Source organism: Mus caroli, unplaced genomic scaffold (genome assembly GCF_978045245.1).
Source record: "Mus caroli unplaced genomic scaffold, Mus_caroli_1 scaffold_3, whole genome shotgun sequence".
In the NCBI taxonomy this organism is placed as follows: Eukaryota; Metazoa; Chordata; class Mammalia; order Rodentia; family Muridae; genus Mus; species Mus caroli.
Window position 1 is genome coordinate 65,702,501 of NW_028227258.1, and position 140,436 is coordinate 65,842,936.

The 140,436-nt window shown below is 42.9% G+C and overlaps 4 protein-coding genes across 11 annotated transcripts; 1 reads left to right on the forward strand and 3 right to left on the reverse strand.

The window, feature by feature from the left end:
- Window positions 1–12,011: 12,011 nt before the first annotated feature.
- On the reverse strand, window positions 12,012–22,743 carry Ctsk (cathepsin K). Its single transcript, XM_021157997.3, has 8 exons — window positions 22,539–22,743; window positions 20,917–21,037; window positions 20,372–20,494; window positions 20,135–20,290; window positions 18,899–19,117; window positions 15,004–15,169; window positions 14,713–14,818; window positions 12,012–12,561 (listed from the first exon to the last, which is right to left on the reverse strand). Exons 2-8 carry the CDS (start codon window positions 21,034–21,036, stop codon window positions 12,462–12,464), a joined length of 990 nt encoding a protein of 329 aa, XP_021013656.1. The 5' UTR covers window position 21,037; window positions 22,539–22,743; the 3' UTR covers window positions 12,012–12,461.
- A 1,870-nt stretch (window positions 22,744–24,613) lies between these two features.
- On the reverse strand, window positions 24,614–89,789 carry Arnt (aryl hydrocarbon receptor nuclear translocator). 5 transcript variants are annotated; one of them, XM_021157527.3, is made up of 22 exons: window positions 89,622–89,789; window positions 77,314–77,425; window positions 73,738–73,782; window positions 57,395–57,439; window positions 54,425–54,469; window positions 50,898–51,111; window positions 47,674–47,887; window positions 45,939–46,041; window positions 41,432–41,497; window positions 40,869–40,954; window positions 37,566–37,642; window positions 36,436–36,570; window positions 34,363–34,437; window positions 33,193–33,344; window positions 31,987–32,097; window positions 31,736–31,808; window positions 31,292–31,415; window positions 31,019–31,121; window positions 30,505–30,652; window positions 28,021–28,180; window positions 27,273–27,439; window positions 24,614–26,573 (listed from the first exon to the last, which is right to left on the reverse strand). In XM_021157527.3, the coding sequence occupies exons 1-22, from the start codon at window positions 89,644–89,646 to the stop codon at window positions 26,484–26,486; spliced, it is 2,370 nt and encodes a 789-aa protein (XP_021013186.1). In that variant the 5' UTR covers window positions 89,647–89,789; the 3' UTR covers window positions 24,614–26,483. The 5 variants fall into 5 exon arrangements, with proteins under 5 accessions (XP_021013186.1, XP_021013185.1, XP_021013187.1 ...); XM_021157526.3 differs by having other exon boundaries at window positions 28,021–28,183; XM_021157528.3 differs by lacking the exon at window positions 89,622–89,789 and adding an exon at window positions 89,357–89,583 and having other exon boundaries at window positions 28,021–28,183.
- A 3,196-nt stretch (window positions 89,790–92,985) lies between these two features.
- On the reverse strand, window positions 92,986–96,961 carry LOC147005518 (histone-lysine N-methyltransferase SETDB1-like). Of its 3 annotated transcripts, none has more exons than XM_085835273.1 (3): window positions 96,570–96,622; window positions 95,471–95,739; window positions 92,986–93,735 (listed from the first exon to the last, which is right to left on the reverse strand). In XM_085835273.1, the coding sequence occupies exons 2-3, from the start codon at window positions 95,728–95,730 to the stop codon at window positions 93,576–93,578; spliced, it is 420 nt and encodes a 139-aa protein (XP_085691399.1). In that variant the 5' UTR covers window positions 95,731–95,739; window positions 96,570–96,622; the 3' UTR covers window positions 92,986–93,575. The 3 variants fall into 3 exon arrangements, with proteins under 3 accessions (XP_085691399.1, XP_085691397.1, XP_085691398.1); XM_085835271.1 differs by lacking the exon at window positions 96,570–96,622 and adding an exon at window positions 96,906–96,961 and having other exon boundaries at window positions 92,987–93,735; XM_085835272.1 differs by having other exon boundaries at window positions 92,987–93,735; window positions 96,608–96,660.
- Window positions 96,962–110,689: 13,728 nt separating this feature from the next.
- On the forward strand, window positions 110,690–121,846 carry Ctxnd2 (cortexin domain containing 2). 2 transcript variants are annotated; one of them, XM_085835274.1, is made up of 2 exons: window positions 110,690–110,809; window positions 121,178–121,845. In XM_085835274.1, the coding sequence occupies exon 2, from the start codon at window positions 121,238–121,240 to the stop codon at window positions 121,415–121,417; it is 180 nt and encodes a 59-aa protein (XP_085691400.1). In that variant the 5' UTR covers window positions 110,690–110,809; window positions 121,178–121,237; the 3' UTR covers window positions 121,418–121,845. The 2 variants fall into 2 exon arrangements, with proteins under 2 accessions (XP_085691400.1, XP_085691401.1); XM_085835275.1 differs by lacking the exon at window positions 110,690–110,809 and adding an exon at window positions 110,882–110,933 and having other exon boundaries at window positions 121,178–121,846.
- Window positions 121,847–140,436: the final 18,590 nt, after the last annotated feature.

Below are 140,436 nucleotides of genomic sequence, written 5' to 3' on the forward strand. Positions count from 1 at the left end.
TCCTCCTCCTCTTCCTCCTCCTTATTGGATATTTTATTTATTTACATTTCAAATGTTATCCCCTTACTTGGTTTCCCCCTCTGCAAACCCCCTATCCCACCCCCCCTTACCCTGCTTCTATGAGGGTTCTCCCCCCCACCCACCCACCCACCCACCCACTCTTGCCTCACTGCCCTAGCATTCTTCTACACTGGGGCATCAAGCCTTCACAGGACCAAGGGCCTCTCCTGCCATTGATGCCAGATAAGGCTTCTTAAGGTCCTTCAGTCCTTCCCCTAACTCCTCCATTAGAGTCCCCAGTGCTCAGTCCAATGGTTGGCTGTGAGCATCTGCATCTGTATTGGTCAGGGTCTGGCAGAGCCTCTCAGGACATAGCTGTATCAGGCTCCTGTCTGCAAGTGCTTCTTGGCAGCAGCAATAGTGTCTGGGTTTGGTGTCTGCACTTGGGATGGATCCCTAGGTCGAGCAGTCACTGGATGGCCTTTCCTTCAGTCTCTGCTCCACTCTTTGTCCCTGTATTTCCTTTAAAGAGGAACATTGCTGGGTTAAAATTTTGGACATGGGTGGGGTGGCCCCATCCCTCAACCGGAGGGCCTTGCCTAACCTCTGGATATGGTCTCAACAGGTTCTCCCTCCCCTTTGTGGGGTATTTCAGCTAATGTCATCCCTGCGGGGTCCTGGGAGGCTCTTGCTTTCCTGACATCTGGAACTTTCTGGTTGCTACCCCCAGTTCCCCATTCCCCATTGCCACACATCTCTGTTCAATATCCTGACCCTCTCTGGTTCTGAACTTCTTAACCCTGAAGTTGAAATGTATGCTGGCCACTGCCAGGTCCACTGGTGTTTTAAGGAATACTGGAAGTGCCATATAGGAACGGAAGGGGTGAACTTGTTAACCTATTCAACCTGTGATTGGTGCTGTTTTCCTGTCATTTTAAGGGTCTACCTGTTGGGTGGGAGGGAAGATGTCAAACAAACAAACAAACAAACAAATAAATAAATGTACAATTTTAAAATATTACGATTAAACATGAGCTGGTTTCTCATAAAAGAAATTTAAGAGTCTGAATTTTAAGACAGTACAATGGCTGCTTTTTGTTGTTTTTTGTTTGTTTGTTTGTTTGTTTTTTGAGACAGGGTTTCTCTGTATAGCCCTGACTGTCCTGGAACTCACTTTGTAGACCAGGCTGGCCTCGAACTCAGAAATCCGCCTGCCTCTGCCTCCCGAGTGCTGGGATTAAAGGCGTATGCCACCATGCCCAGCTCAATGACTGCTTTTTGTCTCTGTTAATTTACACAATTGTACTGGGAATGTAATAACAGGCATTATTTTCATAATAAAATTGTTCGTTTCCTACCCTTCCTCCAAGAAACACAGGGAAGAGAGGTAGACATGCTTAGCCCAGAGGATTTAGGAAGGATAACTGGGGGACTGGGGAGCCACACAGTGGGCTAAGAATGTTTGTTCTGTGACTAAGAAACCCTGAGTCTGAATTCCAGCCCCCAGCTAACAAGCCAGGTGTGGCCCCATGTCCTTGTAACCCTAGCATTTCAGGGTGGGGACAGGTGGATCCTCAGATCTTGCTGGCCAGCTGACCTAGCAGAAATGGCACACGTCTGGTTCAGTGAGATAAACTGTGTTAAAAGAATATGGTGGATAAAGATAGAGGAAAGCACTTGGTGTCTCTCTGGCCTCTGCTTGTGCATGCAGGCATGCACTTACATATTACAGCCACATGCAAAGGACATACACAAGCACCTACATATTACAGTCACACATATATCAAAGATCCTGTCTCAAAAAATTAAATAGTCACCATTTCTAGACCATTTATAAAGTAGATAATTTTTAAGGGTAGTTTTGGGTTAAAAAAAAAAAAAAAGAATCGAAAGTAGAGTTACAATAAGCTTCCTGCCCCCACACAGCCAGATGCTGCAATTTCCCCATTCCCCTCCATTCCTGTTAAACAGCAGCATCATCTCCCTGTCTCCCCACGCCTAGAGCGCTCAGTTGGTTCTGCTCCTGGTTGACTTTGCTGTGTTAAATGCCCCCTGTGTGAGGGAGCACAGTATGTGTTTGCTTGGCTTGCTTCGCTAGAATTTTTTCAAAGTTCATACATGTAATAGAATAGAGCAGAATTTCTGACTGTTTTGAGATAGGAGCTTGCTACATAGCTCAGGTTAGACTGAAGCTCACTATTTAGTCTAAGCTAGCCTTGAACTTGCAGCAATCCCCCTGCTTCAACCTCCCAAGTGCTGGGACTATACAAATGAACCACACGTAGCTTTTACTTAGGTTTTCTTTGCTGTCTGTATTTGGTTTTAATTTTATGTGTATAGACAGTTTTGCCAGATCTCCATCTATTATAGTCCAGGCCTCTCTCTTACACTGATCCCCCTGCCTCTGCCTCCTGTGTGCTGGCATTGCAAGTGCGATCTACCCCACCTAGCCTTTCTGAGCCTTGCAAAACAGAATTTGTAGTTTGGAGAATGTAACTTTTGTGGTTTTTTTTGCTTTTTCATTATTATTTTGGATGTTACTTTAAATACAGTTGTTTTCTTAATTTCATTTTCAGTTGGTTAATTAAAAAAATACCCTGACTTTTGTATCTTGATTTGTGTCCTGTAGCTATGTCAAGCTCATTACATTAGTTCTGATTGTGTTTCAATGCATTTCCTGGAATTTTCTATACATAAGATCTTTCATCCACAAACAAAACAAAACACAAAACCAAGTACCTTTATTCTATACATCCATAGGCCAGACATTGTGGTGCATGCCAACCCTGGGGAGGCTGAGACACAAATTTCATGCTGGCCTGGGTTATACAGTGAGTTCTAGGTTAGTCTGAGTTAGAGCTAGAACCTATACAAAATTAAAACAAACAAACAAAAATCAGGCTGGGCAGTGAGTGGTGCATTCCTTTAGTCCCAGCACTCAGGAGGCAGAGGTGGCGGATCTCTTGAGTTCAAGGCCAGCCTGGACTACCGAGTGAGTTCCAGCATGGCCAGGGAGATACAGAGAAACATTTCTTTAAAAAACAGTGTGTGTGTGTATGTGTGTGTCTGTGTGTGTGTGTGTGTGTGTGTGTGTGTGTAAATTGCTTCAGGCAGCTGGAGAGATGGCTTAGCAAAATGAGCTTATCCAAGTTCTATGCAAATGCCTGCAAATTGAGCGCCAGGAAAGCTGGTGCCATCTTCTGGCTTCTGAGGGCACTGCACCCACCTCCCCCACTATATAAAACCCAAACAAATCATTTAAAAGCCTCAGGAAAGAAAGCCATTATGACTGTAAGTACCAAAGTGACAGACTGGATTACCACAGTCCTGACAAGCACAGTGTAAGTAGAAAGTCTCTTAATGATTCAGAAAAGCTTTCCAGTGGCAGAGGAGTTGGAAACTATAGGCAAAAAATAAACAATACTGAAGTCTCACAGACCTTCTTGTTTCAACAAAGCCTGTGTAATTAAATGTAGAGCATGCTATTATCATTTGTATGCCTTCATTTCTCTCTCATCGTGTCTGTGAAGATCGTGAGAACCAGTTCAGATACAGTAATGAGCACTGGGACCCTGGACACAAAGATGAAGCAATTAATCTAATCATCGAGCCATTAAATCAATGAATGTGGAGGTGACTGCAGAAGCCAGGGCCTTCAAAGTAACAACCCACAGGAGGCAAGAAGAAAATCTGTCTCAACCTCACTTAGTCAGCCAATGTTGGCTCAAACTTCTAGAGTCTGACCCAGGGGGTTTATAGCAAGCACACAGTACAATTTAGAAAAAATCTCTATGAAGATGGGTTCTAGAGAGAGGCCACGTGTGTTATCTTACGGGACTAGGGGAGGACCCCACCTCTGGGCCTGGTTGTGGGGATCTGGCTATGCAGATAACACAAAGGTCACCTGGACACAAAGGTCACCTGGACACAAAGGTCACCTGGAATACTAAGTATCTCAGGTCCTGGCTGTGGTAGTTTGGTGTGGCCTGGCTCTTCAGAACACACAAATCACCAGGTTGTTGACCACCGCCACTCCAGCCTTCTGGGTAGAAAGACAGGTTATACACGTCTCCTGTTGGAGAGACAAACCTGCGTGCTTAACATTCCTGGTTTCCCCAGGGCTTATCTGTGAGCACAAGGTCCTTTGTGCTCCCACCACAGCAAGAGGGGAAAGTGTGTGTATAGGGAGGGTGGGAGTAGGTGACTGTTAAAGAACAGAGCAGACCCTTCAGAAATTACATTTGTTCATTGAGTGTATGTGTAAAGGTGTGCACATACCACTGTGCACATTGTGTGTGTGTGGAGGTCAGAGGGCAACTTGGAGGGATGGCTGCATTACTTCTCCCATGTAGGTCCTGGGACGGCTTGACAGCAAGTGCATTCATTGCTGAGCCATCTTGCCAACCCTACAGTCAACTTAATATTTAAAGTTGAGAAGCAGCTTGGATACTGACTTGAAGTAAACAACAGTGAAAAGGTGCTTTAAGCAACTGGAGAAAAATTCAGAAAGGGACTAAATGAGATCAATAAGCAGTAATAAATGAGATCAACAAGCAGTTGGAGGGCCTAGAGAGACAGCTCAGTGATTGAGACACTTGCTGTTTGCAGGGGACCCTAAGTTTAGTCCCCAGCCCCCATATCAGGAAGCTCCCAGCTGCCTGCAGCCCAAGCTCTGGGAATCCAGCATCTTCTGAACCCTGCAAACGTGCACTCACACAAATACACATAATCACAAAAACACAAAACTTTTAAGCCAGGAGCAGGGCTGGAGAGATGGCTCAGTGGCTGCTCTTGCAAAGAACATGGGTTCAGGTCCCAGCACCCATGTGACAGTGCACAACTGTCTGTAACTCCAGTTCCAGAGAAGCCAATGTCTTCTTCTCACCTCCCTGTGTACCATGCATGCAAGTAGAGCACACATATACATGCATAAAAAAACTTAACAGGTTGTTTGTTTGTTTATTTGTTTTATAAAGATTTATTTATTTATTATATATAAGTACATTGTAGTTGTCTTCAGACACACCAGAAGAGGGCATCAGATCCCATTACAGATGGCTGTGAGCCACCATGTGGTTGCTGGGATTCAAACTCAGGACCTTTGGAAGAGCAGTCAGTGTTCTTAACCACTGAGCCTCTTTCCACTCCTTGATTGTTTTTGAAAGGTAGGGCCTTGGATGGTGACTGCTATCCCAGTGCTAAGGAAGCAGAATAGGAAATTCCCTAGTGCCCTCTGGCCAGCCAGCCTAGCCTACATGGAGAGTCCCTGGCCAGTGAGTGACCTTGTGAAAGGATGGGCAGCATCTGAAGAACAAGGCCCAAGGTTGACCTTTGACCTCCACATACACAATGAATGGACATCCCAACGTGTGCAGTCCCAACCCCACAAACCACTGAAAAGACTGACAAACTATTTTAAACTTTGTGTCAGAATATCAACTGGGAAATGGAACATTATTTATAACCTAGAATATGGAAAGTAAACATTTGTTTAATGGGAGTTAAATAAATATGTACTTCTTCCATTTTTTTTTTTTTACAGTTACTTATTCATCGTGTCTGTTTGTGAATCAGACACCTTGCAGGAATCAGTTCTCCTATCTGTCACGAGGGTCTGGAGGACGGAGTTGGAGTCATCCCGCACGGTGGCAACAGTGTTTACCCCAAGCCACCTCACCAGCTCCTGAGCAGCTTCTCAGTACAACTCATTGCTCCTACAAATATAGTTGTTTCTGGGTCAAAATTTATTATCCCTGTTACCATCATTTTGGAGGAATGCAAAAGCACAAGAGAGAAACTAAAGGCAAATTAGAAAAATAAGAAAGATGAGATTTACCTCTGGGTAAATACATTTACATACTAAAAAAATTAAAGAGAATCTGTAAAAGTGTCTTTTCTTTGCTAGATATTAATTGTGGTCTCAGGCTTACTGCCTCTGTCGGCTAACCTAGGCCTAGTCCCAGAAGTGTTTAGCCTCCGTACACTCTAAGCTAGGCCCAGAATGTTTTCAGCCTTTGCGACTTACTGCTGAGCCAGCTCACCCCTTCCTAGTTCTTTCTGAGCTCTGGCTGGCTGTTTCAACTCTGCTGTTCTGGATCAAACTCCTTTTCAAGCTGACTTGATTCAAGTCGGATTTTCTTTTGGCCTCTGAATTGCTCCGCTAGGCTTCTAACTAACTCCAGCAATCTTTTCTAATCTTCTGGCTCCTTCTCATTCTCTTGCTCGTTCTGTCTTTACCTGTGTCCAGCTTGTTCTCTCTTCAATCTGTCTCTGTAAAACTGTCCTGGTTCCTCCTCCTCCCTCTCTGCTGCTCCACTCTCCCTCTCAACTCTACTACTGCACTGCTCTCCCCGGACTCTGCTGTATTCCTGCGCTGCATGCTCTTCTGTGCTGCACGCTCTTCTGCGCTGCACGCTCTCCCTCCTGTGCTGTCCCTTTCCTCTCTCTTCTCCTGAGAGTTGGGCATATCCTATTCTGTCACGTTTTCCGCCACTCAGTTAGACATCACTTTCAAAGATGGGTGTTTCCTTTTACAAACTAACTTGACTTGTTTGGGATTAAAGGTGAGTACTAACAGCGTGCCTGTATTCTAGCCAGAGGGATTAAAGGTATGTGCTAAGTACTGGGCCACACGCTAACTAGGAACAGGTTCCAATATCCTGTAACAAGAATCAATTGAAAAATTCATAAAGAAATCAAAACAAGGTAGCTGACTATGAGACAGAAATCAGTATTTTTCAAATATGTAAATACACCCATTTCAAATATACATATATGAGAAAATTACAAGACATGTTAGAAATAACCACATTTTAATATGCCAAAATGTAATAAAAGGCAAACTTCCCATAAAAACACTTATCAAGAAACTAGCAAAAAGCCTGCAAGACACCTTAGCATAACCTGCTACCAAGACAAAAGACCTGAGTTTGATTTCCGAGACATTCACACACAATTTTAAATTTAAAATTTAAAAACAGAAAATCTGAAGGATATTCTTTAGGCAGAAGTAGATTCTAGAACAAGGTAAAATAATTCTGTAATTTTGTCCAATAGGGAATCAGGTATTCTATTAGCTTGTCTTTAACAGTCAATAAGCACATTCAGGTTTAAAAAAAAAGTCTCTTGAGGATACAACTCAGCAGCAGAACACACTCCGGGGACACTAATTGCTTCAACTGGGATGCAATTTTGTATCTTCTCTGTCTGCCAAACCTAAACCTAGGGAAGGTTTGGAGCTGTCCTTCTATGAAGGACCCTCCCCCTCTTTAAGGAACAGCAGAGCAATTGTAGAGACCAATGAAATCTTGGCTTATGTAGCAGTTTTCTCTGAGATTAAAACCTTCCACTTTTGGAGGGAAGCTCATTTAAAAGACTCAGGATGTTCTTAGGGAAATAAAAAATTCCATCCTGCTGGATCAGAAAGTGAACAAGTTAACAGTTTCAGGAAGTTCCTGAAGCTGACCAGATTTACTAGGTCTTGAAAGAGGAAAATTACTGACCACCAGAACTTCTCACCCCAGAGTACATTCTGAACTCTCACACCAGAGTCAGACCCCCTCTCAAATGAAAACTGTTCCGGGGACATTTCTGAGATAAGGGTCTCCTGGAACGAACCCAGTCCAACCCCTCCCAACTAAGGACTGTGCCAGGGACATTTTTAAGATAAGGGTGTGAGTAAAAACCTCAGTTCCAATGAATCAAGTACATGGCCAAAGTGTGGGACGCGGTTGCAAAAGCACTTTGAAAAAAACCCTTGGCTGAATCTCTTAGTGACGTAAAACCTGTATTTTCCCTGCCCTGCTCCCCCCTTGCCTCCTTCCTATAAAAGCTTGTGAAAAGTTTGGGCTAATTGCCGAATCTCCTCTGCACCTGCTGCATGAGTTTCGACCCCAGATATCTGGTATATGTGCTTTTATGTGCTTTCTTGTCGTTGCTGTATTAAATCTTACTCTCTATACATCTTAAGTACCGGTCTCAGTGTCTTCTTGGGTGCGCGGCTGACCCGAGGCTTGAGTAAGTGCCTCCCTTTGGGAGTTTTGGAGTCTTTCAGTCTCTTACTCTTTTTTTTTTTTTTTAATTAGATATCTTCTTTACATTTCAAATGCTATCCCCTTTCCTACTTTCCTCTCTGAAAATCCCCTATCCCCTTTGCCCCTCCCCCTGCTCCCCAACCTACCCACTCCCAATCCTGGCCCTGGCATTCCCTTATACTGGGGCACAGAATCTTCATGAGACCAAGAGCCTTTCCTCCCATTGATAGCCGACTAGTCCATACTCTGCTAAATATGCAGCTAGAGACATGAGTCCCACCATGTATTTTCTTTGATTGGTGGTTTAGTCCCAGGGAGCTCTGGGGTACTGGTTAGTTCATATTGATGTTCCTCCTGTGGGGCTGCAAACCCCTTCAGCTACTTGAGTACTTTCTCTAGGTCCTTCATTGGGGACCCTATGCTCAGCCCAATGGATGGCTGTGAGCATCCACTTTTGTATTTGCCAGGTACTGGCAGAGCCTCAAAGGGGACAGCTATATTAGGGTCCTGCCAGCAAAATCTTGTTGGCATCTGCAATAGTGTCTGGGTTTGGTGCTTGTTTATGGGATGGATCCCCAGGTTAGGCAGTCTCTGAATGGTCATTCCTTCAGTTTCTGCTCTGAACTTTGTCTCTGTAACTCCTTCCATGGGTATTTTGTTCCCCCTTCTAAAAAGGATTGAAGTATCCACACTTTGGTCTTCCTTCTTCTTGAGTTTCATGTGTTTTGCAAATTATATCTTGGGTGCTCTGAGTTTCTAGGCTAATATCCAATTATCAGTGAGTGCATATTATGTGTGTTCTTTTGTGATCAGATTACCTCACTCAAGATGATATCCTCCAGATCCATCCATTTGTCTAAGACTTTCATAAATTCATTGTTTTTAATAGTTATATAGTACTCCATTGTGTAAATGTACCACATTTTCTGTATCCCTTACTCTTTAAGCACATGAATGCAGTAAGGACCAATGCTAGACACTCAGACAAACTGAGCTACCTGGAAAGCACTCTGTAACCTGCTGTGTGGTGAGCTCCAGTTTTACAACTTTTATGAGCTGTCATCTATGCTGGGGTGGATCTGGTGGTACAGCTGTCTCTGATCATTTCTGCTCCTATAAGTAACCCATTACCCACATTCCTTCAAGTAACCCCAATAAAACTCATTGGCTCACCAAGTTGGACTTTGGCATCAGTACCTGTGTCTGTTATTGGTTCTCATCCTGGGCTGAGAGGGTGTTTGTATGTCCCCAGGAATAGTGTCCCACACTAAGACCCTCCCCCAGTCTCTTGCTTTGTCTCTTTGTTTATCTCTTGTTTACACAACTGCTAGAGAGATATTACTAAAATACAGATCTGATCATGACTTTTTCCTCAAAAATGTTAGATGCACACCAACTGCCAGCGAGCCTGTGGTACACACTGAACATGCAAGGCTGCAGGAGTCACCTCTACTTCCTGTTTTTAGCTCCACTATGCACTTTGCATTGTTTGTGAGTCATGCCAGCCCTAATAGTGCCCCCTGAGCTTTCAGCTTCATGTGACCTTTCGCCCCCTCCACCCACTCTTTGTGCAGTCATTGTCTCCATTTAAAATGCAGCACTTCCGTGGCTTACTCTGTTGGTGTGAGCAGTTTGCTGTCCTTGCTGTCAGCGGTTGTTCCCATCTGTATTTATTACGGTTCTACTTACTCCTGTTTTCAAACTTTTTTTTTTTTTTTTTTTTTTTTTAGAGCATCTTTCTTCACATAGGCCTGGCTTTTCTAGAACTTCTTACATAAACCAGGCTGGCTTTGAAGTCACAGAGATCCACCTGCCTCTGTCTCCTGCAAGCTGAAATTACAGATGTGTGAACCACAAACTACTTTAGCACTGAAGTATTATCTATGCTCTCAAAGTTTTTGGTTTTTGCACAGAGTCTTACTATGGTGTCTAGTGTTGCTCTGTACTCCTGCTTTAGCCTTTCAAGCAGTTAAACCTGCAGGCACGCGGCATGACCACACCTAGCAGCCACGACATTCTTGAAGTTAGAACTAACTTTTTTCATCCTTTTAGGCCTAAACATAACTTACTATCTGTTCACATATTTTGGGGTGGGTAGGCTTAAACCATCATCACATTATGTAGCCCAGCTGTCTTGGAACTCACTATAGATACCAGGCTGGCTTCCAACTCATAGAGGTCATAGATTAAGGGTGTGTGCCACCACCTTTGTACCTGGCATGTCCATTTACAGGACAAAAAAGTGGGGTTGGCATATACAGACACCAAACCCAGACACTATTGCAGATGCTAAGAAGTGCTTGCTGACAGGAGCCTGATCTCCTGAGAGGCTCTGCCAGAACCTGACAAATACAGATGTGGATGCTTGCAGCCAACCATCGGACTGAGCCTGGTGACCCCAATGTCAAAGTTAGGGAAAAGACTGAAGGAGATAAAGTGGTTTGCAACCCCATAGGAAAAACAACAACATCAACCAACTAGACACCCCAGAGCTCCCAGGAACTAAACCACCAACCAAAGAGTATACAGAGGGTACTCATGGCTCCAGCTGGATATGTAGCAGAAGATGGCCTTATCTGGCATCAATGGTAGGAAAGACCCTTGGTTCTGGGAAGGCTCGATGCCCCAGTGTGGGGGAATGCCAGGGCAGTGAGGTGGGAGTGGATGGGTGGGTGTAGGAGCACCCTCATAGAAGCAGGGGTAAAGGGGATAAGGTAGGGGGTTTGCAGAGGGGAAACTGGGGAAGGGGATAACATTTGAAATGTAAATAACATTTGAAATATAAATAAATAAAATATCCAAAAAAAGGGTGGGGTTGGGCTTCACAAAGAATGAAATAAGAGTGTATGGCAGGGGCCACTGGAGAGGGGGACCCAGAGGTTGAGAGCACTGGCTGCTCTTCCAAAGGTCTCACGTTTGACTCCTAGGATCCACAGTCCAGTCCCAGGGGATCTGACCCTCTCTCTTCTAGCAAGTGTGGGCACCAGGTAGGTAGACATACATTCAGGTAAAATACCCATATAAATATAAAATAGATAAAAATTCAAAATTTATATTAAAATTAAAATGTCTTAAACAAGAGTATATGACAGTAAATATTCAGTAACTGTTAACTCTTCCCCATGGGATAACAGTAGACATGGAAAAACAGGTAGTGCTAATTTATCCTCTAGCACAATGGCTCTCAACCTGTGGGTCACAACCTTTGAGGGTCAAAGAACCCGTTCTCAGGGCTCACCTAAGAGCATTGTAAAACACAGATATTTACATTATGATTCATACAAGTAGCAAAATTAAAGTTATGAAGAAGCAATAAAAGTAACTTTGTGGTTGGGGTCACCACAAAATAGGAACTTGTATTAAAGGGTCGCAGCCTCAGAAAGGCTGAGGATCGCTGCCAGAGCAGCAATAGAGTCTAAAAACTGTGACCAGTGCATCTTTAGCCTGGCACAGTGACGCACAAAAGACCACAGTCCTAGTCTGTGGATCTCGAATCCAGCAAATGCTATACAGGAGACTGCTTTGTTTTTCTTGGAAGAAAAAAAAAATGCTTTGACCAGGAGCTCAGTTTGTTGTTAAGCTTAGGTACATAGTTAAGTTTGAGAAAACAGCCTTATCCATTTGAGACTTTATCTCAAAATTAAAACAAAACAAAACACGCTCAGGAAACCTGGTTTCAGAAGTTCCCTTACTGCTGTGATCCTTCTGCCTCTGCCTCTGCCTCTGCCTCTGCCTCTCACGTGCAGGGACCACAGGCACAGATCCGTAGTGGCCAGCTTCACGGGACCACAGGCACAGATCGCAGTGGCCAGCTTCACGGGACCACAGGCACAGATCGCAGTGGCCAGCTTCACGGGCAGTTTTAAACCCTGAGAGAAGCTGCTGAGGTCCAGTTTATCCCAGAAATTTACGGTTCTCACAACACAATAAGTACCTAATAAACGCTGGCTAGCACCATAAGCAACATAGTATGAACGCAGTGTTCTATTAAATTGTAAGTGAGATACTTTATTTCAAATACAAAGAAGGAAAAACACTTCTTTTAATATCATGTAAATTGTCAAAGAATCATGAATAGATTTGTGCATCTCAGCGGAAGACTGAAATGTTCACTGGTGTATATAGAAGACAGGGGCTCAGGAAGGTCACCTTAGTCCTCCAGCCTGCTGGAGGACTCCAATGTCTACCAGCACAGAGTCCACAACTCTCAGAAAAATGCCCTGTTGTGTCCACAAAGAAAAGGGCCCTGGGCAGAGAGAAGGGAAGTAGAGTTGTCACTGGAAGCACCAACGAGAGGAGAAACGAAACAATCTTAGTTAGCATCGATGCGTCCCTTTCAGGAGTGCCATGCCCATTCCCTTCCAAAGCCACCATTATCTTGCACCATGAAGGAAGGAATCTGAGAAGAGATGGGCTGGCTGGCTGGAATCACATCTTGGGGAAGCTGGCCAGGTTGGTAATGCCGCAGGCGTTGTTCTTATTCCGAGCCAAGAGAACATATCCTTTGTTTCCCCAGCTCTCTCCCCAGCTGTAGGACCAATCAAGAAAAATACATAGGAGCATAATGTATGTAGTCCTTAAAACACGTACTGTATTTTGTCAAGTACTGATGTGTGTGTGTGTGTGTGTGTGTGCGTGCATGTGTGCACGCGTGCAGTGGCAGCACATGTCTTCTTTAATGGCAGCACTTAGAAGGTAGAGGCAGAGGCAGGTGGACCTCTGTGAGTTTGAGGCCAACCTGGCCTCCACATTGAGTTCCAGGACAGTCAGAACTACACAGAGAAACCCTGTCTGAAAAAAACAGCAAAAACAAAAATAAAGTCAGGATGTGGAAAGAAGGCATGCTATCCAGGTTGGTTTTGTAACAGTTAGTGTTAATTGCCAACTTAACAGAATTTAGAATCGGTTAGAGATGGGCCTCTGGGAAATATCTCAATTGTTAATTGATGTGGGAGAATTATTCCCTGGACAGATCCGGCACTATGTACATGGAGAGAAGCCGAGCAGAACACTAGCCTGCATTCATTGAGTTCACTACTCTGCTGCTGATCACAGACAGGATGTGACAGTGGCTACAAGCTCTGGCTGCCCGCTCTCCCTGCCATGGTACCGTCCCCTGGAACTGGAGAATAAGCCCCCTCTTCCTCAGTTGTTTTGTCAGAATATTGTGTCACAGCAACAGAAGAAACTGAGACAGGTCTTAAAGATGCTAGAGACCGCTTCTGACAAAGATGACAAGGCAGAGGCAGGCGATCTCTCTGGGTTTAAGGCCAGCTTGGCCTACATAGAGAGTTCCAGGAAAGCCACAGCTACACAGGGAGACCCTGTGTTGGGGGAGGGAGAGAGGCCAGGGTTGGTAGCACATGCTTGTAACCCCAGCACTACTCAGGAGGCAGAAGCAGGCAGATCTCTGTGAGTTCCATCCTAGCTTGGCCAGCAGGGGTTATGGAATGAGGCCCTGTCTCAAAAAGCAGAGGGAGAAGAAGGATAGAGGAGGCAGGAGAGGTGAAAGAAAAGGAAAGCATGATGTAAGAGCTGTGTGAGGCTGGGCAGTGGTGGTGCATGCCTTTAATCCTGGCACTTGGGAGGCAGAGGCAGAGGCAGAGGCAGAGGCAGAGGCAGAGGCAGAGGCAGAGGCAGAGGCAGAGGCAGAGGCAGAGGCAGAGGCAGAGGCAGAGGCAGAGGCAGAGGCAGAGGCAGAGGCAGAGGCAGAGGCAGAGGCAGAGGCAGAGGCAGAGGCAGAGGCAGAGGCAGAGGCAGAGGCAGAGGCAGAGGCAGAGGCAGAGGCAGAGGCAGAGGCAGAGGCAGAGGCAGAGGCAGAGGCAGAGGCAGAGGCAGAGGCAGAGGCAGAGGCAGAGGCAGAGGCAGAGGCAGAGGCAGAGGCAGAGGCAGAGGCAGAGGCAGAGGCAGAGGCAGAGGCAGAGGCAGAGGCAGAGGCAGAGGCAGAGGCAGAGGCAGAGGCAGAGGCAGAGGCAGAGGCAGAGGCAGAGGCAGAGGCAGAGGCAGAGGCAGAGGCAGAGGCAGAGGCAGAGGCAGAGGCAGAGGCAGAGGCAGAGGCAGAGGCAGAGGCAGAGGCAGAGGCAGAGGCAGAGGCAGAGGCAGAGGCAGGCAGATCTCTGAGTTTGAGGCCAGCCTAGTCTACAGAGTGAGTTCCAGGACAGCCAGGGCTACACAGAGAGACCCTGTCTTAGGGGGTGGGGAGAAAGGAGGTGTATGAGGCTGAACCTGAAGGATGAATCGACTATGGGTCCATGGGAGTGGTGGGATGGTGGAAGGGTGTGACAGGTAAGATAGATGGGAAAGTTCCATATGATATGACAATGTGACTCAAATCCAGCGTATGGACAGACTGAAGCAGGAGACAGATCTGGAGAGGTGGAATAAGACAAAGGAAGAGTTATGGGCCATACTGAACTCAAGGCTAGCCTGAGCTACAGGAGAGCCTGTCTCAAAAATTCAAAACCAATCAAACAAACAAAAACATCGGGTCAAATGAGACGGCTGGGAATGAACTGGTCCGTTAAGTCTGATTGGGCTTCGAGAGACCAACACAAACATCTGCCCATCTGCTTGTGTGCTACCAAGCATCTTGCCCAACGGGCGGCTGTACAGCATACACTTTGAACACTATTGTCTACCCATTACATGTTAGTTTCATAATTGACAAGGTCAGTGTTACCTGTTTTTAATTATCCAGTGCTTGCTTCCCTTCTGGGTGCCATAGCCCACCACCAACACTGCATGGTTCACATTATCACGGTCACAATTTTCATCATAGTACACACCTACAACACAAACTGTGGATGAGGTTCTCTGAACATAGGCAGCCCATGTGATCCCTTGCCTCAGAATTTACAGCTGAGACACCAAGCACTGCAGCAGCTGCCAGACTGTGAAAACTAAGCACTCAATCATCTTGGGGCCACACCCACACCCTAGAAGAGGGGGCTCTACAGGAAGAGGAACTCACCTCTGCTGTAAAACTGGAAAGATGCCAAGCTTGCATCGATGGACACAGAGATGGGTCCTACCCGCGCCACTGCTCTCTTCAGGGCTTTCTCACTCCCCACAGGAATCTCTCTGTACCCTCTGCATTTAGCTGCCTTTGCCGTGGCGTTATACATACAACTTTCATCCTGGGAAATAATAATCAAAGGTGGATCAGAGCAGAGTCAATCAAATGGCAATGAATTGGTGAGAAATCCAACCATGTTAGAGGCAACCAACTAGTCTTTAGGTCTTACCGTTTTAGAACACTATGAAAAGAAGCCAGGTATGGGAATGTATACTTGTAATCCCAGCAATCAAGAGGCTGAGGCAGGAGGATTGCCATGAGGTCAAGACCAGCCTGAGTTACACAGTACAATCCTGTCTTAAAAACAAGAAGACCAAAAACATGTGTAAAATAAAAATAAAAATAAAAATAAAAATAAAAACCTCAAGTCATTTTCTGCTTTCTAGAATTTACAAAAACCAACTCCAGAAGGAAAAGGTTCTTTCTTTCCTTTACATGCATGTATTTATTGGTGTATCTTGTCTGTCTGTGTATGGAGGGGTGTGCACCTATGTGTGTATATGCACATAGGTGTGCATACATTTTCTTGAAGGCTAGAAAAAAGCACTGGCTCCTGGGAGCCAGAGTTCCAGGTAGCTGTGAACTGCCTATTGTGGGTACTGGGAATAGATTAAGGTTGTCTGTAAGAGAAAGCAAGGACTCTTAACCAATGAGCCAGCTCTCCAGTTCCTTGTTATTGTCATCATCTTCTTTCCTTTCTTTTTGAGACAGTATATGATGTCGTCTAAGTTGGCTCTGAACTCACACTTTGCAGGCCTCACAGTATGAGATACTGTTATATTCTTGGTGGAAATGCAACCTCCTACATACTATACCTTAAACACCGTAAGGTTGTATCTAAAAGAACACATATCTAAATACCAGCAGTACTGCCAGCAGTGGATGGGACGCTAAGGTTAAAGTGCCTTCATTTCTCAAAATCTGTTCTCTGCCACATGATTCTGGTGTTAAACTGCTCAAATCAACCAGATGTAGTGACACATCTCTGCAATGTCAGCATGATATAAGAGGATTTCAGTCTATAAACCTTGGTGCTGTATGGTTGAAAGAAAGAAAGAAAGAAAGAAAGAAAGGAAAAAAGAAAGAAAGAAAGAAAAGAAGAAAGAAGAGAAGGAAGGAAAGAAGGAAGGAAAAGAAAAGAGAGGCATGAATGAAATATACAATCTACAAATGAAATAAAGTATCTTGTGAATGGACTGAAAAGAAAATCAGGGCCTAGCATGGTGCAGACTTTGACCCCATCACTTAGAAGGGAAAGTACTGACTGCTCTTCCAGAGGTCCTGAGTTCAACTCCCAGCAACCACATGGTGGCTCACAACCATCTGCAATGGGTCCAATGCCCTCTTCTGGTGTGTCTGAAGAAAGAGATAGTGTACTCACATACATAAAATAAACTTTACAAAAAGATTCTAGTTGTTTAAATGGAGGATAAAAGTAATTTACAAAAAGCTAACAGAGGATTGAGGAGCATGACTCAGTGGTGGTGGGCTTTCCTGACATTATGAGGCCCAAGGATCAACACCCAACGTAACTGTAAGGAAAGAAAGACAACTGACCCAATGGAGCACCTAATTATTTACAACCCTTGAATCTACATTAGTGGATACACATGGGACTCTACTGCTAGACTCTTGGGGGGGGGGTAGAATGTCTGATGAGTACTGCATCTCAATCATTAAAATCCCAAACTAGGTCCAGTCACAAGAGTCTCCGAGTGCTTCCCAAAAATCCAGGCATGTGACAGGTCATAAGAGTCTGACTTGACCAACCACACCCTAAACTCCATTTACTTCCATAAACACATGTGAGGAATTAGGAAATGAGGGACTCTGGAGCACAAAGGATATTACCACAAATATAGACTCAGTTCCTAGCTGGATTCCTGGCACAGACCTCAGGATTTCTAGACCCCAGCATCTCAATGTACCACCTGAGAAGAGAGAGCCCAGATCCACATTTGAACTGTTTTAACTGGGAGAACACACTGGGCAAAGACATCAGGATGCCCCATAGTGGCTTCAAATCCAAGAACACTCCCCAGCAACTTCTGTGAGATGAGACAACCCCCACTCCCAGACAGTGTGAGCAGTAGTCTACTGGATCTCTGTGCGTCCAGGGCAGTCTGGACTATAATATCACCACACACCACACAAACACACACACACACATACACACACCAAGACATAAAACTATTTTTCAATAAACAGGCTGGTGTAATGCTGGATAAATCACAGGAGCTGGATGGAAGGGCCCCTCTGACATCATAAGGATTTGCTCTTGCTGAGGACCTAGGTTTGGTTCCCAGCACCCACATGGTATCTGTAACAACAGTTCCAGGGAATCCAATGTCCTTCTCACCTCTAGGGGCACCAGGAACACACATGATATATGTACATATATAGGCGCAAAAACCTCATATACATAAAAAAAACTTCTAAAAAGATATAAGCTGTCATTTGTTAAGTGACTAATTATTGGTTCTTTGGTATATACTTTTCTCAGATATATCCTTAAATTGCTGAGTAGGAAATATATTTAATAACGTCAGTAAATCAACAGGCAACAGATTAGACTCTATATAAAGGGTCTCTCCTTCTTTACTTTTTATTTTGGATCTTGGTGTTTTGTCCCATCCTCTACTCAGAGAGGGACTCATGTAGGTCAGGCTGGGTCCGTTCAGATTCACCAGGTATTTAGGATGATCTTGAACTCCTAATCCTCCTGCCTCCACCTCCCATGTGCTGGAAATACAGGCATGCGCACTGGGCCACTCATTATCAGTTTAGAAGAAGTACAAATGACCAGGGAAACATCGTGGTGAAGATGTGACCGTGGGTCAGGGGCTTTCTTATATTCTGCAGTAGGAGCATGATTTCTGGCAACGGTTTGGTATTATATAGTAATGTGAAGATAAGCTTCCACACCCAGGTGACTATGTTCCAAAGTAATGTTCCCGAGCTCCCAGGTTACACGGGTGCATGAGTGGAAAGGCTGCAGGAGATAAGCGAGGGACTGGCGAGATGGCTTAGTTGGTAAAACTTCAGCTAAATATGCCTAATAACTAAAATGTGATCCTCAGGACCTACGGAAGGAGAGAATCCACAAAATTTTCTCCGTACTTTGCATGCTATGGCACAAGCCCACCAGGACATGCACACAGATACAACATATACAGATATACACAAGAATACATTTTATAAAATCTTGGTTTTGCTACATACAGCAGTATGAATTTGAGTATGCTGTGACATTTCCATAAATATCAAGGAACAGTTGACCTTTTAAGAAAACAAACTGAGAACATATTTTAACTCATAGTTGTCTATATTTTTATCACTGGAACTTGCAGTTCCTCTTTCAAAGGTCCATATTCCAAGGAATTCTACTACTCGTCAGTCCCAACTGCATTAAAAACGGCATGGGGCTGAAGAGATGGCTCAATGTTTCCCATGATTATGAGAATCTTGGCCTTCTATGGCAAATAATTCTATTAGGAAAACAGGATAGCCATGTCTGGAACCCAGGCCTGTTGGAAGTTTGAGGTAGGAAGAATTCAGGGTTGTCTTCAGCTACATAGTATATTAAAGGACAACATGGGCTATATGAGATCTTGTCTCAAAAAAAAGGGTGGCCAGCCTAGGATACCTAGTTGATCAGTTTGGGGTACAGAGTAAGATATTGTCTCAAAATTAAAAGGAAAAACATGGAAGGGAGCAGGGTATGTTAACAGAAAACAAAACCATGCCCGGGGAAGAAGCAGCCCAGGGCTACATACTATGGTGGTCTCACCTGCCCCACATATGGGTAAGCATCTTCAGAGTCAATGCCTCCATTCTGCTGCACGTATTGGAAGGCAGTGGTCATATAGCCGCCTCCACAGCCGTAATTCTCAGTCACACAGTCCACAAGATTCTGGGGACTCAGAGCTAAGAGTTTACCAGTTTTCTTCTTGAGTTGGCCCTCCAGGGCACCGGCAGAGCTGAAAGCCCAACAGGAACCACACTGGCCCTGAGAAACAGAGAAACTGTCAGCCATCACTCTTCACAGAGGGTGGGTCTTTCTGCCAGCCTGAGAAAACTCCACCCACAAACACTCAACCACAAAGACTGTCTTTGTTGTGAAGCCCTGCTATTGTCCCCATTGATGACAACTGTGACCACTGTCTCCTTTAACTGAAGTCAAGTACAGTGGGGACTTTATAGCTCTGGCGACAGTTCTCCTGAATTCTAACCCTGACTTTGCATACTAGAAACATGAGCTGTGCCTCAGTCTCCTTTAAAGTGAGAATAAGTTGGGCTTGCTGGAACATACATGTAACTCCATCACTTGAGTGGTGGAGGCAACAGGACCAGAGGCCAAAAGGTCAATCTCGGCCATAGACTGAGCTGGACGCCAGCCTGGGCAAGAGACCTTGTCTCAAAAGAACAAGAAAGTGAGTGATCCTAGAGTTGATGAATTCCTGTGAGCACTGAGAGATCTCATTCACACGGAATCATAGACACTACTTATGCACAGCAATCTCTCAGAAAGTGTCAGCTACTACTAGGATTTACTTTCCTGATTGCAGAATTTTCTCTTCCTGAGATTTTCTAATTTTTAAGAATGAGGATTTCTTGAGGATCAAGGCAGCACCTTAGATCTTGAATCTTCAGCCCACAGCTTAGTGTAAAAATTTTAAAGTAGAAAAATTCCTAAATATACAAAATAGGTAATGAATTAAGTAACAATATGCTATATTCTTTTTTCTTTCTTTTTTTTTTTTTTTTTTTTTGGTTTTTTGAGGCAGGGTTTCTCTGTGTAGCCCTGGCTGTCCTGGCACTCACTTTGTAGACCAGGGTGGCCTCGAACTCAGAAATCCGCCTGCCTCTGCCTCCCGAGTGCTGGGATTAAAGGCATGTGCCACCATGCCCGGCTTATGCTATATTCTTGTAGCATGAGATATACCACAGTTCAGGTCAGATTACCACAGATGCGCGTGCACACAAACACACACACACACGCACATGCACATACTACAGAAGGCACCTGGTTCTTCACTGGAGTAACGTATCCTTTCTTTCGATAGTCGATGGAGTCTGGGACCCTGCCTTCCCACTCTGGGGTATAGAGAGTGTCATTATTGTAGGATCGAGAGGGAGGTATTCTGAGTCCAGTCATCTTCTGAACCACTTCTTCACTGGTCTGAGACAAGGAAGGATGCCAAGCATTAGCGGGGACCAGGGTAAAGACAATGGGCGGGCCTGGATCTGAGAGGTAACTCACCATGTCTCCCAAGTGGTTCATGGCCAGTTCATATGTATGGACACCAAGAGAGGCCTCAAGGTTATGGGCGGAGATTTGCTTCAGGTTTTTCTCCCAAATTAAACGCCGAGATATTTCATCCACCTAGACAGGATAGCCAGTAAATTTGTAGACTGAGTGGTTATATAGGTAGTTTTAGAAGAAAACACAACATAAACAGAAAACACAGTCTAACTGGGGAACCATAGACTCTTAAGAGCACACACACAAATCTTATGCAAAGGTCTAGAGAGACCATAGAATAATGGCATTACTATGAGAAGTGTTCCCTAAAAGAGCCTTCCCCACATACACCCCATACAGCCCCATCTATGGTACTGGGTATTGAACTCAGTGCCTTGTACATGCTAGACCAGCCATCCGTTCCTGAGCTACCCCTCCAGCTAATACAGACAGAAGGACTGACGCACAGAGGGGAAAGCTAGCTGCAGAGTTAGAGAATGGGGACTGCTTCCTTGGGGATCTAGATGCCCGCCTGTGTGCTCCCCGTGCAGGCCCCTGGGCACCTTGCTGTTATACTGCTTCTGGTAGGTCTTCTTCCATAGCTCCCACTGGGTGTCCAGCATTTCCTCCGGGTACAGCGCAAAGCTCACCATGGGTAGCAGCAGAAACTTGAACACCCACATCCTGGCGGAAGGAATAATTGGGGGAGATTTCCACTGGCAGAAATTCATAGGTTGGCTTTGGATGCTCAAATGGCAGCAGACAGGTTATCAGGAAAGTGGCTTTTAACCTTTTAAGAGCCTTGAAAATAAATTTTCTACCAGAAAAATAGTACACACACACACACACACACACACACACACACACACACACACACACCAATCCTAAGGGATTCATAAACGCAAAAGAACACCACATACACACACAGATTTTCTGCCATTTTAGAGACATGGTCTTTTTATGTAAGTCTTTGCTGGCCTTGAGCTCACTATGTTGACCAAGAGGGCCTTGAATTTAAAGATCTACCCCCTCTACCCTGTGCCAGGACTAAAGGTGTGAGCCATGCCCAAGAATCCCTTCATTTGACTATGAGACAGGCACACTTGGCTGTATGTGGAAAACAAGGAATTGCAGGTGATTCTCACAGGAGGCGCCGGATCCTCTGACTTCAATCATTGTAACTCCCGTGTGTTCCACCAACACTACACACACTTTAGGCAACCACAGTGGGTAGAAGTAACTGGGAAAGGCAGGGAAGTAACTGGGAAAGGCAGGGCAGCTCTTATGCCACACACACCCCCGCGGCCCCCCCCCCCCTGTATAAGCACAGTGAACGTGGTTACAGAGCCAGAGTTCTAGCTACAGTACGCTTCAGGCTTTGTGCATAGTATTCTTCCTTGCCTACACCAGATCTTGCCAGGAGAGGACAGGACCATTTTGATGGTATTTACGTTCACTGTATCTTCATTTGCCTTATCCACTTTTTTCTTTCCACCTCCTCTCCTTTAGGCAGGAAACAGCTCTAATCATAACCAGATGTCACTGGGTAAGTAGCTGTTCTTTTCTCTTTTCTTTTTTCCAAACAGCGACGTGGCTGCTTTACAGGGTGTAAGCCTCAGACACGTATGGAGGTAGAGGATGGAAGGACAGTATTCCGTAATGACCTAAGTTCACAGCTCACAGCTTTCCAGCATCTGCTCTGGCTCCACTAATTTCTTGTGTTGGCTTAATTGCAAGTTCTTAAGTTTAAAAACCATTTCCCACCAGCAGCACATCATATGACTTGTGCAACACTGACGACATTTCATCTGCTCTTTGCAAAGCAACAGACTACCCAGCAGAGCACCAGTAGCCAGGGTGACAGGCTTGCGGGTGGCTGTGAATTCTTCTTCCCCAGGAGTCGGTTAACTCTTGTTAAACAGAACCCAGAAAGAGCCCACTCTTGACACAGGCTTACAGAATCCTCTTCCTCTGATTATACCAACAGCCACATATTCGTTCACACATAAAATCCTAAAGATTTCCAGACACATTTTATTAGCTAGAAAATAAATTAAGGATTATGTTGTTATTCAGGGAACTTAAAATTATTTGATCCCCAATTCATTATATCCTTTCTCTTCTTAAAATAAGGTTAATTGGTAGGAACAAGACGCTAAAAGATCCAGAAGTTAAAAAATGTTACCTGCTGTTGAGAATCTGTTGTCTAGGCTCCTTTCAGACAGGAAGTGTGGCTACTGTGAACGGAAGACTAAGAGTGCTAGATTTATTCGGTAAGGATTGCGGAAGTCGACTCCAGCAGTGGCTGGAAAATCTGGATAAGGGAGGGAGTCAGGGATAGGATGAAAAGGGGGAGGGGTTAGGGAGGAAGGATACATTTTGCACAATGTGTGCATACAGTATCATATGCCAGTGTGGATAGCTGCTAAGTGTTTAGTTTCATCTGACTGACTTTGGGGGGGGGGGAGCAAAAATAAGATAGCACAATATTCAAATTGAGACTTTGGTGGGAGATTTAAGAACACAGCCCTAGTTGTCTCCATTCTTCCTCAAAATGTCTGACTGGCAATTTCCATCTTTTCAACTCATCTGGTTCCGACCCACCTGCTCACTCTGCACCGTTTCCAACGTTGTGTCAGATCCTCTTCTGAGATGATGGGGGTGGAGTGAGGGAGAGGGGAGGCAAGGCTAGAAATGTAAGGCTCTAATTTAAACATTTAAAACCGTTTTGTGACTGTTTGCTATTAACTGCTTCTGGGCAGGGAGTTTTTCTAACCCATTATGGCTGCACAGCGAGGGAGGAGCTGCCCACAAAGTCCAGGTGAGATGGCTCAAAAGTGGCCAGAAAGTCACATGTGTGAGACAGTGCAGTAATCCCAGCTATTCAGGAGGCTAAAGCAAAGCCATCGCTGGCTATGGGCACACCTCCGTCCCCGCAGGGGTGGATGGTTCTCTGTGAGGACAATGCTACAACAGTCTACAGAGTGAGTCCAAAGTCAGCCAGGGCCATACCGTGAGACATCTCTAAGTAAGAGCGTACTTACAAGGTCAACCTAGTCTAGGCAATTCAGTGAGATGCTGTCTAAAAATGACAACGGCTGGGGCACCATGCACAGTGAGCTGGTCTCTCTCCCATCAACCATTAAGAAATGCCCTACAGGGCCAGAGAGATGGCTCAGCAGTTAAAAGCACTGTTCTTCCAGAGGTCCTGAGTTCAATTCCCAGCAACCACATGGTGGCTCACAACCATCTGCAATGGGTCCAATGCCCTCTTCTGGTGTGTCTGAAGAAAGAGATAGTGTACTCACATACATAAAATAAACTTTACAAAAAGATTCTAGTTGTTTAAATGGAGGATAAAAGTAATTTACAAAAAGCTAACAGAGGACTGAGGAACAGACCCAGTGGTGGTGGGCTTTCCTGACATTATGAGGCCCAAGGATCAACACCCAACATAACCGTAAGGAAAGACAGACAACTGACCCAATGGAGCACCTAATTATTTACAACCCTTGAATCTACATTAATGGATACACATGGGACTCTACTGCTAGACTCTCGGGGGGGTAGAAGGTCTGATGAGTATTGCATCTCAATCATTAAAATCCCGAACTAGGTCACAAAAATTTAAATCCAAAACTAGGTCACAAGAGTCTCCCAGTGCTTCCCAAAACTCTAGGCATGTGACAGGTCATAAGAGTCTGACTTGACCAACCACACCCTAAACTCCATTTACTTCCATAAACACATGTGAGGAATTAGGAAATGAGGGACTCTGGAGCACAAAGGATATTACCACAAATATAGACTCAGTTCCTAGCTGGATTCCTGGCACAGACCTCAGGATCTCAATGTACCACCTGAGAAGAGAGAGCCCAGATCCACATTTGAACTGTATAAAGCTCACAATCCCTTTATCTCCTTTTAACTGGGAGAACACACTGGGGAAAGACATCAGGATGCCCCATAGTGGCTTCAAACCCAAGAACACTCCCCAGCAGCTTCTGTGAGATGAGACAACCCCCACGCCCAGACAGTGTGAGCAGTAGTCTACTGACTACTCCTGATGTGTCAGGATCAGCTGGGTACACGAGAACAGGATGCTAAGTGGCCAGGGCCCTGTGAGCTCTGAGTCCTGAAACGAAGACTCAACTACGCTCTGTGGCTGTGTGTGTTGAGCTCACTTATGAATGCTTAGTTGTGCATGTCTGTAATGGGGTCAGGGAGCCGCAATCAATAATATCACACAACACAACACACTTTATAAAAGAAAAAATACTTTGTTTTAAAATCTTTGCTACATGTCATTATTTTTGCCACTGTTAAGGCTTAGCACAGATGGGCAACAAGAAAAAACAATCAAAAATAAAACTGTGAAGGAAAAGCAGAGCAAGCCCCTCAGAGAAGCTTCTCCCGCCCTCCCCTTCTTCAAAAGGCCTGTAGTAACTGTACATTATAGTTCAGATCACAGTTAAAAACAAGTCAGTTATTAAAAAACAAGTATTTCATTGGAAACCCAACTTTTTGGTTCAGTAAAATGTGATATAAATATATATGTATACTGTATGTGTGCACGTAGAATAAAAAAATAGCCTCCTTTTCCACTCTATTGCCTGGCACCAGACTGGAGACAAACAGAGGGAAACTTAGTAACATTCCCTCAGCCTCTCCATGAGCCTCTCTTTACCTGGGCTCCTCATGATCCATCAATACACATAATAGATCTTTTCCATATTAACTTAATCTTTGACAGGAGCCAGTTTAAGAAAAAAAAAAAAAAAAGGCTGTTGATCTAGGAGACTCCCCTGAGGACGGTAAAGGGTGAGAGCAGTAACCTGCATCTGCATTTCTATGGCTATAGTTATCAAGTGACCCTGTTGGGATTTAAGTCCACCTAACAGACTTATGCTTGTGCTCTAAAGCAAACCCCAATTTCAAGATTGGAGAAGGAGCAAAGAACACCAGACTTCAGAAGACCTAAAATTGTTTTGGTGACAGGCAGGAGAGGCTACTGTGGAGGAGGGCTTTCTATTTGGTTTACATACTCGTCAGTGAGGACTCTCACTCCAGATAGCTAATCCAAGAAGTTGAGTTTCCATGCAGAAATTACCTCTCCAGAAAAACATGTGTGACTCTGACAGAAAAATGCAGCATTATCCTTGTGGGCAAGTCTGGGATTTCTGACAGTGTTCATGCAGCCAGCCTATTTTGGTAATATCTGCAGATCTTCCCAATGAGTTGAAAGCACCAAAGAGCAGGAGTAATCCAGCTAGATCACTGAATGTGTCTGTAGGAGACCAACCAACCCTAGCCACAGAACGCTGGGGGTTGGCCTAAAGTTCCATTTTGGCTGGGTATGAATTTAAGTACAGCAAAGACTTAATTTAAATACTCTTTGGCTGCAACACTAAATAGAAAAATACCTGGAAAAATTAATTTTCTTAGGACACTTTAAAGAGCAAGCAGAAAGACAAAGAAGATCTGGGACAAATTTTGTATATGCTCTATAATAGGGAACAAAACATAGGAGCTCAAATGCCCCCCCTCACCCCATCTGTCTCTGTCTGTCTCTTACTCTCTCTCTCTCTCTCTCTCACACACACACACACACACACACACACACACACACACACACACACACACATAATCACTCACAAAGATAAGTGTTCATGCTCTCTCAGCCTCTTTCTGGAGACTGCTCACTTCCCCAGGCTCCACACACCCCTACTGCATTTCATGATCCTCAGTTATGAGGGTATTTATTTCTCCTTTCCTCCACTCCATTTAGAATTTTTATCCAAACAAGCCACAGTATCCAATTAGTGCCTGTCAGATTCTTCTGTTCTGCCCCTTGACTCTAGCACAAATCATGTCTGTGCAACTTCTGGTCAGAAGAAATAACAACAGGAATTCTAGCCTCACCTATCCTCAAAATTTCAGAGGATCCTAAAAGCCTGGGGAATTCATTTAATTTCTTCTATAATGTTACTTCAGCGAGTCAAGGGGTGGAAGGAGTACATATCAGGGGTGAGGGAAGGGAAGGGAGAGGAACTTTTATTCTGTTTACAAAAGATTTGCTTTTAAAAACAAACAGTGATTTCCCCCCACCCTTATCCTCACCCCAATAGTTCTATTCGGAAAAGGGGGGAAACATAGTTAGATCGGGAAATTCTTCATTGTTGTAGGTGTTGCTTTGGTCTCCCAGCATGGACAGCATTTCCTAATGAGAAAAAGGGTAGACTTGGGTCACATACCCTTATTTTAGTGAGTTCCCTTCCAGCACCCCTTCCCCCACCCACACCACCACCGTTCCTGAGCCGCACAAGTCTGCATGGCGAGTTCTCTCAACTTCCTCTTCTGAAAACTCACTCTTCACTTCAGCCTCTTTCCTCATTCTCTGTTCTTCCTCTAAGATCATTTATTTTCCTCTTTTCTTGTACTCAATATTTTTAACGGAAGAAATATGCATGCCAACATTTCATTTAACTCCTACAGGCACATCTGAAATGTACCTAATCACATCTGTTCTCAGCCAAACCCTATGTTGCCTTCCTTTGGTCTTTCTGACTGACTTCGCTGAGATGACCACATTCAATCTTGCAGTCCCCTCAAAGGAAACAGATACTTACAGCTATGATCAGTATGTTCTACTTCATATATTTTTGTATTCTTCTATTTAAATCCATAACTACTACTTTGAGATGTAAATCTCTGTATAAAGTTAAAATACCTTTCTTTAGCATCTTTGCATGCTGCTTCCCATCAGTAACTCTGCCTGGTTACAGGCTGTGTTTATAATTGCCTCAACTGCTGACATGCATCCTCTGTCTCATCCCGTACAGCCCTAACCAATACCATGTGCTTCTTTCTTCCTCTCTTCCCTGACCGCGCTCTCTCTCTGAAGTCTTTACCCACTCACTTGAAAGACCTCAGGCTGGCTAGGTGCTTGTGCTTGTGTCTGCTGAACATGCTGCTCACTGGAACTAGACCGATGATGGGGCTGCTGGCCCTGCCACTGTGGCCAGACACCCACGCCCTCTGCCGTCCGGGCCTGGAACTGTCCTGTGGTCTGTCCAGTCTCAGGAGCTAGAAATAAGGATAAGCATTTATGGTTTTAATGGAGAGGAGAAACCAGCACACAAGTATGTATAAGTCAGTAGCCCCATATGCTACCTTCTGCGCTTCTCTCTGCTACTCAATGGTGCTTCCATTTCAAAGCTCAGTCTCACAGTAAGGTTCATTTCCTAGACAGCATTTCTGAAGAGTTCTTTGTTCATTTACATATGCAGTCTATTAAGTAAGATTGTTATACATATTAAAGTAATTCACGGTTTTTATTACAGGAGTTAAATGGTTTTCCTATACCATGTTTTTGTAATGATTTTTAAGATTCTTACTGTTTTGTGTATGGTGCATGTGAGCTCATGGTGGAGTCAGCTCTCTCCTGGATATGAACTCAGGTTACCGGGTTTGTGTGTCGAGCACTTTGCACAATGAGCCACTTCAACAGGCCCTGTGCAAGGCTGTTTAAAATCAAACAGACCTGGACCATGCGTTTTCTTATAATTTGGTCAGTACATACAGGACGCAGGGGAAACAATCCTAACTGCCAAGTCCTCCTTCTTTAGTAGTTTGATTTTCCTGTTATCTTCCTTGTCTGCACTTACGAAAGTTGGAGCCACGGTTGGGGAGAGCAGGGTAGGCAGCAGTGCCAGATGAGGCAGTGGGAGCACCCGGAAGAGACATAGCACTGAAGGAAGAAGAAGTCTGAAAGTTGTTCACACCAAATTGGGAAGAGCGAGTCTTGGCTGTAGCCTGGGTGGGCACCTGCTAAAGGAAGGGGGATACAGAACAAAGGATTGTTCATTGTGTACTGCAGTCCTGTAAGTCAATACTCATCAACCACTGCCTTCTTCCAAACCCAACCCATTACCTGCTTCTATTATACACTTCTGATTAACTCCCAATTCTTCCTAAAACTAATTTTTTTAGGTAACTAAAATAAAAGTGAAAAAGAAAAAACAAAGAATTACAAATTGTGATAATTAAGCTCACTGGGTCATGAAACAGGAAAGAGCCACTGACGTACAAGAGGGACTGGTTGATAAGAGGGAGAGGCATCACTGGTCTGGAGTAGAACACATTATGATCAAAATACACTGTATATGGGTCAGTGTGGTGGCACATGCCTTGAATCCTAGCCAGCACTCGGGAAGGAGAGATGGAGGCAGATAGACCTCTTGTGAGTTCGAGGTCACCCTGGTCTATTAAGTCAGGTTAAGGACAGCCAGGGCTCTGTTATACAGAGAAACTCTATTTCAAAAAGACCAAAAAACCAAAACAAAACAACACAACTATATAAATACATGAAAACATTATTAAAAACCCATTTTATATAAAATCAGTTCATAAAATTATGACAATTAATAGAAAGCATAACATCCATGTGTGTGCAAGTTCAACATACATGTACAGGCTAATGTGCACAAATTAATGGGAACCAGAGATCAACATGTCTTCACTTCATTTGTGTGTGTTCATGTGCATGTCTCTGCATAATGGTTGCATGTACACACAGATGTCAATAACACTGGGTGTCTTCCTTTATTACTCTCCACCTTATTTTGTTTGTTATTATTATTATTGTTATTATTATTATTATTATTTCTTTTTTCTATTATCTTTGGAGACAGGATTTCTCTATGGTCATGGAACTCACTCTGAAGACCAGGCTGGACTCCAACTCAGAAATCTACCTGAATTGGCCTCCCAAGTGGTGGTATTAAAGGTTTCCACCTTATTTTTAGTGTGCATGAGTATGTATGCACATGAGAACATATGCATGCTCTGGCACGCATGTTATAGGACTGCAGGAATTGGTTCTCTCTTCCCCTCAAGGAGATTGGGTATTAAACTCAGGTCATCAGGCTCAAGTGACAAACACTTTCCCAATGGCGTCATCTCTCGGGTCCCAATGGTTGAGTGTTATAAAAGAGAAACCACTCACTCCACACTCCACCGGTTTCTAGATCCTTTTCCTAAAGGCACAGCCATTTTCTTTTTTACTGGAATCCCTATGTGCTACAGAGGAATTTGGTGTCATCTTAGGGAGTTCACACCCACACTCAGTTCTGAGTACTTCTCTTCTGCTCTTGACTTTAAGCGTAAATCTGCAAAGGGTCGTTTAATATAAATTCTAAACCTGCCTCAAAAAGAATAGAAAAAAATTGGAAAAAATAAACTAGAAATGAAACCTCACTGTTAACCCCACCAGAAGAGACTGCTACTTGGCACAGTGGACAATGTCCTCTTTTATTTTCCATTATGCTATTTTGGTTTTGTTCTGTTCTTTCTTTTATGAGACAGTTTATCTCACTATGTGGCCCAGGCCCATGCTCCTGCCTCTTTGATGAAATTAAAGCTGTCCTTTCTCACACCCACTTACTGTATATTGATTAAGAAACGAGTTATCGCCTCTAACATTTTTTGTGAGATACAATAATTTCTAGAGACCGTTTTAAATCCACAATTTAAAAAGTAACTCCAAGGGAGATAACATATGCATGCTTGATTATGAAAACCATGGTAGCAGCTGTCTTCAACCTCACTGCACATCCTGGCCAATAGTCATGCGCAACATTCCTGAGTATTTTTACACATACACACAAGAGCTATAGAGAACAATTCTGGAGTCAGGTTTGAGTTTTCATTTTTTTAAACTTTTCTAAATTATTATATATACAAGAGAAACACATAGTAATAAATAAATTTAACATATTTACTGTATATTATATAGATGGATACTATATTTTCATAAATAAATGAATATAATTACTAATTTTCTACTTTGGGACTATATTACATAGTCCTAAACAAAGACAAACTCTTTGAATTTACTCCAAACAAGCCTGAGATCAAAGCTGTTCAAACTGCTGTGAGTGAGCATATGAAAACCATAGGCTCTAAAGAGATTTCTGAATGTTATCTCTGGTATTTTAATTATCTAGCTGCTTGCAAAAAAAGATGAAAATTAAAAGATGAAGAACAGGAACTGAAAAGGAGGTATCTGACAATAATAAATTTACCTGGAGGAAAAAAAAGACCCCACAAACAACAACAACATACAGGGTCAGACAGGTAAGAGGCGCTACCTGGGCGGAGAAGCCTGGGCGGGAGCTAGAGGTCCAGGTCGGCGCTGATCCCTGGGCAGGGTTGGAGTGACGTGAAATCTGGGCCAGTATCTGTCCTGCAGAAGATGATGGCTGGACAATGGTTACAGGAGGGGTAAGACCACTATTCCTAGGAGGGAACAAATAGAAAGTGAAGGTTAAAAGGTGACTCCATCACAGAAGTTATGAATCAAAGGACACATTCTATCCCTAGACTCCTCTGATTTCTTGGAGTTAAGGAAAACCTGATAAATTTAAAAACACAAGGAAGACTGACTGTCACACACTGACCACACAGAGACGCTTGGAACCTAGAGCAAGGCAATAGAATAGGTGCAAAACCAGGAGGAAAGGCAGCTTCTTTGTCTCCCCCTAGGTCCAGTAAGTCCTACTGCTCTGTCCGAGGTGACCAGAGAAAGCAAGGGAAGATGACACACGGATCCAGCAACTGAACCCTGCAGAGCCCTGCCAAGCAGCACACACATATGGGGCTCACCTGAAATTCTCTGCCGGCCGGGGGTTAGGAGGGAATGAGCTGCCCTGGGAGAACAGCTGTTGGGTGGCAGGGACAGTGCTGGAGGAGATGCCTTTACTCTGATCTGTAGACCAAAAGGAGTTGGGGGAGGGCCATCAAGGGGCTGCAGCACATAGTTTAACAAATTCCTACTTATTCATCAAGTACTGTAACTGAAGTGGAAGTATGCTGACTGGGCAGTCCCATCAGTAATAAACTCAGCCTGTAAAAGGAGCCTGCGGAAGAAACCCGTACCTGCAGTGATGCTGGGATAGATTTCTGGAAACCTTGGATCTCTGTCCTGTGCAAAGAGACCTTCTGACTTCTCAAGGGGCTTGCTGTGTTCTGATCCTGCACTTGCCACAGGCTGGACAGAAACCTATGGAATAAAATAGTGAAAACAATCAATAATGCTCAATTTTATATAGAACAAACATTCTCACTGACACTGATAAATACTGTTTTAAAGATTTATTTTTGTTTTAAATTATGTATATGTGTCTGTGTATATGAACATAGTGTCTACAAAGGAGCTAATGTTACAGGTGATTGTGAGCCACCCACTGTGGTTACTAGGAATTGAATTTGGGCTTTCTCCAAGAGCAGTACTCTCTTAACCACTAAACCATTCTGATAGCTTCAATATACATTTTAAAGTAATGTTCATTGTCTCCTTATAGGAAAAAGGTACACACTCACCTGGGAATGATTATAGCTGGCCAGCCCATCTCTTCCTGGTACCATATCCAGTTCTGTTTGCTGCTGCTGCTGCCTATACGTCAAACATCAGTGTGGAAAGCGATAGGGGAAAATTAGATTTTTAACAAAGAATTTGGAGAAAAAGGTTTTAAAAAATAAACCACATGCAGCAACAACAAAAATATGTGATTGCATATCACCACACCCAGCTAGGTTTTACTTGAAAGGTTAACTATTTTACCATTTCTTACCTGGATGGCAGCTGCCCTGTACCCATCTCTAGGGATAAATTGGCTGTCGGACCTAGCTGTGACCTTGGAATGGTGTTGGACAGTGTAGGCCGTGGTTCCTGGCTAGAGTTCCTAGGAAAATAGAGTAGACAAGAACACAAAAGGGGAAACAAGGAATTACTCAATACAATAAACTCCATATATTGACCTAAAGGTGAATAATTACTAACATCTTAGTTCAGTCCCATAGGTAACCTATGTATTCAGTGATATTTTTACAGGGTTTTTATCTCATCTTGCTCTGTTCAGGCATTTTGTTTTTTGTCTTATTGGGTCTTTTGTTTATATATTTTGGTCTCTCTCTGTCTGTCTGTCTCTCTCTGTGTCTCTGTCTCTGTCTCTCTCAGGTGTGTGTAGGTCATGGAGTTGAGTAGGTGGGAGTATCTGGAAGGAGCTAGAAGGGAAAGTGTGATCAGAATATATTATATAAAAATTTACAACAAGAAAGGCAGTGCTGGTCCATGCCTTTAATCCCAGAACTCAGGAGGCAGAGGCAGGGGGATCTCTGAGTTCGAGGTCAGCCTGGTCTACAGAGTGAGTTACAGGACAGCCAGGGCTACACAGAGAAACCTGTCTCATAAAACCAAAAAGAAGAAAAAACAAAAACAAAAAAACTAATCTTTGAAAAATTTACTTGCAACCTTTTAGAAAACAAGCTCGCTGAGCATACTGCAGTGGGCAGCAAGGCTGGGCAGCAATGAAAGCACTGTTCACAGCACCAACTATTGCTGCTTATTAACACTTATTCCACCCTGAGCCAATGAGATGGCCTGGTAGGAAAAGTGCCAGCCAATAGCTGACAACTTGAATTCCACGCCTGTGACCTACTTGATAAAGGGAGACCCACTACTGCAAGCTGTGCTCTGATGTTCACACATGCTGTTATGTACCCATTCAACATACACCAATTAGTAAGTAGATACCAACAGCAACTAAAACCTGCCTTGTTCTCTACCTCAACTACATCAACTCCTAAAGAAAGGAATCCCAATTAATGTTAAATTTAAATGTTAAACGAGGAATCTCAAACTGACGTTATTTAGTAAGTTCAAGCTGAAGAGAAGACAGCATGATAAAGCTAAGACTTGCCCTGCTGCACCCCCACCCCACCCTAGGAGTGGCTACAGGATGAAGAACCCAACACAGGGGAAGACTGAGGGCACATACTTCACATTGGTGTTGGTGCAGATAATATACTCAATTTCATCTGAATAAGGGTTTTGGAAGGTAAAGGAGCTCGTTCTCATCCACAGCCATTCTCGGGTCTTAGATCGGAATCGGAACATGACGGACAGCACCTGGCCTTTTAATTTCACCACCTGAAAGGGGTTTCATCCATCAGTGGACTTAAAAAAAAAGAAAATTAAGTAATAATCTTGCCATGTTTACAGCTTTAGGACTTGTGTTGTTGCCCCTGAAGCACCAGTCTTTTTCAACGTTCAAACGAGGAAGAGGAAATTAAGGGGGACATCTATCTATCAGGTATCTTCCCAGAGCTGCAGTCTGTATGACTGTACAGTTAAGAGGGAACACAGAAGCGAGTGTCTCCATGTTTCCCTTGAAGTTTGATGGAGACATTCTCAACGAACTGGCTTTCTAACTTAATACCAGGAACCCAGGTGGGTGACACTAAATACACTTTATACCTTACTTAGCAATCCCAGCTCTTCAACTCAAAACTTAACAATTTTGGTTTCCACAGAGCCCCTAAGAGAAGTGCTGTGTTAATGTTTTAGTTTCTGTCTTACGGAACAGAAGACAATCTTTTAGTTCTCCATCTCTAACAATAAGGAATATTAGCAATGAACATGTGTCAAACGCTGGGCTGTATATATGTGCCTTATGGCTTTCCCGTACTTGACTTTCCTACAAGCCTCTACCTTAAGTATTACTATAGCCATTGCATCAGGAAGAATAGTATCAAGGCTTAATTAACTTATAAAATATAAACAACTGTTATCTAAAGCCAAGTCCATTTATAGTCTCTAAGTATTTTCAAGAGCTCATGCCTGAAAACTACAGCTAGTCACCAGTGAGTTAACTTTCAATTATATATAAAAGAATTCTGAGACAATTTTTCTGCTATAATCTAAAATAAAGTAGTTAAGCAGATAATATTTTAAATGCTTTGAAGAGAATTTATTGGATAAAACCAAAGCAGAAATACCTTGGACTTTGTCTAGTTTCAAAGTATTATCATTTTATATTTTTTAGAAATTAAGATAGGTAGATAGTATCCACCACAGTACTCAACTGAACACTGATCAATAAGTATCTAGAATAAACCTGAAGAATTGATCAAAATATGTACTCAGACCAAACCAGGAAAAATGTTACCTGCTGAAAGCTGTCTCTTAGAAGTTGTTGGTCTTCAGGATGACAAAATTCTACAATATTCTTCCCTAAGAGCTCCTAGAAGGGAAGAATGTAAAATAAACAGTGTTTATGGTTACCCGCCTTCCCATCTGTTAGAGATATGGATGTCACTTCTTCTCTCTATCCTACTATAAACAGGTGTGTGGAGAAGCAGGGCCAGTAGTAGATGGTTCAGCGAGTCCATCTCTGGAACCCAACCAGGGGAGCTGACTCCTGCTCAGTGTCCTCCAAACCACACTTGGACTCTATGGGTCACGTGTGTGCTTGAAGAATGTAACTAGAAACAAAAAGGCCTTTCTCACAAAATCACTTTACCAGCTCTTTTAATGATATCATTTTAGAGAAAATTTTTGCCAGGCATAGTGGCATACTATAATCTCAGCATCACAGGCTAGGACAGAAAGATTTCCAGTTTGAAGCTAGCCTAGAAAAAGATGGGAGTTAGGAGGGACGGATAGAGCTAAGCCTGTAGATAACATTAAAGGAGCTCAGTGTGATCCTTAGAATATACATTTTCAAAAAGCATAGAAAAAGGTAGGGGGTATGGCAGAGCAGGAGAGATGGCTCATCCCTTAAAAGCACTTCCTGCATTTGCAAAGATCACACACCAGACAGTTAAAAATGAAGAACTAAGTTGAAAAATTTACAATCCCTGACCCAACACTTCCTGTAAAGCAGTTGTTATCAAGACTGTTATAACCACCTAGAATCCAGTTTCAGGAGACCCAATGCATTCTTCTGGTCTTTCTGGTACCAAGTAAACACATGGCACACATTCATACACTTAGGCACTCACAGATATACATAAATAAAAATAAAAAATAGCCAGGCCTTTTAATCTCAGCACTTAGGAGGCAGAGGCAGGCAGACCTCTGAATTTGAGGCCAGCCTGGTCTCTATAAAGAGCTCCAGTACACCCAAAGCAACAGAGTGAGACACTGTTTCCAAAAAACAAAAAGCCAAGTGTAGGATATTCTCATAATCTTAGAGCAGTGGATTATGGGAGCTCAGTGGCCAGCAAGCCTATACTACTAGGAAAGTTCTAGTCCAATGGGAGATCTTGCCTCAAAACAAAAAGATGAATAGTGCCCGGTGAGTCCCACCCTCCCAAGGAGTGCTGCGGCCTGCTCAGCTGTGAGCATAAAGAGTTCCTTCTAAGCAGTGTTTCCAATTAGTACCCATACATTTAGGCCTTGAGTTGATTTTGTCTATGCTATGATGATTTTAGGGGTGGTGGCTGTGGTCTATATAGAATCCCCTTGAAATGTCTAAGCATCTTTGCTGAAAATCCAATTACCAATGCAAAAAAGAGAATAGATCAGTACATTAACACCACACAGCCTTAATAAGAGCACCTTTACAGGGAGTGTTGGATCTGGGTATAAGTAAATTCTCCAACTTCCTTCTTCATTTTCAAGGCAACTTCTTTTTTTTTTTTTTAAGATTTATTTATTTATTTATTGTATATAAGTACACTGTAGCTGTCTTCAGACGCACCAGCAGAGGGCATTAGATCTCATTACAGGTGGTTGTAAGCCACCATGTGGTTGCTGGGATTGGAACTCAGGACCTCTGGAAGAGCAGTCAGTGCTCTTAACCACTGAGCCATCTCTCCAGCCCCCAAGACGACATCTTCTTGACTGACTACTTCACATACTCATAGCCATGCTCATAGATAACAGAGACCATGTAAGTCAGGGGTAGTTAACTGATATACTACTGTATGATATAGTAATTATATAAATTCTAGTTATACTAGAATAATTATATAAGGAGTTTTAAATGATCTGGTATTGACGTTAGTAATAAAAACTATATATTTATATCTACTATTTCCATATGGTTTTACCAACTACATTTCTCTATATGGAGTGACAGTCTTGAAAGGAAGTTGAGACTATATTTTGCTAGCATCTCTTTTTCTGAACTGGACTGCTATATTTTGGTCATCTCTGGAATTAGCCATGTAACCTCAACACTGGTAACAGAAAACAGAGGCCTAAGTATTACTACTGCAGAAGCTACACTCCTCACCTGTGGCTGGTAGCCAACAGTAGCCACACAACGATGGTCTACAAAAGTGAATATCCCTTCAATGTTGTGTCGGGAGATGAACTCTGTTGGCTGACAAATGTTACTCATGTCTGTACAGTTGGGAGAACTAGTTACCTAAGAAAGGAGAGATAAAATGAGCCCAAATAATACCATTACTTTCATACTTTTAATATTTCATGATTATCTGTGTAGATATGAAACTACCAGATTTAGAAACTTCTTAGAAGTTTCACCCAGAAATGCAAAAATATCAATCCTAATGACAGGCATAAACTCTAACTCTACTCCTATGCAAGTTCTCTTACCAAGTTGGTAAAGTAAGAAAATAGTGAATGTTACCCTAAACCACCTACTTTTTATTTGGTTAGCCTGTATTCATTATTCAGAGTGATTCAAGTTTCTGAGAAACTGAACAGGGTTCATGAAAATAATCAAAGTCAAGGGCTGGAGAGACAGCTCAGTGTTCAGAGCACTGAGTGCTTTCCATTCCCAGAACCCATATGTCAAGTCACAACTTTCTGGAACTCCAGTTCCAGGGGATTCAATAACCTCTTCTAGCCTCCTCGCGTACCAGGCATGCAAGTAGTGCACAGACACACATGAAAGCAAAACACCCATACACATAAAAGAAAAATTTAAGATATTTTAAATCTATTATAAAGAATGTAATGACATAATAAAAATGATCGTTCTTACTTTGCATAGGAACAAAAGAAATTAATTGGAAATAGAAGAGTAAGTACTGCAAAGCTAAAACTAACAATGTCCAGGGGAGCCTGGCATGGTGACAGACGCCTGCCTCTGCTCCCAACATGCAGGAGGCTTTAGTAGGAGGATCCCTCGTACCAAGGAGCTAGAGGCCGAGGTAACAGGGAAGCGTCCTTACCAATATCAACAACAACAAGATTACCACCCTCTCTCATGCTTTTGATTTTAGCTAAATCTGAGAATAGCAATGTTTATTATAAGTATCACATTATTTTAGATCTTGAGTTTTACGGGATTTTTCAATGTATTTACAGAGCAAAAGATAATTAACACAAATAAAATCTGAAAAGGTTTTTTTTCCCCTAAATGGAAAGGACATAGATGTGAAGACTCATACTTGCCTGCAGCCTGCCAATGGCCACTAGGCAGAATTTGCTCCCCTGGCCAGCCTCCGGGTCATCATCTGGGAGGGAGACACCTTCATGAAGAAAAAGGAGAATGACTCAGAGAGATCACAAATTCAAAGCCCTTTAAGGGCAAGCCACTGAAGACTCACTATTTCCCTATGAAGATGCTAAGACTTAATAAAATAAACCAGTTACTGTTTCATGTGACGCACGGTGTGTGTGTGTGTGTGTGTGTGTGTGTGTGTGTGTAACCTGGACTCTTTTGTGTGTGTGTGTGTGTGTGTGTGTAACCTGAACTCTTGTGTGTGTGTGTGTGTGTGTGTGCCTGTGTGTCTGTGTGTAACCTGGACTCTTGTGTGTGTGTGTGTAACCTGGACTCTTCTTTGTGTGTGTGTGTAACCTGGACTCTTTTGTGTGTGTGTGTGTGTGTGTGTGTGTGTGTGTGTGTGTGTGTAACCTGGACTCTTGTGTGTGTGTGTGTAACCTGGACTCTTTTGTGTGTGTGTGTGTGTGTGTGTGTATGTGTGTGTAACCTGGACTCTTCATCTTTTCCAATGCAGGATTTCAGGCACATATGAGCACACCTGGCTTTAACCATTTTAAGAAATTTGAAAATGCAAGTCCCAATTAAAGGAGTCTAAAAATATAAACTTTACTTATGCTATGTGACTATATCATACACAGAGAAGTAAATATTCCTGCCTAACCAGTGACTTTTAAAGTGAAGAAAAATTAAATTGTCCCAACACCAAAAGATACTCATTTCCACAGAAAAAGGGAATAAGAGTTCATCCCTCACAATGTCTTTATCTCTCATTTTTATCTAGGACAGCTATGCAGAAGTATCAAAGATCATAATACAGTAAATGTATGATTTATATAGGAAGTTAACTCAACAGTTCACGTGCCACTATACATAATATTTCAAATTAATATTCCCTCAATTATATTAATTCCCATTTATTGGCTATAGGGCATGTGCCAGGCACTGGGGTGTTCTTTCCTTACACTAAATCTAGCTCACAATAATGATATACAGGATGTATGATCTGGATTGCAGATAAGAAAAAACATGTAAAGGTCAAGAAACTTACCATAGGTTAAACTATTCACATAATGCCAGAGAGCAAATATTAAGTGTTTTCCAAATTATACTGGCTAGTTTTGTGTCAACTTGACACAGGCTGGAGTTATCACAGAGAAAGGAGCTTCAGTTGAGGAAATGCCTCCACGAGATCCAGCTATACGGCATTTTCTCAATTAGTGATCAAGGTGGGGAGGTCCCCTTGTGAGTGGTGCCATCTCTGGGCTGGTAGTCTGGGGTTTTATAAGAGAGCAGGCTGAGCAAGCCAGGGGAGGCAAGCCAGTAAGGAACATCCCTCCATGGCCTCTGCATCAGCTCCTGCTTCCTGCCCTGCTTGAGTTCCAGTCTTGACTTCCTTGGTGATGAACAGCAATGTGGAAGTGTAAGCCGAATAAACCCTTTCCTCCCCATTTGCTTCTTGGTCATGATGTTTGTGCACAAATAGAAACCCTGACTAAGACACAAATCAATGTTAATTTCCTTTTAAAATATATCAGCTGAGAAAAGGAAACTGAGAAAAGGCTCAGTGGTTAAGAGCACTGGCTGCTCTTCCAGACTAGGCTCAAATCCCATCACCCACATGGCAGCTCACAACCGCCTGTAATTCCAGTTCAAGGGGATTCAACATCCTCTTCTGACCTCTGTGGGCGCCAGACAAACAAGTGGTGCACAGACATACATATATGCAGACGAAACACTACCACACATAAAACAAGTAATTATTAAAAACCTGTCTCTTTTCTCTGCATTTCTGTCTTCTGTAAATCCCCATTTCCCAGCAATTCTTTTATAGTAGGGAAGTAACAAGGTGAGATCTGGAAGGTTGACAGTCAGTTTAAAAAGCTGGCCTTGCTAGGCATGGAGAACCAGCCCATAATTCAGAATTTCTGAGACTGAGGTAAGGAGTTCATGGTCATGATCTAAAAACCAAGTCTGACCCCCACAGCCTACCTCTTGCTACATCCCTTATTTAATCTCAGATTAAAATAAAGCTACTCTACTCACGACTAACATTTCAAGAGAAACCTCCCTTTTAAAGTTACTGCAAGAAAGTCATTGCATTCATTGCTTAAAGTTTCTCTTCCATTTCAGCTTGCCCAAATTAATTGCATTAAATACCAATGTTTCAAGCTGGGCATAGTGGCACACACCTTCGATCCTAGCCCTTAGCACGGCAAAGGCAGGTGGATCTCTGTGAATCTGAGGCCAGCTCCAGGGCAGCCAGGAATACACTAAGACCCAAAAAAATTAAATAAAACTCCAGTGGGTTTTTTGTTTGTTTTGCCACAGCTACTTAAAGACACAGTATTCAGTGTATACTACTATTATACGTGAGAATTATTTTAAACCACACACTGGCTTGTTCTGTTCTGTTGCTTTGGTCCTGACATGAACCAGGCGAGTACTCTATTACTGAGCTCTATTCTTAGCACTAATAACTGAATTCTACACCAGCCACAGCAGCTCATGCTTACAATTCCCAGAGGAAGTATCGGTGAGAAAACTGCTGAAAATAGGAGTTCCAGGCCAGAGATGAATAAGTATCTACTTTGCATATGATATTACCTACTATAAATATAGGGATAAGCATCAGTAATACATTTGTTTTTGTGTATTTGCCTGTGTGAATTTATGGACACAATATAAGTACAGGAACCTGCAGAGGCCAGAAGAGAGAGACAGATCACAAGAAACTGGACTTATAGGCAGTTTTAAGCCAACATGTGGGTTCTGAGAACTGAACCCAGGTTTTCTGCAAGAGCAGTAAGTGTTCTAAACTGCTGTTGCCCCCTCTTTCCAGCCCCCAATAAAACATTAAAAAAAAAAAAAGATTGAGCAGTTGTGGTGTAGGCTTTAATTAATCCAGCACTGTGCAGACAGAGGCAGGTGGAAATGAGGCTAGCTTGGTCTACAAAGTCAGTTCCAAAGCATCCAGGGCTACAGAGAAACCTGCTTCGAAAACAAACCTACAGCATTTTGTAATAAAGCTAATATTGAGTCATTTTTATGTTTCAGTAATCCATATGCTCAAAGAGACTATAACATTAGTAACAGATGAGAGAGAGTCTGTTTTATCTGTCTATCTATCTCTTGAGTTATTCTTAAGTACATTTCATAAAGGGGTACATAGTATTGTTAACTGTTAATAACATATTGCCAATTGTTTATGTTACCAAGTATAGCAGAGAGAAATTACTGTATACTTTCCCTACCTGCTGGTGGCCAGGCCTTGATGTAGCCTGTGCAGTGGACTACCACAAAGTGAGGTTCTCCTTCCTTCACAGAGCCAAGTCCATTCCTAGAAAAGGTATAGGAATCCGGGGTGAAATTCTACAAAGGAAACCTGTGTTTTAAAAGCATTCATTTATTTATTTATCCATTTATTATTGGTACGTGTGTGGATGCTGCACCGGCCCTTGTTGAAATAAAACACACAAGAAAACTAGGTAACATAGTAAGCAACTTCCTTGAACAAGAGAAGCTTTTAAAGGTCAGAAACAATACAGGCAGGGTGATGCACGCCTTTGATCCCAGCACTCAGGATCTCTGAGTTCAAGACCTGCCTGGTCTACAGATCAAGTTTCAGGACAGCCAGGGCTACACAGAGAAACCCTGTCACAGAAAAACCAATCAGTCAATCAATGGATGGATCGATCTATTAAGTAAGTTCAGAAACACATTGTGAGACGGTAAGTGACCGTGAAATAAAAGAAGGTGAGAGCCTGTAGAGAAGGTAAAAATTCCATCTCTTGATCTCCACTGCTTAAGATCTTACCTGCATCTGTTCCTCAAAAAGCTCAGTCTATTCATGGAAACAGGGTCCACGGAGCTGGTGCCACACCTGTTAACAAACAGAAGATACAAGTTGCTGGGCTATGGGAAACAGTAATAACAGAACAAGAAGATCCAACTACACACTGAGAACTAGTAAGTAACAAGAAAAGTCAGGCTGAGATGGAGAAACCTTCTATTGTTTTGTTTGTTTGTTTGTTTTGTTTAATTTGAGGCAGCACCTTCAGGCTTAGGCTGGTTTGAAAGTTTCTATGTGGCCAGGGAGAACCTTGAACTTCTGACCCTTTGGTCAACAGCACCTGAGTGATGGCATTACAGGCAGGTACCAACATACCAGTCTTATATGGTGTTAGGTATTGAACCCATGGCTCCATGCATTTTAGACAAGCACTCTACCAACCAAGCCATATTATATTCCCCGACCGTGACTGACTGACTATGTCTGTCTGTCTGTGTGTGTGTGTGTGTGTTCTCTGCCCTGTGTAGGTTCCTGTAACCCCCCGTGTATTATCAGCTTTCTGCCAAGTTCCCTTACACTAAGCTATCTCGCTCTGGTTTCCGACCCAGACTACTTTTTGAAACAGGATCTCATACAACACAGAATGAACACAAACTGTCTGCTTGCCTTTAAGTCCCAAGTAATGAGGTATAGCAAAGTACCAGCAGGCCAACAGAGTTAGCAGATTACTTAAAGACTGAGTACCGAGCTGTTTCTGTGCTTGCCAGGCGAGCCTCTGGCCACCGAGCAGTAAGTCCTCCTTTTATGTTTTATTTCCCTAACTTTGGACTGGAGCTCACCAAGTTGCCCACGCTGGCCCTGATCTTGACTGAGATCCTCTTTCCTTAGCCTCAAGAGGAGCTAAGATTAAAGGTTTGGACTCCTTTAAAACTTTTTTTTTTTTTTTTTTTTTTTTTTGGTTTTTCAAGACAGGGTTTCTCTGTATAGCCCTGGCTGTCCTGGAACTCACTCTGTAGACCAGGCTGGCCTCGAACTCAGAAATCCACCTGCCTCTGCCTCCTGAGTGCTGGGATTAAAGGTGTGCACCACCATGCCTGGCCCTTTAAAACTTTTAATTGACCTAAAACTTCAACTAAAACAAATTCCACACACTCTTCAAATGCCATCTTTTTACATCAGAAGTTGGTGACTGTTTTCCTGTTTTCTGTGAAGGACTAGACAGTAAGTAGTTTTAGTCTGATGGCCACACAGTCTTTTAACTAGACAATTCTGAGCAATCAAGCATAAAAGCAGCCAAAGATGACAAGTGCTCAAACAGGAAGAGCTATGGAGCTATGAAGCTTTAGTCACAAATAAGAACTTCTGTTCTCTGACTTCTGCTCTAAGCATACCATCTCTGTGTGCTACATTTCATTATTATTTACCCTACTCCAGGCTTACCATGTCCACAAGATACGCTCTCCAATCCTACTTCTATTCTTTCTCTATTTTTTTTTTTTTTCTTTAGAGATAAGGTCTTACTATGTCGTTCATTCTAGCCTGGAATTCATGATCTTCCTACCTTAGCCTCCAAGGTTCTGGGATTACAGGCATGCACCACCAAATCTAGATTGATTGTTTGAGACAAGGTCTCACTATACAGCCCAGGAGATCCAGAACTTGCTATATAGGCCATACTGGCCTTGTAGAAATCCTCCTGCCTCAACATTCCAAGTGCTAGCATTAAAGGTTTGTACCACCATGCCCAGTATTTTATTTCTTTAAAAAAAAAAAGGTAAGCCAAGCATGGTGGCACATACCTGTAATCCCAGCACTTAGGGTGTGCAGATGGGCAGATCAGGAGTCCAGCACATAGTAAGCTTGAGGCCAGCCTTAGGTACATGAGACTATCAAACAAATAAAAAACCAAGGATACAGAAATAAGTGGGCAAATGTATCATGTTCTTTTAAAGTATTTTCATACTATCAATCGAGCTAATCCTGATAACAATGTTTTACGTTTGACAGTCTCACCTCCAATAGTGGATGATGACATCAAAGCAACACAAGTCTTATAGTATCAAATTAGAATTCAAATCCAGGGAATACTATGGATTCAAACAACTCACTTGGGAGGCAGTCAGACAGGTCTCTGTGATTTCAAGGTCAGCCTGACCTATATAGCCAATTCTAGAACAGCCAGGGGTACACAGTGAGACCCCATCCCTAAACAAATACCAACATTCAGTCAACTACAGTGATATACCTTCTGTAGACCCAAGCTATTTAGGAAACTCAAATAGAGGATAACTTGAGCTGAGGATCTTTAAATGAGCCTGGACAACATAATATGACCCCACCCCTCAAAATAAACCACAGTAACCTGATTCCAGCGGCTCCTCTAAACTATTAAACTATGGAATAGTAAATTTTGTACCTCTGCCAGAAACTCTTTTTTTTTTTTAATTTTTTTCTTTATTTTTACATAGCCAGGGAGATTGGTCATCAGGTAAAGGTACTTGTGACAAGCCTCATGATCTAAATTTGATTACCTCAACCCAAACACCACACACGAGTCCACATCCACATATATCATGCACACACAATTTTTTTAAATCTGAAAAACAAAACAAGCAAAAACCGCCTATAATCTCAGCACTTAGCTGATGAAGCAGGTGAGTCTTGAGTTTTAAGTCTGAATACACATAAATGGTGGTAGGGCAAGACCTGGAGTTCTGCTTCTATGAACTAAAACAAGGTTCTGTATCGGCCTTGGAATCTTGAGAACCTAATGCTTCTTTTTTTTTTTTTTTTTTTTTGAGACAAGATCTCAAAATGGCTGGCCTCAAACTTACATATGCCTGCCTCTGCCTCCTGAGTACTATGATTTAAGACAACCAATGTCACACTCGGTTTGTCTATTGTCTTCACTCTATATGCATTGGTGTTTTGCCTGCACGTATGTCAGCGTGAAAGTGTCAGATCTTGTAGTTACAGACAGTTTCGAGCTGCCATTAGGTGATGGGATTTGAACCCAGGACTTCTAGAAGAGCAGTTAGGGCCCTTAACTGATGAGCCATCTGTCTAGCACATCTGTTTTGTTTTTTAAGATTTATTTTATTTAGCTGTATGCATGGAAAAGGAGGGGAGTATGTGCATGTTGAGCTATCTGTGGAGGCTGGAGGCTTTGAATCTCCTTGCAGCTAGAAGCACAGATGGTTACAAGCTATCTGATAAGCATGCTGGGAAACTAACCCCAGTCCTCTGCAAGAGCAATATAGTCTCTTATCCCTGAGCCATCTCTCCAGCCCCAGAAGTTAAGTGGTTTTTTGATCCATGTATATGTATGTGTATGTTCACGCTGTGCACACACAGGTATGCAGAGGCCAGAGACAAGCCTCACATGTAGTTCCTCAAGAGCTCTCCATCTTAATTCTTTTGAAATGTGTATGAATGCTCTACCTGTCTCTAAGTGTGTTACGTGCACGCCTGGATACACAGGAGCCAGAAAAAGGTACCAGATGCCCTGGAACTGGAGTCATAGATGGCTGTGAGCAACCATGCAGATGCTGGGAATTGAGCCAGTCCTCTGGAAGAGCAGCTATTATTCCTAACTGCTGAGCCATCTCTCCAACCCCTCCAACCCTGAATTTTGAGACAGGGTCTCTCAATAGGACCTGGGGTTCATCAATTTGGCTAGGCCTCTCCAGAAATGGGACTATCTAACTTTTTCCATAGGTGCTGGGGATTGAACTCAGGTCCTTCATGTTTGTGCAACACACACTTAGTACTGGGCTATCTCTCCAATTTCTGCATTCACTTTAAAAAAGAAAAAAAGATTTATTTTTATTTTATGTGTATGAATGTTTTGCCTGCATGCAAATATATGCACCATGTATGTGGCCTGCTGGCCCAGGAGGATATCAGACCCCTTAGAACTGGAGTCACAAGTGGCTGTGAGCCACCACGTGGGTACTACAAAAGAAACCTAAGTCCTTTAGACGACCAAAACAAGTGCTCTTAAGTAGTAAGACAACTCTCCCACATCTTAAATCCAGCTAAAACATGTTTAATGAGTAGAGGTGTTTTGCCTGAATGACTGTGCACCACATGCATGCCTGATGCCCACAGACTCTAGAAGAGAGAATCAGATCCCCTGGAACTGGAGTTACAGATTGTTGTGAGCTGCCATGTGGTGTTGGAATTCAAACCGAGGTGGTATAGAAGAGCAAAAGGTGCTCTTAACTGCTGAGCCATCTCTCTAGCCCCTGAACAAAATAATGAATGTTGACTCTTACCCTATGAACAGTAGTGAAGCTAAGACAGAAGAAGACAATACAAAGGACCTACTAACTGTGCCTTAACTGTAATTCACTGTTATTCTCTTACAAAATACTGTATTTTGTGTGGTAAAACAACTGGTTCTTGAAAGTTAAATGTAATCCAACTGTAGCCAGGAACGCAGCTCTGGATACTAGATACTAATGCCTCTGACAGAAATGGAAGCCTTAGCTGCTCTTATTCCTACCCAACACAATCCCAAGCACCACACCTCATGCGGCAGATGAACGACCTTCGTGAGCCCATGCACATCCTCATGGAAGACTGCTGGCCTTCCTTTTTCACTGTTCCAGTCTTCAGATCCAGGACCCGCCCTGGTCAAGGAGGTGGAGAGCAATCTCAAGTTAATTCTTGTAGATGGGAAAGGAAGGAGACACCACGGCAAAGCTTGAGTCCAGCTATGCCTTCCAGATTCCGTGTTTATGACAGAGATGTTTTATTCTTGAAGCCTAAACTATTTCCGTCCTCATCTAGGAATCTCACTATTAGTTCCAAAACGGCACAAGAACTGTCTGAGTAAAGCAGGAGTGGAAACTACTAGGACTATTGTGCATGTGAGCCCACTCCTATATGTGGAGGTCAGAAGACAACTATGTGGAGCTGCCACTCCTTCCACTGTTATGCAGTCTGCAGACTGAGTGTAGACTGCTGGGCTTACGTGACATGCTCCTTCACCAGCCATTAGGCCAGTCACTAACTATCGTCACGCTTCGGGTAGGACAGTGTCTGGTTTAAAAACAAGTAACTTTACATGTTAAGAAACATGTATGTGTCCAAAAACAAAACATTCTCTTTCCTTTATTTATTTAAAAAAAATGTAAGTAATATTTGGGAAAATGGAAAATTATAGAAATGAAATGTACAAAATCACAAAAGAGGAGGAAAACAAACAAACAAACAAAAACCATTAATATGAACATTTCCACTGCAAAGACATTGGAGTTTCTTCTTTTTAAAAAAATTTTTAGACTTATTTATTTATTTATTTCATGTTTTTTTTTTTTTGGTTTTTTTTTTTTTTTTTTTTTTTTTTTTGGGTTTTTCGAGACAGGGTTTCTCTGTGTAGCCCTGGCTGTCCTGGCACTCACTTTGTAGACCAGGCTGGCCTCGAACTCAGAAATCCACCTGCCTCTGCCTCCCGAGTGCTGGGATTAAAGGCGTGCGCCACCACGCCCAGCTTATTTCATGTTTATGAGTACATTGTAGTATCTTCAGACACACCAGAAGAAGGCATCAGATCCCATTCCAAATGGTTGTGAGCCACCATGTGGTTGCTGAGAATTGAACTCAAGACCTCTGAAAAAGCAGTCAGTGCTCTTAACCGCTGAGCCATCTCTCCAGCCCTAGTTTCTTCTATTTTAACTCCTAGTTATTTGTTTCCATTTTGTTACTTCCTATACAGTTGCTAAGAACAGGTGGCACTTATTCTCTAGCCAAACGATGGCTAAAGGACTGAGTCTCACCTAATGGTGGAGGGGAAATGACCTAATAGAGATACAGTGACAACAAACAAGTCCCTTATACACTGACCAACAACCTCTCCTCTATAAAATTCAATCTATTATCATAGAACCCAGCATAAAGCCACACACAAGTAGGTATGAAAAAATGTCAGGTGATAAATAAAATACAAGCATAGATAATTCTTTTGTTATGTGGAGACAGGGGAAAGACACTATTATACATTTTAATTTCCCTATTTTGTTTAAGATATTTAGATAGAAATGAACTTTTATAAGAACACAACCAATATGAAATATTTTCTAAGAATAAGCTACAGAGTAGATATTCTGCATGTGAATTAAAAACAATTATAGTCATTAAGGAAAAAAAATTTTAGAAGCTTTGCTAGATTCAACCAACCAATGTACAGGCTTAAATATCTTAACTACTTGAGTGAAATAAAGACTTTTTCCCCACGTATCTGCTGTCCAGCCAGCTCTCACCTGTTAGGGCATTTTCTGATGTAGAGAGCTGCTCTCGAAGTTTATCCACATCATCTGGGTGCACCTGATCATACAGTGTGCTCCCGAACCATTCAGACTGTGGCTGATTCAAAACGGGAGTCACTGAGTCAGAGACATACACCACCCGTCCAGTCTCACAGGAGACAATAAACAGAAAGCCATCTGCTGCCTCCAAGATCAAATGTTTCAGTTCCTGGTCAAGAAAATAAACCAAAGTTAATAGTGAACTCTGAAAAAACATACACAACTAGTCATGGGAAGCAGCAAGATCCTTGGGTACATATGCACTGCTCCACTAGGAATCACAGGCTTATACCATGATATAAGCCATGGGTTCCTACCCTAAATATCCACTGGCAAACTTTTTACAGTAAGTATTCCTGCAATTTCTCTAAGTTGCTATTTGTCTCTTTCTTAGCACTCAAAGGAGAATAAAAAGGCTTACACTAAATGATAAGACTTCTGGAGGGGGCAGGGGTTAGGGTTAGGAGCCTCTCATTTCCCCCCTTTCCACTCCAACTTATAAACACAAACATAGCCTCCCTCAACTTGTTCAGAATATGTTATTAAAGGATCTAGGTTTTAATGCTTAGGAAGTAACCATAAAAACATGAAGTGGGTTTGGTCTAATGCTGCTTGTGTTATAATGCTAATTTTGGTCACCCAAACTGGTTTTTGATTGATCAATAAAGAGCCAGATGGACAGGATGAAAGAGGCGGGACTTCTAGGTTCCCTGGGGTAAAACAAAGGGGAAAAAGAAAGGGCCACCCCAAAGGAGCCAGGGAAGCAAAGAAAATATAGATTTTAAAAGATATTAACCCAGGAATACCCAAGGGGAGTGTTTGCTGGCTTTGGGAGTTTTAGAAGTGCCCAGCCATTGAACTAGTCAAGGCATATCAAAATTAAGCTGGCACACGTCTTTCATTCACAAATCCAGAGAGCTCTTGGGTGGATGCTCACCAGGAGCCAAAGCAGTTTAACAAAGTCAGCACTACAAAAACCTAATTAGATCACTGTCATTTTGAGGGTAGATATAAGAATGGTAAGATGGGCGAGACCATATTTTACACCCTCTTGCTTTTCAATTATCCCTCTATCTTCACTGTAACCCACTACTTCTGTAATTGATGATTCAATTACATCCTCCTAATTGATGATAAGTCCCTTCTCCTGGATTCTCATCATTTTTTAAATTCAATCTCTCTACACAACCTGTTAATACTGCCCATGGAACCCTAGAAATTTCATTTTTGCTTAGCATCTTCTGAAACTCCATTCGTTTCTGCTTTATTTTCTACCCAGATTCTCTCCCCTTTGTTGGTATGTTACATGTAAACACTTCCTAGGTCCTATTCATCCTCTCTTCTTAGAAACCATACACATGCTTCCACATCACAAAACAAAATCCAAATCCACCCTGTACCTTCCCTCCATACCACCACACTCCTCCCCCACTTCCACGTATCACTGAATTGCAATGTAACTCAGATACCTTGACTGCTGGGACTACAGTAGTGGGTCACCATGGCCAGCACCTAATTCCTCTTCTATACCTATACTCTATCAGCCTTGTTACTGTTCCTGTTACAACGCTAGTTTTGAATTATTAGTTATCAATTTATATTATCTGATTCCACCAGTGACCTTTTTTCTTTTTAAATTCTTTGTATTTCTCATAGCGCAAGTACCTGGTTTGCCACAAAAGGAGCATGACTGGAGTTTAATAAATACCTGATGTATTCTGAGGACATGAATTGACTATTTCTATGTACATAGCTATTAAATGTACTCCATGGCTAGCAAACAGACTGCCCTATTTGGAAAATTTATCCCTTTCTCTCAAGAAGTATTCCTATAATCCTCAGACAGCAATGATGACATTCCATTAAGTGTCATTTCCTGTATTTTCTAAAACTTCCCACACTACTCACACATTTTATACGTCTACACTTACTTTAGACAGTCTCCTATATTACCATCTTATATGTGTATGTATCTATTCTAGACAGTCTCCTATATATATTGTATGTATCTATTCTAGACAGTCTCCTATATTACCATCTTATATGTGTATGTATCTATTTTAGACAGTCTCCTATGTTAACAGGCTGGCCTTGAGGAGAATGACTCCAACACTCAACCTCCTACTTGTGCCTCAGTGCTGAAAGACAGGTTATGAGCAACCATATCCAGTTACCATACACAACTGCATATAGTGTTGGGACCAAATTCAGGGCTTTGCATAGTCTAGGTATGAACAATCATATATGTCTTTTTATGTTTGAAACAGGGTCTTGCTATGTAGCTCTGGCTAGCCTGGACCTCTGTAGAAAAGGCTGGCCTTGGCTTCCTAAGTACTGGGATTAAAGGCATTCACCACTATGCCCTACCCAATCGTGGATTTTTAAGTGAAATGTAACTTGTCTTTCCTAGTCATTCTCAGTCAAGTCTAGAGAGACTAAATAAAGTTAGACATGCCACCACTGTATATCTATCACACACAAACTATTAACAAAGACGCCATCTCTTTTCTGCATGCCTCTTCCCATCATTTTTCACTTAGGTATCTTACTACTCACCCGTTTACTCTGTTCACATTTAGTTCTCTCTCCTGGCAATAGTGAGATAACTCTTAGATGGAGTTCCTGAATGATGGCAAGTATTTCTGCCCTTTCTGTTTTCCTCTTGATATATCAAGTGTAACAAAACATATCATGGAGCAACAGGGGTTGCTTAATACACTTCTCTCATCGTTAAGACTGAAAGTTGCTTCAAGGGTGAGGCAGATTTCTTCCATGCTCTAGAAATCTAACCCAAGGAACACTGATCCATGATTGTGGCAACCTCTCTGAGGACACACCCTTCTTTCACTTTCAGGCCATTTGTATGAGCCAAGTTCTAAAATACCTGACACCTTGCTAAATAAGTTCTCACAACTAAATTTATCTATTTCTCACTCCCCGAATACATGATCACTTATAGCCAAGGGCTGAAATTCACTCTTCTATATCTGATGTCTCCTGAAGAACCACTCTCCTGAAGCTGGACGTGGTGGCACATGTTTGCAATATACTGAGTTGGATGTCAGCCTGGGCTACATGAGACCATCCCCAAAACAAACAAGCAAGCAACCAAACAAAACCATTAAATTAGTCCAAAACTTTCAACAGATATACCCAGAGTCATTTTAAGATCCAGAGACCTGATCAGTGAGGAAAGATGGCTTGTAGGAGCCATCAGTAGATGTGTTGCCAGTTCCCCTCAAGGACTTCATGTGAGACACGGCCATGCGTAAGATGGTTAGCTTGTCTGGTTTTCGAGCCAGGGCACTACAGGTAGGTACCATGTCTGACAGTTCTGTGATGTAAGCTGTCATCTTGTTCCGTCGCCGCCGTTCTATTTCACTATGATTTTCCCTGCATAAAAAGAGAGAAAGAGGCTCCATTCTAGGCGGGCGGTCATATCTGGTCCTTGGTATCAGGAGAGTGATATGGATGCCTGGTCAGCTGCTGAAGGATGCAGTAACTTAGGTCTGATGATGTTCAAATCTCAGAAGCCAAGCAGGCCAACCTCATGCAGAGTAAGAATGAAACAAACTAACAAAGTCTAGACAAAGTACAAGTACATACTGCCTCTCCAATCAACCACTTCCATTAAATCACCACTTCAGAGTGAATAGTTTAAGAAATAATTAAAGCAAGGTGTTGGTGGAGCATGCCTTTAATCCCAGCACTCATGAGGCAGAAGCAGGCAGATGGATCACTGAGTTCTAAGCCAGCCTGGTCTACAAAGTGTCAGCAAGGGCAACACACAGAAACCCTGTCTCAGGGGTAAGGTTGGGAGTGAGTGTTTTTTTAAATGTTGATTTCACTCACTTAAGTTCCTAAGGGGATAAATCTCAGCTTCACTGACCACATGTTTTCTAGTTAAAACATTTGAAGGCTATAAAATAAAATGACCAACTTTTTAAGTAAATGAACCAGTAGCTTATGAAAGAAATAATAATATAAAGGCCAGAGCTGGTAGCAAATATTACAATTCAGCACCCGGAAGACTAAAAGCACAAGAGTTTTGGGTTTGAGGTCAGCCTGGGCTATACAGGGCAGCATGGACTACAAAGTGATACCCTGTCCCAAATATCCAAATGAGGCCAGGCATGCTGGCACATGCCTGTCTATAATCCCTGCAACTGGGAGGCTGAGGCAAGAGAATCACCATCAACTTCAAGGTGAGTTTGAAGCCAGCCTGGGCTACGAAGCAAGATGGATCTCAAAACTACCCAACGCCCCCTTTTTAAGGAAGAAGAAAAGCAGCAGCCACCTGGGCCTGGTAATTTAGCTCAGGTGTTGGAGTGCTTGTCTAGCAAGGCCAAGGCTCTGGGTCTGATCTCTAGCAGTCAGGAGAACCTGTGAGTCCAGCACTTGAATGGATAATTCCCTCTAACCTCCTTATCAAGCCTGGGTGCAGCCTGGAATACATAAGACTGCCTTTAAAACGAAGAAAGTGAAAGAGGGGGGGGGGGAGCCAGGGTGGTGGCACCCACCTTTAATTCCAGTACTCAGAGGTAGAGGCAGGGGGAATCTCTGAGTTCTAGAACAGCCAGCGCTACATAGTGAGATCTTATCCCAAAAAGAAAAAAGGAAAGAAAAAGAAGACATGATAGTGTAAATTCTTTTAGTATATTTTAGTATATTAAATGCTGCCTTGTCAAAGTTGCTTATGGCATTAAGATACAGAATTGGGGTATTTTGGAATTTTATTTGTTATACTAATGCACAAAATTCTTCTCTGGGTTTGGCAGTGCGCTGAACTTAAGAGAGTGCAGGTTATCATGTGGGTCCCCAGACTGGGCAAAAGGTATTGTGGGAAAAGGAGCAGCTGGGGAAAGGAACATCAAAAGCACGGAAAGAGAACCCGCATCTCACCAGGGTAACAAAGACCGAAAACATGAGGCAGGATTGCAATACAACTGTCAAAAGGAATAACCTAAGAGCTTACAAATGGAAACTCTGGAAAGCTGAAAGGCTCTTTGGGGTCTCCCACGAGGCTGCCTCGAAGGAACAGCTTGGCTTTACTGTCTTTATGTATCTCTCTCGCCACTTATGGATCTCTTCTGTAGAGAAAACCAACACCACAAGCCCTAACACTGACATCCTTGTGTTTAATGAGCCAAATGAAGCAAGAGTTAGCTGGCTTTCTCAGAGCTGCCCTCCTCCCCAGTGCAAGGCCTTCCAGTTCTCTGAAGGCTGGAAGCATAGCAGTAGCAACCCTGGGTTAACAGTCACAGAATGAATTTGTGGCCTAGCTTGAAGAAGTAACACAAGGGGACAGTAGTAAAGGTATTTTTATAATGATCCAGGTACACCAACTCAAAGGCCAGAGCAGGAAAGCACTATCTCTGTATCATGGACAATGCTCTAAAGAGAACTAAAACAGGTCCCTGAATGTAGCTCAGTGACTGTCACAGTGTCACCCACAACACACAAAGCTGGGAGTCCCTCAGAAGGAAATCTGCCTGTGGAGATGTTTATCTGGACATGACGGCACACCCCTGCAATCCAGCACCCGGGCAGAAGGACCAGGAAGTTAAGGCCTGCATAAAGTACATGAGACCCTGTCCTGAAGGAGAGGAAAAGAGGTCTCTTTTCAAAAGAAAAAAGAACCTACTTTATAGGTTAATATTTAGTTACTCTCAGACATTTTTTAAAAATCTACTCTTAATTTTAAAGTACCCATCTTCTTAGTATCTGACAAATTTCTGAGACTGAAGTCCAGAAAACTATGTGTGCATATACACACTGTGTGAGCATGCATGTGCATGCATGTCAAATCCAAAGGTCAACTTAACATGTCATTTTTAAGATATCCACTTCCCACGTTGTTTTCTGAGACAGCATCTCTCACGGGGACCCAGGGCTCTTCTCCTAAGCTAGTGCAGCTGCCCAGTGAGAGGTCTGCCCCTGCTTCCCTATTGTTCTAGAATCACAAACATGTGCAGTTATAAACCCACACCCTTCTATTCATTGCATTCCGAGGATCAAACTCTGGTAATCATACTTGCAAAGCAAGTATTTTACAGACTGAGCTATCTCTCCACCCTAGAAAATCCATCCTTTAAATAGTCATACCAAGGTAGCTAAAACTTTCCTCAGAAATTATAAGGATTCAATCAGTTCTACCATCATAGTAATCTAGACTGTGAATCAACATAGGGAAGTCAGAGTACGTGTCATGGCCTAAATACTGGGAACTGTGGTAATTACCGGTACTCTGATAGAGAGTATGTTCCTGTTAAGGCATCTATGGACACAACCACATGATTTCTAAATAATTTTCTGTGGAACTTAGTGATGAAGTAAAGAAAAAATAAAAATCTTAAGGATGAATAGTAATTTATAATTTATTCTTCCATCACCCCCGGCTAGGGTTTCTCTGTGTAGCCCTAGCTGTCTTAGAATTTCTTTGTAAACCAGGCTGGCCTCAATCTTACAGAACTCCACCTGCCTCTGCTTCCCAAATGCAGGGATCAAAAGAGTGAGCCACCATACCTGGCTTAATTCACCCACTTCCTGTTGGGGAAGCCAAAGTTCTTATTGTACCCCAACTTGTAAAACCTCATGTCCTCCTTTGCCACAGGTAAGAGAAAAATACAGAAAGGGAAAGAAAAGATGGGTTAGACAAAGGGTAAGAAGGCAGTATCTGCTTCATGCTAAACAACATAGCTCCTACCTGGCAAGTCTCTCTTTATCCGCAGAGCTCTGCTCATCATCCGACCTAAAAACAGAATTGATGAACTAAGCGAAAATTAAAATAAAAAGGAAGAAAAGAAAGAAGAAAAGGCAGATGAAAGTGAGGGAGGGAATATGAAATGCAAAATGGAAAGGAAAGAAAGGAAGAAATGAAATAGATACAGAAAAAGGGAGGAAAAGGCCATACAAGGAGGAACCTTGAGAATCTATAGAACTGTATTTTTTGTAACAAGTAACTTATAAGTCGAAAGTCAAGGACAATTAGAAACTAACATAATCTCAACACAAAAAAAAAACACTTTGTCAAACAATCTCTAGAGAAACCAAAGATACAGAGTGTGAACAAGAACCAACCAGGAAATTCAGAATTATCAAAATTATCATTCTTATAAACTGCTGCCAATCTGGGAAGAAACACTCATTCACATTCGCTATTGTATATTAGTGACTAGATTACAAGGCTTAAAACAAGGGATTAGAAATATAATTTCCTCACACACACACATTCACACACACAAATTATGACAAGATTTGTTTTTCCCATTGTAGTACTTAGTGTGTCTGTGTGCCACAGGTCAGAAGGCGACTGTGGGAGTTGGCTCTCTCCTTCCACCCTGTGAGAAAGAACCTGGGTTCTCAGGCTTGGAGTGAAAGTCATACACCGAGCCGTCTAGCTTGACATGATCACATGATAAAAACCAAGAGCATATTCTCTATCACTGACACACTCCTAATTTAATGAACTCTGGTCTAGGCATTTCTAAACATTAGCATTTCTTCTATGGTTTAACCAGTATGTCAATCCCTCCTCCCTTGAAGAAAGACAAAGGTTTTCACTAAACTCTTCCAGAAAAACAAAACACTTTAAGAATGGGGGCTAGGCATGATGGTGTGTGCCTCCGATCCTCGCACTTGAGGAGTTCAAGTCCAGATTGGTATACACAGAGATAGAGAGTTCCAGGATAACCAGGGCAATGTAGAAGGACTGGCTCAATACCCACCAAAAAGGGGAGAGAGAAGCAACTGAAAAAAAAAAAAAAAAAACAAGGGCTGGGCATGGTGGCACATGCCTTTAATCCCAGCATTTGGGAGGCAGAGGCAGGTGGATTTCTGAGCTCGAGGCCAGCCTGGTCTACAGAGTGAGTTCCAGGACAGCCAGGGCTACACAAAAACACAAAAACAAAAACAAACAAAAAAAACCAAAACAAGGTACTAGTTACCTCAGTATTATCAGTACTCATTTTAAGAGAGATAAGCCTCAAATAAATTACCTAGTAAGGTATATTAATAGTCCAAAAAGATGATGGGGCTGGAGAGATGAGGTAAGGATGAGATAATGAACATTGACTGCTCCTCCAGAGAAACTGGGTTCAATGTCCAGCAATTCATAACAGTCTCTAGCTCTAACTCTAGAAGACCTGATGCCCTCTTCTGTCCTCTATGAAGCATTATCTCAATCATCCCTTGTGAGCATGAGAACTGAGTGACAGGCCAGAGAGACTGTCTCACATAAACCAAAATAATAAAGCCAGACACGCAAATAAAATAACTTCCTAAGACTCTGCCTTAAAATGGATACAGCAGGAAGCAGGGACCTTGTAGTCCCAGCTACTGGTGATGATGAAATGGGAGAACTGCTTGAGCCTAGGGATTTGCAACGGAGTAAAACTTGAGCTTAATAATAATAGTAATAATAATAATAATTTTATCAATATATGTAAAAAATCCAATAAAATAGAAACTACAATCCTTACAATCTTGGCACTGGAAAGGCAGAGATAGGAGGATCCTATGGGCTCACTGAACAGCATCCTAGTCGACCTAGTGCAATCCAAGACAGAGAGGGGCTACATCTCAGGGTGGGGGGGGGGGACCCTGAGAAATGACACCTGGAGTGTCCTCTGTCCTCTCCATGCACATATATACACAAATGATCAGTAGAAAAAGAACAACTGGCTGTGGTGGTGTTCAACTTTAATACCAACAATCAGAAACAAAGGTAAAATTATTTTCTGCAAGTTCCAGGAAAGCCTGGCCTGGTGAGATTTTAACTCAAAAAAAAAAAGGGGAGTTAAAAGTACACACTGTTCTGGCACAGGATCTGAGTCTGATCCCCAGCATCCATGCTGGATAGCTTACAGCTGCCTGTAAATTCAACTCCAGAAAATCCTACATGCCTTCATATGCACATACTCACATTCAGGGACACAGGCTTATACTTGGAACCCAACATCTTGGCTCCCCAAGTATGCATGCACACTTAATGATAATAAATAAAGCATGCATGTGTATACGTGTACATCTGTATATATGTATGATCATGTACATGTAGACATCAACAGAAGCCAAAAGAGGATGTCAGGCTCCCTGGAGCTGGAGTTACAGGGAGTTGTGCATGCTAGAAACCAAATTCAGGTCCTCTGCCAGAGCAACAAGCACTTTTACCCATAGAGCCATCTCTCCAGCCCCATGACACCCTCCCCTCTTTTTAAAAGAGTAACTTACAGCAAGAATTTTCTAAAAGTAAAACCAGTATATGAGTTGAGATGATTACTCTTTAAAAAAAATTAAAACCAGTATATTTCATAATCTTCTGACAGTTACTTAAACAAATTTAAGTTTGGTATCCAGAATAAAAACTCATTTAAATGAATAAACCATTTTCTATAAAAGATTCTTCTGTATTTGTACAAATATGCCCAAGAAGTCTACAGTTTGTACTCCTGCAGATGCAATATACACATTACTAAAACTTGCATACATGAGAGAAACATTATGTTAACATATACCTAGCTTCAAGTCAACTGAACAGGCATAAATTCCAGGCTGTCTCATCTTTCAGAAGAGGAAGGAGACTAACCAGAGAAATTAACTCTCACCTAGATAAAATTTAAATCCAACATTTAGATTGCTTGATCCCATAACCAGGACAAGAATTCTAGTACATTACCTGGCAAACCGTTCTTTGTCATTACACATCTGGTCATCATCGCATCTGAAAAGAAAGGGCAGGGAAAAGATTAATTCAAACCCTTGTACTTATATCTACTCCGCTCTGAAATAAAAGCTAGAAATAAGTAAAACTACTCAACAGTGAAAGATAATGGACCAGCACCACAAAGCAGCGGACACTAATGGCATCTGAGAGAACACTGAGAGCCGATGAGTATCATTTCTCAGTGACCACACACAGAAAGATGGTATGATGAAAACATGAAATGTCTTGTGATTTCTCTAAAGTTGGGAATATATTTGGGGATTTGTTGGTTTTGGGGGGGTTGTTTTTTTGAGATGAGGTCAGCTATATAGCACTGGCTAGCCTGGCATTCACTCTCAACTTACAGACCCTTTGCCTCTGCCTCCCAATTGCTTATTACAGGTGTAAATCACTAAGCCTGACTTCGTTTGTTTTTTAATTGTAGCTTTAAAAAAACAAAAACAAAAACCAAAAAACCAATAGAACAGTGTGTGGGTATATTTTTCCTGTGTTCACTCTTCTGTGAAAAACAGGATCGTAAATATGGGTATTCATTTAATACCCATATTTTGATCCTGCTTTAAGCATGTGTCTGCAGTTCTTTAGGCCTACTTAGGCAGTTGAGGGAAAAGAACATTTGAGCCAGGTGTAGGAGGCTGGTCTGATCAATACAGCAACACTCCACAGGGAATGGGGGATGGAAAAGAGATAGCCAAAGCCTCCAAGGGTCAGGGACCATTGCATAAGAGGGGACAGAAACACTGAGTTAAGAGAAAGGGCAGACTGCCGGGCGTGGTGGCGCACGCCTTTAATCCCAGCACTCGGGAGGCAGAGGCAGGCGATTTCTGAGTTCGAGGCCAGCCTGGTCTACAAAGTGAGTTCCAGGACAGCCAGGACTACACAGAGAAACCCTGTCTCAAAAAACCAAAAAAAAAAAAAAAAAAAAAAAAAAAAAAAAAAAAAACAAGAGAGAAAGGGCAGACTGTTGTGGAACACTGTCTTCTGAAATGACATGACCAATGCATACTTGAATTCACAACAGCTGTGACTACAAAAACTACACAACATCCTAGCATAGAGGGAGGAGGAGTTCACAAAGCCACAAAGCCCCTTGAGGATCTATAAGCAGTTAGTTGCTGGGAGAGCTTTTCTTCATCGTTGTAGCCCCGAGGAAAGTGTAGTCACTCACACATACTACTGGTAAGCAACCCCAATGAAACATCCCACTCCAAAAAAAATAGTCATGAAAGTAAAAGAGGAACTAGTTGGGAAGAGGAAGGGGACTAGTGAGAAGAGGATGTCCCAGGGTGAGGGGTGGGGTATACAATGCCTTATATATATATGTATGAAAATATAAACTGTGCACAACTGAACCCCTGCATGCAGAATGCAAGTTCAAAGAGGATCACTACAAGTTGGAGGTCCGCATGGTCTAGACAGCAAGTTTCAGGCCATCAAAACCAAACTTGTGTTTGCAGCCACAGGGCAGATATGGAGGTGGAGGACAACTTTCAAGAACAACTCTATCCTTTCACAGTGTGGGTTCTGAGATCAGCCACCTCAAAAGCACTCTATGCGTTAGTTCTCTGTGTATAATTGTTGAGAGCAGCTCAGACTTGATTTGAATTCACAGCGATCCTTTTACATAAGCCTGTCAAGTGTTGGGATTATATGTATGTGCCATCACACCTACCTCAGAACTAATTAATCTAGGGTTAGAGAGATAGTTCAATGGTCACGAGCATTTCCTGTTCACGCTGAGAGCCCATGTTCAGATCTCAGTTCAATGATCACGAGCATTTGTTGTTCATGCTGAGAGCCCATGTTCAGATCTCAGAACCCACCTGGCAGCTTACAATTGTCTGTAACTCCAGTTCTAGGAACCAGGCACACACACTGTGCAAGACACATATGTAGACAAAACACACATATAAAAAAAAAAATTTCTGAAGTCTTCAGAAAAAAGCTAATATACAAAGATTTAGTATGAGGAATCGAATCCTTTAAGCTTGTGAGGCAAGTGACCCTGAGCTGGAACTTGTGAAGTGGCACCATATTCTCTTCCATTGTGACTGTACCATTTTACAATATCACAGTGTATAACTGTTCCAATTCCCCCACTTCTCTAGCAATTTTGTTATTTTCTGGGGGGTTGCTTGTGTCTTTCTGAGACAGGAGCTCCCTGTGCAGCCCTGGGTTCTCCCTACCCATGGGAGGCTGGTGGATATCAGCCTCCAGACTTAGCTCCTATTTTGTTTTGGTTTTGATAGTGGTCTCCGGATCAGACATAAATGTTATCTTTGACTTGTATACCTCCCAAATATCTCCAAATGATTACTAATGTCAACCTTTCACATGCTTCTTGGCCATTTGTATCTTTTCTTTGGAAAAATACCTCTTCATGTCTTTTGGCATTTTTTCCCCCTTTCATTTTTAAATTTGTTTTTACCAACTTTGAAAGTAATCTATGTTTGGTGTAAAACAAACAAACAAAAGCATTAAACTGAAACAAGACTACTTCCTAACTCTTCCTCTGAAAAAAGTTCTCCATGGTGGTAAAGCTCCTGGCTACTGCCTTCTGGGGATTCCTACTACCCTCCTAACTGTGGCCTACAAGCAAGGAGTTTGTGTTCACAGCAGCAGCTACATTCTTCCCATCTTGCTTCCAGATCTTTGTACTTCCTTTTCCTTTTCCTTTTCTAGGAAGCTTCTCTAGCTAACATCCCATTTCACTTCCTTTTCACCACTTCAGCCTAAAGATGAAATGTGTCCTCCCCAAAAGTCTTGAGATCTTCAGTCTAATATTGGCCCTCAGTTACACAGCAGTAGTGTGAATATCCCTGTCCTATTGAAGTAATCTCATCTGTCTAGCAGATTACTGTCCTCCCAAGAAGAGACGTAGCTCATGAAGAGATAGACCTTAACTCAAAGGAGTCATAAAATACCTCAGTGCTCTAGTCTCCTGATTATTCAGATTAGAAAGAATGTGAAAAGCCAATACTGTGTTAGGGGTCACATCTTTAGTCCCAGAATTAGAAGGCAGAGACAGGCAGACCTCTGGAAGCTTCAGCCAAAGCTACAGAGTCAGACCTACTTACAACAAAGCAAAACCAAGTGCTAAGCAGGGCGTAGTGGCTTGAGCCTACAGTAAGTAGCCTCTGAGAAAAGAGGCTCTCCGTACATTTGTGTAGAGCCTGGGCTATACAAGGCTTGATTAGATTACAAGTGGGATTCTGTCAAACAAAATGGAGGTAAGTGGTGAGATGTTTCAATAGATAAAACATTTGCTGCCAAGCCTGCTGATCTGAGTTCCCAGAACCTACATGGTGGTGGTGGTGGTGGTGGGGATACCTATTCCTCCAAGTTTTCTCTGACCTTCATACATGTGTAGCACATGTGTCAAGATACACACACACAAAATGTTTAAAACACACAATGACATACACACACATTCATAAGTTCTCTTATAGCTACAAATACCCTCTAGGAAGATTTATCAACCTGGAAGGAGTAATTAACCAAAGGACAGGAGGTCAAGAGACAACTATAGATCAAGGCAAACTGTGCCACAACCATCACCCATTATTCAAATGCCCATTCATCTTATCTGTGAATCTTCTACTGAGTTGCCTATGTTGCCATTCCTATGAGACCATATAAATTCTCCAATTTCACTGACTGCTTACTTACTCTGCTTTCCCTGTGGGCAGCTAGGCTACTCTTAGACCACATATTAATCTATCTACCTCTTCTGTTTACCTGCCTCCAGTCAGTTAGTTTGTCTTATCAACTTGGCCATCAAAAAGCTGAGATGTGGAAATTACAAGATGGCACATGAGCTGGGTGTTTGAACAAGTAAAAAGGCTTACTGCACATGTCTCTGGATAGTCCCTGTCTGCGAGGACATACACCCGTTAAGTACGTTATCTGGTCCGTTTGGAAATGGCCCTGTGAGGATGCGCCACGTCAGAGGCGGGACAAAAATTCTATATAAGGCACAGGGCTGGGTTCCTCAGGGTCTTCGCATCCGTGTGTAAGCTTATGCTCTCCCTCTCAAGATGCATTAAAGCTTGGCTGCAGAAGGATCCTACTTGTGTCGTTCTTGCTGGTCGAGTCGGACGCGCGCAAGAAGTGGTGCTGAAAACCCGGGACTTCGAGACCCCCTCAGCGTTGAGGTGGATTCAGAACTGCAGTGGACTCCGCCCGGAGAGGTGTGTCGGATTTTTTTTCTAATCTTGGTCTTCAACTGTCTCCACCTTGGGAGGGTTTGCCCGAGGTATTAGTGATCGGAGTCTTCTTCCTTTTCTTCCTGGTGTTGTATTGTTGAGGGTTGCGGATAAGTCCGACGTAGATAAGCGGCCCTGCGACTGTTGACATTTCGGCCATTGATCTCCTGTCAGATCTCCTGTCAGACGGACGTAGATAAGCCGCGAGGAGGTAGAAATCTGCCGTGCTACATAAGTCGGGTGTAGATAAACCGCAGGCACCATCCACAATGGGTTCGTCCCAATCTGTGGTTCAAGCCCTTGATAACCTTCTTAAACAAAGGGACATTAAGATTGCACCCCGCACACTTAAAAATTTTGTGAAGGAAGTTGACCGTGTGGCGCCATGGTACTCCTGCTCCGGATCACTTTCCCGCGCCTCGTGGAAAAATTGGGAAAAGATCTAGATGGAAAACTGTTAGAGAACGATCTTCGCCCTGGGACCAAGGGCATTTGGAAGATGGTTAATAACTGTCTAGAGGATGAAACCTGCGGTCCAGTAAGACAGGAAGGCCAGCACGCGTTAGAATCAGTCCAAGATAGCATGTCAGAAACCGAGCGGAGTGAGAGGTTGGGTGCTCGAGCACATACAAAAGGGATATCCAAGAAAAGAGAAAAGGGACCCCCCGGAAAAGGTAAAAAAGGGGGAGAGAAGCCTGATCAAACTATAAGGTTGGATCACCCTTCTAATGATGATAAGAAAAAAGGGGAGAGTATCTACACAGTAAGGGAACTTCAAGAACTGAAAATTAGCTCAAGTTCGAGCGACGAACTTGACTCCTCTGAGGAAGAGGACTTAGAGGAAGCTGCAGCTAGATATGAAGAAGAGAGGTATCACCCTGATGAAAGGATCCCAAGATATAAAAATAAAAAACAGCCCCCACTCCAACAACGCATGCAGCTTACCCCTACTGCCCCACCCCCTTATGGGGCACGACCCGCATCTTCTTCACTTCTTTCTGAAAAAACCCGCCATAAAGTGACACAAGCCTTCCCCGTTTTCGATAATGGGGAAGGAGGTAGGGTTTATGCACCCGTAGAATACAATCGAATTAAGGAACTTGCGGAGTCGGTAAGGAAATATGGGGTGACGGGGAGCTTTACATTGATGCAACTAGATAGATTGGCCATAAATCCGCTCACTCCTTCAGATTGGCAGATGATTACCAAAGCTGTTTTACCAACCATGGGACAGTATATGGAATGGAAAGCCCTATGGCATGAGGCAGCCCAAAATCTAGCTAGGTTTAATGCGGCAGCACTCACCCCGGAACAACGCGATTGGACCTTCGACCTGTTAACAGGGCAGGGCCTGTATGCGGCTGATCAAAACAACTATGCATGGGGAGCTTATGCGCAAGTTGCACATTCTGCTATTAGGGCATGGAAAGCTCTATCAAACAAGGGTGAGGCCAATCAACAATTATCAAAAATTATTCAGGGCCCCCAAGAGCCCTTCTCAAATTTTGTGGCAAGAATGACAGAAGCGGCTGAGAGAATTTTTGGGGACTCTGAGGCCGCAAACCCCTTAATAGAACAGTTAATTTTTGAACAAGCCACACAGGAGTGCCGAGCAGCTATCGCCCCTAGAAAGAGCAAAGGCTTACAGGATTGGCTTAGAGTTTGCCGTGAGTTGGGGGGACCCCCTTACTAATGCAGGCCTGGCGGCTGCAATTCTTCAGTCGCAAAAGCAAGCAACAGGACAAAAGGGACATAAAACATGTTATAATTGTGGCAAGCCTGGTCATCTCAAAAGAGACTGCAGGGCCCCTCCTCGTGAGAGGAGGGTCCTTACCCTATGCACCAAGTGCGGTAAGGGTTATCATAGGGCAGATCAATGTCGGTCTGTCAGAGATATCAATGGCAGGCTACTTGCATCACAGGAGGCTAATGATACTAAGGAGTTTCCTCATGTAACAAAAAACGGGAAACCGGGCCCCCGGTCCCAGGGCCCCCAAAGATATGGGAACCGATTTGTCAGGACCCAGGAAACAACCAGAGAGGAGGCCCAGGAAGACCCTCAAGGGTGGACCTGCGTGCCGCCACCGACTTCCTACTAATGCCCCAAATGAACATTCAACCGGTCCCGGTGGAGTCTGTATTATCTTTGCCCCCGGGGACCATGGGCCTTATTCTTGGTCGAGGTTCGCTCACCTTACAAGGCTTGGTGGTACACCCAGGAGTGGTGGATCGCCAACACTCTCCTGAGATTCAAGTCCTATGTTCCAGCCCTCGGGGCGTCTTCTCTATTAACAAAGGGGACAGGATTGCCCAGCTATTGCTCCTCCCTGATAACGCCAGAGAGGAGCCTGTGGGACAGGATGTGAAGAATATGGGTTCCTCCGGAAGTGATTCGGCCTACTTAGTGGTATCGTTAAATAGCAGACCTAAGCTCCGCCTTAAGATAAATGGGAAAGAATTCGAGGGCATTCTAGATAACGGAGCAGACAAAAGTATAATTTCCACACATTGGTGGCCCAAAACTTGGCCCACCACAGAATCATCTCATTCGTTACAAGGTCTGGGATACCAATCCTGTCCCACTATAAGTTCTGTTGCTTTAACCTGGAGATCCCCCGAAGGTCAGCAGGGAAAATTTGTACCCTATGTGCTCCCGCTCCCGGTTAACCTCTGGGGAAGGGATATCATGCAGCACATGAGTCTCGTCTTGTCTAATGAGACAGTTTCCTTAGAAGGCAACTATTCAGATAGAGCAAAGCATATCATGACCAAGATGGGTTATAGAGATGGGGAGGGACTGGGTGCACAAGGACAGGGATGAATAACGCCTATTGCACCAAAGGAAAATTACAGAAAACAGGGACTGGGTTTTTCCTAGGGGCCGCTGAGAAAGCACAACCTATACCATGGAAAACAGAGGACCCGGTGTGGGTTCCTCAGTGGCCTTTATCCTCTGAAAAATTAGAGGCAGTAACACAATTAATAAAAGAACAGTTAAATTTAGGACACATAGAGCCGTCTGTCTCTCCTTGGAATACTCCCATATTTGTTATTAAAAAGAAATCTGGAAAATGGAGGTTGCTTCATGATTTAAGGGCCATTAATGCACAAATGAAGTTATTTGGCCCCGTGCAACGTGGTTTGCCGGCGTTATCTGCCCTGCCGCGAAAATGGAATTTAATTATTATAGATATTAAGGATTGCTTTTTTTTTTATACCATTATGCCCTGAGGATAGGCCTCGTTTTGCCTTCACAGTTCCCTCATTCAATCATATGGAACCAGATAGAAGATATCAATGGAAAGTTTTGCCCCAGGGCATGTCCAATAGTCCCACCATGTGTCAGCTTTATGTACAAAGGGCTCTTAGCCCAATAAAGGAACAATTTCCTTCTTTAATTTTAATACATTATATGGATGATGTTCTTTTGTGTCACAAAGACCTGAGCCTATTAAAAAGGGCATACCCCTGTTTGTTGGACACTCTTCAACGGTGGGGTTTGCAAATAGCTGCAGAAAAGGTGCAGGTTTCTGATACAGGACAGTTTCTAGGGTCGATAATTACCCCAGACAGGATTGCACCCCAGAAAATAGAAATACGGAGGGACCATCTTCATACTTTAAATGATTTTCAAAAGTTGCTGGGAGATATTAATTGGCTTAGACCCTTTTTGAAAATCCCCTCGGCGGAGTTGAAACCTTTATTTGAAATATTGGAAGGGGATTCTCATATTTCCTCCCCTAGAGCCCTTACTCCAGCTGCTGACCAGGCGTTGCGAGCAGTTGAGGGGGCTTTGCAGGAGGCCCAATTGCATCGCATTAATGATACTCAACCTTTTGATTTGTGTGTTTTTAAGACAACCCAATTGCCGACTGCAGTTTTATGGCAGGGTGGACCTCTACTGTGGGTCCACCCAAATGCTTCCCCTGCTAAAATAATAGAATGGTATCCTAATGCAGTTGCACAGCTTGCCCTTTAGGGGCCTGAAAGCAGCTATTACCCACTTTGGAAAAAACCCAGATACCTTAATTGTGCCTTACACCGCTGTACAAGTTCAAACTCTGGCAGCCACCTCCAATGACTGGGCAGTCTTGGTTACCTCCTTTGAAGGACAGATAGATAATCATTATCCCAAGCATCCCATCTTACAGTTTGCCCAGAATCAGCCTGTTGTGTTTCCACGTGTGACATCTAAATCCCCACTTGAAGATGGGGCCGTGGTATATATTGATGGGTCAAAAACCGGCATAGGTGCCTATGTCCACAATGGGGAGGTCACCTCTAAACAGTTTGGTGAGAATTCTCCTCAAGTAGTGGAGTGTCTTGTGGTCCTGGAGGTTTTAAAAACCTTTTCAGGAGCCCTTAATATTGTGTCTGACTCTCATTATGTGGTTAATGCTGTAAATCTTTTAGAAGTGGCTGGGGTGATTAGGTCATCTAGCAAGGTTGCCCATATTTTTCAGCAAATACAGCTAGTCCTGTTAGCCAGAAAATTTCCAGTCTATATTACTCATGTCAGGGCCCACTCGGGCCTGCCTGGGCCCATGGCTCAGGGAAATGATATGGCAGACAAAGCTACAAAAATGATGGCTGCAGCTTTATCGTCTCCAATAGAAGCTGCCAGGAGGTTTCACAACAAATTTCATGTGACGGCTGAAACTCTGCGTTGTCGCTTCTCCTTGACAAGAAAGGAGGCCCGTGACATTGTCATTCAGTGTCAAAACTGTTGTGAGTTTCTGCCAGTCCCCCACGTAGGAATTAACCCACGTGGCATTCGACCCCTACAGGTCTGGCAGATGGACGTTACCCATGTCCCCTCCTTTGGCAAACTTCAGTACCTCCACGTGTCCATTGACATGTGCTCGGGTATCATGTCTGCTTCTCCCCTAACTGGAGAAAAGGCCTCACATGTGATTCAACATTGCTTTGAGGCATGGAGTGCTTGGGGGAAACCCAAACTCCTTAAGATAAGATAATGGTCCAGCTTATACATCTCAAAAATTCCAACAGTTCTGCCGTCAGATGGACGTGACCCACTTGACTGGACTTCCATACAACCCTCAAGGACAGGGTATTGTTGAGCGGGCGCACCGCACCCTCAAATCCTATCTAATAAAACAGAAAGGGGGAGTCGAGGAGGCTCTACCCCGAGTACCAAGAGTGTCTGTGTCTATGGCACTCTTTACACTCAATTTTTTAAATCTTGATGCTCATGGCCATACTGCAGCTGAACGTCATTACTCAGAGCCAGATAGGCCCAAAGAAAGGGTTAAATGGAAAGATGTTTTGAATAACAAATGGAAGGGCCCGGATCCCATATTGATCAGATCCAGGGGAGCCGTATGTGTCTTTCCACAGGATGAAGCCAACCCTTTTTGGATCCCTGCCCGCCTTACGAGAACAATCCATCAGGCGGAAGAAGAACCCATTGCGACGGAGCTGGACATGGATGATCCTACTTCTGGAAATGATGACACTGGGAGGAACTCAAAGATCAGGGAGTAACCCACATCAGATCTATAATGTGACTTGGACTAGTTCTAATTTGTTAACAGGAGTTGTTGCTAATAAGACTGTTTTGCAGGGTGCCCTAAAAGAGGCTTTTCCAACCCTTTATGTAGATTTGTGTGATCTGGTTGGTAATGAATGGGATCCCTCTGATCATGATCCATCTGGAGATTATGGATGCCAATATATTAATCAAAGAGAATTTACCAGAGAATTTGACATCTATGTTTGCCCTGGTCATAAGGTGTCACCTCATTGTGGGGGTCCGGCAGAGGGCTATTGTAAAGTATGGGGGTGTGAGACTACGGGGCATGCCTATTGGAATCCCTCATCCTCATGGGATTTCATTACTGTTAAGAGAGGAAATACACCTGGCTATACTTATGGGGGGAGAGGAAAATGGAAATGCACGAAGGATAGAAGGAGGGTTGATTGTGGCCCCTGCTATGATTCTTTAAAAACTAGCCATATCGGAGCCACCCCTGGGGGCCGATGTAATCCATTGGTGATTACCTTTACTGAGGCAGGAAAGAAAGCTAACTGGGATGACCCAAAAAGTTGGGGTCTGAGATTGTACCGTACCGGTCATGATCCGGTCGCCATTTTTTTCTATAAGTAGAAGTTATACAAATATATCTTCTCATTCCCAGTCCTCTGGCTATCTTGTCCCGCCAGAAGGGACTTATTGGGCCTGTAGTGCTGGCCTTACCCCCTGTGTTTCCCTTGCTACCTTAAATTTTACCAGTATTTTTGTGTTATGGTAACCCTATGGCCTAGGATTATTTATCATCCCATAAGTCATGTTGTAGAAGCCTATGAGAATGCCAGCCCCCGACGTCTTAAGAGAGATCCCGCCTCTATTACCTTAGCGGTGTTATTGGGAGGCCTGGCCACAGGCGGCATCACTGCTGGTATAGGCACAGGGGCCGTAGCGCTTAATAATATTCATCAGCTTAAAATTTTGCAACAAGCTATGCATGAGGATATAAAGGAAATTGAAAAATCAATTACTAATTTAGAGACGAGTTTATCCTCTTTGGAAGTGTGCCGCCCTAAAAGAAGAATGCTGTTTCTGGGTCGATAAGACCGGATTAGTGCGATACAGCATGGCAAAATTGAGAACTCGCCTTGCACAGAGACAAAAAATCTTTGATGCCGATAAAGGATGGTTTGAGGGCTGGTTCAGTCAGTCCCCCTGGATGACAACTTTGATTTCCACACTCGTGGGATCAGTTGTGATGCTTCTTTTGATACTTATGATAGGATCTTGCCTGTTTAAAAAGGTGGTGTCTCTCCTGCGGGAACGTGTACAAGTGCTTGAGATAATGGCTATGTATGAACGCCTTTAAATGATGTTGTTTTATTTGTTGCTAAAATAGGATTGCTGCCTATGAGAGAGAGGATATTAAGAATAACCAGCATTGATTGCGAAATTGCTTGAGGCTGCAGAAACCTGGAATTACCTCAGAAGGAAGACAGGAAAAACGAAGAAAGGGATTGTGGGAGGCAGGGTGGATTGAATAGGATTGTCCCGGTGGTTGAGCGTGGCCAATACTCACAGGGCATTCAAAATTTCAAGATTTGTCAGGAAAGAAAGAAAGATATTATTACCATATCTTATGAGGCTTGGATGGGGACCTTCTAGAGAAGTGTGGAGCCGAACTTGGACCCAGTATGTATAGTAAAAGGTCGCTGGCCACTCAGCTCTTGCACCCCACGAGGCTAGTCTCATTGCACGGGACAGAGTGAGTGCGCTTCAGCAGCCCAAGGAGAGTTGCGAGGCTAAGCACTGCAGTGGAAGGGGCAAAGCGGCTGTTAAAACCTCTTCCAGGAGGGCGTGTCATCTATACGAAGGTTATATGTCCAAGTTTCCTTCTCCCAGGAAAAACGACATAGGGTCAGGCCAGGGTTCCTCTGGGCAAAGAGTCTAAGAGGAGGACCCTGTGTAAGACCTATCTTGCACACCGGGAATTTGACCTCCACCCTCACTCTCAATCGCTTGGGTGGCCTTAAAATTAAAACAAAAGGAGGAGATGTGGAAAGCCGCTCCCACATTCGCCATTACAAGATGGCACATGAGCTGGGTGTTTGAACAAGTAAAAAGGCTTACTGCACATGTCTCTGGATAGTCCCTGTCCGCGAGGACATACACCCGTTAAGTACGTTATCTGGTCCGTTTGGAAATGGCCCTGTGAGGATGCGCCACGTCAGAGGCGGGACAAAAATTCTATATAAGGCACAGGGCTGGGTTCCTCAGGGTCTTCGCATCCGTGTGTAAGCTTATGCTCTCCCTCTCAAGATGCATTAAAGCTTGGCTGCAAAAGGATCCTACTTGTGTGCCGTGTCGTTCTTGCTGGTCGAGTTGGACGCGCGCAAGACTGAGAGGAAAAGGAAGGTCTTTCTTCCCCTACACTAGCAACAAAGGCATGCCTATACATCTTGCTATCGCTGTCTATCCATGGATACTAACTGAGCTGGATGAATAAAATTCAGAATTTACTTCTTAGTACACACACCCAGGGTCGTGCTGGGAGTGAAGCCCAGGCCGTGCATACGCTAAGCACACACTTCACCACTGAGCTACACCTGTAGCCCTATTCTAACCACTGTGCAGCATCAAGTGGCACAGCTGCTGTTATTTTTGTGTTTATCTTTTTAAAACTGTTTCCTATGTAACTCGATTAAGGTAGAACTTACTAAGCTGCTTCTATTACCCCAGTGCTGGAATTACAGGCACCATACTTGGCTGGGGGTATTATTGTTTTGTTTGTTTTTGTTGTTGTTGTTTTATTTTTAATCTTGTATAGACAAGGTCTGGCTACATAGTGCAGGGTGACCTCAAACCTGAACCTATAATCATCCTGATTAAGTCTCCCCAAGTCTGTGTATCCCACCATGCCTGGCTTATGCAGTGCTGAGAAGTGAACCCAGAGCTTCATGCACTCTAGACAAGCACTGTATTAAATTGTACCAAATTCTACTTAAAAAACATTTATTTCTATTTCTATTTGTGTGTGTGTGCTCTGCCATGTGTTTGGGAGACTGTGGAAGCCAGAAGAGGGCACTAGATCCTTTGGCGCTGTAGTTATAGGCAATTGTAAGTTCCCTAAAGTGAGTTCCAAGTACAAAACTCTAGTTCTCTTAAAGAGCAGCAAGCGCTCTTAATAGCTGAGCCATTTCTCCAATTCCCACAATTCTTCATCTTAAATATTAAATCACTTTTCAAAGGTTGTATCAGAATTGTAGTTTATTACATATTCTAGATACCGACTGCTGCTAAGATCCATGATTTGCAAGTATTTTTTCCCAATTCTACATTTTACTTCTTCAGGACAAGCAAAAAGAACTATTAGGAATTAAGTACGTTTCACAAACTGGCAATTAGATGATACAATGTTTTAAAGTAAACTTTGTCATTCAATAAGAAAGGGGCACACTCTAAAATAACAACAATAGGGGCTAGGGATAACTCAGTGGCACAGTGCTTCCCCAGCACTCAGCAATCCCTGTGCTTGATTACCAACAGTGCAAAAATGGAATGAACATTGTAACACAGTAAATACATAAGCAAGGGATTTTTTTATACTCAAGTGTTACTAACTGTACACATATGTGCTACATTTAAATACAACCAGCAACATCATCATGTCAACATTATTACGTGAATATCATCACAAATATGAATGATGAATTCTTTGCACTCTGAAGTTATAATAGCTATGTCACTATGGAATTTGACTTTTATAACTCTCATTATAATTGTTTGAAAGCACAGTCATATAGTGGTCTGATAAGAACCAAAATGTTACAAAACTTATGATTACTTGATTTTGTGGAATAACTCAAGGTCAAAACTATTTGACAGTGACAAATACTCTAGTAACCTCTGTAGCATTCATACATACAACATAGTTCCAGTAACATCATGTGACTGTAATTAAGAATTCTCTAATGAAGACATTCCCAATAGTCCTGTGTGAAAATGCTATCTTAGGGGTGGAAAAATGGCTCAGTTATTAAGAGCAGTTGCTGCTTTTGCACAGGACCTGGGTTCAGTTCACAGTACTAACACAGCCCCAAACCTTAGCACAATTGATTCCTTGACAGAAGAACCATTCAGGTGGTGAAATTCAGTATGTATACAGCACTATCTACCAAAACTAAAACAAAGGCCTAATCCATCAAAGTCTGTAGTTCTGGGAAAGTCTCTTTGGCTTCTGCAGTTCTGCTTCTGGCTAACTGTTCTTGTTAACTGAAGTGTGCCAACAACACAGAACATAGTGTTGTGTTTAAAGGCTCACCCTGAGGAAGGCTGAGTGCTGCATTGGAATCCCAAACACCAGTGTAGTTGCTGGCAGGCCAATAGACTTTCTATTGGATTAAATCCATGTCCAAGCATCCTCGGGTGGATACTCCATAACACCAACACCTATATGGCAGCTCACAGTCATCTAAACTCTGAGCACTGGAGGACCCGACTCCCTCTTCTGGCCACTGCCAGCGCGATATACACACTTGCAGGTAAAACATTTAGACACTTAAAATGAAAATACATAAATCCAGCAGTAACAATGAAAGCTTGCCTAGGGCAAAAAGTGAAATCTTTCTTCTTCACATTTATTAGGATCCACTAAGTATCAGAAGAATTACGTTTAATTGCTGTGCTGGTTCGTTTCTATCAATTTGACACAAACCTAGACATCTGAGAAGAGGGAATCCCAACTGAGACAATGTCTCTATCAGATTGGCCTGTGGGCAAGCCAGTGCAATATTATCTTGATTAATGATTGATGAGGAAAGTCTATCTCACTACCTCCCCTGCGCAGGTAGTCCTAGAGACATCCAATTGGGCCACACAACCAACCAAGGCCACACCCTTCGAAAAAAAGGTCTACCAACTGGGGAGCAAGTACTCCAACACAGCCTTACCGTGAGCATTCTCATTCAAGCTGCCATACCATCTCAGGCTATATAAAGTTTGAGGCAGGCCTGGATTACATGAGACCCTGCCCAACCATCACCATTTATACATACAGAACCTCTAATTCCTGCTACCTAAAAAAGGGGTCAACAGGTACTGCAGCATGACAGAGTAGAGCATTATCAAATTATTCCCTCTAACATCTACGTCCTTCTGTAGCCCTCTATAGCAGTGACTCAGGACACGAATACACAAGCTGCTCTGGCCTATGAGACATTAGTGAAGGACAAAAGCACAGAAGCAGAGATTGTTAAGCACACGGAGGCTTGCCCTTTGTGTTACAACCATCACCACACTCCTCTGTTTGAAGACAAGACAATGGGGATAGAAAAAGTAAGGAGGGAGAGATGGAGAAAGAGTTCAAGTGAGAGTGCAAGTGTGTGTGTGTGTGAGAGAGAGAGAGAGAGAGAGAGAGAGAAAACGCAAGAGAGAGAAAGAACATGAGAGAGAGAGAGAGCAAGAGAGAGAGACAGGCAGAGACAGACAGACAGACAGACAGACAGACGTTCAACTGTGTCAGTTGAGTAGAACTTTTAATAGACCAGATGGCTGAGCACAATCTTACCATGAACCCAAGCAAGATTTAGTCAGTTATAGACCTGTGAAAACGAATCAACTTTTTTTTTCATTGTCCATTTGTATGTATACACATGTTTGTATGGGTATAGGCACAGGTCCGTGTGGGTACTCATGTGTGTGGGTGAACAAGTATGAAGAAGCCCAAAGTTGATACAGGGAATGATCCTTCATCTCTCTTCTACCTTACTTGATGAGGCAGCCTCATTTAATCTTACCCAGGGGTCATGGGACAGATGGGAACAAAATAATAACAAGCTCAGCGCTCACACGTGTGGGTGCATTACATGTGAATGGAAATACAGGTAGAGGTCCAAGGTTAACGTCAGGAATCCTCCTCTATCACTCTACTACTTTATTCAATTAGACAAAATTTCTCAATCAAATTCACAGGTTGCAGATAAAATTATTGTCAATGCCAGCTTGCTCTCCTGTCTCCACCTTCCAAGACAGAAAGCAGATTGCTATGCCCACTCGGAATTTATGTGAGATTTGGTGATCTGAACTATTAGCCTTAGATTTGCAACGCCAAGGTCTTAACCACTTCTCTTAAGGCATGAATCAACATGACAGGCTTATATTTTCTGTGCCATCCTCCCTGAAGTATTAGCTCTAAAAATAATAAGAAGCCTGAAACCATTCTATGATGTAGGAAGACATAGTTTTAGGATGAAACATACTCTTTAGGACAATGCCCAAAGTATAAACATACTTAAATAACCTTCTTGGTTCTAGGGATTGAACCCGAAGCATGGGAGGCAAGCATCCCACCAAGCTACATTCCCAGCTGGTGATCTGAAAATAATCTGATGACATTTAGTTATCTGTGAGGGTGATGGGTGCGCACGCCTCAGCCAGCATGTGGAGATCTGACGGCTGTTTACAGCAGTCGGCTCTCTCCTTCAGCAGTAACTCTGGGTATCAGACTCAGACATCCTGCTTGGCAGGAGCGCTGTTACCTGCTGAGCCAGCCAACCAGCCCTCCACCCCACTAAGAAGTCTCGAAAAAAAACTTTAAATCTTACCTCAAAAATTTAGTGTTCACTTCTACTTCATCATCAAAATCCAGCCTGGGAAAAGGCAACAAACAATATTCTAAGTCTATTGATAATACAGTAAAGATAACACCGTAAGAAAGCAAAACATATTAACAAAAGATGCCTATGTACTCACCTGAATAGAAGGAAAAGTGGACAGAAGCAAAACAAAAACATGTCTATAATACATGCTTTTCATAGTATTACAACTGGGCAAAGAAGTTAGGCAATAAAAGGCAGCCGTAGTGGTACGTGCCTATATAGAACCCCACCATCCAGAGCCTGTGGTGAGTACTGGGAGTTCAAGGCTACCCTTAGATACATAATGAATTCTAAGCTAGCCTTGGCTACATAATTAGACCCTGTTTCAAAAAGTAAAATGAAGAAGTGAGGGAGCAGCATCACCGACCCCCTCCCCCTCCACCAGGGATTTCATACAGGAGGCCAGTACCATAACCAGGAAGAGATATGAGTATAAATAGCACCCAGGGTCTAAGAATGCAGCTCAGCTGAGGAGTCAGGAAGCCCTGGTTCAATTCCAGTACAGCGTAAAACTGGACATGGTGGCACACACCTACACACCTGGAATTCTGCCACAAGGGACGTGGCAGCAGGATGGTTGGGAGCTCAAGGTCAACCTTGGCTATACCACTGAGTTCAAGGTTAGGGTGAGCTACGTGAGACCTTGCCTGAAAAACAGAAAATCCCTGAGATCTATTTTTCATTTTTATGATCTAATCTAAGCCTTGTCAGTTTTCTGAAACATCTTTCAAAGCAATATTACATAGAGGAAAGAAGACACAAAAAGTTGTTAGTCTAAAAAATAAAATATACACCATATTCAAATCACTGTGCTAAGTGGCCAGCCTTGGTGGCACGTACCTTTAGCTCAAAGTATTCATCAAGTAGAAGCAAAAGGATGATAAGTCCAAGGCCAGCTTAAGCTACATAGCCAGATCCTGTCAAAGAAGAAAGCAAGAAAGCAAGATCACACGCCACACAAAATAGTGTGGGACACGTGGTAAAAGTAAAAAATACCCTCAGGGAGCTGTTCAGCCTAGACAACTGCAACTATAAAGCAAGAGGCCAGAGATAGACAGCTCAGCAAATTAAACAAACTTGCCACCAAGCCTACAGGCATAAATTGGATCCCTGGGACCCAAATGGTAAAGAAAGATTTCCCACAACTTGTTTTCTAACCTACACAAACACAGAGAGTGAGTGAATAAATATATAAATGCATGTTAATATATATAATAGGTGAGAAGGTTGGGTTGGGTTTGGAGACAGGGTCTCTCTACATAGCTCTGACTGTCCCAGAAACCCCATGTACACCAAACTGCCCTCTCACCCACACTGCCTTTGTCTCTCAAGGGCTGGCCTTAAAGACATATGCCACCACACCCAGATGTAGTGGCACTTGACTGCAGTCCTGTGACATAGGAAGCTAAGGCAGGAGAATGAGTGGGAGGCCAGCTTTGTGTACATACTGAATTCCAGACCAACATGGCTACACAGCAGGACTGTCTGAAACTAGGTGTGGTGGTCACAGGTTTTTGTTTCTAAGCACTTGAGAAGTAGAACCAGGAAGAACGCAGGCCAGCTGAGTCTATAAGAAAGCTGTATCAAAATAATCAAATCAAATCAAACAGACTTTGTTAAAAAACAAAAAAAAGCAAACACTATTTAAAATGTGTTTTTAATACTGAAGAGAGCATCTTTTATGATTTTTTTAAATGATTTTTTTTTATGATGTGTCTGTACAGGGATATATGCCCATGTGAATACAGGTATCCAGAAAAGGGGTGTCAGAACCCCAAAACTAGATCACAGATGTGAGTCACTGGAATGGGGTCTAGGACCTGAATTCAGATTCTCCGGAAGAGTAGTGTGCACTCTGCGCTGGAGAAAAGACTCAGAGATTAAGAGTGTTGACTGCTCTCAGTGTTCTGCTTGCAAATGTCAGCAGGCCAGAAGAGGGCACCATATCACATTACAAATGACTGGGAGCCACCATGTAGTTGCTCCTCATTCATTCATTTTTAAGTTTAATATTTTTGTGTGCTTTAGTAGTGTGTGTGCATATAGATACCACACTCATGTAGAGGTCAGAGGGCAATTTGGTAGAGTTAGTTTTCTCCTTCTACTTGTGTGTGGGTTCTGGGGATCAACTAAAGGTAACTAACTAGGCTTTTAACAAGCTACCTCACAGGCCCTAAAGCAGCCGTTCTCAACCTGTGGGTCACAACGACCCCTTTGGAAGTTGCATATGGGATATCCTACATTACAGTTATTAACAGTAGCAAGATTACAGTTATTAAGTAGAATTAAAATAATTTTATGAAGCTGGGCGTGGTGGCGCACACCTTTAATCCCGGCACTTGGGAGGCAGAGGCAGGCGGATTTCTTTTAAAAACTTTTCTCAATGTTTACCATCCAAAAGCAGTGTTTCTGTATATTTAAAAAATAGTATTTTTAAATTAATTTGTTTTTCGCTTTGTTCTGAGATAAGAGTATCACTATGTAACTCAGGATGGACTCAGTCTGCATCCTGACTCAGCCCTACTGACTGCTAGAACTTCAGGTATCACGGACTTTTGTCATACTCTGTCTTGTATATTTATACATAAATATAACGACCATCAGAACTTTAGGAACTTCTCCTATCTCTCTTTAGAGCCTATTAGCAATCATACTTCAATGGCACATTCAAATCTGGTACTTCAATAAAGACTTTTGAAACTAAATAAACTGTGCACTCCAAGTCAAAAAAAGTATTAATAAATTAAAAAAGAAATAAGCTTAACAAAATGATTTTGAGAATGCAGACCAGAGCTTAAGGAAATCCAATAGGCTTTTTGGTTTGTTTTTTTGGTTTTGTTTGTTTGTTTGTTTGTTTGTTACCAGCAGTGAAACTCTTCCTTGCCACGGTCCCTTTACCTTCCAGAAAATTTTGGTTTGATTTGGTTTGGGTTTTTTTTTTAAAGGCTTATCAATAAAGATACTAGAAAACAATTTTTAACCTGTATAGAAATTTTTATGTGAAATATGTGAAAATGATGTAATTAATAAAAGCCAAAACCCTATGTGACATACAGGCACTTTGAGTGAGATCGGATGATAAGTAATAGGTGCGACCATTTCATCCTTTTCTTTCCTTTAAGATACATTTATTTATGTATGAGCACACTGTAGCTGTCTTCAGACACACCAGACGAGGGCATCCCATTCTATTACAGATGGTTGTGAGCCACCATGTGGGTGCTGGGAATTGAACTCAGGACCTCAGTGCTCTTAACCACTGAGCCATCTCTCCAGTCCTCATTTTTTTCTTTACAGCTATATTTATATTCAAATTATACAAAAAAATTTAAAGAAATTTACTTAAAATAGCGAGCCTGCATAAGGAATAATCCAGGGACTAAGAGTTAGTTTTAGTTATGTGACAGCAGTATAGTAAGTAATCAATTAAAGTGTGGTCAGGAATAAACAAGAGTCAACAGCAACTAACTCAAAAGTTGATGGTACAAGAGAAACACACGGATGATATACATTCAAACTTACCCTGACCGTCGCTTAATAGCCCTCTGTACAACAGCTCCTCCACCTTGAATCCCAGGTCCAGGGTTTCCAGAAGCAATGGTGGGACCCAGCGATGGTACATCTGATGTCATTTCTGTCATAAAAGAATATCGTCCATATTCTCAACAATCAATGTCATGATGCTGGCTAAAAGAAATACTCACACCAGGGGCCATCAAAACCCGTTGCTGCCGACTCTAATGACCTTAATTCAATACTTCACACCCACATGGTAGAAAGAGACAACTGACTCATAGGTAGGCTTTACCTCCACACGTGCACTGTGACATCTATAGCCTTGCTCACAAGTACATAAATACAAGTTAAATATGAAAGGAAGGAAGGAAGGAAGGAAATGAGGTAGGGAGACAGGCAGGCAGTCTGGCTCAAGCCAAGCCTGGTGGCAAACATCTGTGATTCCACCACTTGAAAGACTGGAAAGAGGAAAAGCAGGAATGGTGGTTTATGCCTTTAATCCCAGCAGCATTCAGGAGTCAAAGGCAGGCAGATCTCTGAGTTCAAGGCCAGTCTGATCGACAGATAGAGTTCCAGGACAGTCAGAATTTCACCCTGTCTCAAAAAATACAAAACAAAACAAAGTTCAAAGTCATCTTATTATACAAAGTAGATTTGGAGCCACCCTATCCAGGCCACATGAAATTGATTCAAAACCCCCACAAGAAGCCAAGAGTGGTACTGCATGCCTTTAATTTTAGTACTTGGGGGACAAAGAGAGGCAGATCCCTGAGTTCCAGGCTAGCCTGGTCTTTAGATCAAGTTCCAGGACAGCCAGAGGGGCTATACAGAGAAACCCTGTCTTGAAGAAAGAAAAAGAAAGAAAGAAATGTTTAAGCTACGGCTTAATCATGTATGTATTAGAAGAATTGCATATTCAGAACAGGTCATTTAAAATACAAAATTATCAAGGTTTTTAATTAAAAAAAAATCGCCGGACGTGGTGGCGCACGCCTTTAATCCCAGCACTTGGGAGGCAGAGGCAGGAGGATTTCTGAGTTCAAGGCCAGCCTGGTCTACAAAGTGAGTTCCAGGGCTTTACAGAGAAACCCTGTCTTGAAAAACCAAAAAAAAAAAAAAATCACTGGTAATACAAAGAATCAGGCAGGTCTCAAGAGAGCTGTGGGCGGGGGTGGGGAAGCATCAGCTAATAGATGCCAACACTAAGACAATACAGATGTTAGAATTATCTAACAAAAGTTTTGCAAGTAGCCCTGATAAAAATTCTTCAGCAAGTATTTAGAAGAACATTTGAAACAAATGTTAAACAGTCTTAGCAAATAAAAACATAGAATATGGGGGAAAAAATGGAAACTTTGGGAATAAAAGCTGTAAGTGAACCAGGCATAATGGTGCATCCCTATAATGTTTACACTCGAGACTGGCAAAGGGCCTGACCTATGCTAGCTAGCTAGTTTAAGGCCAGCATAGCAAGACCATCTTAACAGGATGGGGGAAACAAGTGTGGATGGGAGGGGAGAAAGTAGGGACTGTATTGTATAGAAATATGTATAATTCAAATAAAAATGTCATATGATCTTATCAATAGATCATGGCATCAATGAGAATGAACCAGAGCACCAGAGAAGCAAAGAACAAACAAACCTAATCTGAAATGAGAGAAAACAAATTGGGAGCAAAAACAAATAGAAAAAAACCTACCAGAACTTCAGATACCACTGGGGCTATAGCAAAAAGATGTTCATAGAAGTTACACAAAGAGATGAGAAAGCAGGGCTAGGAAATTCCTAATTCTGATAATAACTATAAACCTACAGAATCAAGTTGCAAAAACTCCAAAAAAAGAAAAAAAATCTAGCACATGTTATAGTTAAACTTCTGAAAACTCAGGTTTTGAGGGCTAGAAAAATGGCTTAACAGATGCGGGAGCTTGCTGCCAAGACTGAGCAGGACCCTGATCACCTAAGTCAAATACCCAGGACCTACCCAGTGGAAGGACAGAACCCACTCAGGACCTACCCAGTGGAAGGACAGAACCCACTCAGGACCTACCCAGTGGAAGGACAGAACCCACTCAGGACCTACCCAGTGGAAGGACAGAACCCACTCAGGCAAGTTGTCCTCTGATCTCTGCACCTTCATCAAGATGGGCACATACACACTCTCAAAAAAAAAAAAAAAAAAAAAAAAAAAAACCTAAAGAAAATTTAAAATGAGCCAATGACAGGAGCTTCAAATTTGTCCAAAACTAGCCTTTGCCAACAGGTAAACTGGGATTAGAGAGACATATGTCTCAGACAACAAAGTGTTTACCATAATAGCATAAGGACCTGAGGTCAGATGCCCAGCACTGATGTAGAAGCTGGGAGGTAAAAACAAGTAGACAAGCTGGCCATCTTGTTATAAGTTCAAGGCCAATGAGAGACTGTCTCAAATAACAAGGTGAACTACTGTAAGGAACAATATTTGAGGTTGTCCTCTGATGTATGTGTGCACACACATGTAAGAACTCCCATAAACAAATTTGTAAACCATTTTAAAGGTAAATTGACATAATTCAAAACTGTTATTCATTCCTTCCTGATCCAAAGGTAATAAAACTGGACACTAAGCTAACAACACTACATACAGTTATTATTCTTCTAATCTTAAACACATCTGAGTCCTAGGCCACACAGAGCAACTCTTGACTGATTACAAACCTAAACCAAGTAGCATTACTATCTCTATCCAAGTACAGAGCTTCTTGTCTAGAAAAGCAGCACTCAGGATGGCCACCGGGGCTACAGTGAGACTGCCCATAAAGATCTAAGTACGTCTACCAAAGCCCTACAGCACTGAGAGGAGGAGGGCAGTTTGGTGATGGGCTCTGAATACCCCAGTTCTTCCGTGAGTCACCTGTCCTCCAAGAGGCCTTTGTCCTCCTGTCATTTAAGGATGTGACTCTCTCCTTTCTGTCTTCCTTGCATGTCCTTCCTCATGACAATGCTGCGACCTCTAGCTTGCCTGCCCTGCCTTTCTTACGGACTCTAGTAAAATACACCCTTCTGAGCACATTGTTTAAAGAATTGATTTTTACTGTGGTGGTGAGTAGTGAGGAGGATGTGTGCACTGTGCGTGCTGCCGCCTGCGGATGCCAAAGAGGGCACTGCACAGTCAGCTGGGAGGTGCCCTGATATGGGCACTTGAAACCAAGCTCAGATCCTCTGGACGAGTCATGCAGGCTCTTAACCACTGAGCCATCTCTCTAGCCTCTTCAATCTTTTATCCATGAGATCAAGAACTTGCTAAAGGGACCCACCCTGTGTCACAGCATGGGGCTTAGGGTATGGCTCAGCCAGTAGAATATGGGCCTAGCATGCTAGAGGCTCTGGGTGTATTGATGCACCCCTATAAATCTAGCACTCGGGGCTGGGAGGTCAAAGTCATCCTCGGCACTCCACCTCAAGAAAAGAAAAGAAAAGAAAAGAAAAGAAAAGAAAAGAAAAGAAAAGAAAAGAAAAGAAAAGAAAAGAAAAAGGTAGGAAAATCTCTACAAACATGAAAAAAAACACAATACAATTAATGAATGAGTCAAAGTCTCAAAAGAAAACTGTCCCAAGCTTAACTAAATGTAAGTGAAGCACAAGTTCTGCTCTTGCAGAGCTCTTCAAGGCACCATGTTGGGCTGCTCACAAACACAGACACCTCTTGCTCTAGAGGATCCTACATCCTTGTTTGGTCTCTAAGGGCACTGCACTCCAAGCACATACACAGATATGCACAAGTACATAAAACAAAAATATACTAGAGAGCTGACAGGGTGGCTCAGAGAGAAAAAGTACCAGCCATGCAAATCTGATGAAAGTTCCACCCTAGAACCCACAGTAGGAGAAAACTGACTTACAAAATGTGTCCTCTGTACTGCCAGTACACACACATACAGGGAGGGGGGGGGGGAGGAAGAGGAAAAGGAAGAGGAGGGAGAGGAGGAAGAGGAGGGAGAGGAGGGAGAGGAGGGAGAGGAGGGAGAGGAGGGAGAGGAGGGAGAGAAGGGAGAGAAGGGAGAGGAGGAGAAGTAATAATAACAACAACAATAAACAAAAAATTTAAATACAATATAGCAAAATTAAAATTATGGGAGACAATTAAAACTCTACCTGGTAAGCAATTTACAACACTGCTGTATCACAGAAAACAAAAGCAACAAAGCAAAGGGTTAGCAAGAGAGCTCCCTAGCAAAGAGTGCTTCCTGCCCTTCCAAAAGCCCAAAGTTCTGTTCCTAGCACCACGGCAGATAATTCAGTCACCTGAAACTCTGGTTCCAGAGTTCTCGTCTGGCCTCCAAGGGCACATATATATATAATAACACACATACATCTTAAAAAACAAAACCAAATCAATCATTAAGCTTTTACTTCAAGACTAACAACAGTAGGGAAAGCCCGTACAATTATAACTGACTAAATATAAAAACAAATAAACAAATGTAATAGCCGTGCGGCGGTGGTGCGACTTTAAGCCCAAAGGCAGAGATACGTGGATCTCTTGAGTTCAAGACCAGCCTGGTCTACAGAGTAATTTCTAGAACAGCCAGGACTACAAAGAGAAACCCTGTCTCAAAAAAAAAAAAAAAAAAAAAAAAAGATATAATAGTTCTACAACTATACTCCAAAAAGAAATATCTAGGTTCAAATTACTTTACTATGAGTTCTACATAGTCTCTTCAAGAAAATATTTGGATGTGATAACCTCTCCTGGCCTCATTTTACTGATATCACAACAAAACAAACAGTAAAAAATATGCCAATTATAAACCAATATTCTTCCTGAAAACTGATACAAAAATACTTAACAAAAGATTACCAAATAGGATTTAGTCATATACAAGGCAGGTATAGTGGCACACATGTAAAACCCCAGACTTGGGTAAGAGAGGTAGAAGGATGAGGGAAAGCCAGACTCCGTGAACAAACTGAAGAGTAATCTGGGAAGACACCTGGTGCTCACCATTGTCTTCCACACTTGCACATATGCGCACATACACACACATACATTTATACACATATGAGCACACACTAACACACTCATACTAGGATTCAGAAGAACTTTATTACTCTCTTTAGCCTGGCCATATGGGTAATGGCTTTGTCAATCTCCCATGGGTCTGTGGCCTTGGAGACCTCAATATGGCCACGTGCATGTCAACAATGCACAGTTACTCAGGACTTCCTCTGTTCCCTAAACCTGGAAGCTCAATCTGGAACCCAACACCTCTTCTGACCTCCAAGGGCACCTGAACTCACATATACATATATATAATTAAAAATAAGTCTTTAAGCTGGGCGTGGTGGCGCACGCCTTTAATCCCAGCACTCAGGAGGCAGAGGCAGGCGGATTTCTGAGTTCGAGGCCAGCCTGGTCTACAAAGTGAGTTCCAGGACAGCCAGGGCTACACAGAGAAACCCTGTCTCAAAAAACCAAAAAAAAAAAAAAAAAAAAAAAAAACGTCTTTAAAAAACAAAATTACTAGATAGGATGATGGATACCTTTAATATCAGCACATGGGAGGCAAAAGCAGGTTAATTTAAGTTCTAGACCAGCCTGGTCCACGCAGCAAGATCGAGGATAGCTGAAGCTACATAGTAAGACCCTGTCTCAAAAAACAGACACCAAAGTTGATGGAGTTGTTTGTCTATACACACATATATGCATTTACGTATCTGAACTTAAGGTTTACTGATATCAACTCACATGGTAAAAAATGGAAAATACTGGCTCCCCCTTCATGGAAAATGAAAAACTAAATATATATGAAAAAAGCAGTGAACTGAAGGAATCTTCTGATAGAACTGACTTGCTTTGTCAGTAGTGTAGGCCTGTAATTCCAGCACTGAGGAGACAGGTAGGAGAATCACAGGAAGTTCACATGAAATTTTAGGCCAGCTAAGTTACACTCGTTCTCAAAGGAAAAAACAAACAAAAAACAGATATAGGCCACCACCTTATCCAGCTTAGAAACCCTCTGGTGTTTGGAGGGAGGTTGGTTTGCAATGTCCTAGGAATTAGATCTAGGATCTTGTGTCTGACACACAGGGTTCTTCTAACTAAGCTGCACCCCTGGCCCAGTTTTATTATTATTATTTTAATAAAGGACAGGACCTCACCCTAGTTCTGGCTGACCTGGAACCCATGTAGCTCAGCTAGGTATTTGCCTGGCAGGCATGAAGCCCCTATCTTGAGCCCAATAACCCTGGAGTGATGGCACCTAACTATAATCCCACCACTACAGAGGTATAAGCAGTAGAGTCTAGAAGTTCAAGCCCTAGCTTAGGATAGTAAAATTAAGGCCAGCATGATATTTGAGAGCCTGTCTCAGGAAAAACTTACTGTGGTCATCCAACTACTATAAAAACGAAAAGGAAAAATATAAAAGTTAAAGTATAATTTTGTTTTTGGAGTCAGGGTTTCTCTGTGTATCAGCCCTGGCTGTCCTAGACTGGATTTGTAGACCAGGCTGGCCTTGAACTCGCACTGATCCATCTGCCTTTGCCTCCCAAGTGCTCGGATTAATGGTGTGCGCCGCCATGCTTATAAGGAAGGTATAAAGTTTTAAAAATTGTGGAGGGAGTAAATAGAAGAGACTTTATGATACAGAGAATAAGAACTACAGAGATATCTCACAGGTTAAGACAACTGACTGTTCTTGCAGAGACCCAGGTTCAATTCCCAGCACCCACATGGTGGCTCACAAGCATCTGTAACTCCAGTTCCAGAGGACTTAAAAAGTCCTCCTCTTTTGACCTCTGAAGTCTTCTAAACCCATGTGGTATACAGACACACACTCAGGCATGCATATACACACAAAGCAAATAAATATTATAAAAATAAATAATATAATGAGTAACCAACAAAATACTAAAGTATAGCCTAGGCACAGAGAAAAATAATAAATACTTAATAAATATGTTCATTTCTTTCTCTAAGTTTGTTTCCTTGCTATAAAATGAAAGAGTTATCATCCTTTGTTTTTATTTGTTTGAGACATGGTCTCTCTAGCTGTATAGTTTTGTCTGCCCTCAGAATCCACAGATCTTTGCTAGCACTGAAGCCCTCTAGGACAGTGCTGTTTTATTTACAATGGACTCACTCCCTGGTATTTACCTACTGAAGTCATCATGGAAAGTAGGACATCATTCCTAAAAATAGATGGATTTAGCAAGGCATGGTAGGTCATGCCTATAATCCTAGTACTGGGGAAGCTGAGGCAGTCTCATGTAGCCCAGAAGTTGGCCTTGAACTCACTACCCAGCTGAGGTTCTCATGTCCATCTCTTAAACACTCAGGAGAAATGGAGAGCCTAAGTCCAGCCTGAACAACACCCCCAGACCCTGTCAAAACAGCAAGTCAAGCAATCCAACCAGGTTATACAAGCAGCGCCTACTACCTGAGGGTTGGGGAGTTGGCTCAGACTCTGCTGAGTTCAAGCCTACATTTCCAAAGGGGTGTTAAAGACATTCTTTTATTATTACAACATCTGGATGAAATCAGTTATATAGCTGACAAAACACTAGACAAATAATGGAAACATTTTTCAAGATTCTTTATAATATTGTAACATCAGAGAACTTTTCTCTATTTTGTATTTTGTATTTTGTCTTTATGTGTATGTTTTGCCTGTGTGTATATATGCAACACATGCAGGCTTGTTGTCCATGGAGGCCAGAAGGTGGCAATAGATCTACTGGAATTATAGCTCTGGGTAGTAGCACCATGTATGTGCTGGGAACCAAACCTCAGTCCTCTCCAAGAGCAGCCAGTGCTTGCTTCGAATGGCAGAACCACTCTCCAGCCATTTTTGTTTACTGATACACAGCTACCATTCTCAACATAAGTCTTTACTTCTTAAATTCTAGGAAAATAGAGTAGATTTAAAAACTTGGTACCACAAGTCTACTGTATAAAAGTACACCAACTGAAGTTTCTTTCCAAAACTGTTATCCACTGAGTATGCAGTTCAGTTGGTGGAATGCTTGCTTGCCAGGCATGCACCAAGCCCTGGCTCCATCCATCACACATGGTAAGACAGGCATGGTTGTGACTATAAGATCATAGCACTTGGATCAGAAATTCAAGATCAGGGCTGGAGAGATGATGGTTCAGCGGTTAAGAGTATTGACTGCTCTTCTAGAGGTCCTGGGTTCAATTCCCACCAACCACATGGTGGCTCACAGCCATCTGTAATGGGATCTGATGCCCTCTTCTGGTGTGTCTGAAGACAGCTACAGTGTACTCATAATATCAAGAAATAAGAGGCAGATGGATTTCTAAGTTTGAGGCCAGCCTGGTCTACAACGTGAGTTCCAGGACAGCCAGAGCTATACAGAGAAACCTTGTCTCAAAAAACAAAAAACAAAAAAGAAAGAAAGAAAGAAATCTTAAAAAAAAGAAAAAAGAAAAAAGAAAAAAAGAAATTCAAGGTCACCCTCAGTGACATAGTGAGTTCCAACCTAGCCTAGTCTAAATGAGACTTGCCTCAAAAACAAAAAGCTTATTGAATTTTAACTGCTGAGTTAGTAAAATGGTTCAATTCCTTTAAAAAGAAAGAAAAAAAAGATAAATAAATTGATTGATTTGGGGGGTGGGAGAGATGGCTCAGTTGTTAAGACAACCTGGCGTTCCTGCATGACACATGAGCTCAGTTCTGAGAACCCACATTAGATGGCTCACAACCACCTGTACTTGCAGCTACAAGAGAATCAACACACTCATCTGCCCTCTAAGGGCACCTGCACTCACATGAACAAACCTACATGCAGTAATTATGGTCTTTTGAATGAGAATGGTCCCCACAGGCTCCTATATTTTAATTCTTGGTCCACAGTTGGTGTTAGTATCTTGGGAAGAATTACGAGGTATGGCTTTGTTGGAAGTGATACAGCTGCTGCCATGCTTCCAGCCAGTGATCATGGACTCACCTCTGGAAAAGTCAAGTCTAATAAACTGATGCTTCTCTAGTTCCCATGGTCATGGTGACTCTTCATGGCCACAGAAAAGTAACTACTACACCAATGTGCATAATTTAATTAAAATTTTTTTTTTTTCAGAAAAAAGTGGGCTTGGAGATATGACCAGCAATTAAGAACACTGGCTAATTAATAATAAAGGGCTTGGTAGCTCAATCAAAAAAAAATTGCCAATCAAGCAATAAGGTCCTGAGTTAATCTCCAGAACCCACATGAAAAGACAAGGCATGGTAGCCTTTACTTGTATTTCCAGCACTGGTAAAGCCGAAACCCAGTGAGCTTGGGGCTCACTAACCAGAAGTTTATCCTCTTTGGCACACTCCAGGCCAGTAATAGATCCTGTCTCAAAAAAGGAGGTGGGATGTGGAATGAAGACATGATCCAGTGCTTAAGAGCACTTGCTACACAATCTGGAGCCCTGAGTTTGGATCCCAGAACTCACATAACAAGTCTGGCATCATTCTGCATCCACCTGGAATCCCTGCACTCTGAGGGTCCAAGGCAGGAAGACTGCTAGACCTTGCTGACTGTCAGCCGGGCAAAACACACAAGCCTCAGGTTAAGGGAGACACCTGGCCTGGAAGAAATAGGGCAGAGTGACACAGTAAGATGTCTACATTTAAGAAGAAATTCTGCCTCAAAGGAATAAGACAGAAAGTTACACAGGTGGATATCCAGTGTCTTCTGGCCTGTGTACAAGTGCATACTGAACATAGTACATTTCCCACTGTATATACCTCCAGTTGTGAATCTAATTTTCCAAAATTCAACAGGCCAAAACATATCCTGTTTGACACAAAAAGTAAGGAGGAAAAAGCAACAACAAAAAGGCTGTATTTTATGACTTAAGTATCATGTATGTACTGAACATGGGATCAATAAATTAGAAGAGATGGAAGAATTCTCAACATGGAAAAAAGAAATCTTGAGCTAGGAATGTAGCCCCTGGAAAAGGAAGTTAAGACAGATGGTAAAGAGAGCAGGGGGTCGGTCTCACTGGGTGTGTCGTTCTCCGCTCAGACCTACCATCCCATCTCATCAAAGGCTGAGGCTACACAGGGATGTCAGCCACAGCAGGAACCACTGGGTGCTATGCCATCACTAACAGCAGACTAGAATTTAAGAAAACTCTTACATTCTCAGGTTAATTTTCAAAGGTTTGCTAAGAACGCACACCTCACCTTTTGAGGTTTTTGCTTGGTTTGGTCTGGCTTTTGATTTTGAAACAAGGTCTCACTATGTAGCATGGAACTGACTTTGTAGACCAGGATAGCCATGAACTGAGATATCCCCCTGCTTCTGCAAAGACTCAAGGAGCTCCAGCCTAGTCTCTTCGTCTCCTATGATGGCTCTGCCCACCTCAAAACTGAAGAAGCAAGCAATCAAATAACAATAATAAAATCAATTATTTCTACTGGTGATGACACTCACAGCTTTAATCCAGCACTCAGGAGGCAGGAGCAAGCAGATCTTGAGTTGGAGGCCATCCTGGTCTACAGAGTGAGTTTCATGACAGCCAGGGATACATATAAAAGCCCTGCCTTGAAAAACCAAAGTCAAAACAAACAAACAAACAACTGTTTCATTAAAAAAGATTCTTAAATCGTACTTTTAAAAAAGTTTTGATAGTTTATATAGGATGGCACATGCGAGTGATTCCAGCACTTGAAGATAGAAGCAAGAAGACCACTGCAAGTTCAAGGCCAGTCTGATCTTCACAGAACACCGAAGGCCAGCCTCTCAAAATTCCCTACTCAGAAAAAAAGATAGAAGAAAAAATTACTATTTCCTTCTTAGAGACGTAAGCTAATATTGATAAGGAATTGACTATTTGGTCAAGAAAATGTTGTTTTGGTAATTGGTTTAAAATCAGAACAAGGCAGCTAGAAAAGCTTCCGACTTACTAAAGTGTGTCTCTATGGCCTTAACAAGAGAGACACTTTGCAGTTTGAAGAGTTATATAAGGATTTTGCAACATGGGATCAGTTTGAAATCTTGTTTACTCTAATCAGACATGGGCTATTTTACTATAAGGTCTGATTTTCTCTAGCATTTTTCAGTTGTATAGTTTTATTCTATAATTCATCAAATATTCCAATAGTTTCCTGACAATTTACTTCATCTTCATGTAAAAAAAATAATAATTTAGGATTGAAAAAACTGATATTCAGGGGCTGAAAGGAAGGCTCAGTGGTTAAGAGTATGTGTTACTCTTATAGGACCTAGTGTCAGTTCCTAGCATCCACATCACAGGGCTTTCAACTGCCTGAAACTCTTGCTGCAGGGGATCCAACACCCTATTCTGGACTCCTCCCATTCCTGCACTCACAAGTAGACATTCTCATATACATAATTTCTAAAGCTTAAAAATAGTTTTGTAATATAATACAATATTACCTAAGACATTAACAAGATAAAATTTAAAAGTTCAATGTGAAATAGCAGAGACCAATACTACACAACCCTCCCTCCAAACTCTTCGATGATACAGACTTCTGGGAAATGATGGATTGACTTTGTTGGAAAATAACAAGGTAAATTAGCCCAACTAAAATGAAATACTTCCTAAGATGTAACTGAATACAGCAGAAAGAGGACTGAGAGGGAGACTGCAGTGATTCAAAGTCAACCCGGGGCTAGAATGAGACTGACTCAAAAAAAGATGAACGAGAGACAGAGACAGACAGCAAGAGGACGTCCACAGACAAATGGCGCGGGTCATTTTTCTGAAAGAACAGAGAGTTGCTCCACCTCGACCTAACAAAATTTAAACTTGGGTTCTGGACTAAAGACCTGTCCTGAACTATAACCATTACCCTAATCTCTGCCTTCAGCAGCAAGACACTAATAACTACGCTAAGACCCTAAATTTCAAAGTATAGGAGTTACAAGAATCTGAGCAGACTCTCAAAAGAAATAAGTTTTCCATTTAAATGTAAACCAAGTGTAGAATCAAGCAAGACTTTGCAAAACGTCAACGTGGCCCCGTCTACAGCCCAGTTTACGCTCGCAGTTAAACCAAGTCAGTTTGCCCAGTTACTTACTAGGAGGCATCAGGGGAACATCAGCTGGCAGAGGGTTAAAAGACCACACCACTCCCTAACACCGCAGGCAGAGTGGAGGCGCTCGGCCAAGCGCCACCACTACTCCAGAAGTTGGGGCCCGGAGCCCCCAAACACCCGTCACCCGTTCCCCAGCTCCTCCGGGCAGGGCGCGCCTCCTCGACACCCCTCCCCCAACACCCGAACGCCACGGCCCTACTGCTCTGCTCTGGCTCTCCGCACTTGTCAGTCCTTTCTGTCGCCTCACCTGGGTTAGCTGTAGTCGCCGCCATGGTCGAGATGGCACCGTCGCTGCGCCACCCTCAGTGGGAGGGGCAGCCGCCACCGAGCTGGGGGAGGGGAGGGAAGAGCCACTCCGCAGATTAGGCACTTTACCGCCGCCACCGCTACCGCGGAATCCAAGATGGCGGACGCCCACCCCCCCCCTCATCCTGGGCAGAAGACACGCCCCAAACTATGGGCGCGGTCAGTCTCCAGACAGCCTCCCTGGGAGAACTGGCCAATAGAAACAGTAAGTCGCCATAGAGGCCGGGCTAGTGACTCGGCCAGTGAGTCCGGTGACCCGAGGAGTGCTAGGAAGCCTGAGCTAGGAAGCCAACCAGCTGTTTCCCTAATCCGGCCTTCTCGGCGTCAGAGATTCATAACCAAATTGACGTCAGTGAAATGCAAAGAAAACGAGCATTTTACTAAAAAGATTTCTTTCTTAGTGGGCTCATCAGCATATGCTTCCTACAGACGATTTGTTATGCAAACGCTCTTTATAGGTTCTAACACAGTGATCACTAATCCATTCAAGATTGTTTTTATGAACTTTTGTCACTAGTAAAAGTCCGATAACTAATTCTTAAGAGTTGGCTCTGAAGCTGGTAGGAAAAAGCTGGGTGATTACGTGGTACCAAAGATGCCAACATTTGAAATGGAGACAACGAACAAAGAATTTTTATTAAGCAAGTATTCCAGAACTCAGAATGCAAAGACCAGCCTGTACTACAAAATGAAACTAGTCCCCTTTCTCTGCCCTCCAAAAGTGAGGTGTCCTATGTCACAAGTTTTTTTACAAATGACAAGGTGATAAACACACAGAAGTAATGTCTAATTATAAGAACTGAGCAATTCAGAACAGACAATGTCAACTCAAAACACTGTGAGATAAATTCTATAATTTTACAAATCAAGAACTACAAGCAGGGGCTGGCGAGATGGCTCAGCGGGTAAGAGCACTGACTGCTCTTCCAGAGGTCCTGCGTTCAAATCCCAGCTACCACATGGTGGCCCACAACCACTCCTAATGAGATCTAACGCCCTCTTCTGGTGTGTTTGAAGACAACTACAGTGTACTTAGAATAATAAATAAATCTTTGGACCAGAGAAAGCAGAGACTGAGTGAGCTGGCCAACTGGAGTGGGCGAGGTTGATTGGACCAAGCAGAGGTCCTAAAGTCAATACCCAATAACCACATGAAGGCTCACAGCCATCTGTACAGCTACAGTGTACTCATATACATAAAATAAAGAAATAAATCTTTTTTTTTTTTTTTTTTTTTGGTTTTTCGAGACAGGGTTTCTCTGTGTAGCCCTGGCTGTCCTGGCACTCACTTTGTAGACCAGGCTGGCCTCGAACTCAGAAATCCGCCTGCCTCTGCCTCCCAAGTGCTGGGATTAAAGGCGTGCGCCACCACGCCCGGCTTCAAGAAATAAATCTTAAAAATATATATTAAAAAAAAAAAAGAACCACAAACAGATCCAGGCATAGTGATGCATGCCTTTGATCCTAGTACTCAGGAGGCAGAGGCTGGCCAATTTCTCTGAGTTCAATGCCAGCCCGGTCTACATAGTGAGTTCTAAGACAGCAGGAGCTATATATAGAAAGACACTATCTCAAAAACAAACAAAAACCAAAGACATGAAACAAAGGCCACCTTGAAAATTAATCCAGTGGTGAGAAGCAAAGTGAATGAAACTAACACCCAAACTCTATTGCATTCATTACCATGTATATGTGGACTGGGGGGAGGAGGGTAATTTTGTTCTTTGAAACAAGGTCTCATGTAGCCTAGACTGACCCCAAATTCACTATGAGGATGAAAATGGTCTTGAATTCACCCTCTCCTTCCAATGTTAGAACTATAAGCATATGGCACTACTCTTTGGCTTGTTGTCAGTCTGATTCACCAAATATTTTTTTTTAATTAGCCATAAAGATGACTCCACTACACAGCTACACCTAACATCCCAAGATCCAATCCTCTGAACTTACACAAGGAGAGGACTCCTGCAAATTATCTTCAACTTTCCTCACACCAAAACATGTGCACTCAAACATACACAAAAATTTTAAAAACATTTAGAAGTAGAACTGACAAGATGGCTCATGAGTTAAAGGTACTTGAAGTTGGATTCTCCAAAAGCCACACAAGGGTTGGAGGAGAGAACTAACTCCCGTCCACTAAAAAGAGGTGCAGTGAGAGGCTAGACATCATGCTGGCTTGTGTTTGTTGCTTGCTTGCTTTAGGTTTGGTTGAATGGTTGGTTTGGTTGGTTTGTTTAGACATTTTCTTGGGGTTTTGAATAGTTTTATTTTTAATTATATGAATGTGTGTCTACATTTTGTCAGTACACCTGAGCGTAGGAACACAATTAGGCAGACAAGAAAGATCCCATCAACCTGGAGTTACAAACAGTTGTGAACAGATAGATCCACCCGCTTTCACACTTTCATTTGCTGGCATTAAAAGGGTGCACCACAATGCCAGGATGAAGGAATTGTCTTAATGACTTTTCCTCCTCTCAGATGATCTTAGCTTGTGTCAAATTTACAAAAACAAAACAAAACATGACATCTATATGGCACACTTTAATATAAGAAATTGTAGTTTAGTGGCATTACATGCTTTTAATCCCAGTACTTGGGAGGTAGAGGCCAATGGATCTCTTTGAGTTGGATGCCAGCCAGGTCTACAAATTAAGATCTAAAGGAGCCAGGACGATTAACACGAAGAAACTATGTGTTGAAAAACCAAACTAAAAGTCATGGTTAAAAACTTTTTTTTTGTTGTTTTTAGTATATAATAGACATGTTGACTTACACCTATAATCATGTAATAAAAAAGCCATGCATGGAGCCGGGCGTGGTGGCGCACGCCTTTAATCCCAGCACTCGGGAGCCAGAGGCAGGCGGATTTCTGAGTTCGAGGCCAGCCTGGTCTACAAAGTGAGTTCCAGGACAGCCAGGGCTACACAGAGAAACCCTGTCTCGAAAAAACAAAAAAAAACAAAAAAAAAAACAAAACAAAAAAAAAAAGCCATGCATGGTACAAGGATCACTTCAAGTTTGAGGATAGCCTGGCCTTCATGGTTAGGCCAGGATAGCCTGAGTGACAAACAGTGTGGGTTGTAAGCTTGAGAGCCTGAGTTTGAATCCCCCTAATTCATGTAAAACAAACAAACAAACAAAAAACCTGAACATTGCTAAATATGTAACTCTGGTGCTTGTTGGATAGAAACACATCCCCAAGTGGCCAACTAGCCCAAAGGCACTAAGTAAGGACATAATAGAGGAAGACACCGGAAGTTGTTGTAACTTGATGCTTAGAGTTTACTGCTTCATGTACTACATACATAGCACACATCAGAAACACAATGAAAAAAAAAAAAAAACTGTTACCAAGGGAAGTATGTACTAAATGTTTCATGGTGTTCATGGACCTGCCCACTGTGAGTGGTACCATTCCACAGACTTCATAAATACACAAATAAAGAGAGCTATTGGAGGAGCAGCAGGATGAGACACTCCCTCTGTTTCCAGATTGCAGAACAATGTGACCAGATGCTTTAGGTTTTTGCCACTGTGATTTCCCCGACCATCATGGATATGATCTGGAACTTGGAACCAGGATAAGCCCCCTTAACCTTCAAATGATTTTCTCAGATGATTTGATCACAGTAACTGAAAAAGAAACTCAGACATAGGCAAACTACACACAAACACACGGGGGAAATAAGTATACCTTATCTGAAATGGGAAAAGGAAGCAATCAGAATACAGAAAACACTTACGATGCTAAGAATACTTACTTGTTGTCATAATGAGTCAGTCAGGTAATTTGGCATATTAAGTAATGACAATAGGATTCTTTATCTGCAACATATTTATCTTCCAGTATTTCAGCTCCCATTCTAAGACTTTTCGGACCAAAGCTTCATCATTTACCTGAATCAATACTGAGGACATCATCATCTTCATCAGGAATCTCAATTATCTCTGTGGGCCGGGAAGCTTCATCCTCAGAGCTACTGTCATGATACTGTAGTCCCAGCTTAGAGTAGAAATCCTTCACCAAAGACTCACAGTTAGTCACTTCCCTGATATTGGAACACATGCAGAAAAGATCAAAGCCAGTGGAGACAGTGCGGTACAAGAGCATTAGAATGTACATACATTTATGCAATACCTAGCCTGTGAGCTCACACATGTCATCCTAGTCCTTAGCCTGAGGGACCAAGACTAGCTAGCTTTGAGGTCACTTTGGTCAATACAGTGAGTGGTTCATGGCCAGCATGGCCTACAGAGTAAGAAACCTTTAGAAAGAACAAAAACAGAACCCAGCACTCAGGAGGCAGAGGCAAGCAGATCTCTGAGTTCCAGGCCAATTTGGTGTACAGAGGTAGTTCCAGGACAACCAGAGTTAGAAAAAAACTGTCTGAAAAATAAAACAAAACAAAAACAGAAACAAAAAAACAAAAACAAAAAAAAAACACACACACAAAACACAACACAGTAACAGGAAATTATGTATATTTAAATATAGACTGTTTGCTTTACATGTTCCAAAGTACCTATTTAGAATGCTTTCCACAGAATAATGTTTGTTTCCATGTAATTCTTCTATGAAACAAATTTGCTAGAGGTCAATTTTCACCTGCTGTTACAAAAGTCCTAATATCTGATATTTATTATCTATGTGGCTTTGGGAACTAAGAAGACAGCTTAAAACAGCAACTTGATTTTGCTGGGTGCTGTGAAACATCCCTTTAATCTCACCACTGGAGAAACAAAGGCAGATGGGTCTCTATGAGTCCAGCTCAATATGGTTTATATGGCGAGTTCTAGGGCAGCCAATGCTAAGTAAAGAGACTTGGTATCAAAAATGGATGGATGAATGAATGAATGAATAAATAAATAAAAATTAAAGGAACAGTTGCAAGTAGTTTTCAAGTAGTCTATCAACAATCCAAAAATCTTAAATTGCCCTGGCGATCTGAAACATATACTCTGGGGGAATTAGGAATTTTAACGTTTCACAGTTAAAGATAACAAGAGGCAGCCGGGCGTGGTGGCGCACGCCTTTAATCCCAGCACTCGGGAGGCAGAGGCAGGCGGATTTCTGAGTTCGAGGCCAGCCTGGTCTACAAAGTGAGTTCCAGGACAGCCAGGGCTATACAGAGAAACCCTGTCTCGAAAAACCAAAAAAAAAAAAAAAAAAAAGAAATAAACAAGAGGCTGAGGATGTAACTGAACTGGCAAATGATTGCTTAGCCAAAATTGCTAACTCAAACACAAAATAAACTGGGCATGGTGGCCCACAACTATAGTCCCAGCACTCAGAATATAAAAAGACAGGATTATCCATGGGTCAAGATCACAGAGCAAATTCAAGGCCACACTCTGTTACTCATGAAACCCCAATCAACTCAACAAGCATAAGCTAGGATCATTTCATTGCAGCACTTAGGAGGCAAAAGTCGGCAGATCTCTGCAAGTTGGAGACCAGCAAGGTTTAGGTATTGGGATTCTCTCTCAGAAAAACAGAAAGACAGCCACTCTACAATCTTCACTTTCTGGGGATCTTAGGAAGGAAGGTCAGCCCAGGAGGAAGACAAGGGAATTCAAGCCTTTAACCTAACTACTGCTGATCACATAGCAGCTACCCACAGGGAAAAAGTGTTCTGTTGCAACTCTGCACTGCAAACTCAGAGGAAGAGTAAGGTCCCACCTGACTGAAGTCGCCAAAGTATAAAGTGCTTAGGACAATGACAACAACAATCACTCCAAGGAGGACACAGATGGACATTTACTTCTGCTTCCTGGAATCCTCACCTGGATGCATCATCAAACAGCCGATCCACATAAGCCACTTCAGACTCTTTTTGTAGTACCCAGGTCTCCAGCTCTGCGAGCTGCTTCTTGCGCTGCTGTATACAGTCCATCTTTTCCAGTTCTTCATCAATGAACTGACGAAGTTCCTCCATGGAGATACCCAGCTCTTCAACCACCGCCTGCTGCAGCTCAGCAATCTCTGCAGAGTCAGCTGCAGCTGGCGCTGCAGCCAAACTCATGCACCCAGGGAGGGAGGACATGCTTTGGCCCTGTGCAGGATGAACAAGAAGCGGAAACAACTCTGACCGAGACTCACACCATTTCTGTCTCATAATCAAAGGCCCTCCTAGCCTGCAAACTCTGTTCTCTCCCCTCCTTCTCCATAAGGCGATCTGGAGATTTCCCGGGGAGCCTCGTCTTCTCACACAGACCCAAGCTCTTGGTAACAACTAAGAGCGGGGAGACCCTGGAGAACTCCAACACGCACCAGGGGGCAAGCTAAAGCAAGGTTTCAGGAAACCGAAGAGTGCTTATCGACAAAGGAAGACACTTCTGGGAGCTACTTGTTCCTTAATTGGCTCTGTCACTACCCAGAGTCTAACCGAGGCACCGACGGCTGGAGACAGGTGAGCCGCAATGAACTAATTCCACCCGCGGTGTTTAGTCCTCTTTCTCCTCGCCGCTCTTTGCTTTCCCGTGGCAAGGTGGCTTTTAAAACCTCCTAGGGCCATGCAAGAGGGCAGCTGCACAAGGGAAGGGCTTCCCCGCTGCACCAGACCCTGGAGGCTGCGACCAGCAAAGAAGAAAAAGGACGAAGAGAGGAAAGGTCGGTCTTCCCTACGTGAGCAGAGCAAAAGCTCGAAGCCATGGCGACCACCCAGCAGCCACACTCGGAATAACGCGCGCAGGGGCTTGGCCGCCCGGGTCTCGCAGAACCGCGGCAGCCTCCGGCCTGCCGCCCGCCTGCCTTCCCGCGCCTCACCCACGCACCGCCTCACCCACGCACCGCCTCGCGCCCACCCGTAGCCGCCGCCTCAGGCCCGCCCGCCCCCGCCTCGCTCCTCTCCCGCCAAGTTTCCACACAGCTCCAGCCTCGCACCAGCCAAGCCTCCCAGGTCCACCTCGGCCTCAGCGCACCTCAGTCCGTCCTCCCCACAACTCTGGCGCCCGACCGCAAGGGCCGCGTCTCACAACCCTGACCCCAGGTTTTACTCCAGGGCTCTGCCTTGCCAAACCCAGGCAAACTGAAGAGATCATGGCAAGGGTGAAGAGGTCAGGTCAGGACCTTAGGGAAATTCCACCGGACCCCTCCCCTCCTGGAAGAGAGAGGTCTTAGAGCACTTAGACACCCCTCCTCTCCCAAGAAAGAGGCTGACTACTTTCCTCAGACATCCCTCTGAAAGACCCCAGGAGTGGGGTGGGGGATAGAACTGACCTTGGGCCACATGCAGATAAGGAAAGCCCAGAGCTTGCAGACACATTCCTCATGGCAGACAGACTGGCTAACTCACTCCCTAAGGACCAAAGTTTAAAAGTCACTGTTCTGCCAATCACATTGTGCTTAGTGGCTGTTGCTCTAGTCCATCCCTGAAAACTGTATAAAAACTGGCCAAGCAGGCTGCTGGGGTTGAACCCTCTCTTTTGGATGCAGGATGGCCCTAGTGTGCTGGAACAATAAACTCCTCTTGCTTTTGCATCGATCTCCAGTTCTGTGTGGTTCCCTGCGGCGGGGAGGAGGGCAGCAAGGGCTCATCAGAGTCTTCCAAGGGCAAACAGCTGTGAGGAGGCAAAGGGGAGACAGGGAGTAAAAGGAGCAGGGCAGTAGTGCCCCACGCTTTTAATCCCAGCACTAGGGAGGCAGAGGCAGGCAGATTTCTGAGTTTGAGGCCAGCCTGGTCTATACAGTGAGTTCCAGGACAGCCAGGGCTATACAAAGAAACCCTGTCTCAAAAAAAAAAAAAAAAAAAAAAAAAAAAGGAATGCCTTAGAGCAACGTGGATCCTCCTGCTGACCTCTGTAGCCTCCCTCAGCCTTGAAGCAGGCTGATCCAGACTTTGACCTTGCTGCCTCTAAGAAGGAGATTACCTAGGATAGAGCCTTCTGACCTTGATGGCTCTATTTGCTCTTCTCCAAGACTCTACTTCCTGCTGAAAGGTCCTTGAGACCCAGAGTCACACCCTGTAGATCACCTACCTGCTGGCTCCCAGCACCAAGAATGGGCTGGCAGGGGATAGGCCTACCCTCTTTATTTTATTTTATTTTATTTTATTTTCGGTTTTTCCAGACAGGGTTTCTCTGTATAACCCTGGCTGTCCTGGAACTCACTTTGTAGACCAGGCTGGCCTAGAACTCAGAAATCCACCTGCTTCTGCCTCCCAAGTGCTGGGATTAAAGGCATGCACCACCACACCGGGTTGCCTACCCTCTTTATAAGCATGGACTCACAGTGAACTTCAGAGGCCTTGAACAGAAACGTATCTCGGCCTCCTTTATTTCTCTCGTCGTTCTCTTCCATACAGCTCCTGCCTCCCACTCAGGAGCCCAGTTGGTGTGGCCGTAGGCGGCTACAGACCTCCATAACTGTAGGCGGAAGCCCTACTAGTTCATGGCATAGCACTGAGGGGCAGGGATTGTAGGAAACTGAAACTATGCGTTCATGAAGCAGGACTCCTCTTGATAAGGGCAAAGCACACTTTGTCAGGAACATTTTTCCCCCGAGACAGGGTTTCTCTGTGTAGCCCTGGCTGTCCTGGAACTCACTCTGTAGACCAGTCTGGCCTTGAACTCAAAAATCTGCCTGTCTCTGCCTCCCAAGTGCTGGTATTAAAGGTATGTGCCACCACTGCCGGCATCTCAGGAACATTTTATATTATAGAGGCTCCCTATTGGTGACGATGGTCCATTTATTGCTATTGAGAATTAAGGGTTTTTTTTTGGGGGGGGTGTTTGAGACTGGGCATATATAAAACATACATACATATTATATATGCACTTAAACACACACATATATGTGTGTGTATATATATTTATATATTTATGGTTAAAAAATAGTTTTTAGCTAGGCATAGTGGTACAGAGGGGAAGCAGAGGCAGGTTAGTCTCTGTGAGTTTGAGGCCAGCCTGGTCTTTCTAGTGAGTTCTAGGACATCCAAGACCCTATTTCACTTTTTTTGGGGGGAGGGGGGGTTGAAACAGGGTTTGTTCTTTCTTTCTTTTTTCGAGACCCTATTTCAAAACAAACAAGTGTGTTTGTGTTCTTTAAAGCTCTTTAATAATTTAGACCTAAGTGTGTTTTCACTATGATGGACCAGCCAGACTCCATATAAGGTTAAAAGCCATCTTGTTATAAGGTAAAAATAAATTCATTTCTGTTTTCTGTAAAACTTGGGTTTGACCATATCTTGACACATTTTCTGGTATTTGACATGTCCCATGCCCTATCCTGTGACTTCCACCCTGATAATATAATTTTGAAATGTTCACTCAAGCTTCTCCCTAACCAAAAGTCCTCTGGAAATTCCCAACCCTTGAAAGCCTCCTAGTCCTGAATTTTTTTTCCCCTCAAACCCTGCTTTAGGGAGATAGCCCTATCTAATAGAAAATAAAGCTTGCATAATTTGACCAAAGAATTTGGGTAATGGTTTTTATTCTTTTTTTGGGGGGGGGGGGGCAGTCGAGACAGGTTTTCTCTGTATAGCCCGGCTGTCCTGGAACTCACTTAGTAGACCAGGCTGGTCTCGAACTCAGAAATCCACCTGCCTCTGCCTCCCGATGGTTTTTATTCTTTTTAAAGATTCATTTATTTTTATTATATGTAAGTACACTGCAGCTGTCTTCAGACACTCCAGAAGAGGGCACCAGATCTCGTTACGGATGGTTGTGAGCCACCATGTGGTTGCTGGGATTTGAACCTCGGACCTTTGGAAGAGCAGTCGGGTGCTCTTACCCACTGAGCCATCTCACCAGCCCGGTTTTTATTCTTGATCAGTGTCATTAAAACCCTATATATCTGTCTGTGTGATGTATGCTTGCCTGGTGCCCACAGAGGTCAGAAATGGCGAACAGATACCCTGAAATTAGGTATGGACACTTGTGAGCCATCATATGGATGCTTGACAGAAGCAGTCTAGGAAAGAATCTAGCAAGCAAAAGTTTTCTGGAGATGGCCCACTGTTTTGCGTGGCTGTGATGTGTGAACTCTGAGAGGCATGTACCCCAGAAACTTCATCCTAGGATTGCTTCTCACTGCTGCCTTTCCTGCCACTATTACATAGCTTAATGATTTCCTGGGTAGTTACCAACTCTATTGAGCAGATTTCCTGAAGAATCAATAAGAATATTTACTTTCATGGAACAATGCTGTTTAGACAAATTGATGATTTCATAATTCCTGATAATGGTTTTATGGAACTCCTAAATTGGTAAAAAGTAATCTCAAGCCTCCTATAGAATATAAAAAGCAGCAAATAGCTCTGTAGACCTTCATACATCATGGGCTAATTGCAGTAGGAGGAGAGAATACAGGCTTGGAACAAATTTATGATCAAGAAAAACATTCCTCTTATGTTAGGAATGAGGTCACTATCTGGAAACTAAAAGTCATAAACTGGAAATGGACCACATATTGTAGGTGCAAGGACAGGAAATAAAAGATTGACTAGTTTATCTATACAAGACTTCAAAACAATAAGACACAAAGCAGAAAGGATATGTGGGAAGGGCTGAGGAATGGACCTGTTTAGAAAGGTTCTTTGAGGGGCTGGTGAGATGGCTCAGTGGGTAAGAGCACCCGACTGCTCTTCCGAAGGTCCGTAGTTCAAATCCCAGCAACCACATGGTGGCTCACAACCATCCGTAACGAGATCTGACTCTCTCTTCTGGGGTGTCTGAAGACAGCTACAGTGTACTTACATATAAATAAATAAATCTTTAAAAAAAAAAAAAAAAAGAAAGGTTCTTTGAAGCAACTCCCAAAGTTGTTGTGTTGTCTGAAAATCGGCAGTTCAGTTCACAGGTTAGCAATGGCAGCTCGATCCACTTGCAAAGACTTCACAGATACATCAGCAGTTCACTTCAGTAGAGTCGGGATAGCAAACAGGAATCAGCAGCTGTGGCACAACCTAGCAGAGACAGCCAGGCCTCAGCCTCAGCACAAGTCATCAGGAGGGACCAGGAGGAATGTCCAGAGAAGTTTTCAGTGTGCCTTTCTCCCCACAAGTGTTGTGCAGCTAGCTCTATAGCAGGCCAAGCTCAGCCCCCATCACTGTCCATTGAGACGTTTTATTCCCCCTCCAAACATCACGTATCCTCCCAGGGTCCTGCCTCAGCACATGTCTTCAGCTGACATCACTCTGCCAATCAGTCCGAGTCCGCAGAAGTAGCCAGAAACTGCAGCACACCGCCAGAAGGGTTTTTGGTGCATTTTTCTCTATGGAGTCCCAACAAATGGAGCTCATTTATGCAAATGTGAGGTGGATTAATATAGGCCTGTCTTTAGACAAGAATCCTTCAACGAGTATCCTTTCACATGCCTGCTTGACAAAGACAGCTCAGTCAATCAACAGGTTCTCCAGGGAGAGAGCAAGGACTAAAAAGAAAAGGACAATCAGACAGCACTGTCGCATGACCCCAACCAATTCTGAGGCTGAGAGGAGGTTATTTTTTTTCCCAGTCTTTTATACCATTTTTAAATACATGCAGATAATAAGGTCAGTTCTGGGTTAAGGAACAAACAAGGCACTAAACACAAATAGTCCAGAAACAAACAACACAATAAACAAAGTCCCATGACTAGGGGCTTATCAGGATGACCAAGATATCTGAGCCTCCTGCCCTTTCCTAGCCCAAAGTCAAAGTCTTGTCTGAAGCCCACTTCTTGGTTCTAACCCAAAATCAGATTCCTGCCAAGTTTCTAGAAGCAGCCCCAAAAGCTCTCCACACTGCTTTAGCAGAACAGCCTCTCTCCAGCTTCTGTTTCAGCTAAACGTTCCTTCACATGTTTGTCCTAGCAAAACACCATCCAGCCGACTTTCCAAAGAACCCTTAAGTTTCATGCCATGTGTCACTCGTTTATTTATCTTCCTCTCTCTAGATCATGAAGAGTTCATGAATTCCTAGCCTCTTGTCTGGCCACTGAGGGGCCTCTGAGTAATGAACACAAGTAACTAAGTTTCTTTTCTTCATCCATGTGCTATCAGCAGGAGTTAATTACCAGAAGCCATCAGCTTTTAGCCCTAGCATAGTAAGAGAGAGTTAAAGAGCCAGAAGTCATCAGCTTTTTTGGCCCCTGTTGATGCTGTACTTAGCACCTTGCTGTTTTCCTCAGTCTACCTGGATGCTGCGCTAAATCTCAGCAGGTCCTGGGGCCCCCAACCCAGGTCTTCTGCAAGAGCAACAAGGGTTTAAGTGACCACTGAGCCATCTCTCCAGCTCTAGTTGGAATGATTATTTTTATCAAAATAAAAAATATCTTATTTTTTATCAAAAATAACTGAGTTTGCTTTAGGAATATGGAAAATACAAATAAAAAAAATAATTCATAATACTACCACTGAGATTGTATGGTCTCTCCATGAGTTTTATGGTCATCTGTAAAAAGAGACTCTTTTCTGAGTCTCTTTGAAATTTGAATGCAATTTCTCAGATATTCTATATTACTTTGTAATCTCTCTCATTTCGTATCCTAGCAGAAGCTCATTTAAAAAAAAAATAAGGATTGTTCTCTAATTAAAAGCCAGAGAATTAGAGATTGGTTCCAAATATAATAAACATCAAGATAAGAAGAGATATAACTAAAACCACTAACTGTAAGAGCTTCAAAGTAGGAAGACAGTTTAAATATGTGAACAAAACACTAATAAAAAGAGTTATATTGCCATGGTAACATCAGATAAAGCGGAAACCAAGGCAAACTCCATTACATAAGGGTAAGGATGGTTTCAATTAGCCTTGCAAGGCGTTGCTGTGTACTTGTTTCTCATACTCCTCTTCTCATCCATTTACCCACTTCTCTCAATGTAACTCCACTGCTTAAATGTCTGCTGTGTGCGTCCCCATTAAGACCCTAAGCATCCCCAGTCAGTCTTTCCTTAAAAGTTTCTTTTAATTTTATTTTTCTTTTTTCTCATTTTGTGGTTCTTCCTCCTCTGGATTTGCTCAAGCTTTGGCTCTTCCTCAATGCATGGTTCAGAGACCTCCATTTTCTGTGTTTCCTTCCTTTGATGGGGTTTCATGTTGTGTGTTTCTCTTGCCTCCTTCTTCACTTCTTTCTGCCTATTCATCTTTGAATGCAATTACTTCCAGTACAGAACTAGTCTGTTGCTTTCTCCAATGTTTTAACATTGAAGAAGAACAATCTCATAGATTGCAGGATTCAAGCAAGCTCTCTTTTCCTTACCCTGGCCTCACACAAGACCACATGCAGAGATGAAGGAAGCTGGTTCCCAGATGGAAACCCCATGTGCCTCTGCCTCAAGCCTGTGGAAGCCAGAAGAGTGTCAGATCCTCTAAAACTTGTTATAGACCGTTTTGAGCTGCTATGTGTGTTCTGGAAACCAAACCCAGATCCTATGCAAGAGCAGCAAGCTCTCTTTAACACTCAGTCACCTTTTAAGCCCCAAAGTGTGTTTCTTTAAGGGATAGTGGGTCTTATAGGTAGGAAGCAACATGGGGCATAATAACCTATGCACATAATTTCAACACTTTGGAAATGGAGACAGGAGAATAAATGGTTCGACATTAGCCTTGGCTCCCTAGTGAGTTTGAGGCCAGCCTGGGGATGAGAGAGAAAAGATCAAAAGTTTAAAACCAGCTACATGAGACAGTCTCAAAGAAGTATAAAAGAAGGAGGAGGAAGAGAAAGAAGAGGAAGAAAAGGAAGGAAAAGGAAAGGAAGGGTAAAAGTGAGAGGAGATTTGGAAATGATGTAGATTTCCATTCTTAGAAAATGGCAATTTCATGGCTTACTCAAACAGTGGACATAGTCTTCATCTGCTTTTAGAAAGATAACGAAAGATGGTAAAGATATGGTTTAGTTGGTGTGGTACCTGCCAAGAAAAGAGAAGGCCGAGGCTTAATCTCCTCACTTGTTTAACAAAACAATACAAAGGAGTGGAAGCTGGAGAGATGGCTCAGTCTCCCCACAAGCATGAAAAACTGAGTCCAGGCACCAGAACCCAAGATCAAACACACCAAGCCTATCTTTGTAGTCCAAGGGCTGGCAAGGTGGGGGGTTGGGGGCGGGGACAGGGGCACCTTTAGAGCTTGCTGGCCAGCCAGCTTAGACTAGTTGTTAAGATCAGGCAATGAGAGATTCTTTTTTTTTTTTTTTAAATTTTGGGTTTTCGAGACAGGGTTTCTCTGTATAACCCTGACTGTCCTGGAACTCACTTTGTAGACCAGGCTGGCCTCAAACTCAGAAATCCACCTGCCTCTGCCTCCTGAGTGCTGGGATTAAAGGCGTGCACCACCACGCCCGGCTAGTGAGAGATTCTTAAAGAAGGTGTTCTGAGAATAACACCAGAGGTTGTCTTCTGGCCGACATGTACTACATACTTAAACATACTACACACTACATACACCATACACCAAATATACATTCACGCAAATAAGTATATGCATGCACGAACAAATCCCACAAGGATACATTTTCTATGGAAATGGAATCATGTTGACAATACAATATTTGGCTGTAGGTGTAGCTCAGTTGGTAGAGTGATTGCCTAGTACCTTTGAATCATTGGATCCATCCCTGTGCTTCATAAAATCCAGCAGTATGATGGTCCATGCTCGTAAGCCCAACACTTGGAAAGGGAAGACAGGAAGGTGGTGTATGGGTCATGAGTTCAAGATCTAGTCAGAGATACATGAGATCATTTCATTTAGAGAAATAAGATTAAATACATTTTTTAAAGGTGGCAGGCTGGGGAAATGGATCAGTGGGTAAAAGGCCTTGTCCCACAAGCTTGAAGGCCTGAGTTTGTATACTTAGAAGCAATGCCCCACCATCACCACCACCAAACTCAGCTATTTGAAAACTTGGTCCCTAGTTAGTGGATTGTTTTGGGAAGGATTGGGAGATGAGCTGCCACATGGACACTGGAAACTGAACCTAGGTCTTCTGCGAGAGTAACAAGCACTCTTAACCACAAAGCCATCTCACCAGCCCTTTTCTCCATTTTTTTGAAAGATTGATTGATTGATTGATTGATTGATTGATTGATTTAATGTGAGTACACTGCTGCTGTCTTCAGACACACCAGAAGAGGACATCTGATCCCATTAGAGATGGTTGTGAGCCACCACGCCGTTGCTGGGACTTGAACTCAGGACCTCTGGAAGAGCACGCAGTGCTCTTAACCCCTGAGTCATCTCTCTAGCCTGCTTCTTTTCTCTATTGACTGCGATGCTTTCCCTTATAATAATTTAGGAATGTTCCCCACCCTGTTTCTTTCAGTTTTGAGGTTCAAACTCAGGAATTTTCACACACAAGGCAAGTGTTTACCCTTAAGCTATACCTCAGTGCTAAAAAGTGCAATTATTACAAAGAGATAGTAGTTATTCTCAGTATATATGGATAACAACATCCATGTGTACTCAAGACTCTTATGTAAAATGGCACGGTGTTTGCATATACCTGTGTACAACCTCTTGTATGCACTTTGTACAACCTCTTGTATGCACTTTTGTGTGTTTATATATTTGTATATGTGTTCATGTGATAGTAGTCAGCATTATCTATAAGTTTACTTTGGCTGTCACAGCAAACAACCTTAGTGGGCTGTATATGGACACAGAAATATATTCTCTAAGAGTTCTGGAGAGCAGAAATTTCAGCCTTAATCCCTGAGCCACTTCTTCAATACCAATGCCATGTTCTCTCTCTCTCTCTCTCTCTCTCTCTCTCTCTCTCTCTCTCTCTCTCTCTCTCTCTCTCTCTTTCTCCGCCCCCCTTTTTGGTTTGAGACATGGTTATTCCATGCAGCCCTGGCTGTCCTGGAACTCACTCTGCAGACCAGGCTGGCTGCAAACTTACATAGATCCACCAGCCTCTGCCTACTGAGTGCTGGGACTAGAGTTATGCACCACCATGCTGGGCTTCCAACATGATTTGTAATATCAGAAGAGATCATTAGTATTTTCTCAGAGGGAGCTATAGAGATGACTCAGTGGTTACGAGCAACCAGTACCCACATGTTACCGCATAACTGCCTGTGCACTCTAGTTTCAGAGGGTCTGATGCCATCTTCTGACCCCTAAGGGTTCCTTAACACATGTGGTGCACACACATGCACTTAGACAGATAAGTTTTTTAAAGATATTGTAGACCAGATGATGATACAAGCACTTGACCATCTAGAGTTTATTTTCCAACACAAGATAAGTTTCACTGTTCATCACACATTAGGAAAAATGACTAACACATTATTGAAAACATTTCAAACCACATCCAAGTGTTGCAACAGAGTTGGTAAATTCATTCCAGAGCTTAAGGCAACTGAGTCCAACTTCTACTTCCTCTCAAGTTGAAGCATTCAACTTTTGAGGTGACTCTGTTTCTTCATGTAGGGGCCTAGACTTGTCTCACCCTCCCCAGGACATTCTTATACTACAACCCCCCTACACACCCTTACTCCCTGACACTCATCAAACTCTGTCCTATCTTCAACTCTTTCATCCTAACATTTTCTTATTTTGTTAAAATTTACTACAGCCTAATCCTGAGGACTTAAGTTTCTTACAATCTATCACTGCCTCTTGCAACATCTGTCAGATGTCAGACTCCAACTCCAGGTATTGTAGCACCCCTTTTCCTATCCATCAGGCTAGAGGTTCCCTTCCTCGAACCGACTGGCAACTTGACTTTACCTACATGCCCACTGTCAAACGTGCCGAGTACCTCCTGGTCTTGGTAGACACTTTCTCGGGGTGGGTGAAAGCATTCCCACAACTAACAAAAGGGCTCAAACCGTCTCTGATTTCCTCCTTTGAGAGATCATCCCCCAATTTGGTGTCCCAGCCTCCTTCCAGTCAGACAATGGTCCTGAATTCACCTCCCAAATTTCTCAAACTCTATCTAAAGCCCTAGACATCCCTTGGCATTTTCCTATTCCCTACCACCCCCAGTCTTCAGGAAAGGTAGAAAGAACCAACCACTCTTTAAAAACCACTCTTGTCAAGCTGTCACAGGAACTTCACCTCGATTGGGTAAAACTCTTACCTCTGGCACTTTTCAGATTACGAGCTCTCCCCAAGCAATCTCTCCTCATCTCACCCTTTGAACTTATGTACTGACGTCCAGTCCTAACTCATGGTCTTTCACATAAATGTTCTCCCCTCCATTGCCATCTTCATTCTCTCCTTTGGAACTTTGGTGACCACCGTCTACCAAGGCCACATGCCTGTCAACATTGGAGACCAAGTTCTTCTCTCCCCTCTAGATAAATCAGCCCTCACCTCTCTCTCCTAAATGGCAGGGCCCTTTCAAGGTAATTCTCGTAAGTCCTACAGCTGCTAAACTCGAGGGACTCTCTCATTGGGTCTACTTGTCTCACCTTAAACCTTTCACCCCTCCACCTCAAAATGACTCCTCTTCCTACAGGTTGACCCAAACAGGACCCTGCTCTCTTAAGCTATAGAAGATGTCAAGACGAGCCACTTTGTGCCCATCAACTAACATTAGCCTCTGCTTCAAAAAAATAAAAGGAAAATGAATAAAAATTAAATAAATTTTAAGCTAAGAGTGGTGGCACACAACTTTAATCCCAGCATTTGGGAATTAGAAGAAGGTAGCTCTGTGTGAGTTCCAGGCCAGCCTGGTCTACATAGGGAGTTCCAAGTCAGACTGGACTACATAGAGAACTCCAGGCCAGCCAGAGCTACATAGTGAAGCCTTGACTCTAAGTCAATAAATAAGATATATTAAAAAAAAAAAAATCCCAGCAGCCAACATCTCCTAGGTTCTTTTCACTAAAGCTAGGCTGAACAAATCCCTAAATGAGGTCAATTCAGAGATCCATTGTATACCCCAAAAGGCTGACTGCAGACCCCTACTCCACTACCCATGGGTTTTACATAGGAGGTATTATCTGCACTATTAACCTTGTACTGTCTTAGTCATTGTTGTATTGCTGTGAAGTGACACCATGACCACAGCAACTCTTACAAAGGAAAGCTTTCAATTGTGGGCTTGCTTACAGTTTCAGAGGCTTGGTCCGTTATCATCATGGTGGGGAGCATGGTGGCAGACATGACAGGTGGCAGACATGACAGCTTGGAGCTGGAGAAATAGCTGAGAAATTCTGATCCACAGGCAGGGAGAGACAATGGGCCTGGACTCTTGAAAACTCAAAGCCCACTGCCAGTGGCACGCGTCCTACAAGGCCACACCTCCTAGTCCTTCCCGACAGCTGAGGACCAACCACACAAATATATGAGCCTATAGGGATCACCAGCTGCCCAGCCCCGGTGGAGTTACTAGCTCCGATTCGACCTAGTGGATCGCTTTCCTCCTCACCACAGGAGTGTCGGGAGTGTCGGAAACTTGATCTGTTTTAGCTGAAGTATTCATGAACCTTCTGCATTCAGGGTGCAGGGCAGAAGGGACCCAGCAAACAAACCTCTCTGCTTTCCTAGGAAGGAGTGTGAAAGAGTGAGAGGCTGCCAAGAGAAGGAGAGGACTGACCTAGCGACAGACAACAAACCTGGCCTCTGATGCCCCAAAGGTAAGCACTGGCCTTGTTGCCTTCGCTGGGGGACTCCCCCCCCACACCCCCTTGTTCTGAGTTTAGCCGCAGCTCTCATAAGCATGTGAGGAACCACTAGGGGACGTTAAGAACTTTGTTTTAGAAACAGAAACTTTCATCTGAGGGAGGTTGATCCTCTTGGCTGTGGCCTCTTTTGGATTTAAGGACATGCTAAGAAATTGTCATTATCTCTAGACAATATGTTGCATACCTGTATTCTCACACTCAAAGCAGAGGTAGCAGGATTGCTTTGAGTTTGGGACCAAACTGGGGTACACAAATATACTAGACCAGCCGGGACTACCTAGTGCAACCCTATCTTAAAATACTAATCCAAAGTTTCCATGATTATTTCTTCTTCACCTCTCCCTTCAGGGTTGTTACAGCCAGGAGAGAAAGCAGGATCTTTCTTGTTTGGATACGTCCTCCCCCCAACTCCCTCATCCCACGCCAAGGAGTGGTAGGCTACTGCAGATGGGGAGGATGAAGGGATCTGGGCAGAAAACACAGGAAGAAGTGACCAATCTTTCTGAAGGCTGACTTTGCATAAGATCATAAATGCAGCAGGACCAAGGTCAACATTAACCATTAGATTAACCGTACCTTCTTTTCTCTACTCTACTCCTGAGCAGTGCTATTTGGGTGAAATGAAATAATAAGCTACAAAAAGGAAAAAAAAATCTACAATAGATCCTCTCTTGGGAAAACAAATCTTGACTGTGCCATTTTAAATCCTGTATCTGTCAAGAAAATCCACCTCTTTTATTTTTTAAATTATTTTATTTATTTCTTTATTTTTGAGGCGGGACTTCTTTTGTAAGTCTCACTGACTCCCACGGTGTAGATCAGGCTAGCCACAGACTCTAGGTGACCCTCCCACCTCTGCTTCCTGATGTTGAACTGAAGGTGTTTGCCAGCACGCCCTTCAAGAAAAATGACTTTTTCCTGGTATGGTAACTCACACTTGGAATTCAAGCGTTCTAGAGGCTAGAGTAAGATTCCTGGAAATATGAAACCAGCCTGAACTGCCTAGTGAGTTCAAGGCAGAAAAAAGATATATAGTCAAAACCCCGATTTAAGAAAAAGAAAAAAAGGTTTTGTTAGGCCTCAGGCAGTCCAAATAACAGAAGCATTTCTGTCAGATAAAAGGCAGCACTCCTCAGGAACCTGTGAGACTGGTTCCCATCTGCCAAAAGGCTTAACTTTTCTTGCCTCTGGCTGTCTGTCTGTGGCACCTATCACAAGTACCTGTTACCTGTTTCAATGTCTACAGCAGCATTTTAAGCCCTTTCCTCCTCTGGTCTCCATCTCTTGCTGTCTTGCTCTCCCCATTAATCACTCCCAGTCTCCCTCCCTCCTAGCTAACCCTGGTCATGTCTGGTCTGCTGGCCATAATCAGTCTACTTCTTTCTTTCTTCGATCTAGACTCTTCCAAGTGCCTCTGGCTGTCCTTGCTCTCATATCTATAATAAAAACTTGAACCATGCCCTAGAACAGCCCTGTCCCAGTTTCTTTACTGTGCATAAAGTCAGTCTTTCTTTCTTTCTTTCTTTCTTTCTTTCTTTCTTTCTTTCTTTCTTTCTTTCTTTCTTTCTTTCTTTCTTCCTTCCTTCCTTCCTTCCTTCCTTCCTTCCTTCCTTTCTTTCTTTCTTTCTTTCTTTCTTTCTTTCTTTCTTTCTTTCTTTTTTTCCAGACAGGGTTTCTCTGTATAGCCCTGGCTGTCCTGGAACTCTCTTTGTAGATCATTCTGTTTTATCTTGAGATAGGCTGTCACACTGTAGTGCACACTGGCCTGGAACTTCTATTGTAAAACTCACATCCTCTCTCCTCTGCCTTTAGGATGCTTGATTAAAGACATGGCCACCCAAGTCTGGCTTCCAACAATTCGTTGGCTTTTTTTTTTTTTCCACTTAAAAATGTATTTAGACCTGAGTGTGGTGGCTCACACGTACAATCTTAGAATTCAGCTGGCTGAGATAGGTATGTTACCACAAGTCCGAGGCAAACCTGGACTACAGGGCAAGTTCTAGTGTGATGATAGCCTTTCTCAAAATAGCAACAGCAAAAATATTTAATTTTGTACCTAACTACTCATGTTTCCCTTTACTAAAGAGGTATCTGTAAACGTTAGTTCCTATAAAACCTAGATCTCTGCACATGAAAATAAGAGCCGAGGGTATTTTTATTTTTACTTTTAGGGAGAGAAGAAAGTCAGGAGCCTCGTAGCTCTGAGTGAGAAGTCAGTGGGTAAATGAGAAGGTCTTTGACTCTGGGTCCAGGGATTCCAGTGTCTTAGTGAGGAGGAAGCAGGTGGAGGGGATTCTGTGCGTTCTGGGTTCTGGATATTGCAGGGCTTCCATCTTTGGGTGTCTCCCTCAGTTCTACGAGCCTGACCCTTCCTGATTCAGAATCTCTGCTTATCGCCCTTCTATGCTCTCTTCTTCACAATGCAAACATTCCACTGTCTCCAGTTCTTCCGGTCTCACCCACTGTCATTTCAGTTAACCTCCCTGAGGTGTTTTCAACTGCAAATATCTTGCTCTTGGTAACTCCTAAATTCCAGTCCTACAATATGGTGTACCTCCCGAGCATTTGCGTAAGTACTTTTGATTTTGTTTGTTGTTTGTTTTAAGACAGGGTGGGTGTCTCTGTCTTGAACTTACTATGAAGACCAAGCTGACCTCAGAGTGGCCTCCATCTCCACAGTGTTAGGATTAAAGGTGAGTGCCATCGGCCAGGAGGGGGCAGCTCATTCCTTTAGTTCCAGCATTCAGGAGGTAGAGAAAGGCAGATCTCTGTGAGTTCAAAGCCAGCCTAGTGTAGAGTTAGTTCTAGGATAACAGCTACATAGAGAAGTCCTGTTTTGGGTGGAGAGGGATGTATGCCATCTGTAGCTACAGTTCTAGGGAATCTGGCATCATCTTCTGACCTCCAGCTTGTTTGGTTTGGTTTGTTTTTTCTGAGACAGTTTCTCTGTGCAGCCTTAGCTATCCTAGAACTCCCTCTGTAGACCAGGCTGGCCTTGAATTCACAGAGATCCACCTGCCTCTGCCTCCCAAGTGCTGGGATTGAACGCCTGTGCCTCAGTTTGTTTTTGTTCATTTGAGACAAGGTCTGTCTCTTTATGTATTCCAGCCTGTCCCAGAGCTCACTGTGTAGACCAGGCTAACCTCAAACTTAAAGATCCACCTGACTTGGCTACCTCAAACTAAACCAGTTATCATCATAGAAATATCAGCTATTTCTGAAATGAAGAGCTTAGCTAATGGCAACCTAATCTTTTTCTTTCTGCTTTATAAATTGCAGCCTCACAGTTTTATCATTTATCACTTCCTTATACCTTCCCATCCTCTATCATTCTGTGGTTTTGTTTGGTTTGGTTTTGGAGGGGATGAAATCTTCCAGCGCTTACATAGGGAGAGGATATTAATATGCTTCCATCCAGAAGTGGTCTGTAGGTTCCCACCTTAACTTATGTTTAACTCAGTGTTTAGAGCACATGTTGCTCTTCTAGAGGGCCATCATCTATTCAGGTGGCTCACAACCACCAGTAACTCCAGTTTTAGGGAATCCAATGCCCTCTTTTGGTCTTCTTGGGCATCTACACATGTGCACAGAAACACATACAGAGAGACACACACAAATAAAAATACAATAAATTTTAAAAAAATAGTACATAACTACTCTGGGACAAAACCAAAAGGTTGATATTTGTTTTTTATTATTATTATTATTATTATTATTAATTTGTATGTGTGCACACATGTATATGCATATGCACATACTGTGTGATCCAGAACTCCCCCTACAAGGGGAGCCACCGAGCCATCTCTCCAGCTCCTGCCCTTTTGTTTTGTTTTATTTTGGTCTGATGTCCACCATTCCTTTATATTGGGAAGACTTTCCTTCCTGTGACTCTTTGAGAGACAAAACCTCATTCCTACTCTAGAAGGTAGAAGGCTACAGAGGCCAAATGTTCCCTCTGGCCTTGACACTGGCAGAGAAGATGCTGGTTCACAACCCAGCCTTGACCAGTGTAATGCCCTCGCCAGAAGGGAACACGGGATGATACAAGGTGACACAGTTTATAACCCAGGCTTGGCAGCAGCAATATCCAGTGGTGGCAGCCATGTATCCTGCTGTCACTGCCCTGACCAGACCCTTCCTGCTGCTCACCAATGTCATTCCAAGTTTAGTGTACTGCCAACCGTGCATTCTGTATATTAACTCATTCCTCTCCAGAGAAATGCTGTCTAAAAAAAAAAAAACAAATGAAAAAAGAAAAAGAAAGGAAGGAACAAAATATAGATAAAGCCAGATGTGGTGGCACACACCTATAATCTCAGCACTCAGAAGGCAGAGGCAGGTGACGGGTCTGTGAATTCAAGGTCAGCCTGGTCTATATAGAGAATTCTAGGATATCCGGGGCTATATATGTAGAGAGAGGCCCTGGGTTTTTGTTTGTTTGTTTGTTTGGCTGGTTTGGGGGTTTTTGTTTGTTTGCTTGTTTTGTTTTTCGAGACAGGGTTTCTCTATATAGCCCTGGCTGTCCTGAAACTCACTTTGTAGACCAGGCTGGCCTCGAACTCAGAAATTGGCCTGCCTCTGCCTTCCGAGTGCTGGGATTAAAGGTTTAAAAAAAAACGCTAAAAGATAAATATAAAAAATAAAAATAAATAAAAAACTAAATAACAAAACAGGAAGAAAATTAGGTCAAATGTGGAGAGCCTTGGAGCATCATTGAGATTGGAGGCAGTGGGTGATTGCTGACTGATCTTGATCAAAGGCTGATCGATTCACACTTACTAAAATCACTTTGTGGTTTGGAGGAAAATCAGAGCATCTTTAGGAAATTGGTGTATTTATGAAGTTTGGCATCTGATTCGCAGAGTGCCATGGTAGCAGAGTGCTTAAAGAGATAAGATTGCCATTACAGAACTTATTACTTTGTATGGCAATCTCAGGACTAATGAAAAGTAGGCATGCAGAGTGAGGAAGCATTGCGATTCAGATCACAAGGGAAGCACCTAGCCTTGCTCGGCAAGATCGCATGGGAAAGAATGCTGTGTATCCTTTCCCATGCGATCTTGCCAGTGTACAGAGGCTGGCCTCTCCACTGAGGTGAAGCAGATATTTACCCTGCCATCTTCATCTTCTGACCATCAGGAGGAGCTCCAGGACAGCTTTCTCTTAAACTCTGAGGCTCCATTTCCTTTTGGTGAGCTAAGATATAATTCAGTCCTCCTCTTCATACTGTTCTCTTAATTCAGCACTTCACAATCCGAAAGTCCCAATTAGGATTTGGTTTTCTATGTTTTCCTTTTCTTTTTTTCTCTGAGATGGGGTTTCTCCATTTAGCCCCGGCTGTCCTGGAACTTGCTCTGTAGACTAGGCTGGCCTGTCTCTGCCTCCTGAGTGCTGGGATTAAAAGTGTTCACCAGAGCCGGGCGTGGTGGCGCACGCCTTTAATCCCAGCACTCGGGAGGCAGAGGCAGGCCGATTTCTGAGTTCGAGGCCAGCCTGGTCTACAAAGTGAGTTCCAGGACAACCAGGGCTATACAGAGAAACCCTGTCTCGAAAAACCAAAAAAAAAAAAAAAAAAGTGTTCACCAATACTGCTCAGTTTCTGTTTGTTTGTTTGTTTTTAGATTTATTTATTATTATACATAGGTACACTGTAGCTGTCTTCAATTGTGTTAGAAGAGGGTGTCAGATCTCATTACGGGTGGTTGTGAGCCACCATGTGGTTGCTGGAACTTGAACTCAGGACCGTCGGAAGACCAGTCAGTGCTCTTACCCACTGAGCCATCTCCCCAGCACCCTCTGTTTTGTTTTAATACTTGGTGGTTGTTATTGATTTTGATTTTAAGATTTAAAAAAATATCAGGTGAGGCTGGAGAGATGACTCAGTGGTTAAGAGCACTGACTGTTCTTCCAAAAGTCTTGGGTTCAATTCCCAGCACCCATATGGTGGCTCACAGCCATCTGTAATGGGATCTGATTCCCTCTTCTGGTGTGTGTAAAGACAGAATACTCATATAAAATAAATAAAAATGTTGATAAAAGTGCGAGGCAGTGGTTGCACAGACCTTTAATCCCAGTACTTGGGAGACAGAGGCAGGTGGATCTCTGTGAGTTCAAGGCCATCTTGGTCTACAAAGTGAGTTCCACCCAAAGTTACACAGAGAAAACCTGTCTCAAAAAAAATTTAACAAACAAAGCATTACCATGTGTGTTTGTGCCGTGCACATACGTGTGCACTTGCATAGGTACGTACCACAGCACTTACGTGGAGTTCAGATGACAAATTTATGGGGTCTATTTTCTCCTTCATATAGAGGACTGCATTCCAGACACGAGGTCTGTGTATCAGTGCCTTTACCTGCTAAGCCACCCACCACCCTGATTTTTTGTTATCCTTGTTTAGTTTTTGTTTAGTTTATTGCTCAAATGGAAAGAAATGCTAATTTCTTGTACTATAAGGGGATAGAATAGAGTTTATAACTACCTGTTTTGGTTTGTTGAGACAGAATCTCATGTAGCCCCAGCTGGTCTCAAGCTCATGGGGGTAACTCATGAAGTAAGGAGTCACCCTCATAAAGGCTCCAGAGACAGAGTTTTGCCTTTTTTTTTTTTTTTTTTTAGTTTTTTAATTTATTTAATGTATACTAGTATCCTATCTTCATGTACACCTGCATGCAAGAAGAGGACATCAGATCCCATTATTGGTTGTGAGCCACAATGTGGTTGCTGGGAATTGAACTCGGGTCCTTTTGAAGAGCAGCCGCTGCTCTTAACCTCTGAGCCATCTCTCCAGCCCTACAGAGTTTTCTCAAACAAGCCTTTAACTTTACCTATATGTGACTAGAAAGCCGGTTAACCCTCTCCTAGACCGTCTGTTGGCACTTGCTTGTCTTCAGGTTCTAGCGGTTTCTGTTTCAGGTTGAGGTCTTTGATCCATTTGGAGTTAGTAATTTCGGTCTAAATACATTATTCTGCATGTGGACATCCAGGCTTCCCAACACCATTGGCCAGAGATGCTTTCTTTCTTTCTTTCTTTCTTTCTTTCTTTCTTTCTTTCTTTCTTTCTTTCTTTATTTCTTTTTTCTTTTCAGCTTATATCTTTGGAATCTTTGTCAGTTATTGAGTGGCTGAAGTTATGTGTACTCATGTTTGGGTCTTGGATTTTGCTCCCTTGGTCTGCATGTCTGTTTTGGTGCCTCTACCAGGCTGTTTAATTCCTCTGGCTCTGTCATATACTTTGAGAACTGGGAATGCAGTTCTTCCAGCATTGGTTTCTGCTCAGGACTGTCTTCACTATCCAGGATTCTTGTATACATTTTCATATAAAATGTAGGATAATATTGTAATCCTGTGAAGAGAGAGATGAGGAACGTGGTGAGGGCTGTGTTGAATCTGTCTTAGCTGTAGGTAGGATGTCATTTTCACAGCTCCACCAATCCATGAGCAGGGCACATCTTCCAATTGCCTGGTGTCTTACTTTATCTCTCTTCAGAGTTTAAAGTTTTCGTTGTAGAGTTCCTTCACCTGCTTGGTTAAGTTTATTCCCAGATATTTTATTTTCTTTGAGGTTGTTGTAAATGGGAGACTGCCCATGGTCATCTCTGTAAGTTTTTTGGTGGTACGTAATAAGGTACTGATTTTTGCAAGTGGATTCTGTCTCCTACCATGTTGCTGAGTTGCTAAAGTTATCAGTTCTAGAAGTCCCCTGGTAGAATTTTGGGGATCTCTAATATGCAGTATCATATCATCTGCAAATAGCGAGAGTTTTGCTACATCTTTCTCTATTTGTGTCCCTTGAATTTCCTTCTCTTCCTTATTGCCCCAGCGAGCTTCTCAAGCTCAATGCTGTCTTGTTCCTGGCTTCAGTGGATGGCTTCAAGCTCTTCAACGTTTAGGAAGATGCTGGCTGTGTACTTCTTGCACCCAGCTTTTATTGTGTTGAGGTATGTTCCCTTCTAGCCCTACATTCTCTAGGACCTCTATTATGAAGATGGGTTTTGTCAAAGGCCTTTTTGTGTCTGTTGAGATGATCATGTGATTTTATTTTTTTACCTTTAAGTCCATTTCTATGACTTATTACATTTATTGACTTACATATGTTGAACCATGCCTGTGTTTCCACAATAAAGCCAACTTAGTCATGGTATATGATGTTTTTGATGTCCATATTCTACCTACCCTAGTGGTTCTTCAAGTGATTAACTACAGAATTACCACTATATGACCAATTAAATCTACTTGTAGGTGTATGCTTAAGACTGGCAAGATGGTCCAGCAAATAAGAGGATTAGCCACAAACTCTGACAACCCCTGTTCTAACCTACATGTGGTGGGAGGAGGGACCCAGTCCCCTCAAGTTGTATTCTGACCTCCACGTGCACTTGTGAACATACACACACATACATAGGGACACACATATACACATAAAATTCTAATAAAAAAAGAAACTGTATATGTTTGTATTTTACTGTCTGTAAAATACATCAATAAAATTGCTCTGATTGACTTGTTTCACAAGCAAGAGTCATCTGGGAAGAAGGAACCTCAATTGAAAAAAGGCCTCCATCAGCTTGGCCTGAAGGCAAGTCTTTCAGCCATTTTCTTGATTAATGATATATGTGAGAAGACCCAGCCACTGAGTTCATTGCCACCCCTGGCAGCAGGTGGTCCTGGGTGCTATAAGAAAGCAGGCTGAGCAAGTCATGAGGAGCAAGCCAGTAAGCAGCACCCCTCCATGGCGTCTGCATCAGCTCCTGCCTCTCAGTTCGTGCCCTAATGTCCTTCAGAGATGGACTGTGATCTGGAAGTGTAAGTTAAAATAAACCCTTCCTCCATCAGCTGCTTTTGGTGTTTATCATGGGAACAGCAAGGGAACCAGGACAAAAACCATTACTCAGTGGTAACACTGAGCCATCTCTCCCGCCCTAACTTAGCTTTTTGAAATAGTGTCTTTCAGTGAACCTAGAGGTTAGACTCTAAGATCTGTGTGTTTCCTTCTCCCAGCAGTGTGACTTTAGGTACCAGCTACTGGCTTTCATGTGGGTGCGGGACATCTGAACTCACCCCCCCCCCCACTTGCACAAGAAGCACTTTAACCCACTGACCCATGCCCCCGGGGCCTCTCAACTTACTTTAATCAAGATTCAGTGAAGCATGAAGTGCGTACATTTATCGTGTGTCAACATAGAGATTTGGCTGTCCCCCTTTGAAGGTGTAGCCACTGTTGTAATCAGTACAAACAGTAGCGAGATAGGCGCCTAAGACAAAGACTGATTCTGGAATCCCTATGCCTACCAACGCCTTTCAAAGGGCATCATGTGTTTCAGAAGGAGCAGGTGCCTGGAGGCTATTGTACCCAACAAGAGTCATTTCAGGTTAGGATGAGAGGCCTGTTGCTGTGAGATCTAAGGAGCATAAACTCTGTATGCCCCATCTCTATCTCTATCATGCTGAGGTCAGGAGCGTGTGAGATTTCTTCCCGTTGAGTGACTGCTATTTGGAAAGGGTCCTCAAGGATTGTACAGATGTTGACTGAAGCTTAACATTGCTCAAACACCCCACCGACAATCTCCACACAGTCACCACCAGATTTAAGCAGAAGGCAGCCAGGTCGATTAGTCCATTAACTCAGAAACACTCACTTCTTCCAGCTTCTCTCTCTCCTCCCTGGAGATGCTGGGGCCTCAGGGGAGAGAGAAGATCTATGGACATCTGAATCATCTGTAAAAACAAAATTGTAAAGCATTAGACTGTTGCTGTTTTTTTTTTAAAGATTTATTTATTTTATTTATTTATTATTTTATTATATGTAAGTACACTGTAGCAGTAGCACCAGAAGAGGGAGTCAGATCTTGTTACAGAAGGTTGTGAGCCACCATGTGGTTGCTGGGATTTGAACTTCGGACCTTCGGAAGAGCAGTCGGGTGCTCTTACCCACTGAGCCATCTCACCAGCCCTTGCTGTTTTTTTAAAATAATTCCATAGATACATGATTGACACACTAATCATCCGCACTCTATAATTAAATCATGATCAGCACATTCATCACGTTTTACATCTTGATCAAGAAAAAGGGAGCCCAGGATTTATGGGGGTTTGGTTGGTTTTAGTTTTTGTTGTTGTTGTTGTTTTTGTTTCTTCTTTTTTGTTGTTTTTTGTTTGTTTGTTTTTGCTTTTTGTTTTTCGAAACAGGGTTTCTCTGTATAACCCTGGCTGTCCTGGAACTCACTTAGTAGACCAGATTGGCCTCGAACTTAGAAATCCGCCTGCCTCAGCCTCTCCCGAGTGCTGGGATTAAAGGCGTGCGCCACCATCACCTGACCAGAACCCCTGTGTCTTTAACTCTAATCTTAGCAATAATTATTTGCTGTTTCTTTAGATTTCTCCATTCTAGAGTTTTTATTTTTTACTTTTATTTTTGTTAACATATAAAGAAATAGCCTAAACTAGGCTTTTATATGATTGGAATTATACAACATTCTGGGTTTGACTTTGGTTTTGTAACTGTCTTTCACTTATCATAATGCTTTAGATATCATCTGCCTAGGGGTCTAGTTGTTTTTTTTTTTTTAAGACTTATTTGTTTTATGCAAATGAGTGGTCTATCTGCATGTACACTGGCCTGCCAGAAGAGGGCATCATATCTCATTGTAGATGATTGTAAGCTGCCTTGTGGTTGCTGGAAATTGAACTCGGGACCTCTCAAAGAGCAGCCAATACTCTTAACTGCTGAGCCATCTCTTCAGCCCCAGACGCCCATCCATCTAAGTTATAGCTATATAGGTGGATGACTTTGAACGCCTATCTCCACCTCTGAGGTTCTCAGGTTATAGGCATGTGATAACCTGGACCAAATGAACTACTTCACCAACTAGCTTCAGGAATTGTTTTGACGGGTCACTTGTTTTTCTATTTAGAGTTTAATTTATTTTTTGACAATTTCATAGATTTATATACTATATTTTAATCATATTCATTGTTACCTTCTCTTGGGTCTCTTTCCCATCATAACCTCTTCTAGTCTCCCTAATGCATTCATGTCTTATGCATACGTGTGTTTATTCAAGTTGATATGAGACCCATTGAGTTTAACTAGAGCTGCTTACATGAGCATTGGTGGAAGAGTATTTACCAGGACCTTCACCTAGCACCTTCTAACTGCCACTCTCCCCTCATGGAGGGTGGACGTCATGAGCCTCTTCCCCAAGTATGATGGTGCTAATAAACACAGTGTCATTCGGTCTCGGGCAGGTGACCACAGACAATCTAGAACAATGAGTTCAGTAGTCATCCTATGTTCAAAAGCCAGCCTTCCTTCCCATCCTCTGGCTCTTATGTTCTCTGAGGCTCATCTTCCAGTGTTCTTGGTGCCTTGGAGCAGGCAATATAGATGTCTCTTTAGGGCTAGTCACTAAATAGTCATTTATTCTTAGCACTTTGATCAGTTGAATCGCTGCAATAACCACAAACCACCACAAAATGAGGCTTCTTGACCAACACTGGGAGGAGCACCAACCCATGAGCATAACCATAAATAGGGTTTGATGGGCACAACATGTCTGTTATCAAAACTACAGTAGTAGCTTCTATGCTAGAGCCCATAATGTCTCCAGTTACAGGATTCTGGCCAGCATTACAGTTTTACAGTACCTAGCATAAATTCCCTCCTGTGGATTGTGCCTCAAGTTTAATCAGAAAGCGACCCATTACCCCCATAACAGTCAAACAATGGTACAAACAATGCACACATTGTACCTGGCGGTTTGGGTGTTCAGTACACAGGATCTCATAAATGGGTAAAACTTAAAACTCTTTTAATGTGTGTGAATGTTTGCCTACATTTAAGTATGTGTACTGTGTGTGTGCTTAGACTTCCCAGAGGTCAGAAGACAGTGTTGCGTTTCCCAGAACTGGATTTACACGTGTTTATCGCTGCCACGTGGGTACTGGGAACCAGACCCAGTTTCTCTGCAAAGGCAGTAATGCTCTTAAGCACTGATAACTCCACACAAGCCCCATCAGCAGGCATAGCACCTTCCAACATTGTGAAAGATAGCCAGCAAGGAGGAAGCCTCCATTTCAGCTCCGATTGATTGTCTTGTAGTGATAGGTATCTCTAGTTTGATAACTTCTTACCTATCTGGTGGGTAATCAAATTTAGCCCTGGTGAACTATGTTTTAATAATTGAAATTAATCTCTGGATTTACATGATTTTTCATCAAAAGTTGAAAATGGCAGTACAGTCGCCAGTGATTGGAACAAACCATCTTCCGTTAGTCCGCACTGAGTTTAGATAACACAGCTGGGCCTGGTTCAGTGGCTAAGGACACCTGCTGCTCTTCCATGGGGACTGAACTGGGTCCCCAGCACCTGGTCGGATGCTTATAAGCTTTTAGGGATACAATTGCCTCTGACCTCTATGGACACCAAACAGACATGGCATACACATAAATAAAAAAAGAAAGATCTTTTAAAAGGTAATATTGAAGCCAGGCAAGGTGATACATGCCTTTAATTCCAGCACTCAAGAGTCACAGGCAAGTTGATCTCCCAGTGTTCAAGGCCAGCCAGGGCTACACAGTGAGATCCTGTTTCAAAGGAAAATTACACAAATTATGTACAATAGGTATTCTAGGAATTAGAAGAAAAATTGGGGAGGAATATGAAATTGGTGTGTTTAGGATTTTTGGTTCTTGTTTTTGAGACAGTCTCGCTGTGCAGCTCCAGCTGACCTAGAACTTGCAGTATAGACCAGCTGACCTTGACCTCACAGAGATCCACCTGCCTCTGCCTGCTGAGTGCTGCGATCAAAGGTGTGTGCACCACCAAGCCTGCCTCTCACATAGATAGACCTTGATGGCTTTTTTTCAACCCTAGGTTCCTTTAGTGTTCACACACTACAAATGCAAACTTGTTGATGCTCTTTTTTTTCCTCCCTAGAAATATGACAAATCTGAAGTTATCCCCGTGGAGGTAGCTGTGTCTGGAAGACAGTAAGAGATGTGTGTCCTCATGGAAGATTCCAGCATGTCCAATGGCATCGATGTGGACAAAGGCTTTGCCATTGCCTTCGTTGTCCTTGTGTTTGTGTTCCTAATAGTGATGGTTTTTCGGTGTGTAAAGTTGGTGAAGAATCCCTATGAGGTCAGCTCTACAGCTGCAGACCTGCCTCTGAATTGAAGTACCATCAAACCTAGTGGTCTCCTCTTGACAAGAGACTTGCAATCATTTTTGGGTCTTATACAGCCAAGACTTGCCTCGAAACCCTGAACCCTGTTTCTCCTCCCCCTCCTAAATACCAGGACTACAAAGAATGCTCCATCACAACATTTAAAATCTTTTATATTGATGTGTATGATCCATACTTTATATCCCCTTACCTCTGCATTTCTCAAGCTCGCAATCTTATGTTCTGTAACAAGCATGTAGGAGTATCTCACCAGAGAGAAAAGTGGGGCTATTTTTCGTTGTTCTTTTTCAGGGAATCCATTACTAAAGTTGAACTTATTGACTAGACTAAGGCTATGAGTTTCAATTGTCCCATATCTAATGTCCCTGGGGTAGGACACTGGAACTTAATTTAATGATGTTATATAACATAATGCTATGCTTGGTGAGGCCCATCTGAAACTAGAAACTAACTAGGACATGGCCAAATGTATTTGTTCCTTAAGGAAAGTAGAAGGGACAAGCATCCAACAAGACCTATTCAGGGTGTCAAATCTGCTTTCTTCTCAAGAGGGTGGAGCTCTATGCTACAGGTGGTCTAATGTGCCTTCTGAAGTAAGCCCCCCAGGCTCTGCCAGCCAACGTTCCCTCAGCTGTAAAGTAATACGGGTGAACTGAGCATAGCTCCAATAGGTAGGTATTCATAACCTAATCCCTGAATGCTAGGGACATGCTCTGATTGGGGGAAAGTGTTTGAAAAATAATCAAGACTCTTAAACCAGCACATGAGAGTCAGAGGTAGGAGGATTGCTGTGAGATCTTAGCATGAGTCATATAGAGATTTCACAGGAGATGCATGGTCAGGGGGAAAAAGCCACATCAAGACGAAGATGGTGACAGAGGTTTGAGTTGTGCAGCCACAAGCCAAAACCTGCCAGAAGCTGAAAGAGAGGAAGGATTGTCTCCTGGGGCCATTGGTTGTATGGCCTCACCAACAACTCAGGTGTGGACTTCTTCACTTGATGTTAGTCAAATAGCCAAGAAGCCATTTAGCAATCTCTGCTCTCCGGAACATGAGAGAATACACTTCTATCTCTTTATACCACAAAGTGGTTGGTGGCAATCACAGGAAGCTGATAGACAACTCTGCCTATCATCAGTTTTCTAGGGGCCTGTGTGTGTGTGTGTGTGTGTGTGTAACCTGGACTCTTGTGTGTGTGTATGTGTGTGTGTAACCTGGACTCTTGTGTGTGTGTGTGTAACCTGGACTCGTGTGTGTGTGTGTGTGTGTGTGTGTGTGTGTGTGTGTGTGTGTAACCTGGACTCGTGTGTGTGTGTGTGTGTGTGTGTGTGTGTGTGTGTGTGTGTAACCTGGACTCTTGTGTGTGTGTGTGTGTGTGTGTGTGTGTGTAACTTGGACTCTTGTGTGTGTGTGTGTGTGTAACCTGGACTCTTGTAACCTGGACTTGTGTGTGTGTGTGTGTGTGTGTGTGTGTGTGTGATACCTGGCTCCAGAAATGACTCAGTTCTTGCTGCTCTTCCTGAAGATCCAAACTAGGTATGGAGCAGCCATGATGGTGTGTTAGCAGCTTTCTTCCCCAGCATGTCCAGTGTGAACCTGCACATGTGAGCAGGAGCTGTCTCATTAGGTTCCATTCCCACATTCCTTCTTTTATGCAATACTGGCCTCAAAGCCCAAGGCTGATCATGCTGGCAACTTGGATGTGCTGAACGAAACCACAATGTGCTTTTCTGCTCTCTCTTGCTTCTTTCAGCAGAGTTTGAGATTTTTATTATACTATTTTAGTATAGACTCAAGCAGGAGGGTTAGAAGAAAGAGAAATTCAGAAAAAAAAAAAGACATAAAAAGCGCTTATCCGTGGACTTCTCAAAGATGAGTTGTGATTTTTTTTTTCTTCCAGGGTTGGGGGTGGAGATGGGGTGGTCAGGTCTCCCCTCTTTTTCTGCTCAGACTCAGTTATCATCCCGTCTCAGCTCTCCAAGTGCTGGGACCACAGGGACAGATGAAAGATTTTAAAGGATTTTCACTGTGGTGGTGTGGGTTGTGCTGGGATCCAAAGGCCTCTTCCTTGGGGACTGTACCTCTCTAATAGTTTAGTGAGAGTGCCTTTTAAATGCCTCCTCCCCTCCCCCAACTGCTTCTACTGTTTTGAGGTTCAAACTCAGGAATTTTCACATGCAAGACAAGTGTTTACCATTGGACTAAGCCTCAACTCCCACCTTCCCACACTGCAAAGTATATTCTGTAAGTAGTACAAAGCCAGAGTTCCTCAGCTAATAAAGAGCAGCTAGAGAGAGCTCAGGGGTTAAGAGCACTCGCTGCTCTCACAGAGGACACAGGTTCAGTTCACAGTATTCCCAGAGCAGCTCACAGCCATCTGTAACTACAGCTCCAGGGAACCAATCCCTCGGGCTTCTGCAGACATGTGCACTCATGTTCATCTACATGTAATTTATAAAAATAATAAAAACACCTTTTAAAACTTTGTGGGTTTTTTTGTTTGTTTTTGAGAACAGGGTCTCACCATGTAGCCTGAAATTCACTCTGTAGAGCAGGCTGGCCTCAGACTCACAGAGATCCACATGCCCCTGGTTACCTGATGCTGGGATCAAATGTGTGACTCATAAAAACAAATCTTTGTATTGGGGACTTTTTGGATAGCATTGGAAATGTAATTGAGGAAATTACCTAATTAAAAAAAAAAAAAAACAAATCTTAAAAAAATAAATTTTCAGCCGGGCGTGGTGGCACACGCCTTTAATCCCCACACTCGGGAGGCAGAGGCAGGCGGATTTCTGAGTTCGAGGCCAGCCTGGTCTACAGAGTGAGTTCCAGGACAACCAGGGCTATTACAGAGAAACCCTGTCTCGGAAAAACCTAAATAAATAAATAAATAAATAAATAAATAAATAAATTTTGAAATATATATTTTAGATTTTTTTTATTTTTTGGGGTTTTTTTTGTTTTTGTTTTTTTGAGACAAGGTTTCTCTGTGCAGTCCTGGCTGTACTGGAACTCACTCTGTAGACCAGGTTGGCCTTGAACTCAGAAATCCACTGCCTCTGCCTCCTAAGTGCTGGGATTACAGGCATGCACCACCACTGCCCGGCCTATATTTTGGATTTTTAAATTCTTTTTAAAGATTTATTTATTTTATGTGAGTACACTGTAGCTGTACAGATAGTTGTGAGCCATCATGTGGTTTCTGAGAATTGAATTTAGGACCTCTGCTTCCTCTGGCCCTGCTCACTCCAGCCCTGCTCGCTCTTGTCCAAAGATTTCTTATTATATCAAAGTACACTGTAGCTGTCTTCAGACACACCATTAGAGGGTGTCAGATCTCATTATGGATGGTTGTGAGCCACCATGTGGTTGCTGGGATTTGAACTCAGGATCTTGGAAAGAGCAGTCAGTGTTCTTAACCACTGAGCCATCTCACCAGCCCAGATTCTTTTTTTTTCCCGCCCCATCCCCGCCCAGATTCTTAAATTTTATTTCATGTGAATGAGTATTATTAGTGTTTTGACTCTGTGTATTTCTGTGTACCATTTGTGTGCCTGGTGGCACCTGGGGAGAAAATATGGTGTTAAATACCTTAGAACTGAAGTTATAGATGGTTGTGGGTTGCCATGCAAGTGCTGAGAACTGAACCCAGGTTGTCTGTCAGGTGCTCTTATCCTTTGAGTCCCAATAGGCTGAGATTATCTAACACCTCTGGTGAAAATGATTCCTCAGTTCAGAACTTGTAATAATTGTTCTATTATATTAGTTATGAATGCTAATCTCCTCTGTACCTAATTTACAACCTAGTCATAATAAGTTCGTGCTTTAGTTTCTTTTCCTCTTACTAGGATAAAATACTCTGATCAAAGCAACTGAAAGGAGAAAGGGTTTATGGTAGCTCAAAGTTCAAGGCATAGATTGCATCACCATTGTGGGAACAGAGCAGGAGCTTGAAGCAGCTATTTAAATTACATACAGAGTCAGAAGAAAACAGTAGATTAGTACTCAGCTTGATTCCTCTACTCTTACATAGCCCAGGGTCCCTGAATAGAGAATGGCGCCACCCATAGTGGGTGGATCTATTCACCCCAAGCAGCATAATCAAGATAATTCTAACCTATCAAGCTGACAAATGACACTAATACTCATAGTGTGTACAGAATTATTGAAGTTTCAGACTGCTATGGGATGGGAACAACCAGTCTTGGATGGTTTCACACATGAGTCTAGCCACATACTATAAGTATAGATTCAAACTTCTTTCTGACTCTCAGAAAGCACAGTTTCTTTCCAGTTTTCTGTCTTTTTCTTTTTTCAGTCTTTCTTCTTTTTTCTTCTTTGTTTGGCCCGGTTTATGTTTTGAGGGGTCAAGGGCACAACACTGTGATACTGGCTGGCCCACAACTCACTATGTAACCCAAGGTGACCTCAAACTTCTGGCATAGCTCCCACCTTTGACTCTGGATCACAGGGATTGAGGAGTATACCACCACCATGCCTAGACTTTTCCTTCATCTGTAAGTTAGCCCCTGGGGTTATGTAAAAAGTGGGACAAAAGAAGCAAAGCCTTCGGGGACGGGAAACATTTAGAAAATACCAAAGGTTTTAGTTTGACTCCTTTAAAAAAAAAATTGTTTGGACACACCAGAAGGATTCTGTTACAGATGGTTGTAAGCCACCATGTGATTGCTGGGAATTGAACTCAGGACCTCTGGAAGAGCAGCCAGTGCTCTTAACCACTGAGCCATCTCAACAGCCCTAGGTTTTGACTCCTGACCCATCTTTTCAGCCTATTGCCCACTCCATTTTTACTTGAGATATAGTCTCACTATAAAGATGTTGACCAGCTCATTTTGAACTCATAGACATCCACTTGCCTCTGCCTCTCCTGTACTGGGATAAAATGTGTGTGCAATTTCATCTGATTTTTTTTTCGCTTTGTTTTGTTTGAAAAAGTGTCTCTTCCACTCTTTCCACCTTTATCCGGTCCCGTGGGATTCAGTTATTCGTGGGTGCAAGGGGGACCGCAAACCTGGAAGAAAATGGGAGGAAGAGAAAAAGGAGCTGGAGACCAAGTAGAGGGTCCTATCAAGGTCTCATTCTATTAGGCTGAAACGCCAGGTTTTAAAGCATACATCGAGGGGAATAGGGAGGAGTTGAGGGGGAATTAACAAAGAAGTGGGCATCAGGGGATACGAGGGCCGAAGTCAGGCGCCAGGTCATGGGTACTCTGCGTCTTATCTCAAGATCATAGATCCTCCTTAACAGCCTTGGGTGTCAGGCAGGCTCAGCATGTAACTCATGTCTTTGGAAGTCATGAGAGTCAGGAAGAGATAGGGAAGAGGGGACTATAATTCAACTTTTACAGCCTCAGGTGCCAGGAAGGGAACAGGGAGAAGGGAGTGACAACCTGCTCCCTAGCACAAAACCATTTGGCCTGTCAGGGTGGGAGATTGTGAAGAGCTTGCTTTCTCACGGTATGGTCTCTGACATCTCCCCTTCTGAATTAAATTTAATAAGGCCACACTTAACTGAGGTGATCAAATGATCTTCTCATCCTTGGATGAGTGGGCATTAGCCATGGCTGGGGGAGCATTGACCTGATTCCTCCCTTGGGTGCTGTCATGACCCACATTTATGGCTCTTGGTATCTTTTGGGGAGGGGAGGCAGAGCCTTAGAAAGATTCTTTATTTGTAACTGAAACTAGATATCAACCTCTGTGCAAACCGGGTGTGTCTCTCAGGGAACTCAAAAAAACGGTCTAATTGGACCTTCCCCTGCAGTGCCTAGCCTCGTACCCATGCTGGTGCCCATACTGAATTCGTATTATCATGAACCAACATGCACAATTCTGAGTCCTGTGCAGCTCTCAAAGGAGAATTGTCAACCTCAGATTCAGCAAGGCCTCTACAAGAATTATGCCAATTGTAACACCACAATTTGTGGCTCGTAGGCTATTTTAGGAGCTGGAGGTCACCCTTCCTCGTCCCTATTGTCTCCAAAGCCTGAGGAACCAAGGGGACCCCGCATTGACAGCAAGGGTGGAAAACTGGAGACCAGTTGCTCTTTCTGCCTCGGTGGGAGGAAGATCATCTTCGTCTGAGTCTTGGATATCCAGTTGATGGTAGTGGACTGCAACCAGCTTACTTAAAGCAGCTTCAATCTGTGACTTAACAAAACTGGTTAATCTATTAAAGGCCCAGGGGCCAAAAGACAAAAGCAGTAAAATATCCACGAAAGGTCCCAAAAGGCTGGGAAGTAAGGTGGTGAGCCAAGGAGAAGTAGAAAACCAATTTTTATACCAATATTCTGGTTTCTCTCTGTTACGTTTTCTCTCTTCTAAACTAGCTCTAACTTTGTCTATGCTATCTTGAACTAAGCCATTCTTGTCAGAATAAAAACATTTTTCTAATATCTGAAATTTCTGTCGTTGTAGCCTTAATATTTGTTATATCCTTTCGTATTGTTGAAACTACTACTTCTAAGACATTAACCTTTGCCTCCAATTTTTTATTTACAATAAGTTGCTAATATTCTTATGCATATCATTAACAAAATGAGCAGTATGTAGCTGTTGATCTAAAGCTGTGGTAGATATTGAAGTTAAAATGGCAATTAAAGCAGTAAATCTTAAAATTGCTCATTTGACCTTTTTCAAGTTTGCATTCCCGGATATTTAAACCAAGGATCATTTCCTAACTCTAACCAGCCGCAAAACATAAGCAGGTCTCTATAACAAAATCATAACAGCAGATTCCTTATCTAAATTAGGATCTACACAATTAGTTAATTGACAACAATTACAATGAATATAAAAAGATTTGTCAAGATTGGTGATCTTAACTCTTAAAATTATCTAACAATATAGCATACAGGTAAGGTACACAAGCTTTCACAGCTATAGGGGAATTAGCCTGAATGGCCCAAAACAGTTTCTCTGATGAAATCTTGTTAAATACACTGTAGCAGTCTCTCTGCCTCACGGGTCATCGTTTATAGTTGTCCTCAAGTTGACACCAGGTCGGCTCTCCTTGCTGTAGCCCATGGCGAAGATAGGAAGTTTCTTCCTCTTGTTTGAAAGTGGCTGCTCTCCCTGATTCCTCTCTCTCTCTCTCTGTGCACTCAACACAGTTTTCTTGTCATCACTGCCAGGGCACTCATGAACTCACAGGTCAATCTGTCACACGAATCATTCTGGAAGCTAGCATGCTTCTGTAGCATTCTGTGGAAAAAAACAGAAACACTGCCCCCTTTTCCCCATATTAACTTTCTGTTCAGGCTCATGTCATGTGTCAATAAGTGGATCCTTTTCATCTCTCCTAGACATAATTAAGTCTAGTTTTAGGATACTATGAAGCATTTATTAAGTTCTTTGACATCCAAATTTCAAAATTCTTAAAAATAAAAGTATGATTTAAATAATGTGCACAGGGGTATAATTTCTCCCCTTTTTTGTTTTTAAGAAGATAGAGTTTTTAAAGTTCTATAATACCTGTCTTTGAGAATTATTAAATTGTTGACAAAACCACTTAAATACTGGACTGTTATAGTCAGTTTTAATATAACATGGGCAGTTACTAATTACACTTTCAATTGTTTCTCTTGAAGAGCGGTTGTAAGTAGAATGCTTGAAAAGTTATTATAGTCACATGTGTATAATTTATTTATTTATTTATTTATTTATTTATTTATTAATCAGAAATAAGAGAAAGTCCATAAGTTGTCTCTGTGAATAACTATCTTCTAGGGAAAAACAGCTTGATTAGTAAGTCTAAAACCCAAATAATTATAAGGATCCTGAGTTTGTATCCTTTCAGGAGCTGTCTGTAATCTTTATCAGTTAAAGCTTTATGTAAACCTCTATAACACAAAAGCAAATCCTGGGGGGTCTTTTTCAGGCAACCTAGGACAATTTCTTACCTGCCCAAAAACAGTCTTCTTAAAGAAACAGTATTTTTGCTTATAAGTTGCATAAGCAATTGCAAGCTTGAGAATTAATAGCATCTGAGGGATGAACAATTTTTAAGCAATTGTAAGCTCTGAGCTATAATATTGACTGTTTCTTTTTTAAATATATTTCCTTGCCTCTTTTTTTTTTTTAAAGATTTACTTATTTATTATATGAAAGTACACTGTAGCTGTCTTCAGACACACCAGAAGAGGGAGTCAGATCTTGTTATGGATGGTTGTGAGCCACCATGTGGTTGCTGGGATTTGAACTAAGGACCTTTGGAAGAGCAGTCGGGTGCTCTTACCTGCTGAGCCATCTCACCAGCCCAATATTGACTGTTAATATACAACTTAAAGTTTGATTGTTCAACATTTTAAAACACCATCTACAGCACACAATTTAATTATCTGTGCTGAAACATGAGGAAATTCAAAAGAATAAGTATGTGATCCAATTCACATATAATTTTCTCCCATAGAAGGGCTCTTTTTTAAACACAGTAAATGGGATGCATGCATGCATGAATTTATAGAAGATATAGAAGCATGCATAAAAACAATTTTTAACTTATTTTTAGGATAATGATTATCAATTTTATTTAAAATGATGGCATGCAATAGATCAAACATCAATATTCTGTACTAACCAAATTAATGGCTGTTTGGAACAAGGAACAGACACTTATACATATAAGCAAGCTCTGTACATTATAACTTTATATAAAATAGGCAAGTCAAATCACAATGTCCTAATAAATTCCACAGCCTGATTGACCTTTTATAAACTTTGAATTTAAACTTTATTTAGAACAACATCTTGCTATGTCTGCAACAAGGCTCTTTTAGCTAAATGGAAGGGAGGGAGAGCTGAAGTCCTGGGAATTTCCCTAGTCATGGTTTGTGAAACAAAAGAAGTGCGACACAAGCCTCACTCAGGCTGCTTCCCTCTGAGCTCAGTGTCAACCCAAACGCAAACTTTTCTCAATCCGAACACTCTGCCAGAGTCCTGGCTCAAAGATTACCCCTATTTTGAAATATCCTTAAAGACCTGTTTTCCTGTCACATGTCATTTAGAATGACTCCAACCTTGAGTTCCCAATTTTAAGCTATTTTTTTAACTTATATATTTATTTATTTTTAATATTTTTTATTATGTATTTTCCTCAATTACATTTTAAGCTAACTTTCTGTTACAAGTAAAAGGCTGCCTGCCCCTTTAAGAGCTCCGTTTGCAATCGGCTACCAGCAGGGCTTTTCTAGCTGTACTTGGACTCCTAGCTACAGTGCAGCATAACTTATCAGTTTCTGCTGTGCAAATTGAGACTGCTTTTAAAACAAGTTAAACTAAATCAAAGGATGTACAGCCAGCAGATAAAGTTTTAACCATTTTCTTTCTTTTTTTTTTTTTTTTCTTTTTAGGTTCCATTTTTTTTTCAACATGAAACACAGAACAACAATCATTCAAACAACAAAACAAAAGCAAATATAAATAGACAGACATATAGACAATTTGGTGCACCAAAAACAGACGATAGACAGAGAGGGAATAGAAATTGATGTTTCAAAGGGACCCAGATATCCTAACCAGAGCTAAGAATATCTCCATAGGAGCCAGAGAGGAAGCAGGATGTCTCCTGTTTTCCTTCTGTTCCCAGGAGAGCTCTGAAATAGCTTATTTTCATTTTCCCTCTTTTTTGTTAAAAGGTCCCAAACAGGGGATAGCTTTCTGAAACTTATTTTCTCTCTTTCATGTTCAGACTAATTCTTTATCTCCTTCTTCTGGGAATTCTGCCAGAGAAGGGAGAGGAGAAAAGATGGTTGCAGGGACTGCATCAGGACCCTCATTAGCTAGTTTATCATTTAAATCTCTACCTAGGTTTTGCCATTTTTTACAGTGTATCTCTGCTTCATCTATAATAAACCGTGGACATGCCTGATCTATGAAAATAAAAAAGTTTATCAAATCTTTCTTTTTAACTCTAACTCCTCTTTCTCTGAGAGCTATCTTTAAGCCTTTAACAAAAGCTGCCTCTTAAGGTAGCTTATTTCCCATTTCCTGGAGTGGAGATGAATCAACTCACCAAGGACTTCTCTCTCTTTCGTGAGTGGCAGAAGGGGTCCTTCACTACTTCTAAATTCTTGGGGTCTTCTCTGGAACCTCCACTAGAAGGAAATACGATCCGAATGTGACCCTACGTTGGGCGCCACTTATTCAGTCCTGTGGGATTCAGTTATTCATGGGTGCGAGGGGGACCACAAACCTGGAAGAAAATGGGAGGGAAAAAGGAGCTGGTGACTGAAGTCAGGCGCCAGGTGGTGGGCACTCTGTGTCTTATCTCCAGATCATAGATCCTCCTTAACAGCCTTGGGTGTCAGGCAGGCTCAGCATGTAACTCATGTCTTTGGAAGTCATGAGAGTCAGGAAGAGATAGGGAAGAGGGGACTATAATTCAGCTTTTACAGCCTCAGGTGCCAGGAAGGGTACAGGGAGAAGGGAGTGACAACCTGCTCCCTAGCACAAGGCCATTTGGCCTGTCAGGGTGGGAGATTGTGAAGAGCTCGCTTTCTCACGGTATGGTCTCTGACACACCTTAGACTCATGATCCTCCTGCATCCACTTCCCAAGTACAGCAATTGTATGCATGAACCACCATGTCTGTTTTTATGGGGCACTGGAAATGCAACAAAAGCACTCTGTCAACTATGCTACACCCCCATCCTATTATTATAATATCTTGAAGATATGTTGTCTCAGAGTTATGTTGCTGTGAAGAGACACCATGACCATGGCAGCTCTTATAAAGGAAACTATTCATTGCATACACTAGCAAGTGTTTGCTGAAAGGACCCTGATATAGCTGTCTCTTGTGAGACTAGGCTGAGGCCAAGCAAACACATAAGTGGATGCTCACAGTCAGCTATTGGATGGATCACAGGGCCCCCAATGGAGGAGCTAGAGAAAGTATCCAAGGAGCTAAAGAGATCTGCAACCCTGTAGGTGCAACAACATTATGAACTAACCAGTACCCCGGAGCTCTTGACTCTAGCTGCATATGTATCCTAGTTGGCCATCACTGGAAAGAGAGGCCCATTGGACATGCAAACTTTATATGCCCCAGTACAGGGGAATGCCAGGGCCAAAAAATGGGAATGGGTGGGTAGGAAAGTAGAGGGGAGGGTATGGGGGACTTTTGGGATAGCATTGGAAATGTAATTGAGGAAAATATGTAATAAAAATATTTTTAAAAATAAAGGAAACTCTTTAATTGGGGCTGGCTTATAGTTGCATAGGTTTAGTCCATTATCATCATGGTGGGACATGGTAGCAAGCAGGCAGACATGGTGCTGGAGGAGCCAAGTTCTACATCTTGATTCACAAGCATCAAAAGGAGGCCATGTACCACACTGAGCATAGCTTGAGCATATCAGACCTCAAAGCCAGCGTCCATGGGCACACTTCCTCCAACAATGCCACACCTCCTAATAGTGTTGCTTCCTATAGTCCAAACATTCAAACACATGAGTCTAATGGGGGTCCATACTTATTCAAACCATCATACATACCAATAATTCTTATGCATGAATTTATGTGTTAGTGTGCATATATGTTAAGGTCATTTTGTGAGGGTTGGGGGAAAAAGACAACCTGTACTATCATCAGAACACAGCACAATCTACCTCCTTTGAGACAATCTATCTCACTACCCCAATCTCACCATTTAGGCTAGACTAGATTGCCAGCAAGCTCAAGGAATCCTCATTTCCCCACCTCAAGTGCCACCCTACCCAGTATTTTTATCTGGTGCATTAACTAGTTTTTTTTTTTTTTTTGGTTTTTCGAGACAGGGTTTCTCTGTGTAGCCCTGGCTGTCCTGGAACTCACTTTGTAGACCAGGCTGGCCTCGAACTCAGAAATCCGCCTGCCTCTGCCTCCCGAGTGCTGGGATTAAAGGCGTGCGCCACCACGCCCGGCTTAGTTTTTTTTTTAAACTTGACACAAACTAGAGTCATCTGGAACCTCAACTGAGAAAATGATCCTTTGTATTGTCCTGTGGAAAAGCCTGTAGGACATTTTCCTCATCGATGGTTGATGTGCAACGGCCTGTCCCTAGGCTGCTGGTCTTGGGTTTTGTAAGAAGGCAGGATAAGCAAACCATGAGGAGTAGGCCAAGACACATTCTTCCTCCATGGCCTCTGCAGGAGTCCCTGCCTCCAAGTTTCTGTCTTGAGCTCCTGCCACAACTTCCCTTCATGGTGTGTAGAATCCAAAATAAATTCAAGACCACCTAGCCCCTTTCCCCCCTTCTGAAGGGACTTTCCAAACTACATAGTTTTGGCAGTCAAAATGATCAGACCAAGTCTACAAATACCAAAACAAGATTAGCTGTTCTTGGAAAAATAGCCGTAACAAAAATAACAGTTCTCAGAAAAATTCTTCTAAAAAAAAAAAAAGAAAAGAAAAGAAAAATTCTTCTACCCCATCCTGCACTGAATTTTGAGAAAAACCACAAACTGCCCTGACCTTGTCGACAGAACTTCCTGCCACATCAATAGCTAATAAGTTTAAAAATATATTAGTGCTTTGCTGACCAATTATAATGTGGCTGGTCAACCCACCACAAAAAGAGTATAAAAGAGTTGTGCTTTTTGAATTCGGGGTTGACTCTCCCTGCGAGGCTGAGCAACCCCACACACATCAGAACAATAAACCTCTTGCCATTGCAGTGATCTATCATCAAGTTGTGTTTTGCAGGGTCATGCACTCAATACTAAGACCTTAGGGTCTTACATTGGAGGCCCCAGTGAGATCACGTTCCCCCAGACCCACAATTGGCAAAGAGATCTGAGGTACACTCAAGCAGGTCTGTGTTACTTTCTGTTTCATGTTGCCTGCATCCGCTATCTGTGTTTGTCTTTTGCAAGGCTGTTTTGGTTCTAGGAGGGGACCAATCAGCCTTAGGTTCTGGGGGTCTTCTCGTGAGAGAGACCCGTCTGGGTGGTCATTGTGACACGCAGACATGCCAAGACATCATGGGCCATGGGAAACTGGAGGAAGCTCCAGATTCCTGCTGGGAGGTTGAATTGGAAATGGTTCTTCTCTACCCAGTGGTAGCTAGGGTTCAGCTACTGCCTGGTATGGATGGTATCAGGCTTCTCTGGAAATCTCATCTAGGATTCCCTGTGTTGTTTGTTCTTGTTTGTCTTGGTTGTTTTCTGTGGTATTATTGTGACACTTTATCTGGATGTAAATCTGGGCAGGGGAAGTAACAGTCGCCGACCATCTGATTCGGTTCTTATTCTGTGGTGGTCACCTGGAGGACAGTTTCTGTTGGTCTCTGTGTTTGGACTTGGACTGAAAACTGTTTTGAGAATTGTGGGGCAAACACTACCCATCCCTCTGGGCCCACCCTTTTCTCCCATCTGCAGGTCCCCTCCCTACTGGTTGGTACTTATGCCCTCCGGGATAAGCCTAAGAAGAGAATCCTGTCAGACCCCAATGCTAACCTCTCCCCTCCTCACTTTTTTTTGTTTTGTTTTGTTTTGTTTTTGAGACAGGGTTTCTCTGGGTAGACTTAGCTGTCCTGGAACTCACTCTGTAGACCAGGCTGGCCTCGAGCTCAGAAATCGGCCTGTCTCTGCCTCCCAAGTGCTGGGATTAAAGGCCAGTGCCACCACTGCCCGGCTACCTTCTCCTTTCAGATCCTCCGCTGAGCCCTACCTACCCCCCTATTCTCCAACCCTAGGGAACAGCTGGTGGGCCACAGGCACCCACACCATCCTTGGATTGCCAAGGTGGTGGACCATCAGCCCTGCCGTGGACCCAGTGCCGAAGAAGTTCTGGCATATCTGCTCAGCGTGGCCCAGGCAGGAGATGCTGCGCTCCCATGCCTCCTTGGGCGCCCACCCACCCCACCCCACCCCCACCCTGTTCCCATCCCTCTGGTGTGCGAGGCAGAGCAAGGTGGAGCAAGGCAAAGAGGCAGAGGGAGGCACTCACCACCACCTCAGTGCTGAAGGGTGAGCCTGTCCCCCATTCCGCCACCACTGACTGCCATGGGCTACTAGCTCTCAAGTGCCGCAAGGCCCCGCCACGCCCAACTGGGGTTCTCTTCACCACAGAGGAAAGGCAGAGTATTCTTAGAGGCTAGAAAGAATGTCCCGGGTGCAGATGGGAGGCCCTCTCAGCTGCCTATCAACATGGACGCTGGGTTCATGGAAGGTAGGGAGCACCTGAAAGTCTATGGTCAGGCTCTAATGGCAGGTCTCATCTCTGTGGGGCTGGGAAGTGCTTCACCAATCTGACCAAGGTAAAAGGAAATTACAGAAGTTAGAAGGAAAGACAGGGTAAGTCGGTAAGAGAGTTGTGCAGGTTGATAAGAAAATACAGAGGAAGACAAGATGAGGAAGACAGATTGCACAGATAGAGGTCTGGAAAGAAGAGAGAAAGATTAAACCCATAGAGAATCTAGGCAAGGAGATCTCGAGGGTAAGGAAGAGCAAAGCTTCAGCAGACTCAGGAGAGATGGATGACACCCTCACTAAGGCCTTGGAAGTTAGGAAAAGGAAAAAGACTCAACATCTACAAGTATAGCAGGTACGCTTCTGCCACAGCCCACGTCCATGAGGCCATATATCAACAGAGGGGTCTATTGACATCGGGAAGAAAAGAAATTAAGAACAAAGAGGAAATACTGGCTCTACTGAGGGCCCTCCAAGACCCTGCCAAATGGAGAGATTAACAGTGAGGAGAATTGGAAATAGAGATGAAGGGGATTAGAGAGGGGTCCGAGATGAGAGAGACAGGCAAGAGGAAGGGTTGCTATATAGAAATAGGAAGAGGGGCTGGTGAGATGGCTCAGCGGTTAAGAGCACTGACTGCTCTTCCAAAGGTCCTGAGTTCAAATCCCAGCAACCACATGGTGGCTCACAACCATCCTTAACAAAAATCTGATGCCCTCTTCTGGAGTATCTGAAGACAGCTACAGTGTACACACATATAATAAATAAATAAATAAATAAATAAATAAATAAATAAATGAAATAGGAAGCATGATGGGCAGAAGGACAAAGCAAAAGTGGTGAGACACACAGACAGGCAGACAAAGACAGAGACCAGAGTCAGAATTAGATATGTGCAGTGAGACAGAAGGATAAACCAGGGCAGAGGTGAACTATGGGGGAGGATGGGTGCCCATCCAAAGGAAACAAAGACAAGGAGGAGGAACAAAGGGATGAAGAGAGAAAACATTGTATGAGATCTCCATTACAGTCAGGAAAACAGGAGCAAAGAGAGGTACATAACAAAGACTAGAGCCTGGCAAGGTGGCACATGCTGATAATGCTAGCACTTGGGAATGATAAGCAGAAGGAAAAGGAAGCCAGGGAATTAAAAAGGGAGAAGAGACAAGAGAGAAACTTGCATAAAATACTGGCCACAGTAGTCAGGGAAACTAGAGAGATTAGTAAGACAGTATAGGGCAACTGCAGAGAGCCTTTGGCTGAAAATCAATGTGTTTAAGGAAAAAAGACACTGGGTGAGAGACTGCCCCAAGGAGAAGAAGAGGGGCAACGGTGGCCCTCTGAAGGAAAAGAGACTGTTTCATATTCCCCCACCAACCAGCTCAAGACAAGTTAAAGAGTTAAAGTTAAAGCGCTGCAGGCTTTTATAGACTGTGGATTCCAGGTTTTGCTGAATTAGCAGCCCCACTTTATCTCTTCAAAAGAGATAAACAGCCCTTCGTATGGAGAAATAAAGAACAACAGCCTTGCATGCCATTAAGATTGCCCTAATGTCGTCTCCAGCTTTGGGCCTCCTGGCTGTGACTAAACATCCATCTATTTGTGGCAGAGAACAAAGGTATTTATTGCCAAAGGGGTTCTTACTCAGATATTGGGGCCCTGGAAAAGGCATACTTATCAAAAAAAATATTAGACCTTGTTGCTGCAGGATGGCCTGCTTGTCTGCGCATAATGACTGCTGTGGTGTTACTGGTCAAGGACACAGATAAATTGACTCTCAGTGCCACATACCCTAGAAAGTATAGTTCATCAGCCCTCTGACCGATGGCTGACTAACACTTGCATGACACATTACCAGACTCTGTTGCTCAACTCTGATAGTCACTTTTGCCCACCCACCACAAGTCTGAACTCAGCTACCCTGCTCCCAGACCCAGACATAGAGTCCCCTGTCCATGATTGTCAGCAAGTTCTTGCTGAGGCACATGGGTGGTGTAAAGATCTGACAAACAAGCCACTAGAGGGCAGAGATGTTACCTGGTTCACAGATGGGAGCAGCTGTAGTAAACTGACACCAAGTTATCTGGACACAAGTCCTACCAGAGAACACATTGGCCCAAAAGGTAGACCTGATCACCCTCACTAAGGCCTTGGAAGTTAGGAAAAGGAAAAAGACTCAACATCTACAAGTATAGCAGGTATGCTTCTGCCACAGCCCACGTCCATGAGGCCATATATCAACAGAGGGGTCTATTGACATCGGGAAGAAAAGAAATTAAGAACAAAGAGGAAATACTGGCTCTACTGAGGGCCCTCCAAGACCCTGCCAAAGTAAACATCATCCACTGTCCTGGTCGCCAGAAGAGAGATACTGTGATAGCAAGGGACAACAACATGACAGACTGAGAGGCACAAGCAGCTGCAGTCATGGCCCTGCCAGTACTCCTGGCAACAGAGCCCAAAAAACCCACCCCTGAGTTTACCTACACAGCAGAGGACTTAGCCCTCATTTCCAAAGATTCCACTCATCAGTTCAACAAAAATAAGAGACTGTGGTACACCTCCAGAGAAAAGAAAATCCTGCCACAAAGACAAGCAGAGACTATGATCAAACAGATGCACCAGTGGACTCACCTAGGGGTAAGCAAGCTCATCCAGACATTCTCCAAGACTAAGTACCATGTTCCAGGGTTAAAACACCTTGTGAAGCAGGTGGTGCACAAGTGTGTGCCCTGCAAAAAGTCAATGCCTGCTGCACCACAGTGGATTCAGTGAAGAGGTACCCGGGAGACAGACACAGCGTCTACCAGGGAGGTAGACTTTACTGAGGTATGACCTGGAAAATATGTATATAAATACCTACTGGCTTTGTGGATACATTCTCAAGATGAGTAGAAGCTTTTCCCTGTAAAAATGAGACTGCTCAGATGGTCGTTAAGAAGATTATTGAAGAAATTTTTCCAAGACTTGGAGTGCCAAAAGCAATAGTGTCAGATAAAGGCCATGCCTTTGTTGCCCAGGTAAGTCAGGGCATGGCCAAGTGTTTAGAGGTCAAATGGAAATTACATTGTCTGTACAGAACTCAGAGCTCAGAACAAATAGAAAGGATGAATAGAACCTTAAAAGAGACCTTGACAAAGTTCACCATGGAGACTGGCACAGACTGGGTGGTGTTCCTTGTCCTCACCCTATTTAGAACCAGAAATACTCCCTCTTAATTCAGTCTTACTCCTTTTGAGACCCTTTATGGGGCTCCCACCATAATTCGGGGTTGACTCTCCCTGCGAGGCTGAGCAACCCCACTTGCATTGAAACAATAAACCTCTTGCCATTGCAGTGATCTATCATCAAGTTGTGTTTTGGGGGGGTCACACATTCAATACTAAGGCCTTAGGGTCTTACAGGTGGACTGTGGTGTGGAACGGTAAGCTAAAATAAACCCTCTTTTCCCCAAATTTTGGTTGGTCAACTTTTCTTCTCACTGCAGTAGATACCATAACTAGGACACATGGGTTCTGGAGACTAAACTCAGGTCGTCATCAAGCTTGTGGAAAGACTGAGTTATTATTCACTTTGTTTTGCTTAAACCAATGAAGATTGAACCATGGACCTACCTATTGTTTGGTTAGTATTGTACCAACCGGACTTCAGTCCTACACTGTAGTGACATTTTTTAAAAAAGAATTCTGGAATTTTGTTTACTTAAAAAAAAAAACCCACAAATATAAGAATATGTTGTCATTTTAATCCTAGGTGTAGGGATGTGGGATGCTTCAGTTCGTCCATAGCAGCTGACCATAATTTGCCTCATGCACTAGCAGAAGCAAGGTTCTGCCAGCTGCAAATAATTTTTGTAATTGTGTGTGGCATTTGGAATTCTGGAAACTTACCAGAGGGTACATGAATGCTAGGTCCCCAAGAGGTAGGGGTGGTGTTGACTGTTGGATTTTTAGGGAGTTTTGTTGCAGTTTGTTAGTAGTCATGCTCAAAAATGAAAAGGAAAGAAATTAAATTCTGGCATTTTCCTAATTCTTCTCTCCCCTCTGTACTTGTTTTTCTCCTATCTAGATTTACATGGCAAAACCAGGGAGCAGGATAAGATAAAGAGTGGGAAAAAAAAAAAAAAGAACTCACAAAGCAGGAATGGCCAGCTACAAGTGGCACCCAAATGTGCTCTCCAAAATTTAAGATAAAAATGGGAAATTTGCCAGGCGTGGTGGCACATGCCTTTAATACCAGCACTCGGAAGGCAGAGGCAGGCGGATTTCTGAGTTCGAGGCCAGCCTGGTCTACAAAGTGAGTTCCAGGACAGCCAGGGCTACACAGAGAAACCCTGTCTCAAAAAAAGAAAGAAAGAAAGAAAGAAAGAAAACATGGGAAATTTGATTTCAAATGCCATAGAGAAAAGGGTGAAGGATGAAGGACTATATATATATATATATATATTTTTTTTTTACCAGACATTAGCAAAAGCTAGGCAGTGGTGGTGTAGGCCTTTAATCCCAGCAGAGTTCAAGGCCAGCCTAGCCTACAGAGTGAGTTCCAGGACAGCCAGGGCTACACAGAGAAACCCTGTCTCCAAAAACCAAAGAAGAAGAAGAAGAAGAAGAAGAAGAAGAAGAAGAAGAAGAAGAAGAAGAAGAAGAAGAAGAAGAAGATTTATTAAAATTGGTTATAGATCAAATTAACCCATAAAAGGATAAAAAGGATAGTTGTCTTTCACCTGCTCAAACAAGGAGCAAAAAATTCATGCTTAACTGATCTGTGTGCCAGGTGGCGCACACCTTTAATCCCAGAATTCGGGAGGCAGAGGCA

Coding starts and splice junctions, on each gene's coding strand:
- Ctsk (XM_021157997.3), bottom strand. CDS start 21,036: ATGTGGGTGTTCAAGTTTCTGCTGCTACCCATGGTGAGCTTTGCGCTG. Junction 20,495..20,916: donor AGAAGCAGTATAACAGCAAG/GTGCCCAGGGGC, acceptor TATCCTGTCTAG/GTGGATGAAATATCTCGGCG. Junction 14,819..15,003: donor TTTCCAGTTTTACAGCAGAG/GTGAGTTCCTCT, acceptor TTTGTGTTGTAG/GTGTGTACTATGATGAAAAT.
- Arnt (XM_021157526.3), bottom strand. CDS start 89,646: ATGGCGGCGACTACAGCTAACCCAG. Junction 73,783..77,313: donor GCTATTAAGCGACGGTCAGG/GTAAGTTTGAAT, acceptor GCCTTTTCCCAG/GCTGGATTTTGATGATGAAG. Junction 31,809..31,986: donor ACAGGGCAGCTGCCATCCAG/GTAAGAAATGGT, acceptor TTTGACGTATAG/GCAGCAGCAGCAGCAAACAG.
- LOC147005518 (XM_085835271.1), bottom strand. Junction 93,736..95,470: donor CTGTTTGATGATGCATCCAG/GTGAGGATTCCA, acceptor TTCCAATATCAG/GGAAGTGACTAACTGTGAGT.
- Ctxnd2 (XM_085835274.1), top strand. CDS start 121,238: ATGTGTGTCCTCATGGAAGATTCCAGCATGTCCAATGGCATCGATGTG.